The 134323-nt window shown below is 41.9% G+C and overlaps 2 long non-coding RNA genes across 2 annotated transcripts; both read right to left on the bottom strand.

The window, feature by feature from the left end:
* Positions 1-63922: 63922 nt before the first annotated feature.
* Positions 63923-82484, bottom strand: LOC140844005 (uncharacterized). The gene is made up of 4 exons (XR_012122061.1): positions 78749-82484; positions 78036-78226; positions 75811-76072; positions 63923-73854 (listed from the first exon to the last, which is right to left on the bottom strand). It is a non-coding gene; the product is annotated as an uncharacterized lncRNA (long non-coding RNA).
* A 14850-nt stretch (positions 82485-97334) lies between these two features.
* On the bottom strand, positions 97335-110215 carry LOC118968697 (uncharacterized). Its single transcript, XR_005056481.2, has 3 exons — positions 103473-110215; positions 102685-102940; positions 97335-102350 (listed from the first exon to the last, which is right to left on the bottom strand). It is a non-coding gene; the product is annotated as an uncharacterized lncRNA (long non-coding RNA).
* Between the last annotated feature and the right edge of the window lie 24108 nt (positions 110216-134323).

The following is a 134323-nucleotide window of genomic DNA, read 5'->3' as shown; positions in this document are numbered from 1 at the left end:
AGGAAGAAACACAAAAGTTAAACAAACCAATTACAAGCAAAGAAATTGAAACAGTAATCAAAAAACTACCCAAGAACAAAACCCCGGGGCCGGATGGATTTACCTCGGAATTTTATCAAACACACAGAGAAGACATAATACCCATTCTCCTTAAAGTGTTCCACAAAATAGAAGAAGAGGGAATACTCCCAAACTCATTCTACGAGGCCAACATCACCCTAATACCAAAACCAGGCAAAGACCCCACCAAAAAAGAAAATTACAGACCAATATCCCTGATGAATGTAGATGCAAAAATACTCAATAAAATATTAGCAAACAGAATTCAACAGTGTATCAAAAGGATCATACACCATGACCAAGTGTGGTTCATCCCAGGGATGCAAGGATGGTACAACATTCGAAAATCCATCAACATCATCCACCACATCAACAAAAAGAAAGACAAAAACCACATGATGATCTCCATAGATGCTGAAAATGCATTTGACAAAATTCAACATCCATTCATGATAAAAACTCTCAGCAAAATGGGAATAGAGGGCAAGTACCTCAACATAATAAAGGCCATATATGATAAACCCACAGCCAGCATTATACTGAACAGCGAGAAGCTGAAAACATTTCCTCTGAGATCGGGAACCAGACAGGGATGCCCACTCTCCCCACTGTTATTTAACATAGTACTGGAGGTCCTAGCCACGGCAATCAGACAAAACAAAGAAATACAAGGAATCCAGATTGGTAAAGAAGAAGTTAAACTGTCACTATTTGCAGATGATATGATACTGTACATAAAAAACCCTAAAGACTCCACTCCAAAACTACTAGACCTGATATTGGAATACAGCAAAGTTGCAGGATACAAAATTAACACACAGAAATCTGTAGCTTTCCTATACACTAACAACGAATCAATAGAAAGAGAAATCAGGAAAACAATTCCATTCAGCATTGCATCAAAAAGAATAAAATACCTAGGAATAAACCTAACCAAAGAAGTGAAAGACTTATACTCTGAAAACTACAAGTCACTCTGAAGAGAAATTAAAGGGGACACTAATAAATGGAAACTCATCCATTTAATTTTGACGAATTAATATCGTCAAAATGGCCATCCTGCCCAAAGCAATATACAGATTTGATGCAATCCCTCTCAAATTACCAGCAACATTCTTCAATGAATTGGAACAAATAATTCAAAAATTCATATGGAAACACCAAAGACCCCAAATAGCCAAAGCAATCCTGAAAAAGAAGAATAAAGTAGGGGGGATCTCACTCCCCAACTTCAAGCTCTACTACAAAGCCATAGTAATCAAGACAATTTGGTACTGGCACAAGAACAGAGCCACAGACCAGTGGAACAGATTAGAGACCCCAGAAATTAACCCAAACATATATGGTCAATTAATATTTGATAAAGGATCCATGGACATACAATGGCAAAATGACAGTCTCTTCAACAGATGGTGCTGGCAAAACTGGACAGCTACATATTGGAGAATGAAACTGGACCATTGTCTAACCCCATATACAAAGGTAAACTCAAAATGGATCAAAGACCTGAATGTAAGTCATGAAACCATTAAACTCTTGGAAAAAAACATAGGCAAAAACCTCTTAGACATAAACATGAGTGACCTTTTCTTGAACATATCTCCCCGGGCAAGGAAAACAACAGCAAAAATGAGCAAGTTGGACTGCATACTGCATTAAGCTGAAAAGCTTCTGTACAGTGAAAGACACCATCAATAGAACAAAAAGTAACCCTACAGTATGGGAGAATATATTTGAAAATGACAGATCCAATAAAGGCTTGACGTCCAAAAAATATAAAGAGCTCACCTGCCTCAACAAACAAAAAACAAATAACCCAATTAAAAAATGGGCAGAGGAACTGAACAGACAGTTCTCTAAAAAAGAAATACAGATGGCCAACAGACACATGAAAAGATGCTCCACATTGCTAATTATCAGAGAAATGCAAATTAAAACTACAGTGAGGTATCACCTCACACCAGTAAGGATGGCTGCCATCTAAAAGACAAACAACAACAAATGTTGGCGAGGCTGTGGAGAAAGGGGAACCCTCCTACACTGCTGGTGGGAATGTAAATTAGTTGAACCATTGTGGAAAGCAGTATGGAGGTTCATCAAAATGCTCAAAACAGACTTACCATTTGACCCAGGAATTCCACTCCTAGGAATTTACCCTAAGAACGCAGCAATCAAGTTTGAGAAAGACAGATGCACCCCTATGTTTATTGCAGCACTATTTACAATAGCCAAGAATTGGAAGCAACCTAAATGTCCATCGGTAGATGAATGGATAAAGAAGATGTGGTACATATACACAATGGAATACTACTCAGCCATAAGAAGTGGAAAAATCCAACCATTTGCAGCAACATGGATGGAGCTGGAGAGTATTATGCTCAGTGAAATAAGCCAAGCGGAGAAAGAGAAATACCAAATGATTTCACTCATCTGAGGAGTATAAGAAAAAAGGAAAAACTGAAGGAACAAAACAGCAGCAGAATTACAGAACCCAAAAATGGACTAACAGGTACCAAAGGGAAAGGAACTGGGGAGGATGGGTAGGCAGGGAGGGATAAGGGGGGGGAAGAAGAAGGGGGGTATTAAGATTAGCATGCATGGGGGGGAGGGAGAAAGGGGAGGGTGGGCTGCACAACACAGAGAGGACAAGTAGTGACTCTACTACATTTTGCTAAGCTGATGGACAGTAACTGTAATGTGGTTGTTAGGGGGGACCTGATATAGGGGAGAGCATAGTAAACTTAGTAGTCTTCATGTAAGTTTAGATTAAAAATTAAAAAAAAAATAAAAAAGAAAGAAAGAAAGAAAGAAAGAAAAGGGGGATTACTCCTTAACAGGATAAAACTATTGGTAAATCAAAGATCAATGCATGCTTTAAATATCCTTAATGTTGATCACTTAAAGGGTGTCAGATGATCAGCTATGGAGGTACTCTTTTCTGATAATATTCCTTTCTCTTAATTAAAAAAAAAAAAAAGCAGTTACTGTGTGCTGACCTCCAATGAGTTCTGCACAGTGGTATAGAGGGCATGTCAAAGTGTGGGCAAAGGGTCTGTTTGTTTCTACGCAGAAGATCAAGGCCTAGCTTGGATACCCAGAAAATGAACTAAGATACGATATGAGGAGGAGCTTCTGGCATCAGCACTCTCTGGAGGACTTGTGCCGGGGGATGATCATCAAAAAGCCTCCACAGGTATCCAGACGATGCTGCGGTTGTGGCTGCATCCAGCCCACCGTCTCCTGGACTTGCCATAGGAATGAGGAGGGAGATGTCTAGGCTGGCATGTGCATACAGTGAGACGAATTTGACTGGATCTGTACTGTTGGAACTCAACCAGGAGTTGGGAGGGGTGCAAGTTGTAGCACTCCAAAATCTTATGACTATAGACTATCTACGGTTAAAAGAACATATGGGATGTGAACAGATCCCAGAAATGGGCTGCTTTAATTTGTCTGATGGTTCAAGTACAGTTGGACAATATCCATCATATCATAGATAAATTTTCACAAATGCCTAGGGTGTCTAAATGGTTTTCTTGGCTTCACTGGAGATGGATGGTAATTATAGATTTGCTTTGTTTATGTCACCGTATTCCTATTATGTTAATATGTGTGTGCAAATTAGTAGTTTAAAACCTATACATACTTAAGGTACTCTACAAGAAGATATGTCAAAGAAATAATCAATCCTCCCAAGTTTCCTTCATATGCTACATCTATAGCTTTTCTTCTGCCTTCCTAATTACAACCCTTAAATAGAATTCGTGCCTCATATCGAATTTACCGAGTATCATAATTCCTCCAGGTGGTAAAGATACCTCGAGACAAGTGCTGGGCATAGAAGCCACAGGGCATAAATCTGCAAAGAAGTAAAAAGCTAACCTTTTCAAACAATATGGCTTCTCTCTCACTTACCAACTTTACATTTCCCTGTATGGCCCCGGAAGATGACTGGTTAGCCAGAGACAGGTAAGATTCCTCAAGGGAGGAACCACCTAAGACAGGCACAGTCGCAGGGGGGCCATCAGGTGAGAATTTGGGGATCAACAGAGGTGAGGCTCAGAACCTCACCCCCCTCTGCTTTGAGAGAAATCTTCTGCATCCGTGGATGTCTTGCTGCCCTTGTCTAGCCTGGATTAATACTTAGTCCATAGGCACACACCTGATCATCTGATCATCTACATTTGCTCTCTTACAGCACTAAACTATGTTTTCTACCTTTATCTTGCATCTACCTACCACTTCAGCATTTTATTAAAAATAAAAATAATAATAATAAAGGGAGAAATGTGGGATCAACATATAAATCAAGTACAAAAATCAAACGAATATTCATATTTGACCTGATTGTTTATAGGTCATATTGCATGATCAAAACCGAAAGTTTCTGTGATGACTGCCCTTGTACTGTTCACCATGTAAGAATTTATTCACTATGTAAGAATTCATTCACCATGTAAGAACTTGTTCGTTATGCTTCAGAAGATTGGAGACTGACGAGAATTAGGCTTGAGATGGATTAATGATTGTACATTGAGCATTGACCCCCCTATACTGAATTTTATTGTTGTTAACAACCATTTGATCAATAAATATGAGAGATGCCCTCTCAAAAAAAAAAATATATAGAATGCCCAAAAGAAGTTGAATTATCAAAAATTCACATATAAAAAAAAATCAAATGAATATTCATATTTGACCTGATTGTTTATAGGTCAAAATGCATGATCAAAACCGAAAGTTTCCGTGATGAATGCCCTTGTACTGTTCACCATGTAAGAATTTATTCACTATGTAAGAATTCGTTCACCATGTAAGAATTTATTCACTATGTAAGAATTCGTTCACCATGTAAGAACTTGTTCGTTATGCTTCAGAAGATTGGAGACTGACGAGAATTAGGCTTGAGATGGATTAATGATTGTACATTGAGCGTTGACCCCCCTATACTGAATTTTATTGTTGTTAACAACCATTTGATCAATAAATATGAGAGATGCCCTCTCAAAAAAAAAATATGAAAGTAAAATGTCTCAGTAGTAATTTCTGTTATCTTCTCAAATGATATTTTGTATACACTGAGATAAATAAAATATAAACATTATTTTTGTCTGTTCTTACTTTTTTAATGGAACTCCTAGAAAATTTCAAATAAATATGTGGATCACTTTGCTACTCTCATTACACTTCTATTGGAGAGCATAGCCCTAGAGGTTTGTCCCCAAAGTTTTTAAGGCATGACCACTTTTCAGTGTTTTACAAGTTCACAAAAAACACACATTTTAATCTAACAACCAAGGAATGACTATTTTTTTTTTCTATGCTAGTTTTCTGGGCTGGGATTAATTTAAAGATGCAATGAAAGAAAACCTAGTCACAGATACATTCCCCTCATTTTTTCAGCTTGCATCATTTGGCATCAAAAAGTGGGAAAGCATCAAAAGGAATGGGATAACCAGTTTATCTACTCCGAAATGGTTGGGGTTAGTCATTACTTGTTAACTCTACCAGCTTATGTAATGGAAGTTCCCTCTTTGCAAAGACTAGTGTGTCCACCAATGCGTACTCCACTTAGTGCTGCTTAACATAGTGACAAAGTAAATTCCACCCTGTAAAGCCTCCAAGAGGCTCTATCCTTCCTTTCCATCTCCCATCACTTAGGTATCTCACAACCCATGTTAACAACATCCTCTCCACACTAAGCCCTTAATACAAATGGCAGAGTTCTACTTTTTTCCAGCACTGAGGTCTCCCTTGAGCCCAACTGACCCTCATCTTGTGTGTCTGTCAGCATGTACATCCACATGCCAGAGGCTGCATACCCCATACAACAGTAAACTCCACCTCCAGCACTAAATTCTAAGCAAATGTCTATAAATAAATGGTAACTTGCTTGCTTTCTAATTCTTAAGCCCTAGAATTGAAACTTTAATAATCATCTCAAAAAAGAAAGAACTCCAGAAATTCATGTTTTCTATTTTCTATTTTCTCAGTTAATTTTATGAGAATTCATAATTTTGAGATGCATAAATTTGAGATACATTTTTTCTTTTCATGATTTTCTTAAATCATGTTTTTTGACCTACATATTGAGCATATGGCATGTAATTTCATACAGGAAATTGGCTTGATTTCTCTAATTCTCGTTTCACCATTTACTCCCTTGAGTTTGTCATACCGCCAGTTCCTGACAGAAAAAGAAACACATCATTGTGTTATAACTAAGCAAAGGGAATGCTGCCACTCCGGGTTCATGAAACCTTTAAAAACCAAGGCACAGAGATTTGTAGGAAATGCTGACTTCTTCAGTGGTGACGTGTTCCACCTCTCTCGTGTTTGATTATAAAGTACTGCAGCATTTTATCAAAATATCTTATAAAACTAAAATGAGAAGTATACTAAAATTTTCCTTCATAGAAAGGAGGTATAAAAAGCAAGCAAAACAAAAATGTTTCACAGGCTCAATTTGCTCATCCCTTTTAATATAGAATAAGCCATCGATAGGAAAGTGAGCAAGATCACAACAAATAGTCGGTCAGTTCACAATACATGACATTAATGAAAAATCCCCAGGAAACATATATAAAAAGCAGAAGGGGCTTGGCAAAACCTCAGTGAATTTACTTTAAGAATATCAGATAGCAACTGAGGACATTTAAGCCATTTGAAGAAATGGAAAAAGGAAGGAATTTTTGGCCACAGAGAATCAAAATTAAAAATGGCATATACAACAGCATGAGAATACTACAATATGTTAGTGGAACACCTAATATGGTTAACATTATAACACACTGAGGAAGCTATGTTTTGTTTGGTATTTTTTGAAGGCCTGATGGAATCAATAACTAAAGCACTGGTGTCATGTGCATAGGATACTTTTAAATAAACCTACATAGTGAAATGATTATGAGCATAATTATAAGTCATATTTATAAAGTCTATATGATGTGTCACATTCTTTCTGTGAATATCTAGGTTATACTCTAGAAACTAAGACATTGTTGCCATTTTGTAGATAAGGAATCTTAGACATAAAGAGGTTAAATGACTTGTCCAAGGTCACCCAAATAAGTGACAGAATCAGGATTTGAATTTAGGAAGTCAAGCTCCTCAGCACCATGATGTAATGATGAATTAGAATTATTTTATTTCCACATCCCATGCCCTTGATAAATTAAAACATACTTTAAAAGGTAAAAAGCATTGAGAAAATGATCTCTATAGTACTACAGTCTTAATAGTTTAGAGGAAGCCACATTCTGCTACATGTGTTACATCTGCTACAGTCACAGATTTCACATACTTAGTCCACCTGCCTAGGGAAGTTAATGGTTTAGATCAAAGGTCATTTTTATTTAGGAAGTGTTGGCCAAAGTTCAGAGGAGACTTTTTCATCCTTAAGAGAATCTTAAACTTCAAAACTTAGTAAAGTAGTAACAGAAAGCTTCAGACATCAGATTATAGATACAAGCCTTATTTATTTGTTTGTTTACTTTCTCTTAGAGTGGACCTGTGCTGTCCATAATAGCAATTATTGCTTTCTCATCGGTCTACTTTATGGGATTATTGATGTGGAAGGCAGAATTCTGAAATGGCCCCTGAGACTCCCCCCATCTGAAGTACATGCCCTGCATAATCTGTCAGACTGTGAATGTCGTGGATTTTTACTCCTGTGATTAGGTTGTGTGACGGCACAGTTGACCTTGACATAGAGTGATTATCCACGTGGGCCTGAAGAAAGTCTATGAACCCTTTAAAAATCAGAGCGTTTTTCCATTCAGTTGCAGAAAAGGAAAAGATTCAAAGCCTGAGAGGTATTCAGTGTTTCTTTGACAGCCTGAAGAGCTGAGGACAGCAGGCAGCCTCTAGGAACTGAGAAGGCCCTCAACTGACAGCTAGCAGGGAAAGGAAGAAACCAGTCCTACAGCCACACAGAACGGAATGCTGCTAAGAGAAGATCTTGGAGGGACATTTTGCCCTACAGCCTAGACACATGAATTCAGTCTAGATGACGCATGAGTTTAGCCTTGTGATACTCTGAGGAGAGAATCTAGTCACACTAGGTCAAACTTCTAATTGAAATAACTGTAAGCTAACAAATGGTGGATTCTATAAGCCACTAGGTTTGTAGCAATTTATTACACAGAAAGAAAAAAACTAATATAATTGACTGAATTATTTTCAATATGTTAATATAATGAGTATCTGTGAACCCACCACCCAAGCAAAGAAACGAACATCTAAAAATAAGTAACACTACCCATGAGTTCCTTTCCTCCATTACACCCTACCTCCTCTCCAATATTCCAGATTTCTTCTTATTCCTTGCTTATTATTTTTCTCATTTTATCAGATATACATGTAAGTCTAAATAAAACACTTCTCAGAATAAATTGTTAAGTCCGGATTTATTTTAAATTATGAAATATGTATCATGACGGTTGAAATCTGAGACTTCCTATTTTCTGCTGAAAACTGTGATGCTAAAATTCATTCCTTTGACTTCATTTATATAATCATAACTTATTCCATTTCATGACTATATTATAATATATGTATCCATATTTTTTATGATGAATATTTGAGTTTTTCCCAATTTTTTCTACTAAAAACTACATGCTTGTACATCTCTCCATGAGCATGTACAAAAGTCCATCTTGCATATACCTAGGAAATTATTTGCTAGGTTGTAGGGAATATGAATGGTCAGTTTATAAGACAATACCAAACTGCTTTCAAAGATGACTGTACAAATTTACTTTCCCATCAGTGGTGGATAAAGAAATGCTTATTCTCCGTTTTCTCCAAAATTTAGTATTGTCAGACTTGTTTGCAATCACATGTCATCTCTTGACTGTCTTCCATTTCCATGTTCACTAATGAGGTTTGAATCTATTTTGATTTGGGGCCAAATAGGTTTTCTCATCTGTAAAATAAATTTTTCATGTGTTTTGCTCATTTTTCTTTTAGATTGTTGCCTTTCCTTATGGATTTTTGTATAATCTCAATAATAATCTACCATTGATTTTATGTTGCAAACATGTTCTCACAATTTGTAACTTTTCACTTTCTTCAAAATGTCTTCTTAGGAACAAAACACCTTACATAAAAATAGTCAAATATGTCAATCTTACAGATATTTTTCCTATTTGCATCTCAGGAATTCTTCCTAACACCAAATCAGATACTTAACTTTGTTTTCTTTTAAAATTTCCAAGTCTTGCTTTTGATGTCTTAAGGCTTCATGGTTATTGTGTGCCCCATGGTCAGACACCCCATTTCTCCCAAGGCCCAGTGACACACCAGGAGCTTATTACTTAAAAGGTATATAATTTTCTGCTGTAGATTACACTAGAACCATTTTTTGTTGTTGTTTATGACTGTTCCATATGGTATGACTTTCCAAAAACTCCTTAGAAGGCCTTTTCCCACCATTATACCTCTAATGCCACAGGTGTACTGTGGTCTGGACTGCTGCCAAGCTCTTTCTGTCTGATCCCTCCCAGAGTTGTAAGCCTTTCTTGTGCCCCGATATAAGGCTGGCACATTATTTCCACATGTGGAACATACTGCCTCCAGATGACTAAGAGGGTTGCCAGTCACTATGTTTCATTTTTACTGGTAAGAAGTATAAGAGGCAGGAATATCCCATCATTCCTCAAACTACTAGGTAACTAGCCTCCAGTGACAAGGTGCTTAATGCCAGATAGATAACAAGCAGGTCATCCAGCTTAAAAATCTCATTTTAGCATCTTGTTTCTTGGATCATTTCTGGTACCAAATTTCTAGGTTGGGCACAGTGGGGAGTAAACTTGGAGATGGTGCTTAGTCTCTGGGGGATATATTAGGGAGTGTTCTTAGGATTATCATGTGGAAGGGAAGATAATGAAGCAGAATTGGGCTAAATGAGAAGCTGGGCTTCTATGCAGCTTCAATAAGGCCTCAGGTACCTATAGTGAGACTTGAAGCTGGGATTGTCCTCTAGGTCACCAGCTCAGATAAGAGGCCTTTACATCCACAAGCTACTCAGTCAGGGGATTCAGGCTGCCCCATAAAGGGCATGTTACTTTGGTTGAAGCATCTCTTCTCTGCTGAGTCAATTCTGAAACGGGCTGATTGCTAATGGTTGTCACAAAGCCACACCTTAAACAAGTAGAGAAGCACCTTAGACAAATTCTTTAGTCCTGAAGGGAAATCAAGGTGGCATATCTCAGCACTCAACTTAAAAAGAATGCAACAAGAATTTTATGGTAAAATCTTGGAAGCTTGGAGTAACTGGAAATTCCTACAACCTACTAAAATATAACTAAAAAAATTACACATCATTAATGGTTTTCTATTAAGAATTTTAGTCACAGTGGGAAATCTTTGATTAACGAAAATGGCAAGCTTATATGGTTTTTAAGGCAAATTCTACTAACCTTTAAGAAACTCAAGAAACAAACTTTTGAAATCTCTTCCAGAGAAGAGAGAAAAAAGATAATATGCCCAATTCATTCCATTCAGACCAGAATAATGACATAAATTTGGCACAGACATTATAAAAGAGGAAGAGATTTTTAAGGTGAATAGATTCACCTTACCTGTGTATATACATGCAAAAATCCTAAACAAAATCCTAGGGCACTAGAGCTGATAAACAAAGTAATACACTATGACCACATCAGGTTTACCTCAATATTCAATGGTGGATTAATAAAAGTAGAATATTCTCACGTGTCATCCACCATATTAATATTTATATAGAATAATATTTTTTTTCATCTCAATGGATAAAGAGAAAGTATCTGATAAAATTCTTCTACTTTCTACTTAATATATAATTTGTGAAATTTGACACTGTTTCTTCAGCGTCCTGCAGGTGAGACACTTGTTCTTGAACTGATTCTGGCTTCTAAGTAGCAGGGAGTCTCCATGTATTAGAGGAGGGAACAGAAAACGGATCCATGATCAAATTTCAAGAACATGGCCTAGTTTCTCCCATAAGGTAATCTCCCACCTCCTTTTCTTGGAGAGGAATAAATCTTTTTCCCCCAGTTTTATTGGGATATAATTGGTATACAATTTTGTATTAAAATGTACACATAATGATTTGATATACAGATGGTCCCCAACTTTTATCATTTGACTTAGGATTTCTCAGCTTTACAGTGGTGCAAAAGCAACAGATATTCATTTGAGACTGTACTTCAGATTTTGAAGTTTGATATTTCCCCCAGCTATTGATATAGTGTACAATACCCTGTCATGAAGCTGGGTGCATCAGTGGACCAGAGCTCCCAGTCAGCCAAGTAATTGCAATGATAAGCAACCGATACATGCAACCATCTGTACTCATACAACCATTTTGTTCTTCACGTCCAGTATAATAAATTACATGAGATATGCAACACTTTATTACAAAATAGGCTTTGTGTTAGATGATTTTTCCAGTTGTAGTCTAATGTAAGTGTTTTGAGAACATTTAAGGTAAGCCAGGCTATAATGCTCAGCAGTCAGGTGTATTAAAGGTATTTTCTACTTAAGATAACGTTCAATTTGCAGTGGGTTTAATGGAATGTAACCCCATCATAAGCTGAGGAACTGCTGTATGTATATATTGTGAAATAATTATCCCAGTAAGTTTACTTAACATCCATCACTTCACATAGCTAGTTTTTTCATATAAGAACTTTCAACATCTACTCTCTTAGCAACTTCTAAAATATACAATACAGTATTGTTAACTATAATCACCATGCTGTATATTATATCCCCAGAACTTCTTTATCTTTCCTTTTAACTCAAAATGATGAACTATGAGGATTCCCCAATTATTTTTCCTTTCTTAATGAGATTCCTGGAAGACAGGCTCTCTCAGTCTCTGACAGCAGTAATTCAAAGTAATAAGCACTTATGTCAAGCAAAAGTTTCATGACATAGTCAAATGCAAAAACTGAAAAAAAATGCTTTCACTGAATCCCTTCGATGTAAATTGTACAAATTATTTTCTGAAAATGGAGTGTTCATACATTGCTATATCATGATCCCCTAATAAGAATTAATCGCATCTATCTGTTATCATATGAAGGAAACTTTGTCCCATTGCAAAAGGCAAAAAAAAAAAAAATCTACTTGATGAGATACTATTGGCCAATGATCTCTAGCCTAATAATTTTAGTCTTCTATTATTCCATCATAACATATCTTTATAACTAATTTAAACTGTGCTCATACTAATAGCAAGCATAAAAAAATACTCAGCTCAAACTGCAGAAACCTGTGTATTGGTTTATTTGATAAGCCTCCCTCAATATCCTATTTTCTTTTTTGATTCATCAATCACATGTTTTTCTAAAACCAATTTATTTTTTCTTCTTCTGATGCCACCATAGAATTTTTATGTCAATGGACTAATTGTACCATGCTGTAGGACTAGCCAGGATTTTATTTAGAATATACCATTTATTAAGTTTCCATCTTATTGTTTATAAAGTAAATTCAGTTAATAGAATCTCAGAATTTGTTTTTTATATTGCATAATAAATTATTAAAGTTTTTTATTGAATTTATTTATTCAAGAAACTTGAACAAATGAACTTAGCAAAGATCAATGAATATTTCATAGAAAAGATAGCATAATAAATATTTTAAGCTTGGTGGGCTATGTGGTCTGTGTCACAACTATACAAATCTGTCATTGTAGTGCAAAAGCATTCATAGACAATATGAGAATGAATGTGCATGTTTGTGTCCCAATAAAACTTTATTTACAAAAACAGTGGGGCAAATTTGGCCCACAGTCATAATTTGCCCAATCCCTCCTCCAGACAAAGGCTATTAATTAGTTGTGTTATTATATACATTGGTTTTTACAAAAAGGCTGTTCATACCAAATTGCAAAAATGACTCTGATTCCTTATTCCTTTGAGTTGCAAACTCTTAATTGCAAAACTCCTTTGCCATGTTTCTCCACCCCTTAAATCTGGGCCGGCCTTATGACCAACTTTGATCAATAAAACTTAGCAGAAGTAAGAGGACAGTTTTGAACCTGGCCAATTAAAGATTTTGTGTGCTTCCCCTCTTACTCTTAGATTGCTTTGCCTATCCTGTGAACAAGTCTAGGAAGATATGCAAATACATGAAGCACATTCAAATCATCCTACCTGGAGGTCATTTCAAATCAGCCAGCCTCCAGTCAATTGTCAGCTGACCACAGATGCATGAATGAGCTCAGTCAAAACCAAAAGGACTACTTAGCTCAGCCCAGACAAAACTGCCAAACCACAGAATCATGATTAAATAAGTGTGTGTTGTTTTAAGCCACTGAGGTTTGACGTGGTTCATTAGGTAGCAATAGCTAATTGATATGATGTTTCATCTCTGATCTATTCATATAACCCAAAATAAAATGTATGCTGCTATGATTAAACAAAATTAATGTTCTGGCTAGCCCTTTTTTCTATAACTGTTTAAATTTGCAACATAAACAGACTTTCTTTAAAAATAAAATGGTACTTCATAAAAGCATGCAGGTTGGTTTCTGTAAATAAGTTATACTCTCCTAGTAATAAGCTATATGACTTTAGAAAGATCCTTTAATTTTCATTTGCCTAAGGATATTCATATGTAAAATGAGGATATTGGAGAAGTTGCATTTTAGGAAAGGAAATACATTTATTTATATTTAAATATTCATAGAGATGAAAACACATTCTATTAACATATACACACAGAGAGATACATATAAATATATATGTGTGTATTCATGTATGTGTGTAGTTCTACATATATGTATTTTTAGGAAATGTAAAAGAACAAGTTCTAAATGGAGCTGAGTCAGAAAATGTGTCAGTGCCCCCAAGATACACACACTAGGTGGTTCATATTTCTGAACTATCTTGGAAAGCCCCAAATTCATGTGTGTCTATAAGCAGTAGGAAAGACAAAGTAATAAAAGCAATAAAAATTTATGACAAATGTTCTGACATAATTATCACTCCAAGTGATAAGAAAAACTAACTGGCCAGCCTGTTGTTAATACACAAATGAAAGATGCAAGTAGAACTTGGTATATAGTGGAGGGAAAGCAAACCACAGGTCCAGATTAAATGAATCATCATAGAACTTTAGAGACAGCAGGAACTTCAAAAATCAAGTCCAACTTTCAGAGCTTCTTGATCTGACTCGGTTCATTTCAAAATAAATTATGAAAAATCTCTACTGTGAAGCATGGTGTGCAAATATTATGAAAATTCTATTCTGGAAAGATCAAATAACTTAGATAAAGCCAACCAATTAGCAATTAAGAGTGGAAAACAAATTTCCTGATTTCCATTTCAGTACTCTTTTTAACAGATGAGGTAACTGCTCCAACTAATGATAAAATATCTAACTATCTCTGGCAGGTTATAATTATATATTAGTTATACATTAAATAAAAAATGAAGTTTAGTATATTGCAAGAGAAACAGCTATTCAATGTAATCTTATTTGGAAAAGATTTTTTTAGAGGAAATGAGGTGAAGAAAGTCCCCCAGTTTAACCAAAAGACCAACGTAATCAAACTCCTGCATCTAGGCTGGATTTCTGGAATCCTATCTGTGTAGAATCTAAATTGTCCTGCCAGTCACAGTTAGAAACCGGATTATAAACTGCTGAAATCAATTTATGTCTCACCCACTTTGCTCCCTATCTTAAAAAGAATCCCTCATCACTGTAATAGTAGGGAACTTTTCTCTTTTTTGATACCTGCTCTCTTCATGCTACAAAACTCAATCTTCCTGTGCCACAAATGTCCCTTAAAATTAACTATTCTCTCTGAGTCATATGGTCTTCCTTCCCTCATCCTCTCAAGTACACTGTGCCTTCTCATCCAGATGCTCCTTTAACTTGAGGTTATATTCCTGTTTGAGAGAAGAAGAAGATGCTCAGATTATCTTGATTTTATGAAATAATGGTGATAAAGGGGCAATAGTTGCTTTTTAATGTTTCTATTTGACCCAAAACACCCTCCATGAAACAAAAACCAAAACAAGAACCCATTAGTAAAGCTAAATGTACATGTCATTAAGCTACTTTCCTCAAGGGTTCAGGAAATTAGTAAACCTAGGAATCAAATAATAGTTTCAGACTGACAATGTTCCATGTTGATAAAGCAGATATATTTACAACTTCTCAGCAGAATTAGCATGCTTTATTACTTACTGATTTCCACACTCCATTCCCACAATTAACTAAGCTCTCTTTCTCTCTCCCACTCTCTTTCTATATTTATATATATAGTACCAGAGAAATAGTCAATGTAGTTAACTAAAATAAAAGAAAGACTTAGTCAAATTAATATTTGACAATTTATTATTGATAATAATATTTTTTAAATATTTTACAGTTTAAAACTTCCAACAATGTTACATCCTTTGATAAGGCCAGGCAGTGATTCTGATATCATTTCACATGAAAAAGCTGGGGTTAATAGAGATAAGTGATTAACTATGGGTCTGATAATTGGAGGGTCCAATAAGGATCTAATGAAGAATTAGACAAATATTCTGACTTCAATTCTAGGGTTGTTTCCATTGCCTCAGGCTACCTCATGTCAAGAGGTTCAAATGGAATATTTCACTGGCCCCAAATCACATTAAGACTAAGCAAAAAACAGCATTCACATATATGATTATATGGTAAAACTAGATTTCCTGAAAATGGGGAAATTGGACAATTGCTCACTTAAAGTGTATGGAGGGTAGCATCATCTTTTTGTGAGAAATAGTCAAACTCAGCTCACCAATGAACATACTTCTAGTCTAAGTTGTAGTACAAACATACTTGAAAATCATTTTCCAGTTATCTGTTACTCTAAATCTGGTTATGCTAACAAAGATTGTCCTTCAGTCCTAAGTACATATTTTTTCAATTAGTTCCTTCCTTTTCATACTAGAAAATTGTTCTTTGATATCAGAGATGTATCTCTCCCAAGTGTCTTTACCAATACTACAATCTTTCCCTAAGGAACCCCTTTGAACTATGAGTATTCCTGTCATGGGTTTATGCCCACAGCATTATATGCTGCATATTTTCAAATCAGATATATTTAACTGACTTTAAAGGAACTTCTTCTAAAATATCCAAGTCATTATTTTAACCTCAAAAGATTAAAGAAACATAACCATTTGTAGATTTAGCTTCAAAAGAATAATTTTTAAAGAGATGGAAACCTTTGCAACACAAATTCTAGGGTCCCACTTTGCTTTTTTACTTTTGTTTCCATTTTTAAAATTTCCTTAAATATTTTAGTAAGACTTATATGTGTACTTAAAATATTAGGAAGCATTTCTATTGAGGGAATCCTCTTCTCACACCATTGTATAGCCTCATAGATTTTATGCCTTTCTCTAAGGGAAGTAAAAAAAAAACTATTACATCAAAGAGATTTCAACAATAAATAAATCAATAATTAAGACATATAGGAAGATTGTCACAAAAGGCTGCTATCTGGTGTGTGTGTGTACAATAGTGTGTATGTTTCTGAAAAGAGTTTCATTAAGAGCACTTATGTTACTCTATTTGGAATATTTTGTTCCTAAATCTGATTTCTATATGTCTAGAAAGAAATTCACAATGAACAACTTGATTCTGTCTTAGCTGACCAAATAAGAAAGAAAACAGACTTGAATCAGTACAAATCAAAAGCCATTTTGAAGCTTGTATGTCTATAGCCATCCAATAAATAATTGTTGAATTATTTTTTATTCAACAAATTTTTGCTGGGAACCAAGTGTATGTCCAGCAATAAGATAAGTTTTGTGGGGAAGAAAAAGTCAGTTTTTTTCTTCAAAGAGCTTATATGTCTAACAGTAGAAGTAGGTAAGTAAATGGCTAGTCAGAATGAAAAAGACGTTATAGCAAGAGTAGATTCAGGAAGCTATGTAACAAGAAAAGACAGGCACCGAAGGCACATTAGGAGAATTAAAGAAGCCCCCTGATGGAAGAAAATGACTAAGGAGCAAGTGGGATTTACATACAAAGGAACAGGAAAAGATAGGAAGAACAGAGCCTACAAAGTGGGATATTTTAACTTAAAGTTTTAAAACACAGTTTCATTATTTATGTATAAGCATTTTAAAAATAAAATTAATCAGAAGTATGTAATGAGACTAATAACCAAACTGGTGGTTTATCCTTTAAAATAAAATAAAATGCCTTATTTATAAAAATTTCTGGAAACAATAAATTTTTAGAAGATTTCCAATTAGTATTTTCAGCTGAGTTAAAGAAGATACTATATCTAAAAATATGGAGAAGATATAATAAAAATCCCCAAAATGATTGTTCAAGTTTAAGAAAATAATTGCCAAATTATAAACCATGATCAAAGTATCTGAGCAAATACTTTGAAAATCGTACCAGTAAAATTAGAAGAGAAAATAAATCAAGAAGTGCTCCTAGAAATTAAATTAAAATTAAAAACTCTTTTAAATGAATGAACACATGTCAACTGGGAGAATACAGCTGCAATGTGTAAACCCAATACACAATGTGTGCTTTCAAATCAACAAGAAAAAGAGAAAGACAAAAGGTATGAAATGTCAATTTACAGAACAGCAAGCAGATGTCTAACAAGTATATAGAGATCTGACCAACTCCTGCATAGAAATGAAAAATAAAACATATGATAACTTGCTTTACATACATTACAGTGGGGAATATTTCAAAAGTAGATGTCAGTTTAGCAAATATGAGCAAATGGAACCTTCATGAATTACTGGCAACTCTATCAATGGGGACAAGTATTTTCATGAGAATTCTGGACATACCTCAGTGAAATTTAACATGCATATAAACCAAGAAACACATTTCTATATAAACACAACTGAGAATTCTTCCACTAGTCCATAGGAGACACATAGGAGTAGGCCTTAGCAAGGCAGTGAGTAGTTAGTGTCCAACCTTAGGGGAATGGATATATGAAAGATATATACTATGTAATATCATGCAGCAGACAAGAAATTAACAATACAAACTTCAGAAATCAAACAAATGTTAAAATAGTGTTAAGTGAAAATGTAATAAATAAATGAGCTAAAAGATGGCAGGAATCCAGAACAAGGAATCTAAGCATAATTTTATTCTCTACCTACACTGGAGAAAAAGCAAAGTGAAAATAATTATCAAAGAAAGAAAATACAGGAAAATATTTCTGAGCTGAACAAAGATCGAAGTTGGTCAATATTAAAAGAGCTTAATGAAAATATAATGTATTAGATAAGATCAATTTGATTATATTGTAAACAACCTCAAATTTAAATATTAACCTAAATAAAATTTATTTCATGCACATTAAGTTGGCTGAGTGGGTGACACTTCAGGGTAACTGGTCTCCATAAAGTAGCTAAGAAATCTGGGCTGTTTCTATATTAAGCACTCCATCCCAATATATATATCCTCTATTTCTGTGGTAGGGAAATAAAACCCAGAAAATCACAGGCCAACTCTTAAATTCACACATCCCTTCTGCTGTTGGCCCATTATCTAAAACTACTCACATGGCCAGTTATCAAAAATGCTAGGAAGTAAGTTTCCATATGCCCAGGAAATTAGAAGAAACAGATACACCGGTAAGCAAAAGTAATATTTCTCCATATGATATGTAAATCTCTTAGTTTAAACAACTTGTAGTTATAAAATTAGTAAGTTTTATATTAATTCATCCAAAATGCAGGTGATTATACAGAAGAAAGAAAATCCTAAATGAGAAGTCTAGATATTCTGAGACTACTCTATATGCATACATTTATTCATTTATGTGATCTTTAGTAAATTAATTTATTCAGGTCATAATTCTACTATGCTGAAAATAATAGCTGATAGTAATTAATACATTTTGAGTCTTTTCCCTGGGTCAGGCTTTCTTCTAAATGTTTGTGTATATAGGTCATTTAATCCTTACAACCACCTCTGAGGTCATATTAAGTATCCACATTTTACAGTTGAGAATACTCAAGAGAGGTTAAGTAATTTATTTGAAGTCACAGAGGTAGGAGATTGAGGATTAGGAAGCAGACAGTGCAATATCAAAGCTCATGTTCAATCCTAGCATAAAACTCTTCTTCCTATTAGTGTTACTCCTGTCCTCTCTCTTTCATGCACTGGATTAAAATACAAAATGAGATTATAAAATTACTTTATAAATTGCAAAGCTCTGTGCAAAAAGAGATGGTTCACAAAAACCAACAAATACTCTTTTCCACACTCCATGGCAGTTATTTCCCTTTTGAATTATAAAAAAAGAGTGCTAAGGGCAGTATGTTTTGCCATAACTTTCATTTGCATAGTTTTCTCATTATACGTATAGATTACTCTCACCCTAATCCTTTTAAAGCATGTAAATTGATGAGTTAAAATATGAAAGAAACTAAGAGAAAGCATTATAAAAGTATTATTTTATTATTTGAGTCCCATATCTTTTATTTTGTTCTACCATAGATGAAATGATTATTTTTAAAAATCTGCAATATTAAGCTTGGAAATTAATGATGTAAAAATATTAATGTTTCGTCTACAACCACATAATTTGTCTTTGTTTGAAAATGAACCAATTCTTGCCTAAGCTCGTATCTTTCTTGTAATATCTTACTAAAGACAACCGAGTAATAGCCAAGACAGGCTATGACATGCTGGTTCTTCATAACAATTTCTCCACAGTCTTTAGGTTGATTAGGCATGTGGCTGCCTTCGAAGTTAGTAAAGGAAACGGCTTTCCCACAGCATCATTAGGCAGTCCTAACGTCCTAACTTCTACTCAGCTTTATATATTTTTCTTTATTGAAAACCACCCAACCACTCAGCCATGACCACACACTTTAGATCTTACTGCAGCACCCTATTATTAAAATTTTGTAGATTAAAGTGTTATTTGTGGTAATAAACACATATGAAATATCAGTGGCTTGATACAATGGAACTACATTTCTTGTGAATATAACAATCTAGTTCAGGTATTCTAAGTTGGAGGTGGGGGGTAGTGTACTGACATGGACATAGGATGACACAATGTCACATTTAACATGAATGAAGGTTACTCTGCATGCTGACAACTAGCCAGAGAAAGTGGTTGGAGACAATACAAACTTCTCCTTAATTACCTTGGCCTAAGAGTGGTGCACATCATTTTTGGTGACATTCCCTTAGTAAGATCAAGACACAGGCCCTAAATACAAGGAATATTGGGGAATAAAAGAATTTTCTAGGTAGACAATACCAAGCAGTGACACTATATGACAGAAGGATGTCCATTATCATTGAACAACCAATTTTGCTATACAGAGATAATCATACATTAACCTTTAATGATTATCAGCTATTTTTTATTGCTTGTTGTTCTCTGATCTTCTTTAATATAGCACCCATTTAAATTTGCATCTCTGTTTCCCAGGGTTAGCTTCTTCTATCTCATTAATGATTCCTTTACTTTACCAAGAATGTGAACACCTGGATCTAATCAGAGTCTCCAGGTTGGGGCCTCAGCACGGTATTTAGTAAAATCTCCCCTGGTGATTCAGTTGGCTGCCAGAGTTGATAACCATTGCCTAACATTTTGTGGGAGATCAGAACTTTTGTATTTCTACACTTCCTGAATGGATCTTTCAATCACTACTGTTGTCTCTAGTTTTATTGGAGGCTTATATTCACATTGGTGATAAGTTCCCTGAAACTCCCTTTGCTTCTCCGTTGACACCAGCAGAAAAGTGGACATGGAGGTCACTAAAAAAACTAGCAACTCTGGTGTAGTTATTATAGGCATGCAGGTTTAAAGTGTCATATTGTGGAGCTGGTCTGGAACCCTACAAGTTTTTTTTTTAATAAAATGTTAAGATTCGATTTGTGGGATTAAAGATGGCAGTGTGAGAGGTGAGAGAGAGACTTCCTCCTAAAACTTCATATAATACAAAATTATAATTAATACAACTGACCCTGGGAGAGCAACAGGAAACAGGACTGCACCAGACTGCATACACCTGGAGAAAAGAGCAGACATCATGGAACAGGGTAACGTAGCAAAGCTGTGGCCCGGCAGGACCCAAGCCATTCCCCTACCCCAGCTCACCAGCAGGAGGAAGAGAAACAGAGCAGGGAGAGAGTGGAGGCCTGGGACTGCTGACTATCTAACTCCGGAGAGCTGCTCTGGGAGCACAAACCTACATTTCATGGTGCTTTCATGATACTCTCACGATTACAGGGTTGGAAAGCTAAGACGGGCAGAATTCCTGAAGAGACTGAGATTCCAGCTGCTTGTGGAAAGCAGGGATCCGTATGCAGTTGCTCTGCAACAAAAGTTTATATCGGTGTGCTCAGCCCACTGGCTCAGGCAGTGGAGACAGGCACAGCAGCTGGGAAGCAGGAAACAGATCTTCCCCCCCCTCCCGCCAGGCACCACCACCACTCCCCTGTGACCTGCAACATTGCTTCAGGGGCTGAGCAGCTCCAAAGAGTAGAGCTTATGGACACTAGATGGCACCATATACAACTATGAAACGACAAAGGAATCTGGTACAGAGCAAAATTAATATGACCCCTGAGACAGATGACATGGACCTCATGACTCTTCCTGAAAGGGAGTTAAAATAAAAATCATTAACATGCTCATGGAGGTACAGAAAGACATCCAAGAACTCAGGAATGAATTTCAGTGGGAGATCCGATTGTTGAAAAGCACAATAGAAGGTATTAAAAGCAGATTGGATGAGGTGGAGGAGTCAATAAATGAAATGGAAACTAGAGAAGAAGACTACAAAGATGAGGCACAGAGAGAACAAAGGATTTCTAAGAATGAAAGAATATTGAGAGAACTGTGTGACCAATCCAAATGGAATGATACTTGTATTATAGGGGTACCAGAAGAAGAAGAGAGAGAAAAAGGGATAGAACGTGTCTTTGAGGAGGTAATTGCTGAAGACATCCCCAATCTGGGGAAGGAGATAGTCTCTCAGGCCATGGAGATCCACAGATCTCCCAACACAAGGGACACAAGGAAGACATTACCAACACATATAGTAATTAAAATGACAAAGATCAAGGATAAGGACAGACTACTAAAGCAGCCAGAGAGAGAAATAAGATCATATACAAAGGAAAGCTCATCTGGCTAACATCAGACTTCTCAGCAGAAACCTTACAGGCCAGAATGGAGTGGCATGATGTATTTAATGCCATGAAGCAGAAGGGCCTGGAACCAAGATTACTTTATCTGGTAAGATTATCATTTAAATTTGAAGGAGGGATTAAACAATTTCCAGATAAGCAAAAGCTGAGGGAATTTACCCCCACAAACCATCTCTACAGTCTATTTTGGAGGGACTGCTATAGATGGAAGTGTTCGTAAGGTTGAACAGCTGTCACCAGAGGTAATAAAACCACAGTAAAGAAAGTAGAACAACTAATTACTAAGCAAATGCAAAATTAAATTAACTATCCCCAAACTCAATCAAGGGATACACAAAGAGTACAGAATATGATACCTAATATATAAAGAATGGAGGAGGAAGAAATAGGAGGAGAAAAAGAAAAGAACCATTAGATTGTGTTTGTAATAGCATATTAAGTGAGTTAAGTTAGACTCTTAGATAATAAGGAAGTTAACCATGAAGGTTTGGTAACCACGAATCTAAAGTCCGCAATGGCAATAAGTACACACCTTTCGATAATCACCCTAAATGTAAATGGACTGAATGCACCCATCAAAAGACATAGAGTCACTGAATGGATAAAAAACAAGACCCATCTATATGCTGCCTACAAGAGACTCACTTTAAACACAAAGACATACACAGACTAAAAGTGAAGGGATGGAAAAAGATATTTCAAGCAACTAATAGAGAGAAAAAAGCAGGAACTGCAGTACTTGTATCAGACAAAATAGACTTCAAAACAGAGAAAGTCACAAGAGACAAAGAAGGACATTACATAATGATAAAGGGGTCAATCCAACAAGAAGATATAACCATTATAAATATTTATGCTCCCAACACAGGAGTACCTATGTATGTGAAACAAATACTAACTGAATTAAAAGGGGAAATAGAATGCAGTGCATTGTTTCTAGGAGACTTCAACATGCCACTCACTCTGAAGGACAGATCAACCACACAGAAAATAAGTAACGACACAGAGGCCCTGAACAACACATTAGAACAGATGGACCTAAGAGACATCTACAGAACTCTGCACCCAAAAGCAGCAGAATACACATTCTTCTCAAGTGCACATGGAACATTTTCAAGAATAGATCATATACTAGGCCACAAAAAGAGCCTCAGTAAATTCAAAATTATTGAAATTGTACCAACCAGTTTCTCATACCACAGAGGTATGAAACTAGAAATAAATTACACAAAGAAAATGGAAAATCCCACAAACACCTGGAGGCTTCACAAAATGCTCCTAAATAACCCATGGATCAATGACCAAATAAAAACAACATCAATCAATATATGAAGACAAATAACAACAATAATACAACACCGCAACATCTGTGGGATGCAGCCAAGGCTGTGCTAAGAGGAAAGTATATTGCAATACAGGCCTACCTCAGGAAAGAAGAACAATCCCATAAAAGCAGTCTAAATTCAGAATTAATGAAACTAGAAAAAGAAGAACAAATGAGGCTAAAGGCAGTAGAAGGAGGGACATAATAAAGATTAGAGCAAAAATAAATAAAATCGAGAAGAATAAAACTATAGAAAGAATCAATTAAAGCAAGAGCTGGTTCTTTGTGAAAATAAACAAAATAGATAAACCCCTAGCCAGATTCATCAAGAAAAAAAGAGTGTCTATACACTTATAAACAGAATCAGAAATGAGAAAAGAAAATCACTATGGACACCACAGAATTACAAAGAAATATTGGAGAATACTATGAAAAATTTTATGCTAACAAACTGGATAACCTAGAAGAAATGGTCAACTTTATAGAAAAATGCAACCTTCCAAGGCTGACCAAGGAAGAAACAGAAAATCTGAACACATCAATTACTGGCAGCAAAGTTGAACTGCTAATCCAAAAACTACCTAAGAACAAAACGCCTGGATCAGATGGCTTCACCACTGAATTTTATCAAACATTTAGTTAAGACCTAACACCCATCCTCCTTAAAGTTTTCCAAAGAATGGAAGAAGAGAGAATACTTCCAAACTCATTCTATGAGACCAGCATCACTCTAATACCAAAACCAGGCAAAGACACCACAAAAAAAGAAAATTAGAGACCAATATCTCTAATGAACATAGACGCAAAAATACTCAACAAAATATTAGCAAACCAAGTTCAAAAATATATCAAAAAGATCATCCATCATGATAAGTGGGATTCATCCCAGGGATGCAATGATGGTACAACATTAGAAAATCCATCGTCATCCACCACATTAACAAAAAGAAGGCAAAAAACACATGATCATATCCATAGATGCTGAAAAACCATGTGACAAAATTCAACATCCATTCATGATAAAAACTCAGCAAAATGGGTATGAGGGCAAGTACCTCAACGTAGTAAAGGCCATATTTGACAAACCTACAGCCAAAATCATAATTAACAGTGAGACGCTGAAAGCTTTTCCTTTAAGATCGGGAACAGGACAAGGATGCCCACTTTCCCCACTTCTATTCAACACAGTACTGGAGGTCCTAGCCACAGCAACTAGACAAAACAAAGAAATTAAAGGTATCCAGATTGTCAAGGAAGAACTTAAACTGTCCCTGTTTGCAAATGAGATGATAATGTACATAGACAACCCTAAAGAATCCATACCAAAACTACTAGATCTAATATCTGAATTCAGCAAAGTTGCAGGATACAAAATTAACACACAGAAATCTTTGGCATTCCTATACACGAACAATGAACTAGCAGAGAGAGAAATCAGGAAAACAATTCCATTCACAGTTGCATCAAAAAGAATAAAATACCTAGGAATAAACCTAACCAAGGAAGTGAAAGACCTATACCCTGAAAACTACAAGACACTCTTAAGAGAAATTAAAGAATATACCAATAAATGGAGACTCATTCCATGCTCATGGATAGGAAGAATTAATATTGTCAAAATGGCCATCCTGCCTAAAGCAATCTATAGATTCAATGCAATTTCTATCAAAATACCAACAGCATTCTTCAAGGAACAAGAGAAAATTGTTCTAAAATTAATAAGGAACCACAAAAGACCTCGAATAGCCAAAGCAATTCTGAGAAGGAAGAATGAAGCTGGGGGCATTATGTTCCCTGACTTCAAGCTCTACTCTAAAGCTACAGTAATCAAGATAATTTGGTACTGGCACAAAACAGACTCATAGACCAATGGAACAGACTAGAGAGCCCTGATATAAACCCAAGCATATATGATCAATTAATATATGATAAAGGAGCCATTGATACACAATGGGGAAATGACAGTCTCTTCAACAGCTGGTGTTGGCAAATCTGGACAGCTGCATGCAGAAGAATGAAACTGGACTATTATTTAACCCCATACCCAAAAGTAAACTCAAAATGGATTAAAGACTTGAATGTAAGTCATGAAACCATAAAACACTTAGAAGGCAACATAGGCAAACGTCTCCTGAATATAAGCATGAGCAACTTCTACCTGAACGCATCTCCTAGAGCAAGTGAAACAAAAGCAAAAAAGAATTCATGGGACTACATCAAACTAAAAAGTTTCTGTATGGCAAACGACACCATCAACAGAACAAAAAGGCATCCTACAGTATGGGAGAATATATTTGTAAATGACATATCCCACAAGGGGTTAACATCCAAAATATATAAGGAACTTACATGCCTCAACACCCAAAAAGCAAATAACCTGATTAACAGATGGGCAGAGGAATGAAGAGACAGTTCTCCAAAGAAAAAATTCAGATGGCGAACAGACACATGAAAAGACGCTCCACATCACTAATCATTAGGGAAATGCAAATTAAAACCACAATGTGATATTACCTCACACCAGTAAGGATGGCCAGCATCAAAAAGACTAAGAACAAAAAATGCTAGCGAGGATGTGGAGAAAGGCGAACCCTCCTACACTGCTGGTGGAATGTAAGCTAGTTGAACCATTGTGGAAAGCAATATGGAGGTTCCTCAAAAAACTAAAAATAGAAATACCATTTGACCCTGGAATCCCACTCCTTGGAATTTACCCAAAGAATACAACTTCTCAGATTCTAAAAGACATATGCACCCCTATGTTTATCGCAGCACTATTTACAATAGCCAATATATGGAAACAACCTAAGTGTCCATCAGTAGATGAATGGGTAAAGAAGATGTGGTACATATACACAATGGAATACTATTGGGCCATAAGAAAGAAACAAATCCTACCATTTGCAACAACATGGATGGAGCTGGAGGACATTATGCTCAGTGAAATAAGCCAGGCAGAGAAAGACAAATGCCAAATGATTTCCCTCATCTGTGGAGCATAACAATGAAGCAAAACTGAAGGAACAAAATAGCAGAAGACTCAGAAACTCCAAGAAGGAACTAGTGGTACCAAAGGGAGGGGTGTGGGAGGTCGGGTGGGGAGGGAGGGAGAAGGGGATTGAGAGGTATTATGTTTAGTACACATGGTGTGGGGTATCACGGGGAGAACAGTGTAGCACAGAGAAGGCACACAGTGGATCTGTGGCATCTTGCTGCACTGATGGACAGTGACTGCATTGGGTTATGGGTGGGGACTTGATAATATGGGTAAATGTAGTAACCACATTGTTTTCTCATGTAAAACCTTCATAAGAGTGTATATCAATCATACCTTAATAAAAAATTTAAAAAAAGATGTAAAGATTCTTTTGATGGCAGGGCACAACACAATGACACTCACATAGATGAAAGGCCAAACTCTTATTACTTAGAGTTCCAAACAAGAGAAGGCTGCCAGCTAGGGTCAAACTGGGGTTTGTACCCAGGGACAGGGTGACAGCGAGCTGTAGCTGTACAGGTGGCAGTTTATATATGGCAACCAGGATGGGGTTGGCTAGGTTTCCCAAGATCTCTGTGGAGTGGCCAATTCGAATAATTTTAGGCCGAGGGCATTCCTGCTACTCCTAGTTGTCTGGTACCTGGTCCTCTGAGCAATTACTGAAGGTGACTAGTGGCCCCAGAATATGTGAGCCCCATGAAGTGGCTGGGTTATGGATTTGATCACCTGCTCAAGAAGGAAAACTGGCCTCTAGCCAGGAACTCAAGAGTGGGTCAAGATAGCATTTTAAAAAAATCTGTATTCAAATTGACCCCTTGAATCTTGACATAACTTTTGAGCTCAATTATTTCAAGTATTTGAGTGACCTGAGTAACAGACTAGGCTTCCAGAAAGTAGGTGCAAGATGCCCTAAACAGAATAAGAAGCATTTTATTATGAGAGAAAAAAGGAAAAAAGCAAGTGGAAGCATAAGGAGTCCTTTATACACTAGCCCAAAAACAAGTTATTCATTTATATTGCAATAGCCAAGAAAACAGGTCTGCAATTTCTAGGGTCTCTAACAATATCTTGATGTAGTTGTAAAGTTCATAAAGGTATCAGGTACGTTTTTCATCAATAATATCTCATGTCAAAGTGGCAGGTCCAGCAGTTATTGTTGGACTGCATCACCTGACAGTTCAGTAGGATATATGTAAAGGTTAATGGCATTTTTTGTAGCCAAAGGGAAGGGAGAGTTGTGATGGTCAGGGTCAGAGACATGGTGGGAGGTCACGGTGGAAAGCTGGAGGGGTGGAACATGAGCGGGTGCTGGAGAATGAGAGATCCTCTCGCAGAGGGTTGAGGTGTAGACCTTTAAATGAGGTAGTTGCTCCTGGGGAAAGCGATAGTTTTATATATATATTATATATATATAATATATATATATAGTAGCACAGATAGTGGTGCCCACTCTAATCTTCCTTTAGGCACAGAAGTGTGAAGGTGTACGTTTTGGCAGAGAATAAGGAGTATAGCAGATCATGGGATAAGCAAAGAGTGAGTTCACGAAATGTAATAGAAACCCTATACTGAAGGAAGAAACGTAATAAATACCCTTTGTTCAATTGGCCAGACCTTAGACGAGGAAGTCCATGGATGTTGGTGGGTCAGTGGTCCACGTGTTCTGGGTAAAGTTATCTCCAGGTCAGGGGGCCAGGTCATCTCCAGTAGTGATGACTGGGGCTGGGGTAAAGTCATCCCTAGTGGTGAGTTCCAGGGCCAGGGTAGGGTCTTCGGGGATATGGGACTGGGGTACTCTTCCCAAGTGGATATGCACTAAGGCTGATGTGGATCCCGATTTTGTGACTTAATGGTCTACCAAGGCTGAGATACATTTGGAATTTGAAGGCAACATTAGGCCTGGGGGCTTGATTCACAAATAGCTTTTAATTCAAGGGATTTTATGGTTGTACTGCTAACAAAAGTGATGTGTCACTGCTGTAATCTGTGACACTTCAATCTGTGACACTCTAATAATTAGACTAAAGCATTGGAACCCTACCAACACAACTGAAAATCCACTTAAGGTTGGTGGAAGCTAAAATCTCTCAACATTCCAAGGCTTTGCCTAGATAACAGATGACAGGGGTTGTGTTGAAAACAGGTTTTGAGTTATATGGACTGATTTGGGCATATGCTGTTAATAGGTAGCAGACTGTTTGCTAAGTAACATACCTGTGGCTGTGACTGAACCTCTACCATCAGCTTGCAGTCAGACCCCCAATTTAGATAATCATTATGGGTTGTTTGTCTCTGTTGTCAGTTCCGCTGGTGACGGAAAAGCCAGCAAGGTCTTCGGGCTGAAGGGCTTGCATTAGCCATACTCATCTGCATGACCGCCACATTTGCTATGCTTGATTGAAACAAGGTTTATTTGAAGGACTTGGGCCTCCAGAGAGCAAACCAGTGAAATCACCCAAACCAGGAGTAACAAGACCAATCTGCCAACATAATGTTGTGGCAGTCTTTTGTTGCCTAATGTTTATTTTCAAAGTTGTCTGATTTAATCAATGAGATAGGGTACTGATTCCATTATTAACTCCAAATATGATTTTAATTTACTAAGTAGAGTTTTCTAGCTCTCTTTGCAGTCTACACTGTCTTTGGGAATGGCCCTGGGGCACTAATTTTAGTTTCTTGTAGGATGTCAGAGATGAGAGCTTGAATTAATTATCTACCCTTTATAGCCTGAATATTGAAGACATTTTTATGGGTGTTGGAAGCTCAAGATACCCAGTAAATAGTTAATGTGTCCCAATATAAATTAAAACTTGACCTTCAAGGATTCAAACTTATTACAGATATGGCCTATTTAATGACTCGTTCTCATACTGCTTTCCCATTTGGCAGCTCAATTTTGCCTGTTGTTCAACCTGAAAAGAATGAATGGAGCCTCACAGTGGCTTACCAAAACTTGAATGTTGGAGTCCTTTCCATTAAGGCCTTCATACCCAAGATATAAATGAACTTACTAAGTCCATCAAATCATCAATTGATAAATATCTTGCTATTACACATTTGGCTAATGTATTTTACTAAGTATCTATTCCACAGGTCATAATCCCTTTGGTGAAGACTGAGAGCAGGATTAGCAATAAAATTTTTGCAGTGTTCCCCTTCCTCAAGGGGACCCAGCTTTCCTTTCATTCAGAGGGTTCTGGGTCTGTAAATTGAATCAAGTCTGGGAATCGATTGAGGGGCCGTGACTCTGTTTTTATGTTTCATGTTAGACTTTTGTTCATTTGGCCTAGGATTTTTATGCTTATACAGACTAAGTAAAAGTTTAGTAGTCTTCCTATCTATTTTAATTCTAGAAACACCATGTTCAACTTAGTCAATGCCGTTTAAGTCTGCACAGTTCAGACTATTCTGATTGCTGCTTGGACGCTGCTGCCCCCTACAGGAACCACGGCCATCCTGCTGCTGGTGGTTGCGGGTGGCCACTTGGGGCCTGCCAGCCTGGGATCCGCTTACCCCCACTGCCTTTAGGCTTCCCAATTCAGTGTCTGCATTTCCCACTCTAAGGTCTGCCCTGTAAAGAAGAGCAATCACAGAGTTCTTCACAGATGCCAGAGCCCCTCCTCCAACCCTAACAAATTTATTTCTCATAGTATTGGTGGAAAGTATGTACAAAGTATATTCTTGACACTCCCAGTGTGGATGAATGGTTCTTAAAATGACAAATCTATTCTAACATTCCAATCTCCCTAACCTTCTGAATCCCTTCACCTACATAAACCAAGGTGCGTATGGAGTTTCTAATTGACCCACAGTGAGACATCTTTTAGTCCAAGTCCAACTAACCAACCAAATAAACTGTCAGAGCTCCTCTGACTCCCTGAACTTTAACAATAAATACAGAATCTTTGCTTCATGTGCCCATATCAATAAATTCAGTCTGATCAACTTCATGGTCCTTCCACCATTATCCCATATCTTTGGTATCCATTCCCACACATGGGGAATTATGTGGACTGTTTGTATCCAACCTCGAGTTTTTTTAAGGTATTATTGATATACACTCTTATGAAAGTTTCACATGAAAAACAATGTGGTTACTACATTCACCCTTATTATCGAGTTGCCTCCCCTACCCCATTGCAGCCACTGTCCATCAGTGTAGTAAGATGCTACAGAGTCACTACATGTCTTCTCTGTGCTACACTGTCTTTCCCTTGACCCCACCCCATACCATGTGTACTAATCATAATACCCCTCAATCTCCTACCACTCCCTCTCCCACCCCTCCCCTTTGGTAACCACTAGTCCCTCTTGGAATTTGTGAGTCTGCTGCTGTTTTGTCCTTTCAGTTTTGTTTTATTGTTATGCTCCACAAAAAAAGGAATACATTTGGTACTTGTCATTCTCTGCCTGGCTTATTTCATTGAGCATCATATGCTCCGGCTCCAGCCATGCTGTGGCAAATGGTAGGATTTGCTTCTTTCTTATGGATGTAAAGTATTCCATTGTGTATATGTACCACATCTTCTTTATCCATTTATCTACTGATGGACAGTTAGGATGCTTCCATATCTTGGCTATTGTAAATACAGGGACATATATTTACAATATACAGCATATACTACTGTAAATATAAGTATATGCCGTGATAAACATAGGGGCACACATGTCTTTTTGAATCTGAGAAATTGTTTTCTTTGGGTAAATTCCTAGGAGTGGAATTCCGGGGTCAAATGGTATTTTTACTTTGTTTTTGAGGAACTTCTACATTACTTTCCACAATCGATAAACTAGTTTACATTCAACCAGCAGTGTATGAGGGTTCCCCTTTCTGCACATCCTCGCCAGCATTTGTTGTTGCTCATCTTTACAATGCTGGCCATCCTAACTGATGTGAGGTGATATCTCATTGTGATTTTAATTTCCATTTCCCTGATAATTAGCAATGTGAAGCATCTTTTCCTGTGCCTGTTGGCCATGTGAATTTCTTCTTAGGAGAAGTGTCCATTCATATCCTCTGCCCATTTTTTAATAGGTTTATTTGCTTTTCCATTGTTGAGGTGTATGAGTTCTTTATATATTTTGGATGTTAATCCCTTGTTGGATATGTCATTTACAAATACATTCTCCCATACTGTAGGATGCCTTTTTGTTCTGCTGAGTGTCCTTTTTTTTTTTTTTTAGAGGGCATCTCTCATATTTATTGATCAAATAGTTGTTAACAACAATAAAATTCAGTATACGGGGGGTCAATGCTCAATGTACGATTATTAATCCACCTCAAGCCTAATTCTCGTCAGTCTCCAGTCTTCTGAAGCATAACGAACAAGTTCTTACATGGTGAATGAATTCTTACATAGTGAATAAATTCTTACATGGTGAACAGTACAAGGGCATTCATCACAGAAACTTTCGGTTTTGATCACGCATTATGACCTATAAACAATCAGGTCAGATATGAATATTTGTTTGATTTTTGTACTTGATTTATATGTTGATCCCACATTTCTCCCTTTATTATTATTATTTTTATTTTTAATAAAATGCTGAAGTGGTAGGTAGATGCAAGATAAAGGTAGAAAACATAGTTTAGTGCTGTAAGAGGGCAAATGTAGATGATCAGATGATCAGGTGTGTGCCTATGGACTAAGTATTAATCCAGGCTAGACAAGGGCAGCAAGACATCCACGGATGCAGAAGATTTCTCTCAAAGCAGGGGGTGTGAGGTTCTGAGCCTCACCTCTGTTGATCCCCAAATTCTCACCTGATGGCCCCCCTGCGACTGTGCCTGTCTTAGGTTGTTCCTCCCTTGAGGAATCTTACCCATCTCTGGCTAACCAGTCATCTTCCGGGGCCATACAGGGAAATGTAAAGTTGGTAAGTGAGAGAGAAGCCATATTGTTTGAAAAGGTTAGCTTTTTACTTCTTTGCAGATTTATGCCCTGTGGCTTCTATGCCCAGCACTTGTCTCGAGGTATCTTTACCACCTGGAGGAATTATGATACTCGGTAAATTCGATATGAGGCACGAATTCTATTTAAGGGTTGTAATTAGGAAGGAAGAAGAAAAGCTATAGAGGTAGCATATGGAAGGAAACATGGGAGGATTGATTATTTCTTTGACATATCTTCTTGTAGAGTACCTTAAGCATGTATAAGTTTTAAACTACTAACTAATATGCACACACATATTAACATAATAGGAATACGGTGACATAAACAAAGCAAATCTATAATTGCCATCCATCTCCAGTGAAGCCAAGAAAACCATTTAGGCACCCTAGGCATTTGTGAAAATTTGTCTATGATATGATAGATATTGTCCAACTGTACTTGAACAGTCTGAGAGAAATCAGACAAATTAAAGCAGCCCATTTCTGGGATCTGTTCACATCCCATATGTTCTTTTAACCGTAGATAGTCTATAGTCATAAGATTTTGGAGTGCTACAACTTGCACCCCTCCCAACTCCTGGTTGAGTTCCAACAGTACAGATCCGGTCAAATTCGTCTCACTGTATGCACATGCCAGCCTAGACATCTCCCTCCTCATTCCTATGGCAAGTCCAGGAGACGGTGGGCTGGATGCAGCCACAACCGCAGCATCATCCGGATACCTGTGGAGGCTTTTTGATGATCATCCCCCGGCACAAGTCCTCCAAAGAGTGCTGATGACGGAAGCTCCTCCTCATATCGTATCTTAGTTCATTTTCTGGGTATCCAAGCTAGGCCTTGATTTTCTGCATAGAAACAAACAACCCCTTTGCCCACACTTTGACATGCCCTCCATACCACTGTGCAGAACTCATTGGAGGTCAGCACACAGGAACTGCTTTTCTTTTTTTTTTTTTTTATTAAGAGAAAGGAATATTATCAGAAAAGAGTACCTCCATAGCTGATCATCTGACACCCTTTAAGTGATCAACATTAAGGATATTTAAAGCATGCGTTGATCTTTGATTTACCAATAGTTTTATCCTATCAAGGAGTAATCCCCCTTTTCTTTCTTTCTTTCTTTCTTTTTTTTTTTAATTTTTAATCTACACTTACATGAAGAATACTATGTTTACTATGCTCTCCCCTATATCAGGTCCCCACTAACAACCACATTATGGTTACTGTCCATCAACTTAGCAAAATGTTGTAGAGTCACTACTTGTCCTCTCTGCGTTGTGCAGCCCACCCTCCCCTTTCTCCCTCCCCCCCATGCATGCTAATCTTAATACCCCCTTCTTCTTCCCCCCCCCTATCCCTCCCTGCCCACCCATCCTCCCCAGTTCCTTTCCCTTTGGTACCTGTTAGTCCATTTTTGGGTTCTGTAATTCTGCTGCTGTGTTGTTCCTTCAGTTTTTCCTTTGTTCTTATACTCCTCAGATGAGTGAAATCATTTGGTATTTCTCTTTCTCCGCTTGGCTTATTTCACTGAGCATAATACTCTCCAGCTCCATCCATGTTGCTGCAAATGGTTGGATTTTTCCACTTCTTATGGCTGAGTAGTATTCCATTGTGTATATGTACCACATCTTCTTTATCCATTCATCTACCGATGGACATTTAGGTTGCTTCCAATTCTTGGCTATTGTAAATAGTGCTGCAATAAACATAGGGGTGCATCTGTCTTTCTCAAACTTGATTGCTGCGTTCTTAGGGTAAATTCCTAGGAGTGGAATTCCTGGGTCAAATGGTAAGTCTGTTTTGAGCATTTTGATGAACCTCCATACTGCTTTCCACAATGGTTCAACTAATTTACATTCCCACCAGCAGTGTAGGAGGGTTCCCCTTTCTCCACAGCCTCGCCAACATTTGTTGTTGTTTGTCTTTTGGATGGCAGCTATCCTTACTGGTGTGAGGTGATACCTCACTGTAGTTTTAATTTGCATTTCTCTGATAATTAGCAATGTGGAGCATCTTTTCATGTGTCTGTTGGCCATCTGTATTTCTTTTTTAGAGAACTGTCTGTTCAGTTCCTCTGCCCATTTTTTAATTGGGTTATTTGTTTTTTGTTTGTTGAGGCAGGTGAACTCTTTATATATTTTGGACGTCAAGCCTTTATCGGATCTGTCATTTTCAAATATATTCTCCCATACTGTAGGGTACCTTTTTGTTCTATTGATGGTGTCTTTCGCTGTACAGAAGCTTTTCAGCTTAATGCAGTCCCACTTGCTCATTTTTGCTGTTGTTTTCCTTGCCCGGGGAGATATGTTCAAGAAGAGGTCACTCATGTTTATGTCTAAGAGGTTTTTGCCTGTTTTTTTCCAAGAGTTTAATGGTTTCATGACTTACATTCAGGTCTTTGATCCATTTTGAGTTTACCTTTGTATATGGGGTTAGACAATGGTCCAGTTTCATTCTCCTACATGTAGCTGTCCAGTTTTGCCAGCACCATCTGTTGAAGAGACTGTCATTTTGCCATTGTATGTCCATGGCTCCTTTATCAAATATTAACTGACCATATATGTTTGGGTTAATGTCTGGAGTCTCTAATCTGTTCCACTGGTCTGTGGCTCTGTTCTTGTGCCACTACTAAATTGTCTTGATTACTATGGCTTTGTAGTAGAGCTTGAAGTTGGGGAGTGAGATCCCCCCTACTTTATTCTTCTTTTTCAGGATTGCTTTGGCTATTCGGGGTCTTTGGTGTTTCCATATGAATTTTTGAATTATTTGTTCCAATTCATTGAAGAATGTTGCTGGTAATTTGAGAGGGATTGCATCAAATCTGTATATTGCTTTGGGCAGGATGGCCATTTTGACGATATTAATTCTTCCTAGCCATGAGCATGGGATGAGTTTCCATTTATTAGTGTCCCCTTTAATTTCTCTTAAGAGTGACTTGTAGTTTTCAGAGTATAAGTCTTTCACTTCTTTGGTTAGGTTTATTCCTAGGTATTTTATTCTTTTTGATGCAATGCTGAATGGAATTGTTTTCCTGATTTCTCTTTCTATTGATTCATTGTTAGTGTATAGTAAAGCTACAGATTTCTGTGTGTTAATTTTGTATCCTGCAACTTTGCTGTATTCCAATATCAGGTCTAGTAGTTTTGGAGTGAAGTCTTTAGGGTTTTTTATGTACCGTATCATATCATCTGCAAATAGTGACAGTTTAACTTCTTCTTTACCAATCTGGATTCCTTGTATTTCTTTGTTTTGTCTGATTGCCATGGCTAGGACCTCCAGTACTATGTTAAATAACAGTGGGGAGAGTGGGCATCCCTGTCTTGTTCCCGATCTCAGAGGAAATGCTTTCAGCTTCTCGCTGTTCAGTATAATGCTGGCTGTGGGTTTATCATATATGGCCTTTATTATGTTGAGGTACTTGCCCTCTATTCCCTGCCTTTCCTTTGCCCCAGAGTAGCCGGGTGTGGACCCCCTCCTCCACAAACGGCTGCAATCCGTCTCTCAAGCACTCCATCTGTCTGACCCGCCCAACGTCCAGAGCACCATATAGTGTAGGTTTCTGCTCCCAAAGCCGACCTCCAGGGCTGGGTGTTCAGCAATTCTAGGCTTCCACCGACTCCCTGCTCTGTTACTCTTCCTCCCGCCGGTGAGCTGCGGTTGGGGAAGGGCCTGGGTCCCGCTGGATTAAGGCTTTCATATGTTACCCTGTGTTCATGAGGTCTGCTCTGTTCATGAGGTCTGGATGCAGTCTGGTTCAGCCTTCCTTCTTGTTGCTGTTTTAGGGTTAGTTGTAGCAATTAACTATATTTTCACACTATTTGTGGTCTTGGGAGGAATTCTCCATCTCACCTCTCACACCGCCATCTTGAATCTCACCTATAATGTATTCTTGAAATAAAACTATCATCATCTTTATTTTTAGCAATAACAGATGAAAATTCTCCCTAAGATTTAGAATTAGAATGTCCCACCAAGCTTACATTTATGTAAAAAGAAAAAAGAAATTAAAATCCAAATAACATATTTTCAGGTCTTTGAAAAGCTGATGGAGAAGACTTCCTATGATAATTAGCCAGATGTAATTATAGCACTTTATGTGAAACTCAACAAAAAACAAAAATAAACACAGAGCATTTTCAATTAAGTAAGAAAAGCAGCTACAAATTTAAAACAGAAGCTAAAAAAAAAAAATTTCCCAAACACTGAGCATTTTGGAGCAAATGGGGGAGAATGTAACTTCCACACAGACTGGGAAATAATAGTCAAATAAATGGTGCAGCTCTCTAAAGTCTCAGCATCATTTACTTAGACTGGTAAGACTTGCGGGCTGGGCCAGGGACAGGAGGAATAAACAATAAGGGCCTAGTTCCACATTTCAGCAGAGTGCCGTTCAGGAAGTCTGTGCACTTGGAAAGAGAAACAAGAAATAAAAACAGAAGAAGGAAAAGGCAAAATAGTTATTGTTTGCAGTAGACATGACTTATGTTTAGAAAACACCAGAGAAATGAACAAATAACAAACTACTAGAACTATGAAAAAAAGTGAATCAAGAGACTGACTACAAAATCAAAATATAAATGCAACAGCTTTTATAATATATAGACCAAGTAAGTTAGAAAATTTGATGGATAAATAGTTCTTATTTTCAGTAGGAACAGCAGAAGAGGATAAAACACTGAGGAAGAAACTTAGCAAGAATTACGTAGGGCTTATACAAAGAAAACTTTAAAACCCTACTGAGTCACTTAAAAAGTCTGGAATAAATGGATATACATAATGTGTCTGGGGAATCCAAAATTGCACACTGTCATGATGCCAATTCTCTCTAATCTACTGAATCAATGTGACCTGAAATAAGTTGAAAGTAAAATTTTAACTTTGACCTGTTAAAATAAACATGCAGAACTAGTCAAGAAAATTAAGAAAATTGATGGAGTGTTACAGAATATTAAAATATAATAGAGTTACATAAATTAGAGTAGCTTGTTATGAGTGAAGTAATACACCCACAGCTCTCAAATCATGCAGAAGAATCACCTAGGATGCATATTAATTCTGAAATTTCCCAGTGGGTAAAACAGTGAAAATTCTGATTTTCTAGGTCAGGACTAGAGCATAGAGATGTGCATTTTTTATAATAAGATTCCCAGATGATTGTAAGACAACTACAAATATTCTTCCCCTAACTAATCTACCAGTTTAAGGAATTCACTTTTCACTCTGAAATGTATCACCTGATGCCCTCTAAATACTGAAAATACAGCCAATGGGCAATACTCTATTATATTCACCCAAATCTGTTTCCACGATTGAGTCAATTATTCTTTCTCAGAACTAAAACTAAAAACTCAGAACTGTTTATGCCTATTTACAGCAAATAACTACCTAATTTAATATTACGTAAACCCAGGAAATGTGTTCTTAAAGAAAAAGGTTGTTTCTATGAAAATTAAGTTAAATGTTTTAGAAAACCACAAAAAAATATTTTGAACTAGTGTGGATAAGAAAACTCTTAACGGATTAAGACACAAATCATAAAAAGGATTCTCACTCAGATTGCTTATGTCTTTCTTTCAAGATCTTGCCCAAACTGCCCCAATATTGATACAAAAATTAACAGAACAATAGTCATACAAAATGCCTGAGATCTAATTCAAGAGACTAGCAAATTGCATTTGTAAGTTTTATATTAAAATATTTAAGCTACTGTGTTTTTTTATGATTCTCTGCTTTAACCAGTTTTTTGATTAACAGAAAACACTATTTCCAATCTTGTTGGCTAAACAGACATCTTCTCTAATGAAAAAAAGCACAATTTGAAAGACAGTATAATAGACAAATAGATCAATGAAACAACAGTGTTCACAGATGAACCTATTAAATAGGAAATTTGGGAAATACATATTTCCAAATGGATGAGGGAAAGATAGAGAAATCAATAAAGGATGCTGAGAAAAATCAACCAGTCACTTAGAAAAATATTATACAGCTAGATTAAATTTTTTGTATTCTTACCAAAAAATACATTTGAAAAGAAAAACAAGGTCCAAAGTGTAGGGTAAAAATCACTAAATATTTTAGCACAGTTGTAAGGAGGAAGATGTTTTAAGCATGACATTAAATATAAGCATAACCGTTTTAAAAACAAGACAACAGGCCCAAAACGGAGTTGTTTATTCTAAACCCCGTATCACCAAACAGAAACTTTATTACAGTTTTGGTTTTCCTAGAACTGCAATCTTAAACCAATTAGGTATCACCTGAGCAGTGCTAGTTAAGTGATCTGCCTGCCAGACGCCTGCCGTTCCCTAAAGGAAAGTAACCTTACAATAACCAGCTCCCCCTCACCCCGTTTTCTGCTTATTCTAACTCCTTGTTTCCCTGCCTTCAGCCTCTGAACGTCTCAGGTTGTACAGCTCGTCTAGGCGCCTTGCTGTTGGGTTAGACGCTGCCCGACTCAAAACCACTGTCGCTCAAATAAACTCTCAAAAATTTTAACATGCCTCAGTTTATGTTTTCATAGTAACTGTGGGGCAGGGAGACTTCAGAGGTGCTCCGACGACCCGCGGGAGCGACGAGCCAGCGCACGGGGTACCTGGTGGGCGCGGGACTCGCGGTTTCCGCGCTCGCGGACGGCTTCCTCCCTCGCCGCCGGCAGGGCGAGCCCAGGGCCCTCCGGGATCCTCCGCAGCTTCTGCAGTCGGGATTTCGGTAGGCAGGTCAGGGTTCATTCGGGCATGTCTGTTTCCAGACTGGATGGGAAACGGGCAGAGCCGGCCTGGGTCCGACTTACAAACCCGACCGCGTCCAGGCTGGGCTGGGTTAGAAACCAGACCTGGTCTGGGCTCATTCTGGGTCCGACTTCAGCTGAACCGGGTGCAGTGAGAGGCCTCAGGTGGTTAAAATTCTGTTGCAAGGCGGCAGTAGCAGGTTAACCTTATCAAAGATAATCTTGAATTCGAGTGGCCGTGTTAGGAGGCGGCTAGGCAGACAGAGGCAGGAGAAGGGGGCCAGGCTGTCACCGAGGAAGACGACTCCCTGGCCAGCTGCTAAGCCCTCCGTAGGTCCCAGTTCCAGGTTAAGGCCACCTGACTTGGCTCGGGGGCTCCTGTGACTACAGGGCACGCCCAGGGTCCGAAGATCTAGCATCCCCACCTCATTAAACTAACATTAGCCCTGCGGCTCTGGCCCACCTGTGGGCTTCGCGTGCGTACTTCCAGCTGAGGTGCCTGCGCGCTGAGAAAAAGTTGATACAACCCAGAGCTGTCAATCAACCTGTCGGTCAAAGGACGTTAAGAAGCAGGGCAGGACTTCCTGCCTCTTAAGAAAAAATAAAAACCAATCTAACCCTAATAGCCGGGTTTGTTCAGCTTTCCCCACAATCGTCTCTATGGTCTGGAGAGCCTATTTTTCGCCTCACTGCATTTTCTTGCTTTCTGGGCTCTTGACTGAATTACTTCCTTCAAGAAGACAAGAAGTCGAGAAACAACGCATTCCACCGGTAAGAGATACAGTGGAGAACTTTCAACCTGGATGAGCGTATCTATATCCAAGGTGTCCTAGAGAAAAAGGGATCTCAGCCAAGTATCTGCATCTTTTTCTGTCCAAAAAATCACATTTCACAGAGATTTTGGAAATTATTTAAATGACTTTGGGAAAGGGCGTAAGACGCAGGGACTCGCTGGGACACTGCACCTGCTCCGGAGCCTACAGCCAGCATCCTGGGAAAACTGGCAGAAGTCGGCACAGGGTAAGAATTCTTACCAAAGTCAGCTCCCCTAGATTTCTATCTGTCGTACCTGGTCCAGAGGGGAAGGTACAATTTCACGTTGCTCTTCCTGTCCAAATTCAGATTGGCAGGTAAAAAACATTTGTTAACAATTAGATGTTTGAATTGTGACTCTTGAATTTGTTTTCTAGTAATCTGCTGTTAATCCTTTATCTCCTGGGGACAGCTATTGCCTGGTATTTGTCTCCTTTTGTGTCCTGAGAACTTTGCTTGGCAACTGTCAGATTGGTGGCCCCAAAAACAGGCTGAACAGAAATGTGTGTTGTACTGCATTTGCAGCCGGGATCCTACAAACATTCCCTCTCCAGGATTCTGTTAATGTGCATACAAGTAGAGGATTCTCTAATGCCTACTTATTCATAAACTCAGAATCAAAGCAAGGCTGCTGCTTCCTTTTTTTGACTTTCCTGTATTCAGTTGTTCCTTGGAGTTAAGAGTTCTCCGTTGGTGTTCTATTTATTAGAATTAGACAACATGTGTTAATATATTTATTGATGTTTATAAAACAGCACTAACACTGACAGACAGGATTGACCTCAAAAAGCTGAGTTTTAGGTTGACCTGCAGAAAATTTAAGGATTATTAGAGGGGTCAAAAGTCAGGTGTCCTTTGGAAAAGATGAGAAGTCAGAAGGATGTCTAAAGATTCTGGGTTGGCCACTGAAAAATCTAATGGCCTAAATGAAAGTATTGCATCCTTGTTAAGTATCAATTCACTAATCAAGACTTCACTGATTGAAAGCTATTCTAAAGAATGTTTTGGAAAAAGCGTAGTATTACATTTTTTATTTTTTATTTTCTTATATTTTCTACTGTTATTTAACTTTTGCAGCAACATGAGAAATAAACTGAAACACTTTTTGGTGATATCTAACTCAGAAATATTAATATTTGACAACTTAGAAGAAATTTAACATATATTAGTATAAAACTATGTAATTTGTAAATGGGAATTATATCTTTTACTTAATATTATCAAGGTTAACATGAAAATCTTCATATACACTCCCAGAATGACTTTTAGGAAATTCCAAAATATGGTATATAGTAAGTTGACCAATCAGCTGTTTAGGGAAGCTTGCTTGAATTTTTTTTTTTTAAACAATTGGCAACTAGCTTTGACATAATATTGGGAATCCCTGGTTGGCGAGGCTCTAGGAATGAAGATAGGCATACTTCATTTGTACTGCCCAGAAAGGCTGAAAGTTCTAGAACTTTCCAACACTCACTGGGCAGGGACTACAGATAATTATCTGGTGGAACCTGACAGGACTATTTAATAAGTTAGGATCCAGCGGTATATCCCAAAGTAATTTAAATAATTTCCAAGATCTCTGTGAAATGTGACTTACTGGACAGAAAAAAAGATGCAAGTACATTGAAAAGTACCAGAAATTTCATTGAGTCTGGGAGTTCTCCTAAGAACAGTTTTTCTGTCTTTCAGGAAATAAATTAGCCCTTTTCTAACGTCTCAATAAATTTACCTTCTCCTAAAGTCTCAGAGGATGCATGAGGCAACATCACTGAAAACCTCTTTGGGATTTTCCTAATGATGATTCACTCTGAGCAGAAACTCTGCATTCTTATTACGTAGCATTTCTTATCATGGCATAGGTTTGCATTTGTCCAGTAACCAATGGAAACTGGTTTCTCTCTATGGTATGCCTTAGTGGTAACATATATAAGAATTACCTAGGGAAAAATTTAGTGCTACATCCAGCATGAGGGAATACTTCTTCATACTAAAACAAAATATATATTTCTCTCTGCATTTTTTGACAATTTAATAAACATTTACTTGGGGAAAAATACCCAACTATCATCACCAATAATATACACATATATATATACAAATGCTATTCCTCCCTTACACACATGCACACACACTTACACACAAACAAGCAAAATACATTTTCAAGGCTTATCATGTGTCCAACATGACACTAGTCTCTGGAGGTACAGAACTGACAGGCGTAGACTACTCCACCGGGAGTCATTCTGAAGTCTGGGCAGGCCACAAAGTTCTAGTGCTGTGAGAAGAGAGGCCATTCTCAATACACAATGATGATTATCGGTTATATGGAGCTCCTGCCCTCCCCTTCATTTCATGGAGGGCAGAATTTGAAGCCATAAGTAGACCCCTAAAAAGGTTTTTTTTCTAAAAAAAAAACAAATCTGTTTAATATTGGAGCCAAACCCTACTAAACCTTACTAAACTGTTGGCTCTAGTACACCAGGGGAAACATAACTTTAGGGGCTTAGAGAAATGTCTCCTCTCACCTGCCCAGACTACAGAAGGATGTTCATGCATCATGATCATGTTCCAGAGAAATCCGCTCTGCTAGGGGGAGGGAGTAGGGTTCGTTGTGAGAATACAGTGTGGTGCGCAGTAACAACACCTAAGAGAAGTAATAGTCACGGATGACATGAAAGGGCTGCTGAGCTCAGGAAAGGAAGCAAGCTGTGGATACCAGTAGTAGACTAGGACGTGTCCTTGAGTAAACATGAGAGTCCTCCCAGCATGCAGTGAGGGTTAAAAATGGTGATATATAGCTTGGAATCTATAAAATGTGGTCCTATGCTGAAAAGTAAAGCTATATGTATCTATAAGGCATCATAAATAGAGATGTGCATATACATAGATGTACATAAATAGAGATGGTATATGTTAAGAGTGGTTAACATTGGATGGTTAGGTATGTGCAATTTTAATATTCTTTCTATAATTTTGTTTTCCAGCTTCCCTATGATTGAGACATATGCTTTAGAATATGCAGTGCTTTATAATATAAAAAGTTAATGTTAAGATGATCTTTATCTTTATTCTCATTTGTTAGAAAAATTGTGAAAAACAATAGGTGCATTATCGAAATTCCCTGGATAGAATCCAGAAATAACTTCAGAAATTCCAAAGTTACTAAATTTTCTTATTTGAATTATCACTTTATTGTGTAAGGTGCATTGTTATGTCCAGCATTGCCTTAAGGGCACAGAATAACAGTCCATAAAAGCTTGTATCTTATTGTTGTTAGAGCACATAATTACCTACAATTCAGCTTACTATTTTTGAAAAAAAACTAATTCTTTCAAGAATAAAATTGTTAAAGTTTCATTTTAAATCAGACTATTGTATAAGATTATATATATAACTTCTTCTCTAGTGATTTTTATCTTTTATTTACCATCCAGATGCAATAGAGAAAAAAACTTTTTTTAATAAAAATTCTAGGCTACATAAAAATATTGCTAACATAACATTTATTCTCCATTTAAATAGCAATGCAGGCACACTGCAGAGGAAATATTTCCATGTGGCACACATAAACACTGTGGTTATTGATCCCTTAAGGGTTTCTGTGCTGTATAATGTTTGAAGACTAGGAGAATATTTCTATAGCATTTTCTACATTATTACTTTGTTTCCTATTATGATTTTTTTTTCATTTTCACTTTAAATGATGGGTCTCCACTACTACTTTTTGTGTCATATACTACTCTTAACCGCTATCAGAGTTGCTGAATACCTTTGGTTAGTGTGTTCGATCTACCCTTTGAACCTAGAAAACTGATTTTTAATGAGAACCAAAGATAGATATATATGATTTATATGTGTGTATATACACATATATGTATATGTGTATATATGCTCATGTATATACATGTATACACACATATATATCTATATACACAAACATACATACGTACATATAGGCCATTATGGGATTTATGCTTGAAAAATAAAATAAATTATAGCAGACTGAATCCTGGGTATGAAAAGAGGTGACAGACAGAAAGGGGTTTGCCCAGGGAGAATCAGTGCCAAATTCAGAAAAAACAAGGTTGTTTTTTATTCCCTATCTCCCCTCCATTTATATATATCTCTCTATTAATATAATATTTTCTACTGTGGTCCTCAGAAGCTTAATCCCTGGAAATACTAGCAAGGAAAAAAAAAGAAAACATTATGGTCAAGAAATGTGGGGGAGCGTGACCTAGTGTACTGCTTTCTACAAGAATCACAGAGTACATTAGAATACTACAGGTTCTGAAGTCCTGTAATGAATGATCCTGTCCAATTTTTCCCTAACCTATATTGCAATAAAAATGTGTTTAAAGTGATATTCAGCAGCACCCATAAAAACACATTCTCCAGGTCCTGTCTTTCATCATCAGACTTACCTTTTAAACATTAAATACAAGAGTATTCTCATTTTCAGGATTGTGTGTTTCTGAGTTTTCTTCCCACTCATTTTTTAATTCTTTTCATCTTTCCCATATTTCTTATTCCTCCATTTGCTCACACCTTAACCTTTCTTTCATTCAGTCATGTTTGTTTAAAACACCTACACTGTTTATTAAGTCTCTTCAACTTATTTCTCATTCCCCTTCATTCTTCTGTTATTAATGGCATGTTTGTTTAAAACACCTACACTGTTTATTAAGTCTCTTCAACTTATTTCTCATTCCCCTTCATTCTTCTGTTATTAATGGCCTTTTATAAAACTGAGCATTTTCATATATTCTTCCTTCTGTTTCAGTTATTTTTCCCCAACTTCTGGACTTTGCAAATTCCTACTTATCCCCCTCCCAACAAGCACACAGATAAACACAGGATGTGGTATATTCACTGTGTGCTACCTGGTCTGGCCTTGCATTTATCTCATACTCCACGCTCTGAGAGGTAGAAACCATGTCTGTCCTTCTCAATGGCACATCTTCACAATGTACCATAGGGCACGGAGTATTTACACATTGTTTAACTGTTGAGTGAATAAATGAATGAATGGCTTATGCCACTAACAGGACCGTATTCTTCAAAGATTCTTGAACGTGTTTATACAAAGAGTATATAGGAAATATTCCATTGTTTGAATGCAGTTGCTGTTGTAAAGGCTTTCATGGTTGAGCTGATCAGTATTTTCCATGAAGGAATAGTAAATTGAGACCTCTAATTCCACGGAGACAGGTAACAATACTCTGTAGTTTGGATTTGACAAAACTCTTTATATATATTAATCTGAACCAATTAATTTTTGAGAATTGACTTTGTACTGCTTGGCATACCTACTCAGAACAGTGAAAACATCCAAACCTGTTACTGTGTAAAAAAGAAATGTTTTACTTGTTTATACAGAATATCAGGCTCCCAAAAATCCAAAACAGAGATAAATTTAAAACCATTTACATATGAATGAGAAATCTTATCATGGCATAGGTTTGAATTTGTCCAGTAACCAATGGAAACTGGTTTCTCTCTATGGTATGCCTTAGTGGTAACATATATAAGAATTACCTAGGGAAAAATTTAGTGGTTATTAACTGTATTATATGCTTGATTTATTTAAAATAACAAACATGATATAAGGATCAAAATAAGCCTATTTACTAAAAGCAGATTGCATTTCATTGCAATGCAGCATAAAAGAAATTTAAACACACAGAAGAATGATATAACAAAAAAAACTTCATTCCAATAAAATATTAAATATTTATTGTGGCCTGATAGGTTGATTCATTTGGTTAATCAATAATTAATCACTCTGAAAGCTTCAGATCCTTTATAAATATCAGACTCTTAATAATTGCTTTACAAATCCTAAGTAGCATAGAATGTACAGACTTCATATATCAAGGGGAATGAATGCAAGTTAGATGAGTGCTTTAAAATGAATAAACTAAATCCCAAATGTTCATATTTTGAAATGTTTGCTCTTACAAAAGAGATCAGTATGACAGGGAGGTAAAAATAATACCATCTCTAGCCACAGATAAAACATATGTATGAACAAAAATGCCAACAGAGCAAACTCACTGCCAGTTCTTTTGAAAGTAAATATGCATCCAACTCACAATTAGTCAGCATAGAGGAAGAAATAACTTACACAAGTGAGATTTACAGATTAGCACTTCAGCCGTTTGTATTCGCTCTATTATTCAACTACAAACCATGAGAAATGTTAGAATTAGTCATACTGAATTTCAACTCCTTTATATGCTCATCCTCCTGTTATAACCATAACTTTGAGGATTATGATGATGATTGATAATCAGCTTCACAATTATTGGGTGTGCACAATAACCTACACCAAGACTGTACCCGTGCAATCTCATAATTCTCTTAATGACTTACTGGTGGATGTTATAGCAAAACCTCACCATAGTGAAATGTGATGTATAAAAATTTCAGCTACACAATACAAGAAGTAATGTTATTGCAAGTACAATTAAATGACTAGGTTGACCCTGTACAAGACATGGGTGAGGGGTGAGAGGAAGAGGTGAGATGCAAGTTGCAGCCATCTGAACTCCAACTGTGCTTATATCACCTTGTGACATTTGTCAATGGCTTAGACTCCTAGGTCATAGGCAGTTCCAGGAATCTTTCCATGCCCATTTGGCCAGAGATATGGAGCGATAGGGCTGAGAAAATTCTAGGGACTTGGAGACTCACTCGCCTTCTCCCCTATTCCTGGAATAGGCTAGCCTGTCACCTAGACTTTTGTTCCCATCCACATCTCATCATGACTACCCTCCGCACATAGTATAATGAATAGAAGCTAGTCAGGGAAGAACCCAATGCTAATTGCATTATCTGAATGTGTATAATCATCAGGCATTACAATTTTATCAAGCCTGCTATGAGGAAATATGAAACTGAAACATAAAGAAGTTAAGGAACTTGACTTAACAATCAATCCTAGGATTCTTTTCTTTGAAAGTAACAGTAATCAACACCAGTTGACAACACACAAAAAGTTGGAAACTAGCTGGTTATAAATATTCAGGTATTGTCTCTTGACACTCAAAGTCAGAATATAATCAGGAATGAGCTGCACACGGTGACGGAGTACCATAGGGGGCACAGCAATGCCTCAGTCCCTGTTTCTTCTACGTTCTCTGCATGACGTCGTTGTTACAAACCAGCTAGCTTTGCTTCCATCCTTGTGGCAGGTAGACATCATCAGCTTCCAAATATTATTTTGTCCATTTAAGATATCAGGCAGAATAAAATTAAAATCTTCAAGAAATAATTTATTAAGTATCTCTTGGATTCCAGTTATTTTTCTGGTGCTAGTGACACAAAAATAAACAAGATATGGTTCTTCCTATTGAGGAAGCTATACTTTAGAAGAAAATGAATATGTATAAGCAAATAATATTTACATGATATGAAAAATACTAAAACTAAAGTGCTTTGTAAGTGTTTCCTTTCTTCTTTCTTCCCCCTACAATCAATATACTGCATAGCAGCCTCACAGCTTACCAATCTGATCATGGAATTCCCCAGTTTAAACCATCCATAAACTTCTCAAGCATTTCTAATAAAATTCAAACTCATGACCATAGACTAAACGTCCCACAAGAAATATCCCTGCTTATGTTCCAATTTAATCTCCTACGAGTCTATCCTTTGCTCCTGCCACAAGCCAAGCCCATCCCTACAACAGAAGACATATGCCCTTATTAATACCTCTGCAAGGAAGATGCCAACCCTAGTCCTTGGTTCATTTCTTCCTATAATTAACTTCCTGTAAAATGTCCCCTCCTCTGATAGGCCTTTCAAAACTAAGATATAAGAAAGCACCCCCTCTTTAGTTACTTTTTATTACCTTGACCTATTTTATTTTCTCCTGGCATCTATCACTTGTTTATATTTGTTTAATGTCTGTGACTCCCACAGAGTCAGTTCAGTAAGAGCAGGGATCTTATCTGTTCTTTTCACTACTTAGTGCCCCAGAGTGCAGAACAGCTCCTGGCATATCACAAGTGATCCATACAATTCTTAGTGAAAAGAGTGAGTGCATGTACAGGGTATGGGGCAGCACAGAGGAAGGGGCCTTGGACAAACAGATTCGTAAGACTACTTAGGGCAATTACCTTAAGTCTTCCACAGTCAAATTTTCAGATGCATCCAATACTGTCTCTTGTGATCCAGTTTCTAGACCTCACTAGCCTTAAAAGCCAAATGGTTGTCTATTTGACAAATTCCAGTTGCAAGCCTCTCTCTTAAATATGACTCAAAACTTACTGCAAAAATCATAAAAGAGTCTGTGCAGCACAGAGAATAGTCAGATATGTACCTCTTATGATATGTTCCTTGCATTTCTATTGGTCTAAACTAAGAAGAGGCTAATTCTTTTTTTTCAATATTGAAAAATTAACTTTATTTCAATGCACTAGTAATGAAAAATTCAAAAATTCAAATAAAACAATTTCATTTGTGAAAGCATCAAAATGAACAAAATGTTTAGGAATAAATTTAACAAAAGAGGTACAAGACTTGATCACTAAAAAATACAAGACATTATTGAAAGAAATTAAACAAGACCTAAATAAATGGAAAAACCTTCTGTTTTCATGGATTAGAAGGTTTAATAATGTTAATTTGAAATTATCTCAAATTGATCTATATGTTCAATACAATAGAAGAGGCTAATTCTTAAGTAACATATACCAACACAAAATATTATTGTTTCAAATTCAGGTTATAGTGGATTAAAACATGCAGTCCCCTTGCTGAAGCTAAGGCTCATTCTATATAGTGACAGATCATATCTATACCAAAATACCGGTATTTACTTCCCCCTTAAATTGCATTTTTGTTGTCTCAGCTTTGTATTCTAGGACTTTTGTATTCTAAACTATTGAGATCATTTTTCCCTTTTTATTGAGATATAATTGATATATAACTGAATCAGTTTTAGGAACACAACCTAATGATTTACTATATGTATATACTGCAAAGTGAATGATTTCCACAATAAGGTTAGTTAACATCCATCACTTCACGTAGTTACAAATGTTTTTGTTTTTTTCTTCTGATATGCACTTTTAAGATCTACTCTCAGCAACTTTCAAATACACAATACAGCTACAGTCTTGGTGCTATACATTACATCCCCAGGATGCAGAAGAACTGGAAGTTGCCCTATTTGACCACCTTCACCTATTTCAATTGAGATCATTTTGAATGTTCATTTTAATACCTATCATATCAGTTATCTCAGCTAGCTTTTTCTCAGCAGTAAACTCTAATAGCATAGTTTTCTCTTTCACCATCTAAGTTAATTGAGTAAAATGTGGATGGCTAATCAATATTTCTCTACTCCTAAACCTGCTAAACACGATGCAAATTGTTATTTGATTAGACTACTATGTCTATTTTCTACAATGATAATGAAAGAGATATTATCATATTCCTCACATATCAGTAGTTTCAATTTTTGAATGAAGTTTTTTTCTCTGCTTTTTTTTTTAAGGTGAAGGTTTCATAATTGTTAGAAAATACAGAGACCAAGCAAAATTGAGGCAACTGTCTTAACAATGTAAACAATAATAGATTTTAGCTCTTGAAAGTGTCTTTCCTATAATATACATTAAAAAAATAACTCATTTTTATCCAAGCATTTATTTTTAAATGTTAACACTTCAAATTTAGATGCTAATTTTAAGTCCTTTACATATTATGCTGTGCAAGTGAAAATAAAGATTTTTAAAATTTTAAACAAAATGTGGAAGAAATTATTTAAATCACAAGTGACTATACTACTTGTTATTAGTAAATATGACAATCTGAAATAAGCTGATAACTTTCTGGCAAAATATCACTTACCAAAACTGACAATAAGAGTAGACAGCAGTATAAGGTAATATTCTACTTAAGCTATTGGCCAATGCATAGAGATAAAGGAAGAAAATTAAAGATATTAAAAAATTAAAAATAGGGAAAGATGAAAATATAACTACTTGCAGCTGAAATTATTGTGTACTTGGAAACCAAAAAGAATTCATTATAAAAGTTCAACAGAAATAAGAGAATGTAGTTTAGTTCCTGGGTATTCAGAAAGCAATTGCTTCTGTTATATATCAAATAACCATTAGGAAGCAAAGCTTTAAAGGAGGCAAAGATTGCCAGTAGAATAATAGTAAGATGATAAAATACCTAGGAATAAACTTAACAAAACTTACACAAGCCCTATGTGAGAAAAAGTCCACAAAAGAAGATTTAAACAAAAGTAAGTTTTCCCATATTTGTAAATAGAAACACCTGACTTCATAATGACAATTTTTCCTTAAGTTTATAAATGTAATATGATCCCAGTAACAGCAGCAGTACTATGACACTCTACAACTTAAAGTTTATATAGAAAAAAATAGAAGCAAGAATAGAAAGTCTGAAAAGAGGAGAGTAAAAGGTGCGAGCAGTCCTATTGGGTATTAAAATATTAAGCCTCAAAACTTAAAATAGCATGGCAATAGAAAGTCCAGAAATAACCCCAAATGTACATAGGGATTTAAGATACTAATGAATTTTGTCAGGCAACTGAATAGTCATCCTAAAAGAGATAAACTGGATCTGTATCTCACACTACAGTACAGAATAAACTCTAAATAGATCAAAGATTTAAGAATACAAATAAAACCATGAAATATCTAGAGAAAACTGGGCAAAAGAAAAGACTAAAACTTAAAATCTCCCTATATGGTTTCTGTATGGAGAAATAGTGACTTTCCAATTTGGCCTTAGAATTGTAACAGTTGGGGTACCATTAAGGAAAGAGAACCTAGATAGCTAGACTTAATGCAAGGACTTGGTTCACAACTGTGGGGTCCAGGGGCTGCCTAGGCATGACCAGATGTGGGGGGACAGTCCATCAGGAAGGGCAGGCTGGAAGCCCTCAGGCAATGGCTTCACCTAATTAATAGTTTGCAGGTCAAATTTCTTCCTCTTGGGGACTTCATTTCTGCTATTAAGGTCTTTCAACTGTTTTTTCAAGACCACCCAGATTATTCAAGAAAATCTCCTTTAGTTAAAGTCCACTGGTTATGGACTTTTATCACATCTACAGAAATGCCTTCATAGCAACACCTAGGTCAATATATAATTGAATAACTGGGACTACAGTCTAACCAAACTTACACAAAAACCTGTACATTACGTAGGAAGAAACAATGTTCTACTAGGAAGGCTGCTATCAGGATATTCATGAGGTATCAGATTTAGGTTATTCTTAAAAATTAAGAAATTCTCTTTTCATACCTTTTAATTTAGTGTGTCCTGACTCTTTTGGAGGGGGGGGAAGTATATAGGATAGAAACCCAAACAACTGAGCTAAACAGATGATAATGAAATGTGAATGGTTTCCAACTCAAGACAACAGACTGAGTACACACACATGCTTCCTTTCCTCCGGACTGAATTAAAATCACAATAAAGAAATATTTAAATAACTCCAAGAATCCATCAGGAACATAAGCATAACTCTAGGTGTTTCAAGCATAAAAGGAATTAATACAGAAAAATAGAAGTTAGGAAGGAATAATAATCAGAAGGGCTCTAACAACAGGAATAAATAGCTCCTAGTTCTTTAGACACACAGCAGCAAACTGCAATCAAGGAAGTTTACAATCAGTCAAGAAAGTTCACAAGAGATGCCGTTGCCCCCATCCCCCAGGCCAGTGACTAGCAGTGGCACATAAGTCCAGCCGCTGCTGCAGGAGCACACACCTGGGAGAGCTTAATATAACTGCAAGGAGAAGAATGGCTCCTGCTTCTCTTTTACTGTCCAAATCTTCCATGAGTGCATCTTATCAGAAGAACATCCTTAACTGGCAAGAACAATCTTGAACCAAAATATTCTAGCAGTGCAGTTCCCAGTTTTTAAGCCTTTTGAGATAGAGTAGAAAACAGGAAAGAGTAGAAATGAATAACTTAACCAGCAAAGAAATTGGGAGAAAGGTCATCATCAAGAAATTTCAACACATTTCTAGAAGATGTAAATCAGATGGAAGTGTTCTGATAAATGAAAGGGGACAAGGCAGCATTATAAAATATTCAAATAACTGGGCTGCAGTCAATGAGGTCGACTATTCTTGTGGTGTAATTATGGGCAGGCATTAGCCCACGGTGGACAGGTACAGGAGATAAAGAAAAGGTAAAGGTACAGAAAGAGACATTAACTGGAGATCTTCTTATTTAACTACTGGACAAATTCCCCTCCTATCTATACTCTCATGCATAGAATCAATCAGAAATAGTTTAAATTGTACAAAAATTAATTTATTATTTTGAAATCTACAGAACTACATGTGTGAAGGTAAAGTGGGGGAACTCTTGTTGGATTCCCCTGAGGAAGGCGCCGCCCCAAATCACTCACTAAAGACGTTTCTTGATGCAACAAGCAAGAGGAATTTATTCAGAAGCCAACTAGCTGGGGTCCACGTCAGCCCGTCGCAGCGGGTCTCAACGAGGACCCCGAGCACACTAAGGCAGAAGGTTTTATAGCATTTTCAAAAGGGGTAAAATTTTCCATAATCACAATACAGGGTTTTTTTCTATAGGCTCATAAATCTTTTGCTGGCGCCACATCCTGGGGTCTGGTTAGATAAGATCACCTACGGAATGTCTAGGGTGGTTCTAGTAAGATAAGCTAGGCGTGTATGATTAACTGATTTATGGTTGGCTAACTAAAGGTCACTACAATTGACACAGGCTAACTAACTTGTTTTTCAAGATTCTAATGATTTTGCTTCTTCTGGGTTAGGGGGTGGTATTTAGGCCTTAAGATGGCTGTACTTATGCTAACTTTTGATTCTTCAGATCCTACATTTCCCCACTTCTCTTTTTGGGGCATTCCAATCATGGAATGTTTGTATCTTCTTGTGAGTTGAGTGAGTGGTATTGTTGCTTCAACATTAGTACATGAACGGCACTCACTCTTTCTCTAACAAAAGTTATTAACCGGTTTAACATGCAGGGTCCTAAAGTTAGAAGCAACACAAGGATGAGTAGGGGCCCAGCCAGAGTGGATATCAGGGTTGTAAACTACGGGGACCTGGTGAACCAAGATTCAAACAGTCCTTGGCCTGCTTCTCGCTCTCTCTTCCTCTGATCTAGCCTCTCTCTAAGTTTTGACATTGAATCTCTTACTATCCCGGAATGATCTGCATAAAAGCAGCATTCTTCTCTTAAAGCTGCACACAGTCCTCCTTCTTTTAGGAACAGTAGATCCAGCCCTCGTCTATTCTGTAAGACTACCTCAGAGAGGGAAGTTAGAGATTCTTCAAGTTTTGTAATGGATTGCTCTATTGTTTTTAGGTCTTCATCAATAGCAGTCCTTAGTCCTTCATAATGCTGGTTCCCTTGAACAATAGCGGCTGCCCCCGTTCCCACTCCGGCTGCAACTCCTATCCCTAACAACACGGCTAAGGTCAGCGAGACCGGCTCTCTTTTATATCTATGCCTAGGTTCAAATTCAGTTACGAATGAGAGATCATCATGATACATTAACCTGGGTACTAGCTGAACCATAATACAGAAATCGCGAGAGAAATTGAAGGCAGAAGTAGAGACACATGGGGTCACTCCAGTATTACAAGCCCACCATCCCTCGGGGGGAGGGACTAGATACTCATTTTTACCTGAGGGGGTTATAGCTACGGTTTCATTACACAAGGCTTTATGGGTCGGGGGGACTGTACCTAAACATTTTCCTTTTCCAGTTACTTCAGTTAGAGTTACTTTCCGGTGGCTTCCCCAGCTACAGATCTCGTGACGGGTTGTTTTATTAAAATTGCCTAACAATCCTAATCCTTCATAATAAGGCGGCCCAGAAGAGAAACACAACCAACAGGATTCAGTAGTTTTAGGATTGGTGGTGTTTAAGGCCTGAAAAGCTCCTTCAAGGAGGTTAAGGAGGCGTCGTCCTGTGCTAGGGAAAGGGGCAACTTGACCAGGAGTGGAAACAGAGGGAGCGGCGGTAGAGTCTACAGGAGGGGCTGGGGTCTGCTCGGGGGCCGGGGCTGGGAGACGCGGCCGGTCCTGCAGGACAGTGTTGGGTCCCACTGGGATAGCCGGGAGAGTTTCTACTTTTAGCCTGAGCATAAATAAGACTCCATTGTCATACCCACTCTGGTACAGTCTTAGTCCCCAAGTAAGCCCCTTTTCCCAGTTTGCTGCCCTTTTTCCTGCATCTGTGAAGGAGATATCAATGAGATTGCAGGTGGGATGAGTCTTGCACTGGGCATGAGTGGCACCTCGTTGGATTTTTATGAGGCCTGGAGGGGGTCTCCCTGCGCTTCCTGTCAGCCAATGGCATGTCCCTGTCTGTTCACAACCCCAATTCTTACAGAAAAAATCTGTCTGCCCTCCACATTGTGAGACCTCGGCATCAGTTGAGGGGGCCGGGCATACATAAAAGCAGGCACTTTGAATTTCTTTCATAGTCCCAGAGCCCCAATGCACTATATAATCCCGAGTGCTACATCCGGGTACTCCAACTGTGTCCTCATACCTAGGGTCTTGCTTGAAAAGAGTGCATACGTCTACAGTGAGGGTAGGCCACCAGGTTCCCTTAGGGTGTTGTCCTGTTATCTGGACTACTATTTGGCGGGAAGCTGGGGTAATGATTTGCCATGTCAGTAACCTGGGCTCATGAGGGTTAGGGTTCTGGTGGGTTGGAGGTAGCAGAAACATCAGAATTACTAACAGCATAATTCTTTTTACACAAGCGAAGCTTAAGGGGGTTATCAGTCCGAGTTACTCGCCAGTCTGGGTCCGGGGGTGCCTTCTTTAGATGTGAAGCGTGTATCCAGGAAGAGACGCCGTCCACTTTTACAGCTGTGGGAGTAGTCAGGAGGACGACGAAAGGCCCCTTCCACCGTGGCTCGAGGTTTCCTGTCCGGTGCCTTCTTACATAGACAGGGTCTCCCACCTGGAACTGGTGAGGCACTGAGAGTTCCTCTGGCCGATAGGCTTCCTTGATGGAGGCCCACACCTCTTTCTGCACAGCTTCCAAGGCTCGTAACCTTTCAAGCAAAAACTTATTAGTTGCACACTCAGGGAATACATGAAGATGTGCTGACTGAAGCGGAGCTGGGGCCCCAAACATTATTTCAAAAGGCGTTAGTCCAAAGCGGCCGGGAGTGTTCCTGACTCTAAATAGGGCGAAGGGAAGGAGGACTAACCAATCACATAAGCCAGTCTCTATGGACAATTTAGTCAAGGTCTCTTTTAGAGTTCTGTTCATCCTTTCTACCTGTCCTGAGCTCTGGGGCCTGTATGCACAATGCAATTTCCAGTCCGTCCCCAGGATCTTGGCCAATCCCTGACTTACCTGGGCAACAAAAGCAGGGCCGTTGTCGGAGCCGATTACCTTTGGGATTCCAAACCTGGGAAATATTTCTTCAAGGATCTTTTTAGACACCGTCTGAGCTGTCTCAGTTTTGGTGGGGAACGCCTCTGTCCATCCTGAAAATGTGTCTAGAAAAACTAGAAGGTACTTATATCTATACTTGGCAGGCTTAATTTCAGTGAAGTCAACTTCCCAATAAGCTCCTAGGCGATCTCCTCGAAGTCTTTTCCCGGATATTGCTTGATTTTTGCTCACGTTTACTAATTGACAGGGAACACAATTTTTTACAATCTCGTCAGCTAATTTTCCTAATTTAATAACATGATAAGGGGAGTCTCGAACTAAGGTCTTTAGGTTTTTTGCTCCCAAATGTGTCAGTTGATGTAATTGCCTTAAGTATTCTGCTGCCTCTCTCTGGGGCAGGACAACTTTCCCTTTTTCAGACTTGTATATCTCTTGGGGCGAAGAATTTTTGAACCCTAATTTGTCTATACAAATGAGATCTTCAGGTGTGTACTGGAAGCTCTTGATGTGAGTGGCTTCCGGACACACTTGGAGGGGCAAAATGTTCATTCCCTGAGCCGCTTGCTTTGCGGCTTGGTCTGCTCTCCGGTTTCCTCGAGCTATTGGAGAGTCATCTTTCTGGTGTCCAGGGCAATGTATTATTGCTACTTCTTTAGGCCTATGGATGGCTTCTAGCAAATCTAAAATTTCTTGTTTGTTTTTAACATCTCTCCCGGCAGAAGTTAACAGCCCTCTCTGTCTATAAATAGCCCCGTGTATATGAGCAGTGGCAAAGGCGTATCTGCTGTCAGTGTAGACGTTAAGTCTCTTACCTTCTGCCATCCTTAGGGCCTGAGTCAGGGCGATGAGTTCTGCTCGCTGTGCAGAGGTGCCCGTTGGGAGTCCACTGGCCCATACAACTCGGTCATCATCTACTACTGCAGCTCCAGCCATTCTTTTACTATCCATGATGTAACTGCTCCCGTCCGTGTACCAAGTCAGGAGTCCTGTTCCCCTTAAGGGCTGGTCTTGCAAGTCCTGGCGGGTTCCTGTCTCTTCAGCCAGGATTTCCTGGCAGGTATGAAGCACTTCTTTCCCCAACTCGGGGAGCAGAGTGGCCGGGTTTAGGATGGCAGGGGGGGCAAACTCTACTCGATCACGATTCAGGAGTAAGGTTTGGTAGTGAGTCATTCTGGCATTCGACATCCATCTCTCGGGTGGCTGCCGAATTACACTCTCCAACGCATGTGGAGCAACCACAGTAAGTTTCTGTCCCAGTGTCAGTTTGTCAGAATTTTTAACTAGGAGGGCCACAGCCGCCACTACTCTCAAACAGGCAGGCCATCCACTACTTACTGGGTCTAATTTTTTTGACAAATAGGCGACAGGTCTCTTCCAAGGTCCCCATTGTTGGGTCAACACTCCCCGAGCTACTCCACTCCGTTCATCCACAAAAAGGACGAACGGCTTAGATACGTCTGGGAGGGCCAGAGCAGGTGCCGACAGGAGGGCCTTCTTGATCTCATCAAAGGCCTGTTGCTGTTGAGGTCCCCAAACAAACGGGGCTGCCCCTTTGGTCAGGGGGTACAGGGGGGCAGCTAAGGTGGCATATCCGGATATCCATAATCTGCAGAACCCTGCTGTTCCCAGAAATTCGCGGACTTGGCGCGGAGTAGTAGGGACCGGGATCTGCGTCACAGTCTGCTTCCGGGCTTCAGTAAGCCACCTTTTCCCTTCTCTCAGGGAATACCCTAAATAAGTCACTTGTTGTTGGCAGATCTGTGCTTTTTTGGCAGATGCTCTATACCCCAGCCTAGCAAGTTCAGTCAAAAGGGCTTCAGTAGCCGCTTGGCAGACTTCCTGTGTAGGAGCGGCTATCAGTAAGTCATCAACATATTGTAACAAGGTTACCTGCGGGTTGGAGGCTCGGTAAAAGGCCAAGTCCTGGTGTAAAGCCTCGTCGAAGAGGGTAGGTGAGTTCTTGAATCCTTGTGGCAAGCGAGTCCAGGTCAATTGTCCAGTAGTTCCTGTGGAGGGGTCTTTCCACTCAAAGGCAAACAGCGGTTGGCTACTCTGATGCAGGCGCAAACAAAAGAAGGCGTCTTTTAAATCTAAGACTGTGTACCAAGTGTTTTCTGGGGCCAGAGAGCTTAGCAGGTTGTAAGGATTCGGCACAGTGGGATGAATGTCCTGTGTTCTCTTATTAACTTCTCTTAAATCTTGCACTGGTCGATAATCTCCTGTTCCCGCCTTCTTTACAGGCAGCAAGGGAGTGTTCCATGGGGATTTACATTTTACTAATATCCCCTGCTCTATGAGCCTCTGGATATGGGGCCTAATCCCATCTCTGGCCTCTTTACTCATTGGATATTGTCTCACAGTTACTGGTGAGGCTGAGGCTTTCAATTCTATGACTACCGGGGGCTGGTTTACAGCAAGTCCCATACCTGCCGTTTCTGCCCAGGCCCCTGGAAACTGGTTGAGCCACCTCTGATTAACTCGGGAGGGTTCTGGTTCTTTAAAAAGGCGGTACTCGTCTTCTAACTTTATGGACAGGATGCTTAGGCCCAAGGGTCTCTTTTTTCTGTCAGTTACTTGGGTATCTTCAGTCTGAAAGGATATTTGGGCCCCGACTTTGGTCAAGATGTCTCTTCCCAACAAGGGTGTAGGGCATTCTGGTATAACAAGGAATGAGTGGTTTACTTGTCCCACTCCTAAGTCTACTGTTCTTTGGGTAGTCCATGCATATTGTTTCTGACCCATGGCCCCGAACACCCAAGACTTTTTACTAGAAAGGGGGCCTCTAGCTTGGGTCAGTACTGAATGTTGAGCACCGGTATCTACCAGAAACTCAACGGGTTGCCCCTCCACTTTCAGAGTTACCCTAGGCTCGGGGAGGGGCTCCGAGCCCCGTCTTCCCTAATCTTCATCTTCTAGCAGGGACAACACTTTCTTCGGAGGTCCCCGTGGTGGTTTCTTAGGGCATTCTTTCACCCAATGCCCCTTTTCCTTGCAGTACGCACACTGATCTTTATCTAAAGGAGGTCGGTTGCCCAGGGACCCTGCCTTACTAGTTTTACCACTAGAGGGCGGTCGTCCCTTACTTTCTACTATTGCGGCCAAGATCTTTGTTAAATTTCTCTCATGCTTTCTATCTCTCTTTTCTTCTTTACTTTCTCTCTCCTTCTCTTTCCTTAACTCTTTCTCTTCCTCAGTCTCTCTCTTATGATAAACTTTCTCTGCTTCTTTCACTAAATCTTTCAGCGACAAATCCTGTAAGCCTTCCAATCTCTGAAGTTTTTTCCTAATGTCGGGTGCCGATTGCCCGATAAAAGCAAGGGCCACTGAAGCACTATGCCCCTCAGAAGTGGGATCAAAGGGAGTATACCGCCTGAAGGCTTCTATCAGGCGTTCTAAGAATACTGCAGGTGCTTCAGTGGCTCCCTGGCTGACCTCTCTTACCTTGGCCAAATTGGTGGGACGTCTTGCGGCCCCACGGAGACCTGCCACCAGAGCCTGACGATAGATGGTTAGTCGCTCCCTACCTTCTGGAGAATTAAAGTCCCAGTTGGGTCTAGTCAACGGGAACCCCCTCTCTATGTCATGAGGGAGTTGCGAAGGCCGTCCGTCGGTTCCAGGCACATTCTTCCGTGCCTCTAGGAGAATCCTCTCTCTCTCTTCCGTGGTGAAGAGCACCTGTAAAAGCTGCTGACAGTCATCCCAGGTGGGCTGGTGGGAAAACATCAGAGACTCTACTAAACCAGTTAATTTCTGTGGTTCCTCTGAAAAGGGCGGGTGGTTAGCTTTCCAATTATACAAATCAGCAGAGGAGAAGGGCCAATATTGCAGAGGTTGGAAAGCGGTTCCCCTTCTTCTCCAAGGATGGGAACTCCATAAGACCGGAGAGGAAAGATACCCGGTGGGTCCAAGATGGCCCCTCGGCGGCGCCGGGTGCCCTGGGCAGGTCCCGGAGCCGGCCCTACTGCCTCAGCATCAGGGACTGAGGGTGCCGGAGCTGGGGGTGCTGGGGGTGCTGGGGGTGCTGGGGCCGGGGGCACCGGGGGTGCCGTGGGAGCAGGAGGGTAAGGAGGGGGAGGGGGATCATCAATTATAAGCGAATCTTGAGTATCAGGGTAAACTTTGGTAGTTTCTTTTTCTTTTTTCTGAGGTTGAGTCTGGGCAGCTAAAACTCGAGGGCCCATTTTCTTTTGCACCCAGGGCTTTACCCAGGGTGGTGGGTTCTCCACCAACTCTTGCCAGACTACAATGTAGGGTTGCTGATCCGGGTGTCCTTGAGACGAATCCTGAAAAACAATAGCTTTTACTGCTAGTAAAGTGGGGAGATCAAAAGTCCCCTCCGAGGGCCACCCAACATTGAAGGTGGGCCATTCGGAGGAACAGAAAGTCTGCCATGGTCCCTTTTTCACTTCTACTGACAAGTTACGTGCCCTCGCTCTAACTTCCGTCCAATGATCTAGTGTCAGGCTAAGGGGGGTCGTCACTGTCTGTCCCATTGTCAGTATAACAATAATTAGACACGTAAAGGACACAAAAAACAAAGACACACACAGATTAGACACACAGCGGCCGCTTTTGGTTCTTTTCAGAGCCTCGAACAGAAACCGAAAGGAATCAGAGGGTTGATATTCTCGGCGCCCAAAAATCAACCCTATCTCATCAGGTTCAGTTTGCCGGAAAAACAGACGGGAGGCTACCAGGCGTCCCTGGCCCCCCAACCTCCCTGAGGCGTCCCCCAGGGTTGCAGCCTGCGGTGCTCTAGTACGTCTACCGACCGCAGTCACAGCCCCTGTACGGGATTGAGACGGCTGCCAGACAACGGGTACCCTTCAGAACTCTGACCGGTCTCACTGAAACAGAAAACAGAACACAAACAACAACTCAAGGCGCCATCAATCTTACCTCTTCCTCCAAGAGCGACTTCGGGAGTGAAGCGGGGTGGACAACCGATCCCGGACGAGCCCCCAAATGTTGGATTCCCCTGAGGAAGGCGCCGCCCCAAATCACTCACTAAAGACGTTTCTTGATGCAACAAGCAAGAGGAATTTATTCAGAAGCCAACTAGCTGGGGTCCACGTCAGCCCGTCGCAGCGGGTCTCAACGAGGACCCCGAGCACACTAAGGCAGAAGGTTTTATAGCATTTTCAAAAGGGGTAAAATTTTCCATAATCACAATACAGGGTTTTTTTCTATAGGCTCATAAATCTTTTGCTGGCGCCACATCCTGGGGTCTGATTAGATGAGATCACCTACGGAATGTCTAGGGTGGTTCTAGTAAGATAAGCTAGGCGTGTATGATTAACTGATTTACGGTTAGCTAACTAAAGGTCACTACAATTGACACAGAAAGGTCACTACAATTGACACAGGCTAACTAACTTGTTTTTCAAGATTCTAATGATTTTGCTTCTTCTGGGTTAGGGGGTGGTATTTAGGCCTTAAGATGGCTGTACTTATGCTAACTTTTGATTCTTCAGATCCTACACTCTCATAAGTGTTAACATCCAGCACAGATCCTTCGTTAGGTTATTATTTGGGAAGCAACCGATTTTTAGTACATTGAAAAAAATGACTATAATATTTTGCAACTCCTCTCATTGAGAAGTAGAGTCTCTTTTCCCATCCCTTGAACCTGGACTGTTCCTTATGCCTTATTTTGGCCAATAGGATGTGGCAAAAGTCACTGTGCAAGTTCTTGGAACTCCTGTCTCCATCCCCTCAGACTGTTTCTGTCGTGAGGTAAAGAAGCCCAGCACGGACGACCCCAGGAAGCAAAGGGTTAGGCTTCCTGACTCCCCAGCCCTGCCAGCTGAGCCTCAAAACCTCAGACCGTCCATCCCAGCTAAACTGCCGACTGAATGAATCCACTTGAATGAGCCCAGGCCATACTTGTAAGAGTTTGAGAAGCACTACGGGGTGGGGATGGTTGTTAGTCATTGAGTCTGGGGTGTTTTGTATACAACAAAGGCCACTTAAAACTCACAGAAGTCTCAGTTTCCTGCACACTCAGAAAAGAAGTTTGTCCATAGGCATGTCCTGTCCACAGACTCACCACTCCTTCCCTTACCCAAATACCCCTTATTCAATGAGGTCATTTTTAACTACCCTGTTTTAAGTAATAAACATAATCAACACCATCTGCTTATACTTCCTCTCCATTCACAGAGACAAGAGATTTGTATTTGTTACATTCACTACTGTGCCTTCAACTGTACCTACCACACAGTAGGACTTCAATTCTTATGTGCTAAGTGAATAAATGAATTGATGGAGTATAAGTAATGAAATATTAATTCTAAGCACATTCACCTTTGAGTGAAACAGGGATCATTACTTTGGACCAAAGAAGATGGAATTGCAGTCTTAGCATCCCCTGCAGTGATCAAGAAGGAAGGAGTAAGATTTACCTTATGGATAAAGTGAATGCTATATACTGGTTTTTATATTTTTAAGTTGAGCTATATATAGATTGTAAAAGACAATTATAAAATGTGATGCTATTAACCTATTAACCTCAACAACGTAAAAGAAGCTTTACTAAATACTAGAAAAAGAAGTGGGGAAGAAATAGGGCTGTAATAACCTTATGCATAATGGGAAAAGAAAAAAGCAATGTCGAAAGCCAGTGGAATAAGAATTGGGGTATTCAGTATAGCATTCAATTGCAAAAGTGACTTCTCAGAAAAGTGAAAATAATGACTATCAAAACCTGAGAAGATAGCAGAGACCAGGTTGGAATAAAGGAGACAGATAACTGATTAAAGGTCCATTTATTTCCAGAAAGAAATTAGTAAGCTGCTAGTAAAATAGTATATACATTGATTTGATTTTCAAATGTAGCCACACACAAAAAAAAAAATAGGGTACACCAAAATAAAAGAGTCACCTCAGATATAGGCCTGAAAGAGGTGGGGTACCTTTTGTTTTTCTTATAAACTCCATCATAAAATTTAATTTTTCTTACCATGCACAATAATTTCCTTATTTTTTAAAAACAGTCATCATAAATGAAGAAAAGTTAAGTGCAAAGCAAAACAATATAAAATGTTAATCCTGAGAAAGTGAAATTCATTATTTCCTAGACATTCTTTATAGATCATGAATAAATCTTCATAGTTAAAGTAAAATCAAAGAGAAACTTATCTATGAGCCATTAAAATTATGTGATGCACAAGGAGATTTGGGAAAATAAGAGAGACAGTGCCACTCAACATTTTGCAAATCTTTATTGTGATCACAGATGTCAAAAGACTAAAGAAACGCCATAGTCCTGTATAATAGCTACTCGTGCTGTTGGTGAACTTTTTTACTATGCCCTCCCTCTAACTGTGATCTTACATAGTTCTTAAGTTATTTCAGTTTGACTTTCTACAAACAAGAACTCAATCTCTCTGAAGACTATGAAGTCGTACATTAAGCAGCAATCAGATCAATTTACTTTTAACTTTGAAGCATAAAACAGCTTTCTAGAATTTTACAGGAAAACTAATTTCTTCTACTGTGTCTGATGATGTTCAATTGTTTTGTGAACTTTAGAAGAGTTGATTGTATTCTCCATTCCTAAGGTTTTCTTTCTAACTTTGCATTTAAACCTTCCTCTTGAGACTCAGGAGAACTGTAAATGTATTGAGTAGGCAGAAGTAAAGAATCTTTTAAAAATAACAGTAATTTTAATGAACTGAATTGTAAACAGGAAATTAATAGAAGGAAGGAAAAATAGCAAAGTCATGTTTTCTCTAGTCAAACCATACCATTTAAAATTAAGATAATCACAAAATTGATGTACCACTCTATGTAATGTAGTGTCCTGGCTTGAATCCTGGAACAGGAAAAGGACAGGAGTGGAAAAAATGGTGAAATCCTAAAAACGTCAGAAGTTTACTTAATAGTGATGTACCAATTGTCACCAACTTAATTTTGACAAATGAAACATGTTCATATAATATGGTAACATCAGGGGAAACAGGGTGAAGGGTATACAGAATCTGTCTCTACTATAACTGTCAGTACCTGGGACTGGCAAAATGGGGCAGGAATTAAGTAGTAGTGGGACTTTGTAAAATAAATATTTGACACAAGGGCAAAATGATTAACCTGTCAGATCCAATAGAGGCAAGGAATGCAAACTACCTTGACGTGTCAGGTATTTACATATGTCCAGGGATATGTCCGTTCTAAGATACTGTCCAGTTGAATTGCTACAACAGAATACGATAGACTGGGTGACTGACAGACCACAGATACTTACTTCTCACAGATCATGGGGCTGAGAGGTCCAGAACAAGGCACCTACAGATTCAGAGTCTGGTGCAAACCCACCTGGTTTACAGGTGGCCGTGTCCTCACATGGCAAAGGGGTGAGGGAACTCTGTGGGTCTCTTCCACAAGAACACTGATCCCATTAATGAGGACTCCACCCTCATGACCTAATCACCTCCCAAAGGCCCTGACTCCAAATACCATGACACTGGGGGTTAGGTTTCAATATGTGAATTTGGGGGTGGGGGGGACATTCACTCTATAGCACCCATTTAACATACACAATAAAAACTCGGAAAAACAAGTTTCTGCATAGAGATGTTCATTTATTTTCTCATCGATGATAAGGTCTTGTTTGCAGCTGTATCCCTGATATTAGGAATGTAACAGACACCAGTTAATATTTGATAAGTAAAAAAATAGTTTCTCATTAAATATTGTGGCATATTAAAGCTCTAACATGTCACAATTACTCAGACTGAACCGACTAAATGGAACTAGACTAGTTCTGATTCATACCATGGAGACAGAGCTAGTTGTTGTAAATTATTAGTGAATTCACATCTAGATAGGGTGATATTATTAGGATTGTTACTGACCTCAATAGGACTGTTTGCAGAGAAGTATTTTTCTATAGTTCTTCAGTTGCTGCTTCTTCCATGAAGAGTTTATATAGTTTAAAAAAAAAATTCTCCCCAACATAGTTAAGAAATGTGAATACTTATAAATATGAAAAGATTTAGCTGTGTACTATACTAATGATTTATTACTTTAGTCTGAATATTAACATATCTCTGAAAAGTAACTTTATTATTACCAAAGATAATATATCTATAATTTGATAACCTTTATTAACAAAGCTGACTCTGGATTCAGGAAAATCCTTTCTCTATCAGGGTTAGAAATTCATACATTTAAAACTACAATATTTAATATCTCCATATGGGAAAATAGTAGAAAATATCCAACTTTGTAACCATTAAAAGAGTTTAATTATTCAGAAGATTTTTAACAGTGGAATTTATTTCACTGACAAGGAGATTATTAAATGTTCTAATGGAATCATTCATTTGAAACAGACTTTCATCTTACAATTAATTTTCCAATTATCAAAGTGTTAATTTAAATGTTCATATATTTTTCATGTAATTAATAATGTAACTGAAATTCACAAAGTTCAATATCTAGTGTATGTGTCATTGTATGGCTTACTTTGTGATTGGACCAAGAATATACAGTTTAATATATATCTCAAGGAATACACTCCTCGAAGGAAAACCCATTAGGCTATCATCAGACTTCTCAACAGAAACCTTACAGGCCAGAAGGGAGTGGCATGATATCTTTAATACAATGAAGCAGAAGGGCCTTGAACCAAGAATACTATACCCAGCAAGGTTATCATTTAAATTTGAAGGAGGGATTAAACAATTTTCAGATACAGAAAAGTTAAGAGAATTTACCTCCCACAAACCACCTCTACAGTGTATTTTGGAGGGACTCCTATAGATGGAAGTATTCCTAAGGCTAAATAGATGTCACAAAGAGCACAGAATATGATTCATAACATACAAAGAATAGAGGAGGAAGAAAAAGGAGGGGAAAAAAAAGAGAGAACCTTTAGGTTGTGTTTGTAATAGCACACGAAGTTAGTTAAATTAGACTGTTAGTAAGGGAATTACCCTTGAACATTCAGTAACCACAAATCTAAAGCTTGCAATGGCAATAAGTACATACCTGTTGATAACCACCCTAAATGTAAATGGACTGAATGCACCAATCAAAAGACATAGAATCACTAAATGGATTAAAAAATGAGACCCATCTATATGCTGCATACGAGAGACTCAGTTCAAACCCAAAGACATACACAAACTGAAAGTAAAGGGATGGAAAAAGATATTTCATGCAACTAACAGGGAGAAAAAAGCAGGAGTTGCTGTACTTGTATCAGACAAAATAGACTTCAAAACAAAGAAAGTCACAAGAGACAAATAAGGATATTACATAATGATAAAGGGAGCAGTCCAACAAGAAGATATAACCATTATAAATATCTATGCACCCAACACAGGAGCACCTATGTATGTGAAACAAATATTAACAGAATTAAAGGGGGAAATAGAATGCAAGGCATTCATTTTAGGAGACTTCAACACACCACTCACTCCAAAGGACAGATCAACCAGACAGAAAACAAGTAAATAGACAGAGGCCCTGAACAACACATTAGAACAGATGGACCTAATGGACATCTACAGAACTCTACACCCAAAAGCAAAAGGATACACATTCTTCTCAAGTGCACATGGAACATTTTCAAGAATATGTCATGTACTAGGCCACAAAAAGAACCTCAGTAAATTCAAAAAGATTGAAATTCTCAGATCACAAAGGTATGAAACTAGAATTTACACAAAACAAAAAAGCCCACATACATATGGAAACTTAACAAAATGCTCCTAAATAATCAATGGATCAATGACCAAATAAAAACAGAGATCAAGCAATATATGGAGACAAATAACAAGAATAATTCAACAACACAAAATCTGTGGGATACAGTAAAGTCTGTGCTAAGAGGGAAGTATATTGCAACACAGGCATACCTCAGGAAAGAACAATCCCAAATGAACAGTCGAAACTCACAATTAATGAAACTAGAAGAGAAAGAACAAATGAGGCCCAAAGTCAGTAGAAGGAGGGACATAAAGATTAAAGCAGAAATAAATAAAATTCAGAGGAATAAAACAATAGAATCAATGAAAGTAGGAGCTGGTTCTTTGAGAAAATAAGCAAAATAGATAAACCCCAAGCCAGACTAATCAAGAAAAAAAAAGTCTGCACACATAAACAGAATCAGAAATGAGAAAGGAAAAATCACCAAGGACACCACAGAAATACAAAGAATTATGACAGAATACTATGAACAATTATATGGTAAAAAACTGGATAACATAGAAGAAATGGACAACTTTCCAGAAAAATACAACCTTTCAAAGCTGACCCAGGAAGAAACAGAAAATCCAAATAGACCAAATACCAGCAAAGAAATTGAATTAGTAATCAAAAAACTAACCAAGAATAAAACCCCCAGGCCAGATGGTTTCAATGCTAAATTTTATCAAACATTTACTGAAGACATAATACCCATCCTCCTTAAAGTTTTCCAAAAAGTAGAAGAGGAGGGAATATTCCCAAACTCATTCTATGAGGCCAACATCATTCTAATACCAAAACAAGGCAAAGACACCACACGCACACAAAAAAAATTACATACCAATATCCCTGATGAACATAGATGCAAAAATACTCAAGAAAATATTAGTAAACCGAATTCAAAAATACTTCAAAAAGATCATCCATCATGATCAAGTGGGATTCATCCAAGGGATGCAAGGATGGTACAACACTTGAAAATCTATCAACATCATCCACTATATCAACAAAAAGGACAAAAACATGATCGTCTCCATAGATGCTGAAAAAGCATTTGATAAAATTCAACATGCATTCATGATAAAAACTCTCAACAAAATGAGTATAGAGGGCAAGTAGCTCAACATAATAAAGGAACAGGCAACATTATACTTAACAGCTAGAAGCTGACAGCTTTTCCTTTAAAGATCAGGAAAAAGACAAGGATGCCCACTCTCCCCACTTTTATTCAACAAAGTACTGGAGGTCCTAGACATGGCAATCAGACAACACAAAGAAATAAAAGGCATCCAGATTGGCAAGGAAGAAGTCAAACTCTCCCTGCTTGCATATGACATGATATTGTACATAAAAAACCATAAAGAATCCACTCCAAAACTACTAGATCTAATATCTGAATTCAGCAAAGTTGCAGGATACAAAATTAATACACAGAAATCTGTTGCATTCCTATACACTAATAATAAACTAGCAGGAAGAGAAATCAGGAAAACAATTCCACTCACAGTTACATCAAAAAATACATAAAATACCTAGGAATAAACCTAACCAAGGGAGTGAAAGACCTATACCTTGAAAACAATGGGACACTCTTAAAAGAAATTAAAGAGGACACTAATAAATGGCAATTCATCCCATGCTCTTGGCTATGAAGAATTAATAATTGTCAAAATGGCCATCCTGCCCAAAGCAATTTACAGATTCAATGCAATCCCTATCGAAATACCTACAGCATTCTTCAATGAACTACAGCAAATACTTCTAAAATTCATATGAAACCACCAAAGACCTTGAATAGCCAAAGCAATCCTGGGAAGGAAGAATAAAGCAGGGGATATCTAGCTTCAAGCTCTACCACAAAGCCACAGTAATCAAGACAATTTGGTACTGGCACAAGAACAGACCCATAGACCAGTGGAACAGACTAGAGTCCAGATATAAACTGAAGCATATATGGTCAATTAATATATGATAAAGGAGCCATGGATATACAGTGGGGAAATGACAGCCTCAACAGCTGGTGTCAGCAAAACTGGACAGCTACATGTAAGAGAATGAAACTGGATTATTGTCTCACCCCCTACACAAAAGTAAACTCAAAATGGATCAAAGACCTGAATATAAGTCATGAAACCATAGAACTCTTAGAAAAAAATATAGGCAAAAATCTCTTGGACATAAACATGAGCAACTTCTTCATGAACATATCTCCCTGGGCAAGGGAAATATAAGCAAAAATGAACAAGTGGGACTATATCAAACTAAAAAGCTTCTGTACAGCAAAGGATACCATTGGTAGAACAAAAGACATCCTACAGTATGGGAGAATATGTTCATAAATGGCAGATCCGATAAAGGGTAGACATCCAAAATATATAAAGAGTTTACACACCTCAACAAACAAAAAGCAAATAATCCAATTAAAAAAATGGGCATAGTATCTGAACAGACACTTCTCCAAAGAAGAAATTCAGATGGCCAACAGACACATGAAAAGATGCTCCACATCACTAATCATCAGGGAAATGCAAATTAAAGCCACAGTGAGATATCACCTCACATCAGTTAGAATGGCCAACATCCAAAAGACAAGCAACAACAAATGTTGGAAGGATATGGAGAAAGGGGCACCATCCTACACTTCTGGTGGGAATGTAAACTAGTTCAACCACTGCAGAAAGCAGTATGGATCTTCCTCAAAAAACTCAAAGTAGAAATACCATTTGACCCAGGAATTCCACTCTTAGGAATTTACCCTATGGATGCAGCAATCCAGTTTGAAAAAGACAGTTGCACTCCTATGTTTATCGCAGCACTATTTACAATAGCCAAGAATTGTAAGCAACCTAAGTGTCCATCAGTAGATGAATGGATAAAGATGTGGTTCATATACACAATGGAATATTATTCAGCCCTAAGAAAACAAATCCTACCATTTGCAACAACATGGATGGAGCTAGGGGGTATTATGCTAAGTGAAATAAGCCAGGCAGAGGAAGATGAGTACCAAATGATTTCACTCATCTGTGGAGTATAAGAACAAAGAGAAAAATGAAGAAACAAAACAGCAGCAGATTCACAGAACCTAAGAAAGGGACTGGGGAGGATGGGTGGGAAGGGAGGGATAAGGGGGAAAATGGGGAATTACAATTAGCACATATAATGTAGGGGGGTGGGGACATGAGGAAGGCAGAATATACAGAGAAGACAAGTAATGATTCTATAGTATCTTACTATGCTGATGGACAGTGACTGTAATGGGGTATGTGGGTGAGGACTTGATAATAGGGAGAGTCTAGTAACAATGTTGTTCAAGTAATTGTACATTAATGATATCAAAATAAAAATATATAAAAATAAAATAAAACTATTAAAAAAACAGTTTAGAAGGAAAAAAGAGGCTGTCATTTCCTCATTGTATATCCATAGCTCCTTTATCATATATTAATTGACCATATATGTTTTGGTTAATATCTGGACTCTCTGTTTTGTTCCACTGTTCTGTGGGTCTGTTCTTGTGCCAGTACCAAATTGTCTTAATTACTGTGGTTTTGTGGTAGAGCTTGAAGTTGGGAAGCGAGACACCCCCTGCTTTATTCTGCCTTCTCAGGATTGCTTTGATATTCAGAATCTTTTGTGGTTCCATATGAATTTTAGAACCATTTGTTCCAGTTCGTTGAAGAGTGGTGTTGGTATTTTGATAGGGATTGAACTGAATCTGTAGATTGCTTTAGGCAGGATGGCCATTTTGACAATATTAATTCTTCCTAGCCAAGAGCATGGGATGAATTTCCCTTTGTTAGTGTCCTCATTAATTTCTCTTAAGAGTTTCTTGTAGTTTTCAGGGTATAGGTCTTTCACTTCCTTGGTTAGGTATATTCCTAGGTATTTTATTCTTTTTTATGCAAGTGTGAATGGAATTGTTTTCCTGATTTCTCTTTCTGCTAGTTCATCATTAGGTTTTGGAATGCAACAGATTTTTTCAGATTAATTTTGTATCCTGCAACTTTACTGAATTCAGATATTAGATCTAGTAGTTTTGGAGTGGATTCCTTATGGTTTTTTATGTACAATATCATGTCATCTGCAAATACTGACAGTTCGACTTCTTCCTTACAAATCTGGGTGCCTTTTATTTCTTCCTTTTGTCTGATTGCCATGACTAGGACCTCCAGTACTAAGTTGAATAAAAGTGGGGAGAGTGGGCACTCCTGCCTTGTTCCCCATCTTAGATAAAAAGCTTTCAGTTTCTCACTGTTAAGTGTGATACTGGCTGTGTGTTTGTCATATATGGCCTTATTATGTTGAGGTACTTGCCGTCTATACTCATTTTGTTGAAACTTTTTATCATGAATGGATGTTGAATTTTATCAAATGCTTTTTCAGCATCTATGGAGATGATCATGTGGTTTTTGTCCTCCTTTTTGTTGATGTGGTGCATGTCATTGATGGATATTCAAATGTTGTACTTTCATTGCATCCCTCAGATTAATCCCACTTGATCATGGGGTATGATACTCTTGATGTATTTTTGAATTTGGTTTGCTAATATTTTGTTGAGTATTTTTACATCTATGTTCATCAGGGATATTGGTCTGTAATTTTCTTTTTTTGTGGATCTTTGCCCAGTTTTCATATTAGAGTGATGCTGGCTTCATACAATGAGTTTGAAAGTATTCCCTCCTCTTCTATTCTTTTCAAAAACTTTAAGGAGAATGGGTAGTATGTCTTCTCTAAATGTCTGATAAAATTCAGTGGTGAATCCATCTGGTCTGGGAATTTTGTTCTTGGGTAATTTTTTGATTACTGATTAAATTTCATTGCTGGTAATTGGTCTGTTTAGATTTTCTGTTTCTTCCTTGGTCTGTCTTGGAAGGTTTTATTTTTCTAGAAAGTAACCCATTTCTTCTAGATTATCCAGTTTGTTAACATATAGATTTTCATAGTATTCTCTTATAATTCTTTGTATTTCTATGGTGTCCCTCATGATTTTTCCTTTTGTCATTTCCGATTCTGTTTATGTGTGTAGATTCTCTTTTTCTCTTAATAAGTCTGGCTAGACATTTATCTATTTTATTTATTTTCTCAGAGAACCAGCTCTTGATTTCATTGATTTTTTTTTCTATTGTTTTATTCTTTTCAATTCTATTTATTTCTTCTCTCATCTTTATTATGTCCCTCCTTCTGCTGACTTTGGGCCTCATTTGTTCTTCTTCCAGTTTCAGTAATTGTGACTTTAGACTATTCATTTCAGATTGTTCTTCTTTTTTTAAATAGGTCTGGAGTGCTATGTACTTTCCTTGTAGAACAGCCTTCACTGCATCCCACAGAAGTTGGGGCATTGGGCTGTTGTTTTCATTTGTCTCCATATATTGCTTGATCTCTGTTTTAATTTGTTCATTGATCCATTGATTATTTAGGAGCATGTTGTTAAGCCTCCATGTGTTTGTGAGCCTCTTTTTTTTCTTTTTACAATCTGTTTCTAGTTTTATACTTTTGTGATCAGAGAAGTTGTTTGGTACAATTCCAATCTTTTTTAATTTACTGAGGCTCTTTTTGTGGCCTAGTATGTGGTCTATTCTGGAAAATGTTCCTTATGCAGTTGAGAAGAATGTGTATCCTGCTGCTTTTCATGTAGAGTCCTGTAGATGTCTGTTAGGTCCATCTGTTTTAGTGTGTTGTTCAGTGCCTCTGTGTCCTTACTTATTTTCTGTCTGGTGAATCTGTCCTTTGGAGTGAGTGGTGTATTGAAGTATCCTAAAATGAATGTATTGCATTCTATTTCCTCCTTTTATTCTGTTAGCATTTGTCTCACATATGTAGGTGCTCCTGTGTTGGGTGCATATATATTTATAATGGTTGTATCATCTTGTTGTACTGCCCCCTTTATCATTATGTAATGTCCTTCTTTGTCTCTTGTTACTTTCTGTGTTTTAAAGTCTATTTTGTCTGATACAAGTACTGCAACACCTGCTTTTTTCTCCCTATTGTTTGCATGAAGTATCTTTTTCCATCCCTTCACTTTTAGTCTGTGTATGTCTTTGGGTTTGAGATGAGTCTCTTGTAAGCAGCGTATAGATGGATCTTGCTTTTTCATCCATTCTCTTACTCTGTGTCTTTTGATTTGTGCATTCAGAAAATTTACATTTATGGTGATTATCGATAAATATGTACTTATTGCCACTGCAGGTTTTGGATTCATGGTTACCAAAGTTTCAAGGGTATCTTCTTTACTATCTGTCTAATTTTAACTCACTTATTATGCTATTATAAACACAGCCTGATGATTCTTTATTTCTCTCCCTTCTTATTCTTCCTCCTCCACTCTTTATATGTTAGGTGTTTTATTCTGTACTCTTTTGTGTTTCCCTTGACTGTTTTTGTGGATAGCTGATTTTATTTTTTGCCTTTAGTTAGTATTTGGTTGGTCTGCTTTGAGAATCCCCTCTAAAATTCTTATATAAGAGCCATGGACTGTGCCTTCAAATATAATTCTGTTATTAAAAATGACTTAGAAATGAAACTTTATTGAGGACATTTTTATGTCATATTTGAATGACAGGGTTTTTTAGTAGTGTTTCTAAATGTGAACTCCTTTTATATGGCCTAGTTTCCCTCATTCAAATCCCTAACTCATTTACTGAAGATGTAATTTGTGCAAAGCATTATGCCAGGTGTTAAATGACACTCCTTCCCTAATGTGAATCATTAACCTGGTGAAACCTAAGTGCATCAGTATAATCTTGGAAGCTTTTATAAACACAGATTCCTAGGTCCCTATGCAGATATCCTGACTCAGAGGTAGGTGGGGAACATCTGAATTTTTTTAATCTCCCGAAGTGATTTTACTGCAGAAGCAGTTTTAAGAAAGATGCTGTAAATAAGTAAAAAATGTAGATGATATGGCTCTCTCTTTTAAGGGGCTCACACTCTAGTTATGAAACTGTACCACATACTGCTATCATTATATCATGGGAAAATTGTGGTAAATGCTGTTAAGAGAATTACAATTGAACCTCCATGATAGGACTTTTTCCTGATAGCCTAAAAGAATGCTCTATGACAGGGGTTCTCACTTTTGGGTCCATGAAGTACCAAGAGGTCCATGGATAGTAGGAGGTTGTTAGTCTTTATTTCCACTAAATTCTAACTGAAATTTGTAATTCTCTGCAATTATTAATGTAGGCCAAAATTAGCAATGTCTCAGATCACAATAGAGATCTTAAACTATTGTTTACTCTTACCACTACTTCAAAGTTTTCAGTAGTTACTGTTACATAATGTGCTACCAAAAAGCACAAATATATGTTGTGCATGTACAACTATACACAACTCTTTGGTTTCTTACTAATTACATGTGGCCTTTTTCTTAATTATTCTGAGGTGTCGTAAATGGTTAAGAATGTCTGATCTGATAGAATAGTGGACACAGAGAGGATTTTACCAATCATTTAATCCATCTTCTTCATTTTAAAATTGAAAAATGAAGTGTAGTGAACACTGTGGTTGACTTACCTCTCCCCTAATTAGTTTTTATAATTGACTTCAAATCAAGGGCAGAATTGGATTGTTTAAAGAAAATACCAGCCCTCCTACCAGTGATTCTCCTGGAATGGGCTGCTGCAGGGGTGGAATGCCAAACTTTTCTGAGAAAATTCTATTTTTTTCCTTAAATAAGAGAGATAGGATACCATTCTTTGTCCTCCACTTAAGTGAGTATGAAGAAAAGTCCCCTTTTTTCGCTGATAGCCATCTTTCAATTGTGGTTGGAGCCATCCTTGTAACAAAAGGGATAAATCTAAGAGAAAAGAGGAAAAGAAGGAAGGTGATTTCTCAACAAACTGATTGATACTGACCCAACTCCACCTTTGCATTCCAGGTTACAAGTTAATGATATGTTCTCAATTGTTATTCTGTATTTTTAAGCCATTGTGAGCTGATTTAAAATTGTTCACAAAGTTGATTTAACATCAGTCCACCTATATTTTTAATTCAATATTAACACTACTGTGTGCCAGATACTTCCCTAAGCAATTTATTTATATTGAAACCTACATTCTTCACAAAACCCTATTATTGTCCCCATCTGTACAGATGAGGGAATCAAAGTGCAGAGCAGTTAAGTCACTTGCCCACAGTGGTCCCGTCAGTAGTGAATGGAACTGGGATCTGGAACCACCAGAAGACTGGAGATCCATATTGGGTGTGTAGCTCCCTGCCGCCCACCCATTTTCTATCTCCCCCAAATCTTACTGCTAGGTTCTATAAAACCATGGGATCTATTTATCTGTGTCTTGATTTTACTTATGCATGTAAGCCCCCTGAGAAAAGATGATAATTGAAAGTAAAAAAGAAAAACTCTTGCATTTGCTTAAAATGTGATGTGTTTTTACATAGTTACAATACCAACATTCTTACAGGAATTGCTGTTTTGTGACCGAGGAACACCTGAGTATGAAGTAAATTAGAAAACTGCATTCTGGGAAGTAAGGGGCTTCATTGGGTTAAGGTTTAATTTGGGGGTAATTTAGTAGCAAATAAGAGGGGAGAAAAAAATGTGTCAATATCAAGCAATGGCCACCTCCAAAATGGTGATGTGGTGGGTCCTAGAGGGAGTCAACATGGGTGAGTATACAAAAGGGTTCTGGGAACTGAGCTGTGGGAAAACAGAAAAGCAACTGGTGAGCCAGAGACAAGTCATTGGGTTTCAATTCAGGACAATTCTAGTTATGGTAGGCAATTCATGTGGCTTGATTTCATTGGCTTTACATGCAAACTAAAAACCACAGGTAGGACTCAGGTGTGCAATAGTCAATACTATGTAATCATTTAAAACCTGTGTTCTAAACTTGTTAAATCAAAACAGTTGCAAAGAGTATTGGCTAAAATAATAGATTTGTAGTTCTTCCCCTATACCGGTTCACACAATGGGTATCATAGAGGAAGAAACATTTGCATTTTAAAGAAATATCCATAATGGGTCTTCAAATCTGGCAAATTTCAAAATTACTGATTTTAGATTAATCAAATAAAAAAAAAGAGAGAGACAATGGTTATGACTATAAAATGGGGGATGCAATCAGTTCAGTGGAGATTTGAATATTCTTTTTAGGTTGGAAACATGTACAACCTTCATTCGTGAGATATTTACTGACTACACACTATATGCTAGCCATTAGTGCTGTATGAAAGTGGCAATTTATGATAAACATATTGTGATTTTTCTTCCCAGAAGTGTTTAGTCAACAGGAGAGATACATCAGTCAATAGGCAATTTTAATACACTTTGATAAATTCAATATCAGAGGTAGGTAGTTTTTTTATAATTTTACAGTAGCACGTAGAAGCTTATGACCTAATGTCAGGAAGCCATGCCTAAAGTGAGAATTGAAAGGCAAAGGAGGGGTATGTGCAGGATATGCAAAGACTGAAGTCTTCCATGGAGTAAAGCCCTATGTGAGGTGGTGGCAAAGCAGGCAGAACAAGGCGGGAGAGTGACAGAGAAAACAGACGATGAAGGGTCTTCAGAAAATACACAGAGACACTGGAGAGATTCAAGCAAGGCATAATCAGGTCTGTATTTCAGAGAGTGACTTCAGAGTAGCGAATGAATTCCAGTAAGACCAAGTTTATACTCAAAGAGGTTAATTAAGAAACTGGAGAAGTAAATCAGGCTTTGATTATCATCACTTTGTATTAAATTTTTTTGGTATGTAATATGATCACAAACTTAGTGGCTTAAAACAACACATACCTGTTTCTGTGGATTAAACGTGGCTTCCCTGCCTTATGGTTTTTTATGGTTGCAAAGTATCAGCCAGGGCTGTCTTCTCACGTGGATACTATGGAAGGGTCAGCCTTCAGTTCCTTATGGTTGAACTAAGAGCTTTGGTGTTTGCTGACTCTCAGCCAGATGCTAACCCTCAGCTTCTAAAAGTTACTGGCAGTTCCTTGCCATGTGACATTGCTCAACATGGCTGGGCTGGTAGAGGCATCCTAAGATCTGTCCGTTGTACCTGAACTTAAAAAAGGTCATTAAGGATGAAAAGAAATGTGTAAGTTCAAGCTGTTGTCAGAGTGTCTTGAGTAAGCTTACATTTTTACATCAGTTACCATTACAATTGAGCAGTTCATGAACCTGCAGAACATTTCTTAAACATAAAAACAAAAGCATCTGACCCTTCGCTTTTTGAGTGATTATTTTCTGTATTAAGTGCAAGTGCTAGGACTATAAAATAATTATCTTCTATGCTGTGTAATGATAATAAACTAGATGTTTGCTCTGAGTAGAGGAAAAGACTTGGAAGGAAAATTCCCCTCCATGGACAGTGAGTTTAAAGACATTCTTTAATTACTAAGAAAAGATGCACCAAGAGTGCCACCCTTTCCCAGAAACACAGCAGGCATTAGTCACAGTCTTGGCACAGAAGCAGATGCTGGAGTCCTGGAACTTCACTTCCAAGTGGTTAAAACCAAGCATTTCATTTCAACATGTCACAGCTATTTGACATTTCAGGAAAGAGATTACCAATTAATTTAAGTAATTTTGCCAAAACCTTAGGAAATTTTTCTAAATTACTTCCACCTTGTAGCGTTGCCAATGTGTCTCCAAATTCTACTTGTCCTATATATGTCCCGAGTGTGTTATTATTCAGAGAGATCAAAAGCCTGTTCAAATCATTCGCAGAAATCCCATAAGCTCTAGCAGTATCCTGGGCAGTTAATAGGACTAAACTAGGAATCTTTCACTTAACTGCAGTGCTGAACGTTCACATTCTTGAATACTGATCTAATGACAGATTACAAAGTGTTCCTCAGTAGGCTTACAGATGAAGTATTATTTTTAACTGATTCCCCTTGTAATTGTTGGTATATAGGAAGGCAAGTGGTTGTTTCATTGGTATTGGTGCTGCTAGGTGATGCCAGTTGGATCTGAAATGCCTTCCTGATCACCAAGGTGTTACATCAGACATGCAAACTCAATCTGCCCCTAGTGAGCCACGACCCCAGTGGGTAAGTCCGAACTGGATACAGAATGTTGCCCACTGACGTGCCGGCGTCATATGGAACAGCTGTGGAGCAGCCTTGTGCTCACTCCCCTTCAGGGAGTTTTATTTTCTCCAGCTTGCTGCTCCTTCAGGCAGGACACATGGGCAAGGAAACCAAGTGACGCTTTGGAGTCTACAAGTGTAAGTTAGACTTTAGAAAAATAATACATGTAGGTAACAAAATAACTATGACAATGCTTGTATGGCTAATTGTAATACTAATAAGATAAACATAATTATGTAATAATGCTGCTAGTAGTAACAATAGCTAATATTTTGGTGGTTCATAGGGGCAAGTCAGAGTGTTGAAGTAGTTAATCACCCTAAGCTAATTTGAATTCCCCGTTTAGAAAAGAAACTAAACTTTGGGTCTATTTATATGTTTTATCCAAAATACCTCACTCATAAGTGCCAGAGGAAGATTCACACTTAGTTGTATCTTCCTCCAAGTTCTTTGAACTTCTTAAAGATATATACTATGGCCAATTTAATTGCAAGGATCTGAAAACTAAAACAATCTGAACAAACTGCTGGTTGAAATAAAAGGGAAATTTTTTAAGAAAAGTATGTTTAGGAATCAGTTTTTACCATCCATATTTCAAAGCATATAATGCTGTAAAAAATATGGCATTTTTTCTGGAAATCATAATTAAAGGAGTTTAATTAAATATAATTAAAACAACCCATTCCTTAATGCTGATAAACAGATCTGGTGTTCTATAACTGTAACTTGGTTATTTATTTCTTCTATTTTTCTAAAGTGCATTATTTTCCTTTAAATGTTTGAGATGATGTATTTCACAGGGTTTAAAAATGTCTGGTCCATTGGGTTGGTTCCACCTTCTCTTTTTCATGTTCACCCCTCAGACAGCACACAAGCACTCTTTGTTATTCCCTGTAGCAAAAAAATGCTTGCCTGTGAAATCATTACCTTCGGTTCTCAATAAAGTCTAAGGCTGTAGCACTCAGCTCATGATTTTTTCCCCCCTATCTTCTTAGCTTGAATTCTGGACACACAGTCTTGCCATTATAAATACTGCCCGTGGGAAATAAGGAAGTACAGCCGCTTGTGTGCTTCACCAACTGACGTGCCAGATGACAGCCAACTGCATAGCATGCAGCCTGTAAAGCAAACAGAAACCACACTGAGGCTTCCATGCATGGAGAATTGTAAGCATAGGCTCACCGTTGCTTTTATTTGAAAGTGCCCAGTTTATTCTACATATTTTATATATCATGTGCTAACCAGGGAACTACAGAGGATGTGAGGAACAGGATAAAGAATATAGAGAAACTGTATGATGTGTGGGAGGTGGGGACAGGCTCGCTGTGAAATCATTGCCTCTTTTTCTACTCACTTTTTTTTTCATTGTCTCCCATTCCCACATACTGAGGACATGTTTCCCAACCAATGATAGTGTCTCAAGTTGGAAGTGAAGTCATGCCTAGTGCATTATCTACAACCGTGTCCTCAAAGCCTTTCTTTTTCTTTCCCTTTCTCTTCTTCATTCCTGGAGAGTCTAATGGTCCAAGCACAGTTGAGAAAGCCTGTGCACTTCTCAATATCCATCATCATTTCAATACAGTCAGGGAAAGCAGAACAGAGCCTTGTGGGGAAAATAATTACACTATTTTTTAAGTTACTGTCTCTCAGCTCCAAACCTACTTTCTCCTCCTCTTTGCGATGGGGCTCCGCGAACTACTTTTCTTATATACAAACGGTTGCCCATCAAGCTTTGACAACGAGGGGAGCCAGAGGAGCCTGCTAAGTTGGAGGAGGAGGAAGAGGCTTGCTCTTTCCTGTTCTCTGCTGGTTTCTGTTGGGCTTCCAACTGCTGTGGTTCCTGCAGGCATCATGTCAGCAAGGCTTCATGTTGGAGTGGCAATTCCTCCCCACAGGGTGGCAGAGGAAGACTGGGAAGTGGAGACAGAAAAGGGGACATGCTCCTTTCCGTGTGTTCCCTGTATGCTTCCCCTGGGATTCCTCCCTGCCTTAGTGTCCTGGGAACATCAGCTCAGCAACACATCCTCCCCCTGCAGAGGCAGTTCCTTCCCATAGCAGCAAGTGAACCCCACTTTCGGTTCCTCCGGCACTCACAGCGCCAGCCGCACTGATGTGGGCACTGTAGACTGGCACTGGAAGTCTGGCTCCCAGCCCTACAGGACCCCTCTTACGAGCTCAGAGGTGCAGCACCAGCTAGCAACACTCCCTTGCCAGAGAGCTGTGGCACGCCAGATCCAGTCTTGCCAAAGGCCATGAGAAATATACCTGAATGACAAATTATCAGGCTCTCTCTGTGAACTCCATAAAGAACTTCAAGCTTTTGTAGAGTGTTTTCAGAGAGCAACTGGAAGATTAAGGTCATGGCTTTAAAGCTGAAGATTTAATTTTTCAGATGATGCTCTTGGTGGGCATTTTTGGACTCTCTTTTAGAGGCTGTTTATATCACTCTGTTCACTAATTTTAACTACTCTATTTTCCCTAAGAGCTTACACATCTTCAATATTGTAAGCTTGTAGAGAGTAGGAACCTTCTGTTATGTATTCTCAGTACATGGGCAGCGCTCAGTATGTCTGAATGCTTACAACAAAGGAATTGTTTGGCTTCGGCTGTAGTTTCTGATTTGTGGACAGCAGGTTGCCAGAAAGGCTCTCCCTGCAGTGTTTGGAGACAGGGTTGTCCCAGAGAAATAGAATGGTAGCTTAATAGCAGCCTTAATGCAAAGTATCAGCAGGGAAGAAAATGTGAGTAGCAGCAAGAAATGGCAAATTGCAGCTTCTACAGGGCAAAGGTAAAAGAGAGCCAAGCAAAACAAAAAGCCCAAGAGACTCAAAAGAGTTATATTAAGATTATATCAGTAAAGATTTCTTAAAACAGCAGTCTCTGGGCCTGCCTATCAGCATCATTAATATCACAGACTAAGAATAGAAGCTGTGAAACCCTAGGAAGCTACCAAAAAGTGGAGAAACACTGAAGGGGTGAATCATACAACTAAAGCAAAGAAAAGCTGGGCCTTGAGGCTTTTTATTCTGCAGCAGCTTCACCCAGAGCAAGCTGCTCACTTTTCAAATGCCTTAAATCAAGCAGCAGGTGTCCACAGCCTCAAGGTAAGAAATATTAAGCAGACTTGAGGCATTGCGGAGGTGGAGCTGGAAGATTTGTCAGGTTGGTTCTCTGCCAATTTTGTTTCTTTTTACTTTCATATCCTAAAAACAGACAGGAATAAAATTCTGGTTCCATATCCCTGTGTTGTGGGTTTCACTGTCATCCTCCACATACAAAGAGGAACGCCCGTTGCTCCTATGACGCATGGACCAAGTTCCAGTCCAAATTCATTTAACTGTTTTAGAGATGTTTATATTCAAAACATTTACATATCTTTTCTCTTCCTGTTTCTTTTTTAAAAAATAGAAGTATAAGGCGGAGATTCATGATCAAGACAAAAAAGGCTACAGTCCACTTACTTTCTATTTACGTGTAATAAATCTTGAGATTAGCATTAGTTCTAGAGATGCTTCCAGAAGAAAATATCCTGGACTCGAGAATCATACGGTCAAAATCTCAGTACTGGGAGGGAACCTAAATGTGACCTAGGCAAAGAAACAGCAGATTTTTCCTGTGAAAGACAAGGTACTGAATATCTCAGGCTTTGTGCACCATACACTTTCTGTCATATTGCTCAACTCTGCCATTATGCCATGGAAGCAGTATCTGCAATATATAATGAGCATGGTTGTTTTCAATAAAATTTTATTTATACATACAGGCAGTAGGCTGGATTTAGCCCTTGGATCAAAGTTTGTGTCCCTTGATATAGGCTATCAAGCCATTTGGTGGAAGAAACTCCTCTAAGATGGAAGCAAAGTGGTCCTGAATATTTGGGCTCCATTTGATTACTCATCTGTTTATTTGTTGGGTATAATACTCCAACAGTTAAGGGCATAAATCTTAAATGTACAGCTTGATATATTTTTGCATATGCATATACCCCTGTGGACACCACCCAGATTGTGATACATTTTCAACAGCCTGCCAAGAAGGCTCTCCTGTCTCCCTGCTGAATCAGTAACCCACAGAAGTGACCCCATTCTTACTTTATCAATATAAACTAATGCTGCCTATTCCTGAGTGTCACATAGATTGAATCGAGCAGATTACGGTATGTTATGTAAGCTTTCTGGTTGTTCAACTTTATGAGGAATTATTTATCATCTACAAAATTCTTGCTCCTCTGTTTGCAGACGACATGATATTGTACATTTAAAAAACCCTAAAGAATCCACTCCAAAACTACTAGATCTAATATCTGAATTCAGCAAAGTTGCGGGATACAATAATACACAGAAATCTATACACTAACGATGAACTAGCAGAAAGAGAAATAAGGAAAACAATTTCATTTACAATTGCATCAAAAACAATAAAATACCTAGGAATAAACCTAACCAAGGAAGTGAAAGACCTATATTCTGAAAACTATAAGACACTCATGAGAGAAATTAAAGAAGATACCAATAAATGGAAACACATCCCGTCCTCATGGATAGGAAGAATTAATACTGTCAAAATGGCCATTCTGCCTAAAGCAATCTACAGATTCAGTGCAATCCCTATCAAAATACTAACAGCATTCTTCAGCGAACTAGAGCAAAAGTTCCAAAATTCATATGGAACCACAAAAGACCCTGAAGAGCCAAAGTAATCCTGAAAAGGAAGAATAAAACTGGGGGGATTATGCTCCCCAACTTCTAGCTCTACTACAAAGCCACAGTAATCAAGACAATTTGGTACTGGCACAAGAACAGAACAATAGACCACTGGAACAGTCTAGAGAGCCCAGATATTAACCCGACCATATGTGGTCAATTAATATATGATAAAGGAGCCATGGATATACAATGGGGGAAATGACAGGCTATTCAACAGTTGCTGTTGGCAAAACTGGACAGGTATATGCAAGAGAATGAAACTGGATTCTTGTCTAACCCCATACACAAAAGTAAACTCAAATGGATCAAAGACCTGAATGTAAGTCATGAAAACATAAAACTCTTAGAAGAAAACGTAGGCAAAAATCTCTTGAATATAAACATGAGCAACTTTTTCCTGAATGCATCTCCTTGGGCAAGGGAAACAAAATAAAAAATGAACAAATGGGATGACAGCATGCTAAAAAGCTTCTGTACAGCAAAGGACACCATCAGCAAAACAAAAAGACATCCTACAGTATGGGAGAATATATTTGTAAATGACATATCCAACAAGGGGTTAACATCCAAAATATATAAAGAACTCATACACCCCAACACACAAAAAGCAAATAACTGTGTTAAAAAATGGGCAGAGGATATGAACAGACAATTCTCCAAGAAGAAATTCAGATGGCCAACAGGAACATAAAAAGATGCTCCATATCACTAATTATCAGGGAAATGAAAATTAAAATCACAATGAGTGGCTCACACCAGTTAGAATGGCCAACATAGAAAAGAATAGGAACCACACATGCTGGTGAGGATGCAGAGAAAGGGGAACCCTCCTACACTGCTGGTGGGAATGTAAACTAATTCAACCATTGTGGAAAGCAATATGGAGTTTCCTCAAAAAACTCAAAATAGAAATACCATTTGACCCAGGAATTCCACTCCTAGGGATTTACCCTAAGAATGCAGGAGCCCAGTTTCAAAGAGACATATGCAACCCTATGTTTATCACAGCACTATTTACAACAGCCAAGAAATGGAAGCAACTTAAGTGTCCATCAGTAGATGAATGGATAAAGAAGAAGTGGTACATATACACAATGGAATATTATTCAGCCATAAGAAGAAAACAAATCCTACCGTTTGCAACAGCATGGATGGAGCTAGAGGGTATTATGCTCAGTGAAATAAGCCAGGTGGAGAAAGACAAGTACCAGGTGATTTCACTCATCTGTGGAGTATAAGAACAAAGCAAAAATGAATGGAACAAAATAGCAGCAGAATCACAGAACCCGAGAATGGACTAACAGATACCAAAGGGAAAGGACTGGGAAGGGTGGGTGGGAAGGGAGGGAGAAGGGGAATAAGGAGCATTATGATTAACACACATAATGTCGGGTGGGGGACATGGGGAAGGCAGTATAGTGCAGAGAAAACAAGCAGTGACTCTATAGCATCTCACTACGCTGATGGATAGTGACTGTAATGGGGTATGTAGGGTGACTTGATAATGGGGGGATTCTAGTAACCACCATGTTGCTCATGTAATTGTATATTAATGATATCAAAAGAAAAAAAAGCTTGCTCTAAAGTGTGAAATTGCAAACATATCTATTACTTCATTTATGTCAAAAAACTATTGAATGATATGGCAGTGGTTATGTAAGTGTAGTAGATCTTTTTATCCCCACCACTGTATTTACTTAGAACTGAAATTATATTAGAATTGACTTGAGCCCCATTAAACATATTGACAAATGGTTTATTATCATACACTTGAAACTCCTCTTCCCGTCATATCAAGCCCCTTACCCATCATCCCAGAACCATAACGACTTATGCAGCACAATAGAGGGCTGGTCCAGCCTTCCTCTCCCAGGCTGGTAAGAGACCCAGTGTCCACCAGTCTGCAGCTGCCTTCACTGCAGTTTGTCCTCCCAGCCTGACAGGTATGCTGAGCAGAATGCTCTACCCCAGCCTTGCTGGCCCATGGCACCATGACAGCTCTCCACAGTTCTGTCCAAGTCTCTCTTGCTGAGCTCCCTAGCCATAATCCTTTGAGAAAAAGCCACTCTGCCAGCAGCTCTACTTCCCCCATTTTGAACTAGACCATAGATGACCCTCATTTAAGGCCCCAAAGCTTTGTAGTGCTAAGGCCAAAAGCTTTGTAGTGCCAAGTTCATGAGGTATCCCCACAGCTATTGACTCTCTTCCTCAGAACCCTATCCTAAAAGAGAGTCAGGACTCTGAGACGCAGTTGGAGATAGCAGTTAAGAACATGAATTCTGGATTCAGACAGCTCAGATCCAATCCCAGCCCTTTTACTTACTAGCTGTGTGAACTTTAGTAAGATACTTAACTAATCTGTGCCCTTTTCTGCCTGTACAAAACAGTGGTAAAAACAATTCCTACCTTATTGCATTAATGTAAGGATTAAGTTAATTAATGCATCTAGGTGCTTGGAATAATACCTGACACATAGTAAACTACACTATGTAGCAATAACAAATAACTGAAATGCAAAGCCTTCCTCATCATCTTTTGTATAATAATTGAGGTATTGCTATTCTAGGCCCATAGTAATAAAGCTTAATTGCCAGGGTCAGTTTAGTCAAAGGATCTAAACTAGGCTGATACAGAAACAGAAAGGCTAAGTTTGAAACTGAATATATTGTATGAACTTTAATGGCAAAAAGATATACATATGCATAGAAAATCTACAGAAGGAAACATCAAACCGTTAGCAGTTACACATGCACAGCTTGAAACTGTCAGATTATGCATATATTAATTCTCATTTGTATATTTTTGTAATTTCCAACACAATAAACTTACAACTTTTAATTTTACCATTAAATTGTTTTCATATGTAGTGTATTGAAAATAATGTAAAAACTTGTATTGGAGCTAGAACTCCATATAGTAGACGCTTAACCATTAGGCTAGTCAACTGGCATATAGATAAGGTTTAAAAAGCATGTAAGGTAATATTTCCAGAAACACAAGGAGTTCATTTACACTCAGGCTGTTAAGGGAAAAGTGAACAAACTTTCAGCTAAAAAAGTGATTTTGAAGTCTATTAAACCACTGTGCCTTCCCTTCCTTTGTGAATGGTCCCAGGAGCCTGGTGGCCGGCTTGTACCTGCTCATGTGAGAGAAAACCCACACGGATACACCAAAAGGGGTAAGAAAATTCCAGTAGTACAAACACTGCTTGGAAGTCTGATACGAGCCAGGCATTGTGCTAGTTATTAGGGATATACACATGAGTAAAACATCATTATCTTAAAAATTTCAAGGTGGAAAATTTGGAAATAATTCCATTCATTTTTATTCTACCTTAATCTAGGACTACATATGTTTTTAATCCTTGTGGAATGTATTTGATTATTGTAGTTCCTGTTGCATTTCACAAATTTTAAATATTGACTCAGACACACACACACCTATTGTTTTTGATTGTTAAAGTTGGCAGCTCAGGAAACAGACTCTGTTCCTTTCATTCATTGTTCAGTTTTCTGCTCTGATGGACACCAGTTTGTTTAATAAGATGGTAAGTCTGGGAAGCAGTTCTTAATGGTGAATTGAATAAAATAAATTTCTTACTTCCTTCTACTGTAATTTTTTTAAACTCTTCAAAGAATTCTCCTTTCTTTGCTCTTCCCGTTATTCCCCCACCAATGCCAATTATTAGGACTACCACACTGAAATGGAAGACAGAATTTGAGGAAAGATTTAAGTAACTTTTCTGTGTTTGTTTTACTAGTCATTATACCACCTTTTGTCACAAACACACTATCAGCAGAAGCAGATGGACGTCAGAGAAGTGTAATCAAATATGGGCAAAGAACCTCCACTCACTGGGGAGGTAACTTGAGTTGGAGAAACTGATTTTGGACACAGAGTCACAACACCTAGGTCCTAGTCCAGGGGTCCCACCTGGACCCTCACTAGCTGTGTAAATCACTAGGCTCTACACTATCTCCAAGCCTCAGTTTCTTTAGCACAAAATGCACAGCTTAATAAACAAAAAGCTGCTAGAAAGCACAAATGAGCCTCTCTTCCTTTCGGCCTTAGCCAAGCAGTCTTTGGCAATATACATAATGTATAATTGATCTGTTTCTCTTCTAGTAGTTACAAAATTATAAGAAAGCAGCTAAAAGAGTGTATTGGGATCCATTCACCTGAGGAAATACCACTAGCAGAAAAAGAGAAGCAGGTGACCCTATACGTTTAATTCCTTAGTTGGTGGACCTGTGGGTTAGTAGACTGTTAACATATACTAGGAAGAAGAGACTTTATTTGTGAAATTTCCTGACATTTCATAAATTTCCCTGATATCTTTAGCTAAGGATTACCTATAGCGAAGAAAACCCAGGATCTAGGAGGCACAGCTCTCTGAGCAATGTCATGTAAGCTCTGCAGTTCTCTGGGGATAAAATGAAGGTGTTTCATAATTATTTCACTCTTGATAATATGAAAAGCTAGCAAACCACACTTAGGGACCTCATCTGATCTGGGCCAGAAGGGCACATCCAACATGGAAAGGGCCTTGTGTCCATGCTCTCTGCTTCATCTGAGCCTTTTCATGTCCTTTGTCCTCATTATCAGGTAGCAAACATTGCTTTGGGGTTAGATCGCTGATTGCTGTGAATCCTGTATGGCCATCCAGGCCTATGTGTTAGCACAGAAATATTTCAGAACTATTCTATCAGTAGCAATGGTAACAACTTGATCATCCCTTCCTCTGAGAGAACTCTCTGGCCTCGCAAACATTTTGATACCATTCCATAATCATGGATGAATCTCTTCTTTTTAACAGGCCGTATATTAGCACAATTATACTATAGTAACCCCCAAAATTCAATAGTTTGAGGATCAAGAAATATTTCTTTCTCTTTAAGAGTACAAGATAGATATTTCCTGCTGGGGTGGGGTAGGAGAACTGCTCTGTAAAATTGTTCAAGGACCCAGAACTTTGGAGGCTCTGTCATCTCCAATGGATAATTTCCAGTTTCAGCACGAAGCTTGTGATCCCCGACAGCCATAAAGGAAAGAAAGCCCAGAGGAGCGACTTAGGGTAGTTCATACACCAGGCCTGGAAACATCCATCCCTTCCGTGGCCTGAAGCTCTGTCACATGGCCTCACCTAGCTGCAAAGGGGACTATTAACCACAGAAAAGCTTTATGCTGGGAAAGAAAGAGAGAGAAAGGGAGAATGAATTTGGACAGCTAAGTCTCAGCCACAAGCCCTAAAAGATGGACTGATCCTTCCTGAGTATTAAAACAAATAGACCACTAAAAGAGGTCAGGCAAAAGGTTATTGACATGTCTTTTTATGTTCTGTCCAAGATAACATTAAGTAATTATCAGATATTTTCTTCACTAATTTCTTAGCTCTCTGCTGATAAAGTTACTACTTGGGTTTAAACAGCTGAGTATAAACTCTCCTCCACCCCCACATCTTAGACAAAAAGAGAAATACAGCAACAGTCATCTTCCACAGATGTTACTCAGCAGCTGCATTCAAAGAGAGGATGTATTTTCCATTCACCACTGCCCAGCTACACACACTGTGCTGGCACTGTGGGCAATGCCAGAGCCTCTGCCTGCACACAGCCTCCTCTCCCAGAGGGAAGATGAGCAAGCAGGCCATATGCCGGGGTGGTGAGAAGTGCCAAGAGGAAGAGGACAGCGAGTGGAGGCAAGAGATTGGGGGGGAGCAGGGCCATTTTGCATGGGCCGCTCTGGGAAGGCCTGAGGAGGACAGGTGAGCAGAGGCCTGACCAACCAAGGAGAGAGCCATCCTGCTGTGAAGGGAAAAATGCTCCACATAGCACGTGCAAAGGCCCTGAGAGAGGAGCAAGCAAGGTCACAGGAGGAAAGCCAAGGGAAATGAGGAGGCCTGCATGCAACCCAGAGGGCAAAATCCAGCAGATGGATTTGCCCAGATTCGGGGAGGTGGAGGAGCTGGGCAATAAGTCTTAGCATGTAGCCCTGCCCTCTGGAAGCTCTGCATCTTGAGGACTTAATAATTCCAGCACCTCCCAGCTAAGTGCTTCCCGTACATTGTCTCACTGGAGCCACACAACTCTATGGGAAGCTATCTTCCAGTCCCTTTCACAGGCTTGCAGACAGGCTCCAAGAGATTAAATGGAAAGACAGGGCTGGAATTTGAATCCAAGTCTAATTCCAAACACTGCATTCAATCCTAGGAAACAATGATAACGGCTACCACTTACATGCATATAAGAACCACTATTTTATCAATACCTCAGTGACATGAATCCATTCCACAGATGAACAAACGTGGAGAGGGTTATTAAGTAAGCCGTACAACCACACACTTTAAAGGTCAGGCCAGCATCAATAACACAGCCTCTAGCTCCAGGGTGACACCGCTGTAAAGACACAGCACCAACAGGACACAGGAGGGCCGGGGAGAACACCCGTGTCACATGTGTGCCACATCCAGAACCAAGGTGCTGGAGCCCGCTGAACACAGGTCCGGGGAACAAGGCTGCATAGGACTGCAGGGGCTCAGTTCTCAACACGTGTGGGAAGACCAGAGCCACACATGTGATCTTTTCAACTCTTTAAAAAGGCAGAAAAAGCATTTCCAGAAAAGAGACTAATAAAGCTGAGAGCAAGCAGGACTGAGAAGAGGGAAAGGAGGGTCAGGCCCATGCAGAGGGCCTAAAGAGACAAACGGGCATGCAAAACAGATAAAGCCACAGTGCATTGCCTACCTGGGCCACGCTCTGCCTGCAGTTACTCCAGCCCAGAGCTCACGCATTCATTCCTCAGTAAACATCTACTGAGCACCTACTGGGCACAAGGTACCTTCCCAGGCAGAGAGCCAAGCTCCCAACCTACCTAAGGAAGCAATGTCTTTAATGGAGGATTTCTTAATGGGGGACAATACACATTCACATCTGCCTACGGTGAAACAGAGTCTGCCTGACCACATTCTGAACTTGACCAGGGAACTAGGGACCTGGGAACCAAGGCCTCAGACCAGCGTCTCAATGTCTGTGAGCCTGTCTTTGGTGCACAGGGGGCAAATAGCACCTGGTTCCCCACTCTCTGGAGCACTGTCATCAGAGAAGAGACCAGATGGGACAGCGCTATGTCAAGGCACTGCTTCTTATAGACGGCAGCCAGATGCATTAACAATTTAGAAGAATTCATCATAACGCTCCAGTTACATTTTTTTAACTGAAAACATTGATAAGGCTGTTAAAAAACAAAACCCAAAAAAAGCCAGTAATTGATTCTCATGATACCATTGCCATATAAAAGAAAAAAAGAGTCAAGGTTTCATATATTATTGAAGACAGGATAATATCTCTTTGGTTCTTATCTTCAAGAAACCCAGTGCAGGTGGTGAGGCTATAGGCTGGGAAACGTGGACACAAACTTGGGAAACTGTGCCTTTACTTCAAGGCCTGTTTGAATTCTGAATTTCCTTACAAGGCTTTCTTCCCCACAGAGTTCTCAACTGGCCAGAATTTCTTATGGGGGAATGGGATGTTCATAATTGCAATATGAGGTCCCTAAGAGAGGCAATCTTTTTTTCTTAATTAAAGACTATTTTTCAGAGCAGTTTTAGGTACACAGCAAAATCAGAAGGTACACAGACTTTCCATATACCCCCTGCTCCCCTCCCCCCACAGGCACAGCATCCCCCATTACCAACATTCTGCAGAAGGGACATTTGTTACAACTGATGAACCCGTGCTGACCCAACCCAACCCCCCAAATCAACATCAGGGTTCACTCTGTGTTACTTATCATGTAAGTTTGGAAAATTGTATAATGACATGAATCCACCATTACTGTATCGTAGAGTAGTTTTGCTGCCCTAAAAATCCTCTTTGCTCTGCCTATTCCCTCCTCCCTGCCCCCAACCCCTGGTGAAATTGCCTCTTAATCAAAGAAATTACCCCATCTTGGCCAGCCTTCTGCTCAGTGACGGCACATCACGCGCATGTCTCATCTACACTAACGAGCTGCTTGCACCAGATCTAGCAGGAGGAGAGCTCAGCAGAGGCCCGTGCACAGCACAGACACCCTCCACCGCTGGAGTGTCGGCACAGGGTGCCCTGGGATGCTCAGGACAGGAGCGCCATGCTCAGGGGCCTTCAGTCCCCTGGCTCTAAGCCTCTCCTGGAGGGAGCACTTCACCACTCTGAACATGCTCCTTCGGCTGAGATGTTTATTTCATGCACCCTCCTGCTCTTACCAACCCCTCTCCTGGGCTCAATACAGAGACAGCAGTCGGCCTGGTCCAGCAGCCTCTGACCCAAAGATTTCCTGCAGGGTCTCCTGAGAGACTTTAACTGCCTTATTTTGGCCTACCCACAATTGCTGCATGTATTTCCTGCCCAGAACCCATCTTTTCTCATGTTCACCACCCTACTACCAATCTGATTAAACCAAAGTCATCTATTCAGACCCAGATGAAAAGGCACCTCACCTAGAAGCCGTCCCTGATTTCCCTACCCCTCAGCAAGCTGCAGAGCGTGCAATAATGTACTGCCTGTCTCCTGCAATTAACTCACAACTCCGTAAAGGTGCACAGGGAGTCATCTTGGGTCCCCAGAGCTGCCGCACACTGGGTGCTCGGTCAAGGCTAAGTCATACAAAATGAAAGACGCAGAAAGACTATTCCTACCTAACTACAATACTACCAAACTAACAGCAAACATAACAGCCACTGCATAGTGAACACTTTCTATGCACAACCTGTCAGCACAAGACAAGCCTTGTTCAATTCTCACAACCACCTGATGAGGGCGCTCAATAATACAGAGCAAGAAACTGGGACAAGTCCTGAAGGGACCCAAGTCACCATCCAGAATCTCTCTTAGGCTGAAAAGTGTGGAAATAGTTCTGGGCAGGACCAAGAGCTAGAAAGAAATAAAGTGCTTTTTAGTGGGGAGCTGTGAGGGGCAAGAAGGTGGTCAGGTGGGGGTTCTGGTAGCTTCCATTCCAGTGACAGGAGCAGGATGCATAGAAAGCTGCTGTCAATAGGCTCCTTGGCTCATCAGAGCCCTAACCCCAGCTAAGCCACTTACTAACCTCAAGCACGCTTCCACCTTTGCAAAATACAAAATGGGGATGCTGCCACGTTCCCTGCAGGAAGGTTGAAAGGATCAAGTTCCCAGCCTGGTGTACGCACAGCAACAAAGGCAGGGAAGTGACTCAGGGTCCTGGATTTTAGAGCATAATCTCTGGAGTCAGAACCTGGGTTCAGATCCTGACTCAGCAGCTGGGTAGCTCTGAACAGATACACACCCTCTCTGAGCACCAACTTCCTTATCTTAACAGTCCCTACCTCATACAAGTGTTGTAAGGATTCAATTCAGTAAAATGTAAATGAAGTGCTTAGAACAATGCCCAGCACATAGAAAGCATTCAACACAGGTTACTGATCACAATAATGAGAACCTTTCCCTTCAGCGGTGGGGGGCAGGCAGACAGGGACAAGGTAACAGTGACTACCTAAGTACACGTTGGTTCAACAGAGCACATTTTCAGGAGTTATGAGGTGAGCTCCTGTGTGCCTCAACCTTGGGAAATAAAAAGGAATTTTGAAATGCTATCTATGTCCTAGAGCATCAGACTAGATAATAGAACTTTCTGAAGTGTCAAACAAGATCACCACAGGCAACGTGAGAAGTCAGTCCCAGAGGGCGAGGAGTCACTTGGAGGAGGCTGAGCAAGTGTCTGGGTTCTGGGCTTTTAGGCGTGGCATGTGGGGATCCCAAACCTGCCACTCAGACTTTGCAGCTGAGAATTGTAGATTTCAGAGAAAGAAGTAAACTTAAAGAAGTGTTTCCCAGAAAGTTCCAGAAAACATACGAATGCCCTTGTGACAAAAACAGCCATGGTAGCCTGACCTGAAGAGGCCCGAATCACACTGCACAGAAGTCCCCCAGGAGCAACAGTGGGATGAACAATGCAGACCTGACCCATGCCCTTGATCCAGCCTTCCCTGCCACCTGGCCCTGATGCAGAGCACCTCCACCCTCATGGACTGCGCCCCTATAACTGCATCCACATCAGAGACTGAGGACGCAAAGACAGGTAGGGTACTGAAATTAGGAATCCTAAAAAAGCCATCACAGAAAGAAGGCCATCAGGCTATCCCCCCAGCCCCATGCTGCCATCACAGAATGTTCGTGGTAATGGTCAAAAATGAAATGGCCCAAGAGTTAGTACCCCAGACACAAAAAATAAATAAATATAAAAATCACTCTTTCGGCAGGCTTTAAATTTATACGCATTCACTTTGCTGACTTTCCTTGGGCAGAAGAGCCAGGATGTCGGGGTTGATTTCCATATATCACGTAAATACTGCATTTCTCCAAGTGCCAGTGACATGCACGGGCAGAGGTGCTCCCTAACCTGCAATTTTGTCTCTTCTCCCCAGCACCACACATCCCATTATTTGTTCAGTATCCATCATTGTGGTTTCCTTATTCTTTATTACCTGCCACAGCACACATTTCAAGTGACAGCAGAGCAGAATTTCTGCACTGCGACCCTCAGAGTTTCACTGGGTGTCCCTCTCCTAAGGCTCAAAAAGGCAAAGGACCATCCAACTGGAAACCCTGGCCTGGCTTCAGATAACCAAACAGCACATCCGTCAGGTACACAGGAGAATGTTAACTTTAACAGTAAGAAATTGATCTGTGATAAAGAGCAGCATTTGGCATCACTGTGAAAAGGATGGATTCATCCATAAGTGTTGCTAGGAAGGCACCATTTTGGGAGTAAGAAATAAAACCTATATCTCTGTTTCTGCTATGTATCAAAATAAATTTCAAATGGAGTTATTTAAATGGGCAATGTAGAAGTAAAAACTATATAAATATGTAAGCAACCTTTATGCTACCTTGCAGAACAAGTCCATTAAAGAAATAATAATTTGGTTTTTTGTTTTTTTTAAATTCCTGAATACCGAGGGCCAGTCTAACAAAAAACTGGCCCATTGTGGAAACTTTAAGGTCTTTAGGGCAGTAAACAACCAGAGTGGAAAGAACACATGTTTTCTAATTGAATCCCAGAACCCCCTTGTCTCAGCTCTGGGACCTGGGCAAATGACAATCTCTTTGCCTCTCAGTTACCTCAGCTGGAAAAATGAGACTAATATTGCCGAAATCATAGGACAGGAGTTGCAAAGGTTTTACTGGAACACAGCCACACTCATCCATTTTTATACTGTATATGGCTGCTTTCACTACAGCGGCAGAGCTGAGCTGTTCTGACAGAGACCAAGGGGCCTGCAAGGCCTACCACAGTTACCATCCAGCCCTTTACAGAAAAGGTGTGCCAGCCCTATCTTAGGACATAGAGCAACTCTCCCATCTACGTCTGACTGACAGCCTTCTCCACTCCAGGGCTGAAGGTGGCTCTGTGGTTAGGTGCATGGCCTGCCAGACACTCATGCCCTTCTGCGGGGCCTGCTGGTAGCCCCCAGTAAGAGACTGCACACTGCCTTTAACATATGGGAAAGGGCATTCAAGCAGCTGCGGCTTCCACACTGTAGATCCCTCCCCACAGCTCCAAAGGACTCCTCAGCTTTGCTTCTGGTCCTCCTGCTGTCCCCACTCAGCCTCCTGCACTGGGCCTTCTTCCTCCACCCTCACCAGCTCCCCAGAGACGGCCGCACCTCCACCCAGGGCTCACCTCCACTGCTCCCCAGCAGATGCCCAAAGGCCGCGTGCACCACAGCACTGCACTGGCCCCTCCGCACCTCTCTGCTTCGTCTCCCACCACATCAAACCCACTCTCCTGCTCTTTAGCCTCTGTGCCTTGTCACAGGTACTCTGAGGGCCTGGAAGTCCTGGGTGCTTCCCTAACTCTGGGCCTCCTCCAAGTTCCAGCTCAGAAATCACCTCTTCTGTGACTCCCTCACCCACTGGCTGTGGTGGACGTGCAAGCCAGGAGGCCCGCCTGTCTTATCCATGCCCCTCTTCACAGATGCTCCCTCCACAGGCGTTCCCCCTACACCCCATGGCACCTGGTGAGATGTAGGGCGGCTGGTTGACTCGAAGTGAGAATCATACAGTCTTCTAGAAGCGGGGATGGGCCACAGGCTGAGTGGGGATAAGGAGGATGGAGCTGGCGCATCCAGCCTGAGAGCAGATGGTTCTAAGTTGCTCCAGAATCTATCTGCGGGAAGCCAAGCTGAGGACAGTTTGCAGCTTCTGGTCACCAGGTGCAGAGGCCTGGCCAAGGGCAAATGAGATGCAGGCACAGAGCGGCAGCCCACCAAAGAGAAGAGCGAGGAAAACCCCTCCAAGCCCACGTGGTGCAGAGAAAGTGCTGAGATCTGCAAAGAGGCTGGCATCTGAAAAGTCAAGCACAAGCCGCCACAGGGCCCTGCAGCCTGACACTGGGGCAAAGCCACAGAGGAACACCACTCAGAAAAGAATCCTATTGGTTCAGTGAACTTGCCACTGGCTGACTGGGTCTCCTGCTGTACAAAGGTAACCAAGACGGTTCACTGAGGGTGACTTGCTGAGAGAGTGCAGCCACAGGAACAAGGCGGGCACGTAGTAATGGCCACCCCAGCTCTTGCCCAGCTCCACGCGGCACCCAGGCCCCTGTGAGCCCCTATAATACTCTGCCCTTGAGTCCTCCACCTGAGCAGGTCCTGAGTCGCCCCAGCAAACACGCCCAGGAGAGCTCATCCGGTCCCCTTTCCCAAGCCCCCGCCACACAGGTATGCACTTCCACAGCAGCGCTCTGTCCTTTGCGGTGAACTGTTCATCTCAGGTGCAGCTATAGAGGCGCCCCCACCAAGCCACCAGGGCTCCAGGGCCCAGCACAGCCCCTGGCCAGGGCGAGCCTGAGAGACGTGTAGAATGAGTCAAGGGCCAGATAAATAGGCAAATTAATAAACAAGTGAATAACCAACTGAGGCCCACTGCTAAGACCTGCCCCTCATCTCCAGCAACTGAGCGTGGGAAGGGCCAGGCACAAATGTCAATGGTGTTTAATAACAAGTTCAAGGTCTCACCAGGGAAGCTAACCACCAAATGCTCAGCTGTGATTTCCTGTCCTAGTGACAGGGATTCAGATGCAAACTGAGCTTTTTCCAATTCTCTCCGGGATGGATACACATGGAAAAGAGGGGAGAAATTCCTACTTCTCATTACCATGACCTAAAATCTGACCAGTCCACAAGACCACGCCTCCCTCCTCAGTGCAGGAATCCAGGTTCCAAATACATCAGCAGGGCAGGGACCAAGCCCGTCACCCAGGAACTCAAACAGAAACACAGGCACCATTACAGCTAACACTCCACTCACACAGTGATTATGGGTAGACGAGGTTACGATATAAAGTCCTGAAGCAGTGCCTGGAGGGTGGGGGAGAGACCTCCCATGTCAGCCATCAAAGGCCACGGGGGTAGTGGGGGGGGGGGGGAACTATCGAGATCAATTGATCTTCAACTCCCTTTTCAAAATAAAAAAGGGAAAACCGTGGTAACTAGACAGCTACATCTGGATGGCTCGCGCATGCAGAAGCGCACACACACACTCACTCTCTCACACACATATGCATGGAGCTGTGTACTAATTCTCTAGCTTTATATATATCTTTTCCCAAAGACCTCAAAGAGCCTTACAAACACTCCCCTGGGGCCCGTCCTGTTATATTTAAAGAGAGCACTTATGCGGGCACACGCCCACAAATAAAAAATGCCCTTCTGTGGATATACTTAACCTACACCATCATTTTTTGAACTTAACATACTGCTTTTTATATCTTTTTCTGCCTACCCACTCCCTTTTCTTTTATCTCCAAGAGAAAGGATAAACTGTTAAGCTCTAAAATGTAACTTTTAAAAATCAATCTTCGGCCCTTTCCAGCTTTTGGTGCTGCTCTCCTGCCTCTCCCTTTCCCCTGCCCACCCGGGGCTCCTACTCTGAAAAATGGAGGAAAAAAATGCCCAAGATATGTTCCCTGTGCTCAGATGGTCAGTAGCTACCACGCACTGTTTTCTGTCTGCTCAGCAGGTGAGGGTGAGAAGCACTTTAAACATGCCATCTCATTAACTGCCACATCCTTGAGAAGCAAGGTTTACTCCACATCATACAGATGAGAAAGCAAAGGCCCAGAGACAGGTGGTGACGTGCCCCAGGACACACAGCAGGGCAAGGACCCACACTCCGTCTGGCTCCCCTGGAAGCCTGCCCTGACCTGTGCTCCCCCTAACCCAGGGTGCCCACTCCCTCAGGACTCACACCAACTCCCAGTGTACGGCCTGTCCTGACCTTTCTCTGTCCTCCTCCTCTGGAAAATCAGGAATCTGATTAAATCCTGCTCTCCCATCATCCACCAAGCTTTGAAACTACTATTTCTACATAACCTGGAAAAGAAAAGGCTTGAGGAACCCATGGCAGCAGAGTGAGAAATATAAGAAAATCACAAGGGACAGAAGAAAAATAGTTGGCAATATCTCAATAAACTTCTAGATCTTTCAGTCTTCCAAACATGTAGTTTTTAGGTTCTTTGCTCATTCTTGTGTGTGCACACACACACATGTGCTTGCTCTCTCTCTCGCTCTCTCTCTCTCACACACACACACACACAGTGTTTGTTTATAGTAACATAGTGCAAACCTTAAGGCAGGTGTCCCAAAAGCAAATGCAGGCAGAGCCTCACAAGTAATGACAGTGAACACAAGGAAGTTCCCAGAGGGACCTGGGGACAGCTGGAAGCGGGGAGGACATGCCCTGCCGAGGCAGCAGACCCTGCGACCAGTCCACTGTCCCATGCAGGGGTGCATGCGGGCTGCCATCAACGTGTCCGATGCATCGAGAGAAGCCAGCACCCACCTTTCTTATACAAATCTGACTTCACAAAGGTTCTGACCAAGCAGACCCAGTGGATCACAGGACGGGCCAGCACTGTGCGACCCCCTGCCCTAAAGTCCGAGCTCCTGACCACAGGTTAGTTTGGAAATGTCAGGACAAGCACAACGTCTTTTTTAAAAAATCAGCTCTCTGTTCCAGATCAGAGAATGACAGAAGTGTCGAGACGGAAGGGGCTGCAGGGCAGAGACCTCAGGAGGTGAAGACCAGCAGCAGCTAGGCCCCCAGGGCAGCTCCCAGGAACCTCCAAGTGACAGACTCAGGGACCAGAGAAGGCCGGAGCACCCCTGCCTTGCCCCACGCAGAAAAGCCTCTGAGACAGCACCTGTGTAAACAGGAAACTGTCAAATTAGGAGTATGGAGGGGTGGGGGGGCCTATTTTTTTCACTCATTTATCAGAATATAGTTGATACACAGTATTATATTGGTTTCAGATGTACAGCACAGTGACTCGATAATTACATACATTTACTAAGTGGTCTCTTTCAATTTCATGCTTTTCCACATATATTTTTTTCTTCTCAAGGAGTCAAGAAGCAGTCTCTCCATTTATCTCTAAAAAGACAAGGAGGTCCCAGCACATCATTTAGATTTAAGGATGTAGCCATGAGGACCAAACACAGAAACAGTTTTAAACGTTGCTTCAAGGAGACGAAATAGAACCAAGTGACTTATCTGGCCAGTAAGAAGAGGGAAGGGGTTGGAGGGAGTGGCATAGTTGTTTTTTTTTTAATCAACATCTTGAGGAATTCACATAACATAAAATTACCCACTTTAAAGCCAGTTCAGTGGCATTTAGTCCATTCAGTGCTGTGCGGCCAGCACCTCTGCCCTGTTCCGGGCTCTCCGCCAGCCCGGTGCAAACCGCACACCTGTGAGGCAGGGTCTCCCCCAGCTCCCCTCCCCAGCAGCCACTAATCTGGTTCTGTCTCCATGGCATTTCCTATTCCAGATATGCCACATAAACTGAATCCTACAGTATGTGACCTTTTGGGTCTGGCTTCTTGCACCTAGCATAGTGTTTTCAAGGTTCTTCCAAAGCATAGCTTGTCTCAGCTCTTTTATTTCCTTTCCGTGGCTGATGCTATTCCACGTGTGGCTAGACCACATGTGTTCATCCATCCATCCACTCACTGGTGGACGCTGGGGCTGTCTCCGCCTTCTGTGAATACTGCTGCCATGAACATTTGCATTCATGTGCTTGTTGGAGTCCCTATTCTCAGTTCTTCTGGGTAAACTGTGGAATTGTGGGGTCATGTGATACTATTTCACTCTTCACAGAACTGCCAGGATGTTTTCCACAGTGAAGAGACACAGTTGTTTAAAATCCCTGCATCTCATGAAAGAGTGAAATGTGTTTGGTAGAATCTATGTCTTCACCCCCCCCCCACCAAGCACAGTCAATTCTTCCTTTTGCCATATTCACCTCAAATATTTTAACAAATTACATAGTTGAAAAACACATTTTGGGGAATGAGGCAGGGGGTTGAGAGGAAGGCTAGAAGACAGCTGCTCTCCCCAGATGCTGTCACAGGGCACAGACTGGCTTGCTTAGCCATCATATGCGAAGCTGGCCTCTTCTCTAGCAGTGTGCACAGAAGAGCTAGTTATATGCTGAACTGTTTTACGAAGAAAGGCCCAGGAGACAAATTCCTAATTATCATTACCACGACCTAAATCCTGACCAGTCTACAAACCATGCTTCCCTCCTCAGCACAGGAATCCCAGTGAAGGGTCTGGGTTAAGGGACAAGTGGAATACAAGTGTTAACCAGATAGTGTCAGATAAATGTGAAGCCACAGAAATCAGGGCTAACTGCTCTTCATTGCAAAACAGCTAACTTAGCAGACACTCATAAAGAGATAGTACATTCCACAGCAGTATTCACCCAGGCATTAGTGAGAAACCTGGGCCACCACCCTGCTGCTGTTACAGCACGAGTCCATTTGGTGACGCAGAACCACCACCACCCCCAACGCACACACACAGCCTGTGCTGTGCAGCAGAGACCAGGAAAAACTCCCCTGAGCCTCTTTGGACACAGCATGTCCTATTCTGCTGCCCCTACCCCTGTCTGTGGATCTACTGGCCTGGCTCCTGAAGCCACACAGATCCGTGACCCTGTGTAAACTGAAGAACCACCTTCCTCCTTGGGGCTGTGAAGGAGACTCCATCCCTCTGCAGGACAGGATTCCCAGCGAGAGGAAACAACACTGGTGGCACTGCTCCTCCCCCACAAGGTCAAAGACTCCCGTGCCAGAATCATCTGACCCCACAGTTTCACAGATTGGTAGAAATAAACCAGAAGTGGCTCCGCCCTGCTAGAGCCGAAGTGGTGAGGGAGCTTAGGGAGCCACACAGTGGGGGAAGGTGGCCTCAGCCATGCGGGGACAGAGCAGATGACAGCAGACAGTAGGGTAACGTCTCATCCAGGCAGCACTATACATTAGCACCACATAGGCAGCTATTAAAAAAAAAACTAACAACCAAGAAGCCAAAGCTCAGACTGCACCACAGCCTAGCTAACCCAGAATCTTCGGGGGGTGGGGGGAACCCGAGTATCCATGTTTTTGTGGGAAGCACATCAGCTGATGTGGAAAGGCCCTGGCAGGGCTGTGGGAGACCCCAGGCTGAAGATGCAGCACAGCAGCCCTGGGCACAGCGAACATCAGAGGCTCCTACTGCAGGCGGGCACTCCCCAGGGCACCTCACAGACTTCACTGCAGTCGGCCCTCCCAACAGCCCCCAAGGTGCATGCTGTCGCCATTCCTGTTTATCAGATGAGCAATCTAAGACTCACAGAAGTTAAATAATCTGCTCTGGGTCACACAGCAAGGCAACTAGGGTCCTGCTGTGCCTGGAGCCCGTGTTCCCCCAGTGAGGCTGCAGAGCGAGACGGCAGAGGCCTCTGTCCCAAGGATCACCGCGGTTTCTCTGGGGAAGTTTTCAGGTGTTTCCTCCTCCCGGGAAAGGTGACTGATCCCATACCCCAACATGCAGACAAGCCCTGTTAACCGCTCCAGCCTGGTCTCAGATGTATTCCTGTGAAGCAGAGTCCACAGCAGGGCTGAGAGCATTAAAGGGGACCCAGTGCCCCCAGAGGAGGCATGGGGTTCAGTGTGACAGCGAGCAGGCCTAAAGGGGAAGGCCGATGAGAAGGCCTTGGGTTCTAGCTTTTCCCCGTACGTGGCTATTTTCCATCCACTGCCAACCTTGAGGGCTAAGTGTGGGCTTGGCTGTATTAAAGAAACCAATGAGTTATTTCACGGAACTGGTGATGTCATCCCCGATTTTACACGTGGAAAAAAACAAGAAGTTAAATGACTTAGCTAATAACAGCTGGTAGCCGGTGAAACTGTGCATAAATTGTCTCCAAACAATCACACGAAGCACGTGCTACACTCAAACCCAATTTGTAAATAAAGAAACACAGAGACACAGATCAGAATGCAGGCCATTTGACACCAGGACCCACAACCCTAACTACCAGGTGATCTGGCTTCCCAGCCCCACAGTGGGCCCTCAGGGCTGCATGCTGGCTTAGTATTTTACCCCCAAAATCAACATTCTCTAGATTCTCACTGGAGAGACAAAGTCTCAGCAGGTGCTGCCCAGCTTGGCCAGAAGTCACGGGCTTCACCCAGCTTCACCCTGTTCCTCTTCCCCTAGCAGAGCCCGGAGAAGGGAGACCTAGAGACAGCTGATCCTGAGGACCCAGGGCCTCCTAAATGCAATGGGGCCCTGGACACTGGGGCTGTGAGAGCAGGACATTCCCTACTTTACTGAAGCTGGCTCCGGCTGGCTTCTGTCACCTGAGAACAAATGAGTCACTTCATATGCTGCAACTTGGGACCTGCATGGAGTTGGCCCTGGAGACAACGTCACCAGCAGGCTGGGAGATGCAGAATGAGGAAATGATAAAAGCAAAGTTGTGTGATGTGAGGACAAGTCACAGACGAGGATGCGTGTCCACAGCTGGTTCAGCCACTAACTGGCAAGGGGCTGTAGGCATTTCACATCCAGTTTGCGTCTATGAGATGAGGACGTTAGACAGCTGATCCTCTGGAATCCTTCTAGCTCTGGGATGCTGCAATTCATCCGGAATAGCATATGAATGTTCCAGTTCCTGGCTCCACAGGCAGTGGAACACCAGGCAGGCCCATCACCTGCTCCTGTCGGCAGGCTACTACTATTTGGCATTAACCAATGCAACCAGCAGACACATGACCCTGACCTGGCCAAAGCCCTGGGCTGCCAAGGCTCTGATGGCCACAGCACCAGCATCTGCTACAATGGCCTCATGCCCAGCACAGTGCTGGGGTTAAGCGATGGCAAGGAAGATTAACTGCATGTGAAGTGCCCGTACATAATTCGGACATCGGATGCGCAGCTTCCTCCCACCCTTGGGCTGTGATCTCGTATGTATGAGCGATTCCCAGACAGAACCACACACAAAACCTGCAATTAATTAGAAGCACTGAGAGGGCAGAGGCAGTTCTCACACCAGCTCTAGGCGGCCCTGCTCCACGGCTCAGTCCTGATGCCTGTCACACAGAACACCAGCTCCACAATGCCAAGAAAGATTCCTGGTCCTAGTCCCAGCCAGGCTGTTTACCCCCTGTGTAGCCGTGGGCACCACTTACCCTGAGTCCTCCTGAGCTTCCCCACCTCTGAAATGGGTATGCTGGCACCGGCCACCCACCTCTGAAATCACAGATGCAATTCAACAGAGAGAGGCCGTGAGTTGCTCTATAAATGGAATATGTGATGCTAACGTCTGCTAAGTAATCACACCTCAAGCCACCTCCTCAGTCAGACAGCTGGAAGGGAAGCGGAATGATGCCCCCAAGTCATGTAACACAAGCAAGCGAGGCCTAGAGGGGAGGAGTGACAAATCGAGAGACGCCCAGACCTGCCGCAGCCAAGAAACAATGGAAGTCATTTGGCTCTCCTGACACCGAGCCCACTGCGCTGACCCTAACGAGCACTGTGTTTCCCATCACTGCTGCCAACGGCCATGAGGCCTCCTCCCAGGGCCCTGATGACTCAGGAGGTGACCTCCAACACCAGGCAGCACACACGGGCCTCCCCCAGGGTGGGCAGGGAGGAGGCAGGAGTTAAATGTCGAGCTGCCCTGTGCAGGTAACAGACAGTCCTAAGCTAACAACAGGGGGATATTCAGGACCAGCTGTCTTACAGGAAGAGTGTAATCACAAACTGAACAATTAGCGGCCTTTAATAGTCACAGATTTAACACTCTTTCACTTTAGAGCCCAGCTTAGACATCCTCTCCCACAGGCCTTCTGGATTCTACAAGACAAAGCCTGGTCTCCTCCTGGGGCGGGAGGCCTGAGGACCTTCAGCTTTTACAACCTCCCCTAAGCGGTGAGTCCTGTGGGAGCGGGAGTGAGCCTACCACCTCTGGATTTCCCTCCGGTGTCCAGCCCAGCCCAGGGCCTGAAAGTCTTCCTCGCAGCTGGAGGGGACTGGGTGACTCCGTCTGGACCACCGGGTCGTAAGGGAAGTCTGCTAGGTGGGCCTCTGGGGAGGCTCTTTTCCTGATAAAGGGAAGCAACGGCCACTGCTGCCCCTTCTCCCTTGCTTTCTGCGTGAAGATGGGTCTGGCACCCGGAACAGCAGCAACCATCCTGCAAACATCAGGTGACAGACGTTAGGATGGAAGTTAGCAGGAATGGGGGCAAAGCTACGGAACTGTGCCACAACCGCCTCCAGACTGCCGGCTACCGCCTGGTACAGGGAAAACGCGATGCCTGGTTAAGCTGCCGGGCTTCAGTTACATGCGGCTGAAAGCATCCCTGAGCCCCTCCACCCTCTGGCCCACCTGGATCAGAACAGTGACCTGGGCCCTCTTTGCCTCTGAAGCACTCCCAGGGATCACCCTCCACAGAGCCCAAATCCCACTCAGAAGTGGGTCCCTGGACCCCTTTGAGCCACTGTCTGTTGCACTGGGGATCACACTACCTGCACCCCAGGTTGGCCTGGGGACCAAGTGAGATGAAGACTCCAGTCGGGAGGTGAGCGCCAGGATGGGAGCAGGGGTGAGCCTGTCATTTCTGACTCTCACACGCAGTAGGTCTGCAGTAGTCACTGATTTTTCTGTTGTGCACAGCACAGCCAGAAGAACTCCAGCTGGGGTTGGAGGGGCTTCACTGTGAAACACGCGGCTCTGTGAGTTACCTCAGGCAAGCGACTTGACCCCTCTGGACATTTTCCTCACCTGTAGAATGGGGAGAGCCATATTCACCTCCTACAGCTGTTCTGGGACTGAGATGAAGGGGAAGCACCAACCTCAGCAGGGCTGGAAGGCCCACCCCTCCCTCCTCCTGTTCCTGCCCCGCCCTGGGGCAGAATCACCCCAGGTCCCGCCTTCCAAAGGAAGCTTAAGGAGACCGCAGTTCCCCTTGTGGCCACTAAGTTCCTTTCAGCTAAGCCCCTTCGCCTCCCCGAGGAGCAGAGGTGAGGGAGGAAAACCTCCTTCCTGGCAGAAACGGCCACCGCCTGACTCAGAGGGATTGTGCTCCTAACACACAGCCCAAAAGAACCCCTCCCTTCTTTCATGTTGAACCCCTGTTCCCCAAACATAAAAAGCCGCAGAGGAAGGCCATCCTGCTCTCAGATGGTTGGGGCCTGTGGCCTTGACCCTGGAGGCCAGCAGGGAGAGAGCGTGAGGACTGAGGCCCTGCGTCACCTGATTCCTCTGGCTCAAAAGACCCCCCAGCCAGGCAGGAAGCCTCCCTTTGCACACGAACCTGCAATCTGGGTGTTTTTGTGTTGAGAATTACAAATGCTGGGCCTCATCGATTACTTCCTGGAACGAAGACTCCAAACTGTCCAAGAAACCCGAAGGAAAAAGGAAAGCGTGAGATGGAGGCTGACTGGAGGCTGACTGGGCGCTCACGCAGGGAGGACCAGGTGTTGTGAGTGCCCAGCCAATGCGAGGTAAGCGCTGACTATTCGCAGCTGTGCTGCACCTCGAGGGGGAGGTGGTGCTGCCCAACGACAGGCCCCGGGGCGGGCCCAAAGTCCCACAGGGGGCGCCCACAGGCAGCCTAAATCCGGGCTCCTTCCTCATGGTGGTCCACGGCCCTATCTGCCCCAGGCTGTTCCTAAAATGAAGGAAGGGAGCGTGGGAGAGACCTGTGTGCATGCTCACGGTCATGAGCACGCTGGTGTCCGGGTCCCGCCCCTCCACTAACAAGCTCACACCCACCTGCTCCAGGAAGGGTGGCTCCTTGTGGTCTGGGCAGCTCCAAGTCCTCCCTCTGCACCTGCCCTGGGCAGTGCCAGTGCCTCCCAGGGACATTCGATCACCAACTATTCCTGAGCACCTGCTAAGAGCCACACGTGGCCCAAGCCAGTGGGGACCTAGGGGTCCCTCTCACAGAGCCTCAGGCCAGTCGGGGAGACAGATACTAAACAAGTGCAGGAAAATCGTCTCAAACTGGGAGGGATGCTGGGAAGGGAAAGAAGGGTGGGCTGAATTCTGTGAGGAATGAGTGGCCAGACAGGAAAGTTAAGGTAAAAACGGAAAGGTGATTCAGGGAGGGAAGGAGGGGATTCCAAGCAGAAGGAAGAGCCTGATTCAGGTCCTGAGGGCAAGAAAGAACGTGGCAAGTCTGAGGACCTGCCCGAAGGCCACTGTGGCTGGGAAGTGACAGGCACTGGAGCAGGGAAGAAAGAAAAAGGGGGCTCATCAGGCAGGATCTGTAGGCCAGGCAGGAGTTTGGATTTTGCTCCAAGTGCAGAAAAGGGCTCCTGCAGGGTCTGGAGGAGGGAGGTGAGCTAGGGAGGGAGCACATGGCTGTACACACGTCCCACCTGCCCCATGCCGCTGTCCCGTGGATGAGAACAAGGGTGCAGCTCCTCTCTAGGAGGCATGTGCATATTCCACTTTATTAAAACCTTGGAGCCCCTACAGAAAATACAAGCCACCAGCCTGTCCTCAGAGGGCCAGAGCTGCAGACCCTTTATAGGGCTGGTGGATGGAAGTGACTGTGGATAAAATGAGAGTTCCTGTGGCCAGGATTCTCACCTGTCCGTGGTTGACTAGCTCACTGCACACCTGTGGGCACTACATGGCTGTTGACTCTATAAAAAGAGCTCCACCCATTGCTCTGGGCATGACACGGTGGCGGTGCTGCAAGGCTGCAGGAGAGCAGAGGACAGAGGCCCAGAGGACAGCTGTGCAGGACGACTGTGCAGAGGCCCGGAGGACGGCTGTGCAGACAGAGGGGCCCAGAAGCAGAGACGGGCTTCCTGCATGCAGACTCACTCGCTCTGAGTGAAAGGGATTTTAGTGACTGACCTTCCACCTGGAAATAAAGTTGGGTATAACCCTTTCACCCCAAGAACATTTTGCTGTCGTTTTCTTTGGTCACACTGAATCCATAGTGAACTTGCCCAGGGCTGAAACCCATTGGCAAGACAGTGACCCACAGTAGAGAGGGTGGCTTCGGGTACCAGGGCCTCATTTCCAGTAGTGGCCATCAGCCTGGGGTCGCACACTGGTTGGGGAGTCCCACTGCTCAGCCCTCTGGAGACCAGGGGCATTAAGCAGCCCAGGCCCTCACACCTGCTCCCTCAAGGCACTCTCCTGTCCTCACACCTGGGCTCAGCAGGCCGGTGGGGGAACCACATTGAAAGCTTGCTTCTACGTAGTCTGTGGTCTGACGCATCTGTATAACTCACACACAGGGACAGAAGACAATCTGAGCCGGGCTCCACCTTGAGAGCTAGAAAATTAGTCTTTAATCAAGCTAATACACAGGAACCATGCTGCGCTGCAGGAGATATTAAACAGGTAGGACTCGAGCCTGAGGCCCACCGGTGAGGGCTGGGAATGGTTAAGCAGAAGTAAAATGAAGCTTTCACCTCTGTCCTGCCTCAGGAAACTGCGGGGGAAATGTCCCTAAGCAAGGACACAAGCCCTGTTGCAGTCTGAGAAACTTCCCACTCCACTCAGCACCAGTGCCCACCCCAGCTTGCTTGCTGAAGGGCAGCCCCCGCATTGTTTTCAAAGCACGGGCAAAGTCCACATTCACTTTGCCCTGTGGGGAAAGAGGACAGGTGAGGTTGGTCCCGTTTTGAAGAGGAGCTAAACAGGTTAACTTTTGGCCCTGCAAGAATGTTCATGCTTTACTCACAGGAACTATCTAGAGTCGGTGGTACTGGGCTTTTCTGCTGGAGAACTGGCAGCCTCCCATCGGTCATTCTGTCCCCGGGCTCCCCATGCCCTCCCTGGGCTCCAGGTGGTAGCAGCAATGAGCGCGTGCCCAGGTGGCTCCACCTAGGCCACGAGGACCCGTGCAGCGGTGGGGCCGCTGTAGGGGAGAGGCAGCCTGGCACAGTGGATGGAGCCAAGGCTTTGGGTTGAGGGTGGGCAAATCCTCACACCAGGGATCACCAGCTGTGTACCTCGGACGATGTGAACCTTCCTGGCCCCCAGCTGTGCTGGGCACAGCGATATTATCGCCCAACTCACAGGCTTGCCAGGGGAATTCAGTGAATTACAGGCTATAAACTCAGTGCTCATGTGAGCACTGTGACTCAGCAGACAAGCCTGGATACCTCTTACCCCTTTCCTAAAAGATGGGACAACACAATACTTCCAAGACCCAAAGGGCTAAGGGACAAAGCCACAATTAGGGTCTGGACGTTTCCAGGGCCCCTGTCTGCATTGGCCTGCGTGGTCAAGTCCAGCCCAGTCGTTCTTTCTCATGGAAGTCACTGACCAAGTCTCCCGTGACCGGGCCTGGCACTTCCCTTTAGAGGGCAGCAGGACTGGCCCTCCAAAGGGACATCTGGGTCCCAGCCCCAAGAGCCAGGTGACATTCTCCCCCAGCCTCATCCTGACCCCTTTCTCATTTCCATCAGTGCTTCTCTGAGTGTCAGGTGAGAGTCAACTTTCCCTGTCACCAAGAGCACGTCTCATGCCCCCAGGATTGTCCTAGAAGACCCTGGCCTTCCAATGCGAAACCCATCCCCCATCTCAGCTGGAGTGGCGTAATTATCCTCTTTGGAATGGCAAACAGAGATCAATACATCAACAAGAAAATCTCTGTGGTTCAACACTGACCTTTCCCTTTTTTCCTGTATTTTTCTAGCAATTCCTAATACATTGCAATTATCTCATTTCAGGGCTGTCAATCAATCCTTGGCCTTAAAAACTGTCTGAGACAGAATTCATTCCACAGCCTCATCAGTACCTAATTCTACCACTGTAAAAAAACTCTTTAATTAATCTGGGCCACCATTTCTTCATTCTTAAGATGGTCAAAAGAACAGCTTCTTGCAGAGTCACGGGAAGATGGGCAAGGATGAGGTGCAGAGCCAAGCAGAGCCCGGCCCACAGTGGGCAATCTGCACGTCGACACCAGCTCCTCACCTAGATGCCTCTGCGTTCACTCTAGCAACAATGACTCATCACTCCAAGGTGCCGGGCCCTAGGCCAGATGCTGAGAGGACCCGCTCACAGAGGAGTCACCACCCCTGATCCCAGCCCCCTGCCTGCAAAGAGGGCAGACACCATGGGGCATGACAGGCAAGCGGCAGGAGCAGGGGGCGGTGTGATGGACATCAGCAGAGAGAGTAGATGCCACCAAAAGTCGGGGCAGGAGGTGACAAGAAATGCTTCCTTAGAGGAAAAATGCTTGCCCAAAGGCTTGACAGGTGAGTAGCTGACCTCCCAAAATTAGGTAAGATCCCCCAGCACAGAGCAAACTACTTATTTTAGGAACTATGCCAGTTTACATAAAAACTGGTGAAACCCAGATCAGCTCTGTGGCAGTGTTGTTCCCTGGTTTTGTGCTCTGTTCTAGAAGGTGTTTTTACTGGGGAGAGCTGGAAGAAGGGTACATGGAAATTCTGTTTCTTACAACCTCTTGTGGGGCTTAAGTTCTTTCCAAAAATAGTTCTTTAAAAAAGTGCCCACAAAAAAGTGCAATGGTCACACTGACAGCGTTGTCGTCCACCTGTTGTAGGTGCCATCTGCACCACAGGCCCGTTTTCCTCTTCTTTGTGTAGCTGGTCCCATGACCACAGCCAGATGACTAACTCCAGCTGCCCTGAGGTGAGGGGGAAGCCATGCAGGGAGTCTGGGTAATGCCTTTAAGGGGAGGGACCAGGCCTCCCCTTGGGCAGAAAATGCATTTGATGGCCAGGAACAAGGGCAGTATCAGGGTCCGGGTCCCAGTTCCATCCCATGTGAACCGCCGTTACCCCAGGTCTCTGTTACAGCCCTCCCAGCGACTTCCTGCCAGATCCTCTGCCATATTCATTTATTTTTATTTTTTATTTTTTTATTTTTTTTTATTTTTTTATTTTTTATTGAAGGGTAGTTGACACACAGTATTACATTAGTTTCAGGTGTACAACACAGTGATTCAACATTTATATACATGATAATTTTAGCTACCAGCTATCACCATACAAAGTTGTTATAATATTTTGACTATATTCCTTATGCTATATATTACATCCCGGTTACTTATTTATTTTACAATTGGAAGTCTGTACTTTTTTTTTTTGTTTGTTTGTTTTTTGAGAGGGCATCTCATATTTATCGATCAAATGGTTGTTAACAACAATAAAATTCTGTATAGGGGAGTTAATGCTCAATGCACAATCATTAATCCACCCCAAGCCAAATTTTTGTCAGTCTCCAATCTTCTGAAGTATAACGAACAAGTTCTTACATGGAGAACAAATTCTTAAATAGTGAATAAGTTGCATGGGGAACAGTACAAGGGCAGTCATCACAGAAACTTTTGGTTTTGATCATGCATTATGAACTATAAACAATCAGTTCAAATATGAATATTCGTTTGATTTTTATACTTGATTTATATGTGGATACATTTCTCTCTTTATTATTATTATTTTTAATAAAATGCTGAAGTGGTAGGTAGATGCAAGATAAAGGTAGAAAACATAGTTTAGTGCTGTAAGAGGGCAAATGTAGATGATCAGATGATCAGGTGTGTGCCTATGGACTAAGTATTAATCCAGGCTAGACAAGGGCAGCAAGACATCCACGGATGCAGAAGATTTCTCTCAAAGCAGGGGGGGTGAGGTTCTGAGCCTCACCTCTGTTGATCCCCAAATTCTCACCTGATGGCCCCCCTGCGACTGTGCCTGTCTTAGATTGTTCCTCCCTTGAGGAATCTTACACGTCTCTGGCTAACCAGTCATCTTCCGGGGCCATATAGGGAAATGTAAAGTTGGTAAGTGAGAGAGAAGCCATATTGTTTGCAAAGGTTAGCTTTTTACTTCTTTGCAGATTTATGCCTTGTGGCTTCTATGCCCAGCACTTGTCTCGAGGTATCTTTACCACCTGGAGGAATTATGATACTCGGTAAATTCGATATGAGGCACGAATTCTATTTAAGGGTTGTAATTAGGAAGGAAGAAGAAAAGCTATAGATGTAGCATATGAAGGAAACATGGGAGGATTGATTATTTCTTTGACATATCTTCTTGTATAGTACCTTAAGTATGTATAGGTTTTAAACTACTAACTAATTTGCACACACATATTAACATAATAGGAATACGGTGACATAAACAAAGCAAATCTATAATTACCATCCATCTCCAGTGAAGCCAAGAAAACCATTTAGGCACCCTAGGCATTTGTGAAAATTTATCTATGATATGATGGATATTGTCCAACTGTACTTTAACCATCAGACAAATTAAAGCAACCCATTTCTGGGATCTGTTCACATCCCATATGTTCTTTTAACCATAGATAGTCTATAGTCATGAGATTTTGGAGTGCTACAACTTGCACCCCTCCCAACTCCTGGTTGAGTTCCAACAGTACAGATCCGGTCAAATTCGTTGTCTCACTGTATGCACATGCCAGCCTAGACATCTCCCTCCTCATTCCTATGGCAAATCCAGGAAACGGTGGGGTGGACGCAGCCACAACTGCAGCATCGCCCAGATCCCTGTGGAGGCTTTTTGATGATTATCCCCCGGCACGAGTCCTCCAGAGAGTGCTGATGCCGGAAGCTCCTCCTCATATCGTATCTTAGTTCATTTTCTGGGTATCCAAGCTAGGCCTTGATCTTCTGCATAGAAACAAACAGACCCTTTGCCCACACTTTGACATGCCCTCTATACCACTGTGCAGAACTCATTGGAGGTCAGCACACAGTAACTGCTTTTTTTTTTTTTTTTAAATTAAGAGAAAGGAATATTATAAGAAAAGAGTACCTCCATAGCTGATCATCTGACACCCTTTAAGTGATCAACATTAAGGATATTTAAAGCATGCGTTGATCTTTGATTTACCAACAGTTTTATCCTGTAAGGAGTAAACCCCCTTTTCTTTCTTTCTTTTTTTTTTTTTTTTTTTAATTTTTAATGTACACTTACATGAAGAATACTATGTTTACTATGCTCTCCCCTATATCAGGTCACCCCTAACAACCACATTACGGTTATTGTCCATCAGCTTAGCAAAATGTTGCAGAGTCACTACTTGTCATCTCTGTGTTGTGCAGCCCACCCTCCCCTTTCTCCCTCCCCCCATGCATGCTAATCTTAATACCCCCCTTCTTCTTCCCCCCCCCTTATCCCTCCATAGCCACCCATCCTCCCCAGTTCATTTCCCTTTGGTACCTGTTAGTCCACTTTTGGGTTCTGTAATTCTGCTGCTGTTTTGTTCCTTCACTTTTTCCTTTGTTCCTATACTCCTCAGATGAGTGAAATCATTTGGTATTTCTTTCTCCGCTTGGCTTATTTCACTGAGCATAATACTCTCCAGCTCCATCCATGTTGCTGCAAATGGTTGGATTTTTCCACTTCTTATGGCTGAGTAGTATTCCATTGTGTATATGTACCACATCTTCTTTATCCATTCATCTACCGATGGACATTTAGGTTGCTTCCAATTCTTGGCTATTGTAAATAGTGCTGCGATAAACATAGGAGTGCATCTGTCTTTCTCAAACTTGATTGCTGCGTTCTTAGGGTAAATTCCTAGGAGTGGAATTCCTGGGTCAAATGGTAGGTCTGTTTTGAGCATTTTGATGCACCTCCATACTGCTTTCCACAATGGTTGAACTAATTTACATTCCCACCAGCAGTGTAGGAGGGTTACCCTTTCTCCACAGCCTCGCCAACATTTGTTGTTGTTTGTCTTTTGGATGGCAGCTATCCATACTGGTGTGAGGTGATACCTCACTGTAGTTTTAATTTGCATTTCTCTGATAATTAGCGATGTGGAGCATCTTTTCATGTATCTCTTGGCCATCTGTATTTCTTTTTTGGAGAACTGTCTGTTCAGTTCCTCTGCCCATTTTTTAATTGGGTTATTTGTTTTTTGTTTGTTGAGGCGTGTGAGCTCTTTATATATTCTGGACGTCAAGCCTTTATCGGATGTGTCATTTTCAAATATATTCTCCCATACTGTAGGGTTCCTTTTTGTTCTATTGATGGTGTCTTTCGCTGTACAGAAGCTTTTCAGCTTAATGTAGTCCCACTTGCTCATTTTTGCTGTTGTTTTCCTTGCCGGGGGAGATATGTTCAAGAAGAGATCACTCATGTTTATGTCTAAGAGGTATTTGCCTATGTTTTTCTCCAAGAGTTTAATGGTTTCATGACTTACATTCAGGTCTTTGATCCATTTTGAGTTTACCTTTGTATATGGGGTTAGACAATGGTCCAGTTTCATTCTCCTACATGTAGCTGTCCAGTTTTGCCAGCACCATCTGTTGAAGAGACTGTCATTTTGCCATTGTATGTCCATGGCTCCTTTATCAAATATTAATTGACCATATATGTTTGGGTTAATTTCTGGGGTCTCTAATCTGTTCCACTGGTCTGTGGCTCTGTTCTTGTGCCAGTACCAAATTGTCTTGATTACTATGGCTTTGTAGTAGAGCTTGAAGTTGGGGAGTGAGATCCCCCCTACTTTATTCTTCTTTTTCAGGATTGCTTTGGCTATTTGGGGTCTTTGGTGTTTCCATATGAATTTTTGAATTATTTGTTCCAATTCATTGAAGAATGTTGCTGGTAATTTGAGAGGGATTGCATCAAATCTGTATATTGCTTTGGGCAGGATGGCCATTTTGACGATATTAATTCTTCCTAGCCATGAGCAGGGGATGAGTTTCCATTTGTTAGTGTCCCCTTTAATTTCTCTTAAGAGTGACTTGTAGTTTTCAGAGTATAAGTCTTTCACTTCTTTGGTTAGGCTTATTCCTAGGTATTTTATTCTTTTTGATGCAATGGTGAATGGAATTGTTTCCTGATTTCTCTTTCTATTGATTCGTTGTTAGTGTATAGGAAAGCTACAGATTTCTGTGTGTTAATTTTGTATCCTGCAACTTTGCTGTATTCCGATATCAGTTCTAGTAGTTTTGGAGTGGAGTCTTTAGGGTTTTTTATGTACAGTATCATATCATCTGCAAATAGTAACAGTTTAACTTCTTCTTTACCAATCTGGATACCCTGTAATTCTTTGTTTTGTCTGATTGCCGTGGCTAGGACCTCCAGTACTATGTTAAATAACAGTGGGGAGAGTGGGCATCCCTGTCTGGTTCCCGATCTCAGTGGAAATGCTTTCAGCTTCTCGCTGTTCAGTATAATGCTGGCTGTGGGTTTATCATATATGGCCTTTATTATGTTGAAGTACTTGCCCTCTATTCCCATTTTGCTGAGAGTTTTTATCATGAATGGATGTTGAATTTTGTCGAATGCTTTTTCAGCATCTATGGAGATGATCATGTGGTTTTTGTCTTTCTTTTTGTTGATGAGGTGGATGATGTTGATGGATTTTCGAATGTTGTACCATCCTTGCATCCCTGGGATGAACCCCACTTGGTCATGGTGTATGATCCTTTTGATATACTGTTGAATTCTGTTTGCTAATATTTTATTGAGTATTTTTGCATCTACATTCATCAGGGATATTGGTCTGTAATTTTCTTTTTTGGTGGGGTCTTTGCCTGGTTTTGGTATTAGGGTGATGTTGGCCTCATAGAATGAGTTTGGGAGTATTCCCTCTTCTTCTATTTTGTGGAACACTTTAAGGAGAATGGGTATTATGTCTTCTCTGTGTGTCTGATAAAATTCCGAGGTAAATCCGTCCGGCCCCGGGGTTTTGTTCTTGGGTAGTTTTTTGATTACTGTTTCAATTTCTTTGCTTGTAATTGGTTTGTTTAACTTTTGTGTTTCTTCCTTGGTCAGTCTTGGGAGGTTGTATTTTTCTAGGAAGTTGTCCATTTCTTCTAGGTTTTCCAGCTTGTTGGCATATAGGTTTTCATAGTAGTCTTTAATAATTCTTTGTATTTCTGTGGAGTCTGTCGTGATTTTTCCATTCTCATTTCTGATTATGTTGATTTGTGTTGACTCTCTTTTTCTCTTAATAAGTTGGGCTAGAGGCTTATCTATTTTGTTTATTTTCTCAAAGAACCAGCTCTTGGTTTCGTTGATTTTTGCTATTGTTTTATTCTTCTCAATTTTGTTTATTTCTTCTCTGATCTTTATTATGTCCCTCCTTCTGCTGACTTTAGGCCTCCTTTGTTCTTCTTTTTCCAGTTTTAATAATTGTATTGTTAGACTATTCATTTGGGATTGTTCTTCCTTCTTCAAGTGTGCCTGGATTGCTATATACTTTCCTCTTAAGACTGCTTTCGCTGCATCCCACAGAAGTTGGGGCTTAGTGTTGTTGTTGTCATTTGTTTCTATATATTCCCTGATCTCTATTTTGATTTGTTCATTGATCCATTGATTATTTAGTAGCATGTTGTTAAGCCTCCATGTGTTTGTGAGCCTTTTTGTTTTCTTTGTAGAATTTATTTCTACTTTCATACCTTTGTGGTCTGAAAAATTGGTTGGTAGAATTTCAATATTTTGGAATTTACTGAGGCTCTTTTTGTGAGCTAGTATGTGGTCTATTCTGGAGAATGTTCCATGTGCACTTGAGAAGAATGTATATCCTGTTGCTTTTGGATGTAGAGTTCTATAGATGTCTATTAGGTCCATCTGTTCTAGTGTGTTGTTCAGTGCCTGTGTGTCTTTACTTATTTTCTGCCTGGTGGATCTATCCTTTGGGGTGAGTGGTGTGTTGAAGTCTCCTACAATGAATGCATTGCAGTCTATTTCCCTCTTTAGTTCTGTTAGTATTTGCTTCACATATGCTGGTGCTCCTGTATTGGGTGCATATATATTTAGAATGGTTATATCCTCTTGTTGGACTGAGCCCTTTATCATTATGTAGTGGCCTTCTTTATCTCTTGTTACTTTCTTTGTTTTGAAGTCTATTTTGTCTGATATTAGTACTGCAACCCCTGCTTTCTTCTCACTGTTGTTTGCCTGAAATATGTTTTTCCATCCCTTGACTTTTAGTCTGTGCTTATCTTTGGGTTTAAGGTGAGTTTCTTGTAAGCAGCATATAGATGGGTCTTGCTTTTTTATCCATTCTATTACTCTATGTCTTTTGATTGGTGTATTAAGTCCATTTACATTTAGGGTGACTATTTAGAGATATGTACTTATTGCCATTGCAGGCTTTAGATTCGTGGTTACCAAAGGTTCAAGGTTAGCTTCTTTAGTATCTTACTGCCTAACTTAGCTCGCTTATTGAGCTGTTATATACACTGTCTGGAGATTCTTTTCTTCTCTCCCTTCTTATTCCTCCTCCTCATTCTTCATATGTTGTGTGTTTTGTTCTGTGCTCTTTTTAGGGGTGCTCCCATGTAGAGCAGTCCCTGTAGGATGCCCTGTAGAGGTGGTTTGTGGGAAGCAAATTCCCTCAGCTTTTTCTTGTCTGGGAATTGTTTAATCCCACCATCATATTTAAATGATAGTCGTGCTGGATACAGTATCCTTGGTTCAAGGCCCTTCTGTTTCATTGCATTAAGTATATCATGCCATTCTCTTCTGGCCTGTAGGGTTTCTGTTGAGAAGTCTGATGTTAGCCTGATTGGTTTTCCTTTATAGGTGACCTTTTTCTCTCTAGCTGCCTTTAAAACTCTTTCCTTGTCCTTGATCCTTGCCATTTTAATTACTATGTGTCTTGGTGTTGTCCTCCTTGGATCCTTTCTGTTGGGGGTTCTGTGTAATTCCATGGTCTGTTCGATTATTTCCTCCCCCAATTTGGGGAAGTTTTCAGCAATTATTTCTTCAAAGACACTTTCTATCCCTTTTCCTCTTTCTTCCTCTTCTGGTATCCCTATAATACGAATATTATTCCTTTTGGCTTGGTCACATAGTTCTCTTAGTGTTGTTTCATTCCTGGAGATCCTTTTATCTCTCTCTATGTCAGCTTCTATATGTTCCTGTTCTCTGGCTTCTATTCCTTCAATGGCCTCTTGCATCTTATCCATTCTGCTTATAAATCCTTCCAGGGATTGTTTCACTTCTGTGATCTCTTTCCTGACATCTGTGGTCTCCTTCCGGACTTCATCCCACTGCTCTTGCATTTTTCTCTGCATCTCATCCCACTGCTCTTGCATTTTTCTCTGCATCTCATCCCATTGCTCTTGCATTTTTCTCTGCATCTCTGTCAGCATGTTCATGATTTTTATTTTGAATTCTTTTTCAGGAGGACTAGTTAGGTCTGTCTCCTTCTCAGGTGTTGTCTCTGTGATCTTTGTCTGCCTGTAGTTTTGCCTTTTCATGGTAATAGAGATAGTTTGCAGAGCTGGTACAAGTGACCGCTGGAAGAGCTTCCCTTCTTGTTGGTTTGTAGCCTTTTCCTGGGAGAATAGCGACCTCTAGTTGCTTGTGCTGGGCAGCTGTGCGCAGACAGGGCTTCTGCTTCCTGCCCAGTTGCTTTGGGGTTTATCTCCGCTGTTGCTGTGGGCTTGGCCTGGCTGGGGCTGTTCCTCCAAAATGGTGGAGCCCCGTTGGAGGGGGAGCGGCCAGGAGGCTATTTATCTCCATAAGGGGTCTCTGTGCTCCCTGCTGCCCAGCGGGTTAGAGTGCCCAGAGATCCCCAGATTCCCTGCCTCTGGTCTAAGTGACCTGTCCTGCCCCTTTAAGACTTCCAAAAAGCACCCCTTCGCAAGGCGCTGGGTTCTTGCAGGTGTGGATGTTGTCTGGGTGTTGTCCTGTGTCCTGTGGTCTCTATTTTAGGAAGATTTTTCTTTGTTATATTTTCATAGCTCTATGTGTTTTTGGGAGGAGATTTCCACTGCTCTACTCACGCCGCCATCCTGGCTCCGCCCCCCCAAATTCATTTTTAACAAGGCAACCAGCACATTAGCAAGGTGGACTTTAAGCCCAAGCCTCAGCCCACACAAGCCGGGGATGAGCAAATGAAATTTACAGAAGCTAAACTGCTTCGGACCCTGGGGACAGCTACTCATGTGAAGCTATGACAGTCTGTCTTCTGCCTCTCCCTTGTCCCCAGTGTAATTTAGATAGAGATGCAGACCCACCCGTCCAGAGGAGCCAGCTTAGTGATGAGGGAGGGGCTCCTCCAAGAGCAATCACCCTTCATCGCCTCCCATGCTAGACCAAACAGCACACCCACGGCTGGAATCTCTATTAAATATGGTTGGAGTCCCTGGGTCCTGGCTTCTCAATCACCTGAACTTAGTATCTGTGTGAAGAGAACTCTGCACAACTCCTCTCTCCAGAAAGACTTCTCCATTTGAGGGAGGGTGGCTTGTCCATGTGAGAGCACCATACTGCTGGATCTGGAGGCTTTTGGGAAGAGAGGGCTGCATTGTCCCCATTTTCACAGGTTTCCATGCCAGCGTATTACTGAAAATAAGACATCTGCTGCTCTAAGTCATCAGTGCTACTCAGAAGGGGAAAAATTCTAATTTAGAATAAAGGGTTGAGCATCATTAAAGATACGTGATATTTTTTCTAAAATTATCTTCTCAAATCAGATTCTTAGTATAGTCCAGCTTCATATTTAAGTTAACTGTGGCTCGATCTATGAAGAAATCTGCTTTTTGTGTCGTCTCACACTCAGAGGGTTGAGGCTGGCTTCCCAGAAACTCCCAAAGTCAGTCTCCAACTCCTTCCTGCACTGATGAGCCGGGCACTGGCAAAAAGAAGCAGTGATCAAATCCGAGTAAGTCCAAGCTCAGTACCAGCTTGACACAATGTGGAGAGTCAGATCAAGCTGATATTCCCAGGAGACCCCCAGATACAGCAGCAGAAGGCAAGTCTTTGGCATTCTTTCCAGTTCATTTCCCCAATCGGTCTGTTGGACCTATCTCTAGAAGGCAAAGAATGCCCTAAGTACAATAGAGAGCAATAAAGACAGGGGTCACCAAATATTTTTAAACAGCTTTGCCTAGAAAAATATTGACTTCCAGTCTTCAGGGATTGGTGTACCAACTATTTTGTGTGCCGCCCCAGTGCATGAAAATGATGGTGCCAACCCAAAGCTCATCCTGGAGCAATTCTGGTTGAAGCCAGGCCACCAGACCATGAATGGCAAGGATATTTTAAAAGGCACTGGCCTCAGAGAACTCCAGTGGGGGTGATCTCTGTGTCTGGTTTCCCTTCAAAGGAATGTCCTTGCATGTAAGTGCACACAAGCATCAAACTACATCTTGATTTTCAAACAAGGCATTTCACTGCCAGATGGTCTAGGACAAGGAGTAGCCCCAGTTTCAAGAAAATAAACTTGGGTTTTCTACTGCCTCATAGGGAATGAGAGCCTTAGATGTAGGTTTCTAACTCTAGGAAACTGAAGTGAGAAGAGGCCATTTGTTTCCAGTATAGTTCATCTTTTTATCAGTGAATTTTAGAAGGGCCCTAATCACACAGGCCTCTAGAAATGAATGAATAAATTAATGATTATAAGAACACAATGGAGATAATAAAGGGAAACAAGGACACATTAAGAAGACACTTACCTTTCTCATTATTGCAAAGGGATAGCTGTCACTATCTAAAGTTGCCCATATAAAATGATTTAAATTAATTAGGGGTCAATAAACTGTGATTATTAGAGGGAAGAACACCATCAGAAGGAAACTACAGATTCTGAAAAAGCAAAAGGTGGCAAACAGCTATCTTAGGACATCTGGATTTAAATGAGAATGAATAGCAGACAGCCTTGAGGAAGAACAAAATAGGGTTCCTTCAGCCTAACACAGTGCTCCAGTCAGGAAACACAGGCCCTGCCCATTCTGGCAGGAAGCTAATTGATAATTATTAAAAAGTGTGATCCTAAGGGGTTAACATTCAAAATATATAAAGAGCTCACACACCTCAACACCCAAAAAGCAAATAACCCAATTAGAAAATGGGCAGAGGATAGGAAAAGACAGTTCTCCAAAGAAGAAATTCAGGTGGCCAAAAGGCACATGAATAGATGCTCCATATCACTAATCATCAGGGAAATGCAAATTAAAACCACTATGAGATAGTACATCACACCAGTCAGGATGACCAACATCCAAAAGGCAAGCAACAACATATGCTGGCGAGGACACAGAGAAAGGGGAACCCTCCTACTTGCTGGTGGGAATGCAAACTAGTTCAACCATTGTGGAAAGCAGTATGGGGGTTCCTCAAAAACTAAAAATAGAAATACCATTTGACCCAGGAATTCCACTTCTAGGAATTTACCCTAAGAACACAGCAGCCCAGTTTGAAAAAGACAGATGCACCGCTATGTTTATCACAGCACTATTTACAACAGCCAAGACATGGAAGCAACCTAAGTGTCCATCAGTAGATGAATGGATAAAGATGTGGTACATATACACAAAGGAATATTATTCAACCATAAGAAAGAAAACAAATCCTACCACTTGCAACAACATGGATGGAGCTAGAGGGTATTATGCTCAGTGAAATAAGCCAGGCAGAGAAAGACAAGTACCAAATGATTTCACTCATCTGTGGAGTATAAGAACAAAGCAAAAACTGAAGGAAAAAAACAGCAGCAGACTCACAGAACCCAAGAACCCAAGAATGGACTAACAGTTACCAAAGGGAAAACGGTTGGGGAGTGGGGAGAAGGGGATTAAGGGGCATTACGATCAGCAGACATAGTGTAGGAGGGGCACGGGGCAGGCAGTATAGCACAAAGAAGACAAGCAGTGATCTGTAGGATCTTACTATGCTGATGGACAGTGACTGTAATGGGGTATGTAGGGGGGACTTGATAATAGGGGAGAATGTAGCAACCATAACATTGCTCATGTGAAACCTTCATAAGATTGTATATCAATGATATCTTAATAAAAAAAAGTGCTGATTCAAGAAATGGTGGTTTAAGAAGAACACAGAGCTGCAGAAGTAGCAGCTTAAAGATTCAGAAGTCTGCTCTCAGTCCTGGGAGGAACAGTGCTGGCCATGCGAAGAGGTGGGCTGGGGCCAGGTCTGTTTACCTTGGCACGTCCTGCACTCATCGTTTAATTTCAAAAAAGCCCAGGTCAACCCCTTAAGCAGCAACCCAGCGCCTCCACCAAGTGGCTGCACCTGCTTCCTGGACTGGGACAGGCATCTACCAGCTGCTCTCCTTGTCAGCCAGTCATCTCCCCACCTGGAAGCAAGAGTGGCCCTTCTAAGACTTGGAAGATCAGACTGTGTCACTAGTCTGCCCAAAGTCTCTGCTTCTTTCCCTTCTCACTGGGAGTAAAAGCTAAAGCCACTCCCACCTGCCCCACCCCTGACCTCTCCTGCTTAAGCCACACCCAGCACCATCCAACCCCAAGGCCTTGGTGCTGGCTGTCCCCTCTGCTGAGAACACTCCTCTTCTAACACACTCATGGCTCCCTTGCACACTGCTTCAGGCTTCCACCCAAAGTCCCCTCGTCAGATGGGCCTCTGCAGACAGCAGGTGCAGCAGCCCCTCTGCCACTGTCTATCTGTGCTCTTGTTCAACGTCATTCTACTTCAGAGGACAGAGCTCTGTGTTTCCTGCTACATCCCCAAAGCAGTGGTGTTCACCTAAAGGAGATTTTGCCCCCCACGGAACACATGGCAATGGCTGGAGATGTTTCTGGTTGTCAAAACTGGGGTGGAGGGGGCTTCTGGCATCTAGTGGGCGGAGGCCATGGGTGCTGCTAAACGTCCTATAGTACACAGGACAGCCCCCAACAGAGAATAAGCCAGCCCAAAGGTTGTGGTGCTGAGGCTGAGACACCCTGCCCAGAGCCCACCACAGTGCCTGGCACTGTAGGTCCTCAGTATTTGGTGAATGAATGCCTGAATGAATAATGAACAGCCAGCATCAATAGAGCACCAGGCTTAGGAACCAGGCCATGAGGTCCCACACATTCCTGTCCAGCACGCCCTGTGTGACACGCATGCCCCTTACTCACCGAGCCTCAGCTTATACTCAGGAAGACAGGTAATCACAGGTCTGCCTCATGGAGCTGTCGTGGAGATCAGATGAGGGGAAGAACCATGACGGGCTCAGCACATGCCTGCCACGCACAGCACATGGCATTTGCATTTCCATTCACTCTGAGGAGATTGACTGTTCACAATGGTGGTCACTGGGCATCGTGCACCCCAGAGAGATCATGTGTGTCCAGGGTCCTCAGCTCAAAGCCTGGATCAGACAAGCCAGGCATGAGGGTATCTGTTTCATGAGGAGCAAACGCAGGGCCCAGGCATGCCAGCACCCTGGAGACACAGGCTCACGTGGCATGCTGCTTCCTCCCACAGGAAAGCCCTGCTGGCCAGCGAGCGCTCCGGGTCACAGGTGCGCAGCAGGGTAGTGTGAGCCTGGAAACAGGACACAGTGGCACCATCAGAACGGGCTTCCTTCTCAAGGCTGGCGGACTTGCCCTGCGCTGGGAGCCCAGGCCAGCAGGATGCTGCAGAAGGAACCCAGAGGCAAGGGAAAGCGGCCACAGAAAGGCCGCATCCGCTTCTGTTCCTGGGGCCTCCTCCTGTCCACAGAGTTCTGAATTCTCAGCTAAGTAACTCAGAAAACTCAGCGGTACAGGGGCAAACAGAATGTTCTGTACATGCTTCATGTTTTTCAACTGGAAAACACCATTGGTGGCTCCCACCCCACCTCACTGTTAAAACAGGGCACCAAGCGCTGGACATCAAAACTTGAGACAACCGCCCACAGCAGCGGAAGGAACCCCGCAGCAGGGGCAGCAGGGAAGGAGCCCGAGCACCCGCTGGCGGCTCCAGGGCTGCTCCTCCGCCATCGGCAGGAAGAAAGGCTGCTTCCAGCTCCCAAATCGCAAATTCAAACAAAGAGTTTAATTCAAAAGCAAAAACTCATTTCTTCAAGAGGAAGTGAAGGATTGTAAGGTTGGAATGTATACCAATAAATACAACCTCAAGAATGTTCATTAAGTTCCGGTAAAAGAGCACCAATGAGCTGCAGGTGCTGAAAGTGTCCATCTCTGCAGTTACCAGCTTGGGGCCGTTCATTCTGGCACATTCTCCAGGCGTTTATCCTTCTGCACCGACAGTGCCCCAAGTCATCATCAGTGCAAGGGTGATGGAACTAAACAGCTCCCAAAGACACACCCCAGAACTAATGCTTTCTGGGACCCAGCACTTTGTTCATTTTTCTCTTAAGTTTCATTCCCTGAGCCATGCAGGACACAAGTGGTAAAAATAAAAATAAAGATAAACAAATAAAAACATGATTCCTGGAATAAAGCCCACTGATTCCTTCTCTTATCTCCAGGTGTCCTGCCTTCAGCACTGGGGACGTCTTGGGCTGGATAATCCTCTGTTGGGGGGCTGTTCTGTGCACTGAGGTTTAGCAGCAACCCTGGCCTCCCCCTCTGATAACAGTAGCCCCCACCCCAGTTGGGACAACCAAAACTATCTCCAGACAGTGCCAAGTGTCCCCTGGGGGTTGGAATTACCCCCCGTGGAGATGCACTGTCCTTTCTGATCATCACTTCCATTCCTAAAGCCACCAGCCTCACAGGCAGAGTCTGTACACGAATCCCCTCTGCAGGGAAGATTAAGGAGGAAATGCCACATAGAGGGAACTTTAGGGGCCTCTGCAGTGGGCATGATTTCAGTAAAACAGGAAGTCAGGTATACCTACTGCAGTTCAACAAGGAGGCCAACTCCTACTTTTGGGATGATTAGCCATCACTGTCCCCTTTGAAGATGTTAATGATCAGAGCACCTACCAGTTATTGATCATTTAATAAGCTGAGCACTCTTTGAATATGTTTATCCCATTTTCCTTATCAAGTTGTAGTTTCCATGATGTATCTACAGTATCTTTCACATATTACAATCCTTACAATCCTATCAGATGGGTAGTAGTGTTTGCCCCATTTTACAGACGAGAACACTGAGGCATGGGTAGGTTAAATAACTTGCCCAAGTTCCCACGGCTTCTCTATGGAGGGATGTGCATAAGATCACAGCTGGTCTCCCTGGCAGAGCCGAAGAGCAGCAGCAAGCACAGCAACACCACAGCCGCCAGGGTTGCTGCAGATACTTGATGCAAGTATCACAAACTGAGCACCCAAGGGTTTCCTTTTTCTGAAAGCTGGAACCCTTTGAAGAGGAGTGATGAAAGCAAAGGACCTTCTCCCAGGAAATCCACATATGAGCACAAATACAATTTTGCACAGAATCGCAAGAGGCTTCTGAAGCTGTGAGTCAATGAATGAGCCTCTAAAAAAGCTCAGGCACAATTCACCTAGGCTCTGTGCTAAGCCCTTCAGATACACCATGAGAATCCTGCAGGCAGGTAATATTTCACCTTATTTCATGGACTGGGAAGCTGAGTTCAGAAAAGGTAAGTCACTTGCCCAAGGTCACAGACCGAACCCCAGTGTTCTTTCCACCCCAAAAGGCTGCCTCTCAACTCAATCCATGCATGGTCCTCCACACCAGGGCACTCAAAAAAATAAAGGATGCATAAAGTACAGACAGGATTTATACTTCTAATCTCCTAGCAGCGCTGATGAGAGAAACTTGGTGGTGACACTATAAGGGCTGCTGGCCACTAGTAAACCTGAAAGTGACATTTGCTTTTCACAAAGGAAGTCGATTCACCTTTACAAACTCCGTAAGACAGCATCTTTTCCTGGCAGCCCACAGGAGTCTGGGCGCTCACACAAATACCATCCTGCCTCTTTCCAACCAGCCATGCTTCCTACATAGGCCAACACCTGGCCTAAGGTAGAAAAAGTTGTGGGCCAAATATCACGGTCAGGATGCTTATGGCTGCTAGCTCACCTAGCCAAAGGTCATTCAGGGTCAACTCCACAGCCCACACATTTGCAAAGAGCCAGTCAGCAAGGGGGAAACGAAGACACCTGCCTTTGACAGAACTCTGATGAGATCAACCAGGCAAGACACTAGAAACACCCAGACTTCCCCAACTTGGCTCTTTTCATTAATGTATTTTAACTGAAGGACAGTTGATACACAGTATTATATGTGTACAGCATAGTGGTTCGACATTTACATATATTGCAAAATGCTCACCAGACAACTTAGCTCTTCAATGGTTGCCAAACAATGTGAGTATCATGACTCCTTTCTCGAAGCACAACAAACCCTTGAGGACAGCCTCCTTGCTTTACAGTGGGGGAAACCAAGGCACACAGAGGTCAGAGGACCCCCTCCATCAGAGCTGGAATCATGTCCTGCCGATGGGTTTCAGCCTAGGCAAGTTCACTATGGATTCAGTGTGACCAAAGAAATGACAGTAGAACGTTCTTGGGGTGAAAGGGTTTATACCCAACTTTATTTCCACGGCGGCAGGTCAATCACTAAAATCTCGCCCACTCAGAGCAAGTCTGCCTGCAGCAAGCCCGTCTCTGCCTCTGGGCCTCTCTGCCCGCACAGCCATCCTCTGGGCCTCTTGGCCCACACAGTCTCCTGCACAGCCATTCTCTGGGCCTCTGTCCTTGGCACTGTCACCACTGCAGCCTCTGCTCTCCTACAGCCATGCGACCATGTCACCCGGACCACTGAGCAGAGCTCTTTATATAGGGCCAATAGCAACATACTGCCCATGTGTGCAGTGAGCTAGCCAACCAGGGCCGGGTGAGAATCCTGGCTACAGGAACTTTCATTTTATCCACAAATCAGAACCAATTTTCCTAATGGCCCATCCAGTGCCCCATCTACCACCCCCAGCTGCCCCCTCCCTGATGGGTGGGGAGAGTGAGGGTCCACGCACTCGCAGTGCCACTCCTGGCACCAGGCTTACCCTGTGGGCCAAGCCAGACAGGCAATGCTCATTAACAGCTGTGCACCAGCCCTTGGGAACCCGCTTTTAGGTCAGCCCTACAGAACACTTTTTTAATTTCTTGCATTTGTCAGAACTAGAAAAACTGTTAGTTCACTCATTCATTCCTTCATTCCTTCAACTAGGGTTTCTTAAGAAACGATTCTGTGGCAGGCGGGAGTTTAGGCACCGGGATGCGGCAGTGAGCAGGCAGGAAGAGTGCCTGTCCTCAAGGCGCTTACAGCCCAGGGCAGGTACAGAAGATAAACGCAGTCTATCCCGGCCATGGGGGCTTCACAGCCCTGAAGTCCATGGACGTGAGAGGTCCCGGTGGGTGACATGACGAGACTGAGGGGCAGGCCGTTTCAATAGGCCATCGGAAGAAAGTCCTCCAAAGGTGGGCATTTCAACAGACCTGAGTGCTTCCATCTGATGGTGGGGCATCCCAGACACTGGGGGTCTCCAAGGACCATGAGGAGGGGGAGTGGGAGGACGGCCTGACCCAGCACGTCAGAGCCCTTGGGCCTTCCACAGCCTCTCTGGAAGTTCTGTCAACTCTAAAGGCCAAGAGTCCCATTTTGCAAAGATGGTGGGAGGATTAAATGACAATATAGATAAAGCCGATTCACAGTAGCAAAATAAAGGAGGAGATACCCACATTATTCATCTTCTCCAGGCACACCTTGAAGGAAAATCCAGAATTGCCCTAGAAATAGGTACAAACTTTCAGGATGGATGTTATACTGAAGACTGGCAGTGGTCACCTGGAAAGAACCAGCACTAGGGTGGAGAGCTTGAGTCCCTGGAGCTACTGAATGGGCTCAGAATGGAACCACAAAGAGGGTCTCCAGAAATGACATCAGAGAGAGGTGGCCTGGGAGCGATGCCACGGCCTGACACCCAAACACATGAGGACACTGGACCTCTGCGTGGATCCTCTCGCTGTCCTCGGCCTGGCCCTCAGCCTCCCTGGCATCGACCTGACCAGGAACCAAGCATGGCGATGCTAATACTCACCACCGTGGAAGCCCCTACACACCTGCTGTGACGCCTGGCTCGGTACCGCGTCTTGTACCTTCACCTGCTGGTACCTTCAGCCCTCAGAACAGCCCTGAGGACCCAGCCCCACGGAGTCTGCGGATGTGGGGGGGGGGGATGAAAAAGAACGAGAGAACCCCAGCGAGGAAGTAACAGAGCCGGGGCCGGAGCCCAGGACAGTGGCTCCAGGCCACCCCTGTGAGTCTGCCTCGCTCTGCTGGGGCCAGTGGCACTCAGCACATCACTGGATCACGGGGGCAGCGCACTGTGCTCAGGGCACCAGCTGGACACTGTCGGCAGCCTGAGGGTGTGGACGCCACATCAGCTCAGACATCCCCACCCTCAGGGGCACAGGGAGGCCTTGGAGAATCTCTGACATGAGGAACGGCCGTCAGGGCAGGGGGACTGAAAAGCCCGCCCTGTCTTTGCAAGACGATGCGGGTAAGTCACATCCCTCCTGCTTAAGCCCCTCCGCGGGCTTCCCACCACTCTTAGGATAAAATCCAAATGGACTGCCTGCTCCAGCATCCGCCTGCCTGGCTGTCCCCTCTCCCCTCCACCCAGCCACACTGCCATGGCCACCAAGCCACCCTGTCCCCTCATCCCGCAGGCCTCCACACAGGATGTCACCTGAGGCCTCCTGACAACCACCTTAGACTGGGCCCCCCAAACCCATGCTTCGCCCTGCCTGGCACTTGCTGAGACTCCCAGGGGCAAGTCCATGTGACTGCTGATGCCCCTGCTGGGTCCTCTCCACTGGCCTGGCAACTCCTCAGGCAGGGTTCTGGCTTCTGGGTCACCAGTGTACAGGCCAGGGTCGGCACAGTGTCTCACGAGGTAAGCACGGGGCCCAAAGAGTTTTGAGTAGAAGAAAGGATCTGGCAAATAGTGAAAGAAAGAATGGGGGAGAAGAGAATAAAAAGAATGAAAGTGTACTTTTCTCTTCATCAAGAAAAGCACTCCCCCAAAATTTGCTGCAAGCGTAGATTGAATATTATGTGTTCTTATAAAGCACCCATCAATAAATAGTCTGGGAGGAAATTTTAGAGGTGCTGGGTGTGTTCAATATGGATTGTGGTGACAGCTTCATGGGGGTACTTAGCTCCAAACCCATCACGTCACACACATTAAATAGGTGCAGCTTTTTGTATGTCAACCAAACCTCAATCGAGTGTTTATTTTTTTAAAAAAAATAACAGAAAAGAACTCCCCAGAGAACTGTAAATGCCACCCCTCTCTCTTCTGCTCTCATGGGTGACCACACACCACACAGCCACCGTTCCTGCCGTCTGAGAGCAGCATCCCTTACAAATGAGGGGGCTACAGAGGCTGACCACTGAAGTCCTTCCTAGGGTAGGACACGTGGGATAGCCTCCATGACTATCAAATAGCACAGGGCACCACCCATGTCCTCCAAGCACACTGTGGGCCTCACAACGTGGTACCCCACAACATGGCATCACCCCCTGGCAACATGTAAACACTTTCCCTGATCAGTGACCGCAAACCCTGCCACCACTGCCCTGCTATGGCCCTTCTGTCCACACGTTCCTGGCTTACAAGCTTGACCTTCCTGGCTGAACTCAAAGGTGACACTGTTAAGTCTGCTGAGGAGGCTGAGCCAACGCCCTGCAGCCTAGGACGTCCACAGCAGACCCGCAGCTGGCACCTGCCCTTCCCAGTCACATGGCCTCAAGAGGCAAGCAAAGTAGAACCAGACAGGCCATGTTCACAGCAGCAAGGAGATGTGGGCCCTGCGTCACTGGTACCCACCAGCTCCTCCCCCAAAGTCACATTTCAGCAGCAGGGAGGCCAGAGTCAAGTTGCCAGATGAGCCTGTAAAAGGCAAACCCCCTTCTTCCCAACCACATCAACACCAGGAAAAAGAGGAGAGAGGCCAGAGGTGGACATGGGGCCACAGCCCCAGGAGTTCGGCTGCATGGCCTTGAGTACTGCACTCAATGATTTTCCCATCTGTGCAATGGGCCATTGGTGCCTGCACCTTGCAGGTCAATGTAAAGCAGGGACGACTCCAGGGAGGAATCAAGCACAGTGCCTGTTGCCTTACCATTTAATGAGTACTAATCACTGTCATAATTATTGCTGACCACCAGGAGCCCCTCCTATGCCATCCCCATGAACCACACTTGTCTACCGGTCTTCAACCTTAGTTACTTTGCTTGACATTAAAGCTTGGTGATCACATGGATGGGAAGAGTCCCCACCAAAGGCAGACATACTGGCTATTCCAAAAGGCCTCACAGCTCTGGGCCTGGGTCGGCCTCCACCACAAAGGCCCACATCACTCCTCTTGCACCCCAACCCCCATCTGTATCTTCTTGGACCCCACACTGGGACCCAAAGGACTATTTAATCCAAAACTTTGTGGAAACATTGTTGCCACAAATTCAGTTTCAAAGAATTCCAATAGTTAAATGAAATTAGAAAATGAAACTGTATTCATTATAAAACTTCCTGTTTGGAGTAAACCAGCTTAAAGAGCAAATGATGACAAGGTGGACAGTTATTCTGTGCCAATTTCAAATCAGTCTGAGAAAGACTTCTAGGTATGTTTAAAGGCACTAGAGGTTAATAACATGGATTTCTTATGTCTCGTTTCACATCAGAAATATATGACTTTATTTTAATACAATTCCAGTATATTAGGCAAATTCTTTTTCTATTTACCCACTTATTACTTTATGCAGGTATGAAAATGGTAATCTAGGGTGAAACTCCTAAAACCATCTATAATGAGAAACACATCCAAAGTTGTAATCATTGGGTGTTTTTAGTGGGGAGATGGCGGTGATGGAGAAAAGAACACACGTGGGCTAGTTCCTGGCCCATCCCCAGGTTAGGGGTAGTGGGGGACGGGAAGGCCGAGGGTCAGCACACGCCCACACTGGCTGGCGTGGCTGAGAGGTCAGCAGTTCCAGTGCTCATGGCCCCACCGATCCTCAGTGTCTCAGTCTGTTCACGCTGCTCAACAAAATACCACAGACTGGGTAGCCTATACACAGCAGAAATGTCTTGCTCACAGTTCTGGAGGCTGGGAGTCTAAGATCAAGGTGCCAGTGTGTTCAGGGGAGAGCCCTCTTCAAGGGCAGGTGTCTCACTGTGTCCTCACGTGGTGGGAGGGGCAAGAGAGCTCTCAAGGGCCTCATTTATAAGGTCACTAATCAAATTTATAGCCTCAAGGCTAAGTACCTCCCAAAGCCCCACCTGCTAATGCCACCACATTGGCATTAGGATTTCAACATATGAATTTTGGGAGGGGACACACACACCCAGACCATAGCTGTCAGACCAAAAGTGCCCCAGAAAATAACTAAACAAGTTTGGTATGCTCATCCTGAAGACCTAGTATCCTCACTCAGGAACTGCTTGCTTTATTAAAAAGATAGTAGTAAGTTTTAGGCTCTCAAACCTGGATGCCTACCATTATTAGCACAATGCTGCATGCCCTGCTAATGTAGAAGCATGAGGAACTGTGAAGGCTTTGGAGTCAGAAAACCCAGGTCCATCACCAGCCTCGCCACTTACTCTACCTAGGCACCATACAGGCACATAGTAGGTGCTCCATAAATATTTATTGAATGATATCCTCTTTGAGAGACCTTAGACACATTACCTAACCCCACTAAACCTCTATTTTCTTAAACCAAAACAGAGAATAATATTACCTGTACTTCAGAAGTTACTGGGGGATTAAATAGAAAAAATGTAAATTTAAAAGCTTAGGCATAATACTTGGCACATAGTAAGCTCTGCAAAGCAAATTGTTACTTTTCCTTGGTTATATTTTTACCCAATGTTATTGCCAAAACTGGAGTGATATGTAAACACACTGACTACAGAAAAAGGGTGGAGGTGAGATGGGGGGGTTCTCCCAGCAATAAATCCAGTGCTACCCTCCTCAGACCTGCTGTTTCTAAACACACCAGTTGAGTTCCAGAAGTTTCATTTCAGGGCTTGTCAGGAACTAGTGGTAAGAGCCCACAGAGAAGAGCTAGAAAAGGCAGAGGCCCCCACCCCACCTGGCCGGGTGAGCTCAGTGGGGACAGTAGACTCAGCCGCCCCCAGGATTGTAGGTGGCAGAACAGAGGGGCACACGAAGTGGAGAACTCTTTTCCACCAGCTCTCAGGACCAAGGAAATGAAAGGGCAGACAAGAGAGTCCGGGGGACTCCCATGAAGATGAGGGTGCTGTCAGCGCCCCTTTGGGCCTCCTCCCCAAGCCACACAGCCTCAGGAGCAGCAAAGAGCCACCGCACTGGTCCCATCCCGCCTGTGCGCACTCCCTCTGCCCATCAGGCAGAACACCCGAGAGAGGGCAAAAGAGCCCAGAACAGAGGCTATGGGCAAGCACCTCACGGGCCGGGATGGGGGCACATCAAACAGCATGAAGCGGGCACACACCCTCCATGGAGGGCACAGCCACCCAGCCACAGGGCCATCTTCCAGCTCTTAACGTAGGAAAATGCATTCACTAACGCTGTGGCATGCAAAGAAGCTGTAGGGGGTCAGACTCCTGGCACACACCAACTCAGCACCAAAATATCTGCTCCCAACAAGCCTGTAGGGATGGGCCCAACCTCGGCCCCCAGATCCTCAATGAGGAATGTTACCACAAAGGACCTGTAAACAGTAATCGTGGCCAATATTCTTAGAATGCACTCTTGGCAGGCCCAGCACTTCATTTGTTGTTCACAAAGAATGAAAAAACTCACTGCAGGAACAGAAAACAAGATAACAAAAAACCTTTCTAGTGCCCCCCTCACCCTCTACAAAAAAAAAAAAAATCTAGTAAATTGTAATAACCCAAGCGATGGGAGAGTACACAGTCATTCCACAGGAGGCCTGGGGAGATGAAGAAAAGGACGACTACGAAATACGGTTACTGGAGCAGAACACAAATAGGCATGTTGATAATAGCTAATATGTATCGACTCTTCACTCTGATCTGAATACTTTGCCAAGCACGTCACAGTTCATCTTCACACCCACCATACAAGATGGGGTTCATCACATCCGCACGCTCAGAGAAGGAAACAGGCCCACAGAGGCTTGAGGCCACCAGCTGGAACGGCTTCCAAGCGTGCCCTCCAGGCTGGGTGAGCAGACTGCCCCCCAAAGCAACAGGCATGATGCAGTGATGGCCACAGACAGCTCTGCACACCCAAACACAAATTACAAACCTACCTGCAGAGACAGAAGCATGGGTGTTTGGGCTGCTGGAAACTGTCTTTACTACTTCACTAAATAAATCCATTTTTCATCACAGGCTTTGTGTTTTCTCCAGCACCAAAGGGCCTTGTGGAAAGAGAGGGCAGTAACATGGGTCTGGCTGCACCACCTTCTCTTGGGCACTAGATAAGGACAAGCACATATGCCCAAAAGGCCAGAACAAATCCCTTTGCCATGTCAGAGACTCTCCCAGAGGGGAAAGCTGCTTGCCAGAGGACTTGTCAGTTACCCCGAATACCAGGGATTTAGTGCATCACTCTAGCTCGACTGCAATGCCAGGGCGGCCACCTGTACCAAGTGTGAAATGAGCCAGGAAGCTGCCAGGGAGCCCTGGGGAGCACAGACTCAGGAGTCTCTTGCCAGACTCTTTCGGGGTTTCTGAGGGTCGAGCATCTCCCTTGGGGTGCTTCACGTGCTGAGACGCAATTCTCAATCAGAAGCTGGGTAGGCGTTGGGACACCATGTCTGAGATGCCCCATGTTATGAACTGAAGCGTGTGTGTCCCCCAAGTTCATGTTGAAGCCCTGACCCCCACCCAATGTGACTACATTTGAAGACAGGGCCTTTAAGGAGGTAATTGAGGTTAAAGGAAGTCCTAAGGGTGGGACACTAATCCAATAGGACTGGTGCCCATTTAAGAACAGGGATGTGTGACCAGAAAGACCGTCTGCAGCCCAGGAGGGAGGCCTCATCAGAAACCAGCCCTGTCAGCACCTTGACCTTGAACTTCCAGCCCCCACAATGGTGAGAACTAAGTGTCTGTTGCTTAAGTAACCCAGTCTGTGATATTTTGTTACAGTGGCCCCAGCAAACAAATGCACCCTGGATACCCAGACAGACTTGCTCTTCTCATTTTTCTGTGATGATGCAGGAGATGGTACAGGATGAGGGGAGACACAAGTCAAAACTACCCTCCATTCAAAGCGTCTATGAATCCTGATCTCTCACCTAGAACACAAACAGGGTGGACCACAGTGCTGTCCCAAAGTCTCCCTGAAATTTACCGCCACCCCACCCTGCACACAACCACCCCCCACAAACCACATTACTGCAAAGCAGCCAGGTTCACCACGTGCACATAGCGACCCATTTCCTCAGAGGTTCCAGGCGTAAACTCTGGATATACCCCTGCTTGCCAAAGACACCAAGTCATAAAACTGGATTTACATTTTCTGGGAAAGTGTATGAGTACAGCCAAGAAAACCAGTGCAAATCCCTGCCATGAGCATCACTCGAGGGTGTTCAGAGGGATGTCCTTAGTGAAAATGCCCAAGCAGAGCCAGCACCTTCCCCAGTGTCAGGAAACAGCGGAGGGACACAGCCAGGTCATGATCCCTGCAGACCCCCAGGGCAGCTGACAAAGCAAACCAGGTTTACCTGAGATGGGGACCCCATCCTGGGGTGCAGGAAATCCGCATGGAAGTACAATGCTGGCTACCCACCAGAGGGGGAAACGAAGATACCCAAACCGCACAAGGGTGCCCGTGGACGCAGGTGGGGCCTGCAAAGCATGGTATTCATGGCCACAGGCTCGGGGTCATTGTTTTTTATCCAATAAATGTAAATAAAGCAAAATTTGTACCAGTGTTCTTAAGGGTCAATACACCTAAGAGGAAATCTCATCACCCTGCATGAAGGTGTGGCCCACACAGAGAGAAGGCACGGCAGAGGCCGAGGGGCCAGGCATCCAGCAGGGACTCGGGACCTCGTTCCTCATCGCCTCTCCAATCCTGTTTCCCCCAGGAAACACTGGGAGTGTATCGCCAGAACACCCTCGACCTTCCCAAGGCTTCTCACTTCCCACTCTCTCTTCTCTAACAAGGAAGCAGGTCTCAGTCAGAAGCTGTGATGGGCAGCAACATCCAGGCCGACTGAATAACACTGTTTCCTTGTCATTGTCTTCATCTCACAGTCACCTGCTATTCATGTCCACTGAAAGTAGCTGTCCATCTACAGTAACCATATAAAGTTCCCTTTCTGAAGAAAAGAATTCAGATTTTTTTAAGTGCACCATTTTTTAAAATTGTAGTAATAGTACAGTGATAGATAACTGAAATTTGAAAACCAGCACCCTCAGGGTTCTCAGCCCATGAGTCCCCCAAAGCAGGTGACCTATAAATATCCGCACAGCTGAATTCACAGCTGGGAAGCACCGTACTGGGCCACACACTCCCACTGTACAAAGTGAGGCCCGTCCTTCCCACCATGCCAGCCTCACAGTGCCCACTCGTTTCCTCATTCATCCTTGAATCACAGGACACTGGTTGTCTCCCAAACTCTACTCTTCCTTCCTTAGCAATGAAAACCCCAATTTTTAGGGGGTTGGGGGGTACACTGCCTCCTTAGCAGTCAGGGGGAGGCCTCAGGACTGGTATTGGCCATATAAGTGGGATGCTGTGTGCACCCTCTAGGAAGGGTCCTTACAGCGTTGGGGACTGAGGGCAGTCCCCAAATTCACCTCTTCTATGCCATGGATCAATTCTTCAGCCTGGTGAAGCCCAGGGGCCACTTCTTGGAAAAATATTTTAAAACACAGAAAATAAAACATATGAGATTACAAAGGAAACTGATTATACTGAAACAGAGTCATCAAAATGTAAAAAACAAAAGTGACGTAGTAATATATGGGATTCTTTATCATCACATTAAAAAGCCACTCTATCTTCGAGTAGAAATGACTCTGAGATTCTTTTCATGTCATAGCTGTGACAGGCCCCCTGCTAACACCACTATGGTATCTAGGGTTTGCTGTTACTTTTATAATTGAAGATAATGCTACAGTTCAGTCAGAGGCTAGAGAAAAAAGTTATAATTTCTTTCTCAAATCCCTGAATCCTACCTATGGAAATGGAGGAAATCTCTCCTCTTTCCCCCTCCCCCTTCCTGATACCTGGGATGAGAATGGGATGGCTGGAGCTGAAATAGCCACTTTGGACAATGAGGCAAGGTAGGAGGAGTCCTGGTCTCTGATGATCACAGAGCCACATACCAGCCCCAGCCTGTCTACCTCTGAACAGAGAGATGAATTTCTATCTTGTTAGGCCACAGTAGGTTTATTCTTGCTTATATAAAGCCACTCAAACCTGATCTTAACTGCTGTATCTCTAATACTGTTCCTGAGTGGTGAGGTTGCAAACAGCTTGAACCTGATCCTTAGCAACCTTCAGTCATCTCTAAGAAACAAACCCTGACTTAGAAAAATGGTTCCTCCACCGCTACTAAGGAAACCCACATAGAACAGTTCTTCTGTAGCCGACAGCCTTACAGGACACAAACCCCAAAACCTTGAACCACACAAGCTCCCCGTCTATCTCAAGGCCACTCCACCTCTGCAGTGCAGGCATGGGCCCAAGCACCACACGTTAACCACAGCTCAGGAAGCTGAAAACCAAGCACCACACTTCAAGGTGATGACCAGATGTGCACACATACGACTTCTCTCTGGCAAGTTCACAGTCATGTGGGAGCAAGTGCAAAGGCACCGGCATAATGTGCAGGCCCAAGAGTCAACCCAGTGTTGACAAATATGGCTCAGAAAGTACTTATTAATTGTCATCGACTCTGGCACTGAGGAAGAAGTTAACAGGCTGCTCAGAGGGCTTCCTTGGTCTGGAGGACTGGCTTCCACACTGGGGAAAGGCAGGCAGAAGGAAGTTACACTCAGCAACTTAAAATGCCACCTCACCATTCAAAAAGTTGCAGGTGCCAAGTTTACTCAGGTGCCTGCTACACGGAACAGAGGCCACCCTTTGAAGTTACAGTCAGTCCTCGTTATTTGCAGATCCCATATTTGCAAATTCACCTACTCAATAAGGTTTATTTGTAACCCAAGATCAAGACTCACGGCACTTCCCTGGTCATTCATGAACATATCCTGGGTGGCAAAAAACCTGAGTCACCGAAGCTCATGCTCCCACCTGACATCAAACAAGATGAGTTCTGCCTGCTCTAATGATCACACAGGGAACGTGTCCTTTGGGTGGGCTACTTAGTGCCATCCTGTGCTTTCTGTTAGTGATTCTGCTCTTGGACATGGCCCCCAGCATAGTGTCAGGTGCTGTCTGGTGCTCCTAAGCACAAGAAGACTGTGATATTCACTATGTGGAAAATGTGTATGTTAGGTAACCTTTACTCAAAGCCTAAGTTATAGTGCTGTGGGCCATGAGTTCAATGTCAGTGAATCAACAAAACGTGTTAA

This window comes from Manis javanica, chromosome 10 (genome assembly GCF_040802235.1).
Source record: "Manis javanica isolate MJ-LG chromosome 10, MJ_LKY, whole genome shotgun sequence".
Classification (NCBI taxonomy): domain Eukaryota; kingdom Metazoa; phylum Chordata; class Mammalia; order Pholidota; family Manidae; genus Manis; species Manis javanica.
Note: the sequence above shows the minus strand (reverse complement) of the source record. Positions and strands in the feature narration are given on the sequence as shown.